Here is a 144,179-nt window from a genome sequence, read left to right on the forward strand (position 1 = left end):
AGATTCTAGATTGATTATTTTTTGGATTTGTCTTGATCCTTCTCTAGATTTTTCTAAAGTATTTCTAGATCATTTTCTAGATTATTTTTCTAGAATCTAGAAATGCTTTAGAAAAATCTAGAGAAGGATCAAGAAAAATCTAGAAACATCTAGAAAAGATTTCAAAAAATTAATAGGATCTAGAAAAATCTAGAAAATGATCTAGAAATGCTCTTGTAAAAACTCGAAAAAAATCCAGAAAAATATAATAAAAAAATCTAGAATTTGATCTATATCAAATATCTAGAAAATCCAGAAAAAGATCTAGAAATATCTAGAAATGATTTCGAAAAATCTAGAGGATTAATAAAAATCTAGAAAACAATCAAGAAAAATCTAGAAAAGCTCTAGATCTCTAGTTTTTTTTCAATATCACTTTCTAGAGTTTTCTAGATCCTTCTCTAAATTTTTCTAAAGCTTTTCTAGATATTTCTAGACTTTTTTTCAATTTGTTTCCTAGTTTTTCCTAGAGCTTTTCTAGATTTTTCTTGATTATTTTCTAGATTTTTCTTGATCCTTCTCTAGATTTTTTGAAAGCATTTCTAGATATTTCTAGAAAATAATCTAGAAATATCTAGAAAGATTTCAAAAAATTTAAAGGATCTAGAAAAATCTAGAAAATGATCTAGAAATGCTCTCGTTAAAACTAGAAAAAAATCCATAAAAAGATTTTTTTTTAAATCTAGAATATGATCTAGAAAACAAATCTCTACAAAATCCATAAAAGGATCTAGAAATATCTAAAAATGCTTTCGCAAATTCTAGAGAAGGATTAAGAAAAATCTAGAAAAGAGTTCAAAAAATTAAAAGGATCTAGAAATATCTAGAAAATGATCTAGAAATGCTCTTGTAAAAACTAGGGGAAAAAATCCAGAAAAAGATTTTTAAAAAATCTAGAATATGATCTAGAAAACAAATATCTAGAAAATCCAGTAAAAGATCTAGAAATGCTTTCGAAAAATCTAGAGAAGGATTAAGAAAAATCAATCAATCAATCAAAAATCAAAATTCAAGAAAAATCTAGAAAAGCTCTAGATCTAGATTTTTTTCAATATCACCTTCTAGGTTGTTCTAGATCCTTCTCTAAATTTTTCTAAAGCTTTTCTGGATATTTCTAGACTTTTTTCTCAATTACTTTCCTAGTTTTTCCTAGTATGTTCGTGTCACAGTGTGTGACACAAGAGTGAAGAGGGAGAGAATAAAATTGTCAAAAAATACATTTGAAAACTGCGCTCAAGGGTGCAAATTCCACTCTACAGAAATAATTTATACATAGAAACGTAGGAAAATTTGTCTTCTCACTCACAATCTAAATGTAAAGCTGTCAGAGTTATAGTTTGGGCATAGGACGCACAGACGCACCACCAACACACACCAACAGCCTCATTGGCTCCCATAATAAAAACGCAGGAAGATTTCTGAAAAAGGGAGATGTAACAGTTTCTTTTAGATCGCTCTAACAAAGCTATTTTTTCATTTTTCTTAAAAAAAACCCCAACATATGTAGACGTTCAGGAAAAACCCAGGACGCTCAAAGTGAAGTCGGATCAATGATAGGTATTATGGTTTTGCCAAAAATGCTTTCTGTTTGAGGCCAGAAATTCCAGTCTGTCCACACCGGCAGTAGCCCCCGTGGCCCTTTCAGAATTTCCCCTGAGGAAATTTTCCAGTTGTATGTATTGTTGGGTATGGACACACCCTGCTGCTCCTTCACATGTGAAGTTCCTAACGGAAAAATAAAGTTCTTTGAATTGAATTGAATTGAAACTGTATACATACATACAATATATAATGTGTTGAGCAGTTTAATGATGCAGGTAAAGGTGGACCTTATTCTTAATTACATTTAATTCTGCTGGGTAGTTTAGTCTATAATAAACCATCATCATTTATTAGTTTATTTATATTTTATATTAATGATTTGAATCTTAGTATTAGTAAAATGTCAGAAAAAAACATTTCCCTCTGGTATGTAGAAGTATAAAGTAGAATCAAATGAGAGTTGAGTAAAGTGTTTGATTAAATGTACTTTAGTTATTTTCCACTGGTAACATGTTTTTGTACTATGATTTAAAAAAAAAAAATTCTGCAGAAAAAAAGTCCACGAGATCCCTTCTCTCCATTCTCACAGCTTTAAATTAACACTGATATGTGTCTGCATGGAGGATGTTTCCCTTTCTGTGTTCTACATCGGCTACAGCAGGAGTGTGCCTGTGACAGACTGAGAGGGAGAAGCAGATGTACTGGGGTGATGATTCACTTGTCCCAGGCAGCAGTCCCTTCCCTCGCTCTACATCTGAGGGACTCTAATTGGCTGGTTATTATCTAAATATGTCTGCACGTCTATAACAACACCCCTCAGGCACACTTAGTCCCATTGTTCTTTCTTTTGCCTTGTTAGAGTGAAATAAGAGGAGATGTGTTATTGGTTTACTGCCCCACCGCCCCTCCAACCACCATCCAGCCTCACCCTGGAAATATGCTGCTGCTACACCCTCCGGAGACCCAAAGGGACATTTTCACTGCCTCTTTCTGACATTTGCTTCAAAATCTTTGTGCTAATTTCAGCAATTATTGACTTTAAACTCTTGAAAAATAATGGCGCAAGATCAAGTTTCTCATGGCTGTATGTGAGACCTAAATCTAGGGTTGCTAATTATAGGATTATATGTGCACACTGAGTGTGTTTCTGCCTCACATCTACATCAGTCCGCTCTCTTCTCCTGCCGTGAACAATGAGTGATCTCCCCTGGAGTTTTCAATGCTAGTGATGTCAGTGAGCCTCAGGCTAATCTGTGATTCTCCAGAGTTATTTCTTCTGTGGCAGCTGGGGAATGAAACATGACTGCACTCAGAGAAAACAAAATATCGCTTTTTTTCCACTTTTGATGGAATCTTGATGGAAGACTTGATGGTTTAATTTAAGACAGATGATTACAGCTGCAGCATTCATCTTTTCTTCTGCAGTGTGAGGAGAATTTTGTTAACTGGGTCTGTAAAGGCATACTGTGCAGGAACTGTTGCTTTTGTAAACACAACATTCAAACTGTTGCTGAACCATTTTTCCAGGTTCAGCAAAAGTGAAACCAAACCCTGGTTTCAATCTCTAGCACATTTGGTAGTAACCAGATTAATAAATGTTTTTTTTTTATCAGTTATCACCTTCTAGTAGGGCCAGTATATATTATTAATATGTGTTGTTGGTTGCGCCCTCTAGCGGCTGTAATAATTATGGCATGGTTATTGTCCCCGAAGGTGAAGGTTGAAGCAAGGAAGTGAAGTATAAAGCATGGAAAGTTTGTCTTAAAGGCAGGCAGGAGGGGTCAAAATAATGTTATTTGAAGTAACGTCACTTAACTTTAGCTTAAAGAAGTCATTTTATCACCTGCAACAAATGAAACTGTCTCTTTTTTCGGTGTGTAAACCAAACGAAAAAGAAAGTAAAATGTAACTTTACAGCAAATGACCATTGAATGGGCTGATAACAACCTACTAGAAGGTAGAGTAGGCTCCTGTGCTAATAAAAGCCCATTCAGTCGTCTGAAAATGTTCAGATTGTGTGCAATCTTGCTTGGAAACTAGCCATTGCATTTTCCTTTGCCATACCTGCATTTAATCAACAGAGTGTCTGCTAATTATATTAACAACACACGTTAATATAGCTACCCATTCAATGGGATGATAACTACCTACTGGCCCTGCAGGCAGGCAGAGCCGGCCTCTGCTCACCCATACTTATGGGATGATAACTGCTAATAAACACCCACTGAAAATAATCTGGCAGATGTCTTATAATGATCTATACTATGTGTATTTGGAGGTGCAGGTCTGGAACTAGAGACTATCAATCCAGATTACAACTGTCAATACATTTATGATTATTAAAACAATTTCATCAGATTTTACAGACCTGGTCAAAGTATCTAAATGCTTTTCTAAAATGCTCTAAAACTTTAAGTCCATTTGTTCATTCAAATTGGTGTTATACTACCTGAAATAAAGGACCTATTAATCTTAAGCTATTAAACCATCTCAAAATGCTAAACCTGTAATCTTTAACACAGGATTGTTTCCTCCTTGGTGGAGGCAATGATATAAAGTTCACTAATGAGGACTGCATCATGCAGTCTGCATGGATAAGATCCGATAGGGATATTAATGAGTTTGACAGTCGTGATTTGACACAGTGACTCCCATGTTTTGTCATCTCCTGCTGCACCTCTAATGACATGAAGAGCAGTATCTGTGTGTGACACAGTGACTTACTGAAGTGTAAGAATCCTTTCAGCGGTGTAAAGACTGTATTGTGACTGCGTGTCCCTTCTCGCCTCCTCATCCTGCCGCTGCTCCCCTCTGGCAGCCCGACAATCACAAAGCATTACAATGAAGTCTGCAGGCAGCGTCTGCACTGTCAGGCTAACTCCATCAGCAGCAGCTACAAGGGTATGAGAGTCTCTGTTTGAAAGGAAAGTTAGAGGCTCTTCAAGGAGCAAGAAGGCTCACAAAACCAAACCAAACAACTCCTGAATTTTCTGTATTAGCAATACTTTTACTACAAAAAAGATTTGAAGGTCTGATGTCATATAAATATTCAGTTGCTTCACTTAAAGTATGGATACTGCTAAGAGTAAAAATCCTGCACTAAAATGTCTTTAAGTACATTTTCTTGATTATACTTACATACTTTTACTCAAGTACTAATAGTTCTAGCCAAAGCCCTCCTCCTCTATACGTGGACTTTGTTGCTCTTTATACTACATCACTTTACTTCCTTCTTTGCTCACTTCATAATTATTATGAGGTCACTGCCAATTAAAAATAATGGTGGTAATATTTGGAGGAGTATCACCATTTAGATCTGCTACTAATGATCCTTTCCACTTTTCAATTAATTGTTTCATTTATAATTGTCAAAAATTGCTGGGCACAAAAAGTTAAGATGTTTTTTTATGTTTGACTGACAGCGTTTGGATGCATTCCTTGTAATTCTGTCCTGCATGTATCCATAAGCTCAGCGTAAACTTTAAACTAAGGTATGCATGTATTTGAGGAACAAGACATTTGTTCATTCTGAAGCATGCCAGAACTGAATCCAAGCTTGTGTGGATTAAATGTGCATTGAACGACCACCTTGTTCTCCTCATTCATCAAAATGCATCCTGTCTGACAGTGTAAAACCCCAAACTATTCAATTTAATTCAATATAGGATGAAAACAAACAAATCCTGACATTTAAGAAGCTGGAATGTTTGATATTTTTGCTTGAAAAATGAAGAATGATCAGTAATTATGCACTGACTTCTCAGAGTTAATGTGGTAATGATTTATTGATGTTCAAATGCTTCACATAGCACCTTTACATGTCAGGGGTCCACAGTAAGGAGTCTCCTGCTGCTTTCTGTCTGAGTGAATAGAAAAACTGGAGGGCTCAGAGAGGGAGACATGAGCATGAGTGGTCAGTTATATGCAAGATGTTTGTGTTGTTTTTTTTTCCCCACTTTTTGTGATTGAAGAGATCCTCTTATTTCAAAAGGAAGAAAAGAATACATTAGAGAAACAAGCAGTCCAAGGACACAAGTCAAAACTGCAACACCTACTCCTTGTCCTGTTAGCATGTTAATGTTACCGTGGCTAAAGAAAAGACGAAATTAAACTCTCCAACATTATCGCCTATTAAACAAGTCTCAGTAGTATGGCACCATTTTCAGGCTGTCATAGAGTCCAGTGTTTCGTGATGAGAGTAGTATTTACAATTAAAAAACAAACAAAAAAAAGAATCAACAAAAGGAGTTTGATAAGTGTTTTAAAAATAGTGCTTGAAACGAGTGACTTGACGTAAAACTATGTACATACCTGTATTTGTCAAAGCTTGCTTGCCTTTATATACACATCTTTTTTTTCACATTGTTAATAAGTCACATCAATCATATTAAATATAGCAAACATTTCAGCTGTAGTAAAAAGAAAAAAGGGAAAGAAAAACGAGTCAATTCGAATGACATGTAACCACGCGTGTATCACATTTCAACATAAAACATAGAACAATAATATTAATACCAATAGTAATTACATTATTTCAACAATTAAAATGGAAATCTCTTTTCAGCATCTCTTCGCCATGGAATAATTCTACTCTGCATCATTTTTCCAGTCATTATGCTATGTACAATAAACATTCAGATCTGTATCCTTCCAGTAGAGATCTCTTTTTTAATACTCACATTTGGTTTTTCAGTGTTTGCCATTCTGTAACTGCTCTGAGATGTTGTGTAGACCTGAAATTACTGACCTGATATATATATCGCCAAGCTTTTTTTATACCATTTTTACAGAAAAAGTCTGCTGAGAAGATTGATATAATTCCATCTCTGTGTGTTTATATCAATCTTTGCTTCTTCCAGCCGACATAAGAGGATTTAAAGACTATTTCTTTAAAAACTCAGATTGTTCTGTAACAGAGTTGTGTCTGGATTCACTGATTCCCTCGGGAGAGCAAGTGCAACCACTGCTTAGCTAAGAGGATGACAAAGCATTACTTTTTTTGTTGTTTTTCTTTTTGTACAAGAGAATGTCTTACACATCAACTTCAAAACAATCAAGAATGCGTAACTTGCTGCAGGAATAAATACAGAAAAATCTTCTAATCAAGTCAACTTTTTAAACAAAAAACAAAAAAGAAAGAAAAAAAAAAACTCATCCAGAGGTCCAAGATTATCAACATCATCAACGACGACAAAAAAAATAGTTCAAGTGGAGAAAGATAAAAATGATGACACTAACAATTGTACAGAAGTGTTTGTGCTTGTGAGGACATTAACCCATCACCTGAAATGTGCCTCAAATAAAGAATAATATAAAAAGAAAAAAATTGCAAACTGGTCCAAGTTGCATCAGTACCTTCAAAGATAAGCAGGTTTAACCCCAGTATCCCTGACTTCTGCATACAGTGGGTGCTTGAAATAAAGTGCAGGATATTTCTAGCTATAATTTCCATATTCCATACTTTATTCAAACACACAGTATATATGTATATATATATATAAGGATTAATCTCATTTGTTGACGAGTCCAACAAAGAAATCACCGAACACGGAAAGATTACATTCTTGTAGCATGACGAAAATCTATGAGCGATGCTGTTATCTGTCGACTGCCAGCAGTAAAGACCGCTAATCATGTTTAAGAGTTGCACTGACGGGGATAAAGAGTGTGTGTTTGTTTTTATGGTGCGTTCAGATACAAAGCGAAAGGAATGACTCGAAAACCAAATAAAAAATAAAAAGCATTGACAAAGAACTGCATTAATGCTCAGACAGATACTAATATTCCTCTGTACATTCATACAACATCTCCTCGCCTCATTTTGTTTCAACTATTCCTCCGACCTGTACGACTACACAGATTTGTTTTCTGACTCTCTAATACGACCCACAGGAAAGTTTCCTGAATAACCAGGAGCTGGAGTTAAACACGTCCTCATACCTGACAGGTGGTTATTGTTGGGAAACAGTTCGGTTTAGGCCACATAACTACTTGGTTAGATTAAGTAAAAGATCATTATTTGAGTTACAATGAAATTTTTCAATTTTAACTGTATGTAGTGTAAGTACTTTATGTAGTTATGCATTGGATGTAAAATATGATGTAGTTATGTTAAATTAAAAATAACAAGGGCTGTCGATTGATTAAATGCAATTCTTTTCTTTTTTTTTCATCTTAAAACTGTAGCTTGTAATAATGGATATTTGTCTGTAAAGGGGAGATTCGTTGTTAAAAAAAAAAAAGCAAGCTTCCATTTTTTCCCAACCTATGAAAATGATCATGCCTTTTTCCACGCCAAAATTTGCTAATAAAAGATAATTACAACATGGCTGGTACCAATGGATTCCTAAACTCGGCCCGCTGCAGCATTGAACTTTTCTTGTTTAATTATTTTACCATGTTAAATATTATTAATTAATTTATTTAACATGATTAATTTCAAATTAATCACAAAAATGTATGTTTATTTTTTTATTTTGACAGCACTAAAAAAAACGTAACGTTGATTTCTGATCTCACATGGGCCATAAACAGCTGTCTCCTGGGTCACAATCCTGTGTTTGTTTGAATCATCCCCCTCGTTTAAGGCTAGAAAGCATCAGTCATGTGTGAATATTAAGTTTGTATTATGTCACAATCCTCGTTTTAAATAATCCCACCGATCCCACCTTTGCCTCTGATTGGCCCTAACCTTCACCAGTCTCATTCCTCATGTATTGCTCTTGCGAGAGTTTCAGACAAAGCTCATCACATATCACCAAAGCCCCCCTCCTCCCTTCGCAGACTTTGTCACTCTTTATACCAAGACTTCCTCCTTTGCTCCTGACATAATTATAACAGCCAATAGAGCTCGCTGCCAAAAGCAAAATCTCAAAAGCAAGGTCTTAATCTGATGATTATTTCTTTATTGTTTTGTATAATAAAATGTCACAAAATGCTGGTCACAAAATGTGAATCTAATGTCCTCAGATATCTGACTGACAGTCCTAAACTCCAAACTATTCAATTTAATTTAATATAGGATGAAGAAAACCAGCAAATCTCAAATGATATTTAAGAAGCCAGAAGCAGCAAACGTTTGGTGTTTTTGCTTGAAAAATGACTAAAAATATTAATCAGTTTTCTATTCATTGACTTATTGTTCTGGTGAACAAGCATTAATCATTTACCAATAACACCTAATTTGAACCCAATACATGTACATTTATTACATCTGTACATCTATGTAATCTTGCTCTTTCACGGCAAATAACAAAATCCAATATGACATGAGAGAAGTGTGTTTTCCTTAGATTTAAATATTGAATAATCCATTGTTTTCCTTTGCTTCTAACTCTAAATTCTGCTTTGTGTTGTATCTGAACGCAGATCTGTGAAACTCATCTTTAAAAACTCATATTTACCTCTCTGTAATACTTCAAATAAACTCAAAACTGAGCACTCTTGACTGCATTATTGTAAACATAGGACTCATATGATAATATGACTTGAAATACAACACAATGATCCCCCATCCCCACCCCCTCCCACCCACACGCTCACAAAAAAGAAAAGAAAATACAAACTGGAAATGAAAGAAATGAAAAAACATATAGGCCTACGTTTATTGAGCTTTGTTTGTTGTGTCATCTAGATGTATAAGGCTGGTCCAGTCATTGTGTGTTTCAGAGTCCTGCTGCATGACTGTTCCTGGTCAGCTGGTCAGAGGTAGAATCCTGTGGCTGGAGGGTCGGGGAGGCTGGACAGAGTCTCAGGGCCGGGCATCTGGACAGCAGGGGGCGCTGCGCCGTTTCTGTTGGGCAGAGCACAGCCTCCTGGGTAAGCACTGCTCAGGATGCAGCCGTTCTCCATCTGCATGGGACAGAAAGCCTTCATGAATACATAATATTAGTCAATAAAGTCATGTGAAACAATTTCAAAATATGTATTATTACACTTCCTATTTTTTATTTCTATTTTGTTATTTATATGCGGCTTGGTTGACAAATGGTGCACATTTAATTTCCTAACAGTAAGGGAGATATCATTTGTATATGCTATGTAGATTATTGGTTACGGTGTAAATATTTACTAAGATATAAGAATGCTTTCAAAAATAGAAATGTTAATAATTTATTTTCATCAATTAACAAAATGCAAAGTGAGTGAACAGTTCATTATAACAGTGATAGTTCATTATTTCTTAATATTAACAATATTAGAATGTATTACAACTATGAGAATGCAAAAACATCTGTAAGTGTTAATATAAAGTATTATGATACATGTTCTTATAAGTCATTTTAAAATGCATTGCAGTAATCATCATCATGCATTATGCATATCTATATGAGTGATTTAAACTATATTTATACAGTGTTTGTAAGCATTTTATAATGCATTATAAGTACGCACAATCTTTGCAGGAAGTTTGTGTGAAACAAGCCAATTTTGGATGCATCATTGAGGCTTGGCACTAATACCTCTTAAAATCAAGAAGGCCTAGAGAAGCTTTAGTGACCCCTTGTGGGGGCTGAAACCCCCAGGCCGCCCCGGTTGTGCACTACTGATAAAAAGTGGAAGCAATTCTGAAAAAAACAGAACCACTGTGATGCAGATTGAATCCCTCAGCATCCAGAAAGCAAAATATTCAATGTTCAGCTCTATTTTCAGTTTTGTTATTTAGTATTTTCTAGTACAGAAACAAATATAACATTTCAGACTGTTAAATAAACTTGTGTTTGCTGGATGAATGTGTATCATTCTCTGTCATTATTTGGTTGGGAAACTGTGCACATCTCTTCTCATTCTGTCTGCAGACACTTTGCATCTCTGCAGCAGATAGAAACAACAGCGCATCGCTCCCAGTTTTTGTAGGTCGTAGCACATCATGTCTTTTGAATCTCTGAATATGAAGCAATGACCCAAAATGAACAAAAAAAACAAGACACATATGTTGAAAAAAGAGCAGCACTGTGCCTTTCTTAGGTCCCTGACTCCGATTGGAAACTCTTCTCCTCTTCTGGCATAAAAACTTGTTCAGGCTGCCACTAAATATTACTCTCATTTCATTCAACTGTGATCCATTTAGCAAACATTTAGTGGGTTTAAAAAAGTACTCAACTATAACATAAATACATTACACGTTTTATGAGATAAAAAGGAGAATTTCTTTGGATTTATGTGTACAAGCCATTGACTATTTGCGTTTAAAAGCAAGAAACAATATGATATGAACACTAAATCTTCTGCCATGATCTGCCATGCATCCTGTAAGTGCCATGAATATTAACAGCAAATCTGAAAGGACGTTCTCAATACATTTTGTCAGAAACTAAAGTGAAAAAGTTGAGCTGTTGATTGAGTTAAATAGAAATTGTGCAGATCACTGAAATAGTTGATTTTTGTGGGATTAGGCCTGTCACAACCACAATTGATTTATCATATTATACATGGATATTACACTTTAGCCAATGATGTTTGACAAACAGCAAGTTTTATTGACTGTTATAAGACCTGGGCGCAGAGCCTAAGCCCAATGATCAGAAATAAAAACATATTTTCTGCTCTGTTCTTTTATTTATTGAGGATATTTTAATATATCTTTCACATCCATGTGTGAATATTCTTAAGATTTAAAAGTGAATTGCTATTTGAAAGGGTATACTTGCATTATAATCCTATTATATTATCATTATATCAGTGGCATTAATTGTTGTTTTCTGGGATCATAAATACCTGAACTGCACACAAGCTTATTAAAAATTCAAGATAATTCAATCAAGACCAAAGTAGTTGTACAACTAACGATTTGTTTCTTTACCAACTAATCTGCTAAATATTTTCTCCATAAATTGTTTGGTCTGTAGAAAATCACACAAGAGGACATCATTAAATACCTTTTTTGTTCCACGAACAGTCCAAAACCCCCAAATATACATTCTACTATGGTTTTAGACCAGAAAAACAAATTCTCACATTTGAGAACCTCAGCATCCTCACCTTATTGGGACTGGGGTCATGAGGGATCTCAGAGGTAACTATGCCGTAGGGGTCTAACTGCCGGCAGGGCTTGGCCACTCCCAGGATCTGCTCCAGCGAGGCATTGGGGGGTGGGCACTGCGACAGGCTGGAGATGACCTGAGCCAAAGGAACCGGGATCTGCTCCTGCTGCCGTTTGTGGTTCATCCCCTGGAAGGACGAGACCGTGGACTCGGCCCCGTGCTGCTGTCCGCTCCTCCCGAACAAACTGCTTCCGCTAATCGTGTAATCCACATTGTCAATATCAGCCATGCTATAATCCATGCAGGAATCTAGTGAGGTGTTTGTCAGAGGTTTTTGGCCGTTATCGAGGCAGGAGTTGCTGCCCAGACTCTCGCTGAACCCGTAGTCCTGCCACTGGGATTTTGCAGCCGAGTGCTCCGAGCTGGAGACACCGCACAGTCCGTTGAGGTTGGCTGCCTTCTGTTTGGCGTGGCACTGCTGTGAGAGATGGTTCTGCATCCTGGGCTGCTGCTGCTGCTGCTGCTGAAGGTAGTGTTGATGCGTCTGATGAAGCTCTCTGTCCAGCTCCGAGGCTTTGCCGTTGAAAAGAGTCTGTTGTGTTTTATAATGTTGTATCCCTGCACTAGCTAGAATGTCCTGGGCTGTCCATTGTCCATTGGTGATTGATTGACTTTGCCCCAGCAGCTCCCCGTTAACTATCGTGTTTGCCAAATGGTCACTCTGCTGCTGGCCCCAGTCGTGCGCCACTTTACCCGGCCGCATATTGAGGTGCTGCTGCATCTGCTGGGACAGCTGGACAATGGGAGCCTGCCCCATGGGAGGAGGCTTGTGGTGAGGAAACTGCATTTGCACGTTAGTGTCAGAAGTGGCATTACTTTCAGGAAGCAACGCCGTTGTTGTGGCTGTCACCGAGGCAGTAATGGGAGGCACCTGTCCTCCATGCTCCGTGGACTCAATCTTCCCCTCTATGGAGTCGTAGATATATGAAAGGATCTCGTCGTTTGTCAGCAGGTCGTCCAAGGTGGGCACCCGCTCGGGGTCCATCTCCACTCTGATCATCCGCTCATCCAGCAGCAGCAGCTCCAGGTCCTCGGCGCTCAGCCCGAGCCCCTCCAGAGCTCCAAACAGGTCGCCGTTCGAACAACCCCCCTCCTCCGAATCCACAACCCCTTGACTTTCCAAAGACAGGGAGTCCAGGGTAGCAAGCAGCGGATCAAAGCTGGTGCCTGGCTCTGTAAGACCCGGACCAAGCACTCCGTTGCTCGGCTCGTCCCAGCTCCTGTGCAAGCTGGAGGGTTCAGAGTCAGAGAAGCCCATTTGGTCTCCGAAGAAGCTATGGAAAGACATTTTGGGCTCCAGGGCGGGCTGGCAAACGTACACAGACTCATCCTGACTCATGAGTGCCCCGAGAAGAGAGCCGGGGTCCAGACCATCCCTCACCAACCTTTCAGTCCGGCTCTTCTTTGACTTACTGCCATTTTTCTCATGGCTTCCATCTCTAAAGGCGGCTATGGGATGGTTGGACTGGTAAAGCAGGGCCTCACCTGTGGCATAGGTAAAGGGTAGATGCATGGAGCGCTTACGCAAGTGTTCTCCTCCCTCTTCATCCCTGGACAGACAGAAAACAGGATTATTGTCTGGAGACAACTTGTTGTGTAGGATCAAAGCTGCTGGCTCATTGCTGGTTTGTTCCTTACCCAATTTTCCACGACTGGAGCCATTTTGTAAGTGTCATATGTGTTTTAATTATATTTAATATTGTGTGTCACATTATTACTACTATACTAACTATAAGTTAAATATATATTCCCTGCATGAATCACATTAAAACATTGGAATATCATGATCACCATATAAACTTATTGGATCAATGTTTGTTTTTTTTGCTACATTTTGTCGGTTTACAACACAACATAAATGGATAGTAAACATACAAAAGAGGCCTCTGGGTGGCGATGATGTAGTCAGGTTTGCCGTTCTTGTACACCAGCCTGGCATTGGCCTGAACCCACTTCCAGCGGTTCTCCTTGGTGAGGAGCCTGAACACAGTCAGTCCGCTCTCTCCGGTCTTCATCACTAAACATAGGGAACACAAACACAGCTGTAATGAGTGGACTGTTCTACAAAATTAATATAAACGCCATAAGAAGCACTTTGTATCAGCAGTAAATGAAAGGTAAAAAAAACAAAACAGTGCCTATGTAAGGGTACTTCTAATAAATGCAAATTTATTACAAAAATCCTGTAAAAGTGGAAGTTGTAGCCTTCTGATGGAAATTTAAGGATCAGAATTTTCTATGTTGTTCCGAGCTCCAAGTTCAGACTTTCAGTGTAAATTAAACACACCATAAGGCGTTACGGTAAGAACATGTTAGACCCGCCTTCAAAAAGCAAACACATGTAGCTTTCAAAATAAGAGCACATGGATGTGTTAGCAGAGTCCACCACTGAATTTGTAAGAAGACTGTCAAAATATGATGCCTTAAATAAAACATGGAAGAACCCTTATTCTCCTTTACAATAATTCATAAAACATATGAAATGATTAAGATGGAATAGTTTTATTAGAATGTGTGAGAGGCACCAAAGTTAGGCTTTTAGGGCAAAAATGTTCTCCGGGTGAGCATGCAACAATACAACAATGCACTGAGTGATCTATATTTGACTCAGATAATGGAATGTTGTATTTGGATAATGAGCTCTTACACAAGACCATCTTGATATAAAAATGCTCCTCTAAGCAGAATGTCAGAGCCCATTAAGGTCTATCTTTTGTTTGGAAATCACGGGCAGTAAAATGGGAAAGGGACTCCTCCAGCACACTGCTGCATCAGGCTGAAAGGTCAGCTCTGTGTCAAGGTCCTACAGTACTTCTTGCTCTTACATCTTGATTTAACCACAGTGACCTTTGCACCGCAGAGAGAGCGAGCGGTCGCTAACATATCTGACCTCTGAAGTGTTTGTGCTGCTGTATGGATCATCTCTGATGCTTTGCTCAAGCAGTGGATTTGTCGGGCCTATCCTCTCCTCTGGCAGCTCTACAGCTTTGCTCAATCTGCTCCGTAATCCAGTGGGATTACTTGCGAAAGCTGTCTGAACTCTCTGACCAGGTTAGGACCAGACCGCCTCAACTTTTTCCTGACAGGACTGAATCTAAAATAGCAACATGTTTCTGTCGGGTGAACATGGAAGATGGATGGATTCTAATTACATATTATAAAACAACTTTAGACGATATAATAACCCTCTCTGTTGAGTCATTAAAGGGACAGTTTACCCATCAAAAATACATTCTTCATCAGTCTAGATTAATTATGTGTGTTTAAATAACTCAACAGTCATGTTTTTCTCCAGAATCCACACACCTTGTTAGCAGTTTCATGTTGGATCTATTTTCTTTCCACTAATGCCACCAGCCAACCGCATCAGAATGAAACATGCTTTACTCATGAACAAGAAGCAATACTATTGAGGTTTCAATGTATTTTTGGCACTTTGAGCAACACAAACCTATCCTATTTTGTTCCATTTTACAGCCAATATCTCTAAACATTTGTCAGCTCACACTAAAACAATCTAGATGGACAAATATCTCTATAGGTCAGAGGAAAATAATTTATTTTAGAGATAACTTTTTCCACATGTCAAATAAAGGCATAAAGTGCTCCCAAAATTACTTAAAATGTAATTTGTCATCCTTAGATGTGTTTCATGAAGTCTTGAAATGACACATTGTATTAGCAGAATATAGCATTCTGTAATTTGTTTTTGAGGATTTTTTGTCGACCAGTAACTCAGGATGCTGCTGCATAATCAAAAAGACTCAGTGGAGAGAGAGAGAGGAGGTGCTTTTGCTGCAATTAAATCTTTAAATTTGTGTTGGTGAAAGTTTTATTGCCATACTTCTACATGATAGATAACTACGTTCTGTTTACTTAAATCACAGTATTTTGTGCAAATTCTAATGTCATGAAATATTTTTTTTTACTTTTACAAAAAACAGCATCTTTTCTCACCAATATGTGGTAAACACAAGACAAATAATTTGGTTGGCTACTGTAAAACCTCACCTGTTTGATTATCATCATTACTTTGACATTTTCTACCTTTATTAGCACCAGGAGAGAAATGAAAGGAAACATGGTCCTGCAACAAAAGTCCCCAGCAAACTCAACTCAAATTCGCAAATGTTGTGGTTCATGTTGTTCATGGTGTTTTAACCATGAATCAACAGCTTTGATAAGCAGAACTTACTTCTGACATGGTTCTCTGCGCAGTACAACATGTCTGCTGCATGGATGAACTGGTAGCCAGATCCTCGGACCCGCAGTTCAGCCTCTGTGTACCCCAACACGATCTTCCCCCTGTACAAAAAATCTACATAATTAGTCTGCAAAACATTGTTTGTAGTGCAAACATCTATAAACCAAATAACACCACACATGCTATTTTTCTTTTCCTACATGGATGTAACATTAATTCCTGGTAGTATTGCTTTATTCTCATATAAATCATCATACCAGAGCAAGTGGCAATACTAGAAGTCATGCAGCTTCATTAAATACAAAGCCCTGAGCAGAATATATTTACATTAAAACATGTGGAGTGTTTATGTTGCATGCAGGTATCTTACTTTGCATCACAGGCCAGCGGTGTGAAGTCCAGCTTGTGTTTGGTTCTGAAGATCATGTTCTTGGTCCTGATCTCCAGGATGGATGGAGGCTGCAGAGGAGTCGCAATGGCGAAAAGGGCGAGCTGAGGCGGGGCCTTTCCCCCGTTCTCCTGCCGCTGGTTCTGTCCATGCAGAAACTTGAGCCTGCCCTGGATGTTCAGAGCCTGGAATGAAAGGAAAATAAATGCATGTGTTGATATCTACGAGCCCCCACAGAGTAGCTTCTGCAGACATTACTCTGATATGTTCTCATGCCTATCACAATAAATGTGATGGGGCTGTATTTTAAGAAAACACATAATAATATTTTCTGCATTTCAGTTAAGCACATGCCTTCAGCATTATTCAATACTCTGCTGTCGATCCATGTGCTCTATACATGCCTAATTCAGACATTGTTTATTAAAGTTTTGTTAAAATAATGTTTCCATCTCAAAACTCACACACAACATACTACCAAAGAAACAAGAAGTCAATTCTTAGTTTAACTACCTGACACTATTTTCTTAAAGGGATATCTCACCTCAAAATAAAATGCACATATTGTTATGTCTTACCTGTCTAAAATGAATCGATGTTCTTTCTCTTTTTTTTGTGTCTCTTAAAAGCAGTTTGGCAATGGAAGCAGTATTTCTATCTATCTATAAGAGTGATATATGTCTTATTTCTAATGCATAACAGTAGATCTGTGTGAGCAGGTGGAGAAGTGGGAAATCTTGTGTGAATGGACTTAACGTCCGACACAGACCTGTACTTGCAGCAGACAGTACAAGTGAAGTCAACAGTCATTCAGGTCTTGTTAAAATTAGCTTTAGCCTTTAGGTTTTCTCTCTCTTTTGTTTTTTTAACATCCAACCTACAAGAAAGCCGGAGGAGTTGTCCAGGAGGCAGCGAAAGCGACAGACAAAGCTCCTCTCCAGGAAGGACGAGTTCTCTGGAGGAAGCTGCTCGGGGTTGTAGGTGATGACAGCTGAGCTGCTGTCCGGTTCCATCTCTGTAATAAAAAAAAATATGATTTTATTTCACTGACAATGACTGCAAAGTAGAGCATGTGAGAATCTGGTATTCAAAACCCAGTGAACTAATGATCCTGCTCAAAAAAGAATTTGATCGAATTTATCAAAATAACTGCCTAGCTCACATATTGAGTTTCACTCTGAATTTGCCACATTATGGAGGCTAGAGATTGTCTGAAAATTAGTTTAGATCTGAAAACCTCAACAGTAAAGGCTTTTCAAATGCAGAGCACATATCATGCTGCCCTTTGCATTTATTATTGAGCTTAACTTTAATCTTGCTTGTATTTATTGGCCATTCTCTGTCCAGAGAAAACTCTGTGTTGACCAAGTGACAGTACTGGTCTCAGTTAAGATGGGGGCAGACTGTAAAGTGCTTCTCAGTGCTGGTGCAGGATAGTTGTGTCAGAGCTGTGGCTCTTATCCTAAACACATCCCTCAGAACCAAAGCACAGGGACGTAAGCATCTTAAAACCCAAATACAGATCTGGGACCACTTCACCGCCTAAGCCACCGTGGAGATTACAGGGTCATGTGACTTCACCTGAGGATGGTCTTATAGCTTAATGCCTAAAACTGTGTGCACTTAACCATCTGATATTGATGTCCAAATGTGTATGTTCAGGCACACACAGACACAGTCTCCTGTTCACAACAATGTGTTACTTGGATGTAAAGCTTCCAGGTCAGGAAGCAACTATTCCACCAAACCTCAGCATTTGCAGTTAAATTGAAATAAACATTGAATATACCATGACTTATGGGAAGATGTGATTATGCAAAAAAAGATTCAATGCACCAAAAATTCCATGGTCACATAAAACAGTCCCTTCATCTCAACAAATAACTTCCTTGCAAATATGTTGCTTATGCTTCAGACAAGACTTTCAGTTTAAGAACCTTTATTCAGTCCCACAATGATCATGTAGTTTTCTTATTAATATTATGATTTATGTAGGAGGAGCCGAGAGGGAGAGAGTGATCACCTTGGGGTGAGTCTTGGGTGATGGCAGGTGCAGTAGCAGGCGGAGGATTCAGAGCCCAGTGCAAGTTTCTCCTGAGCTCCTGCTGGTCCTCCGTGTGGACCAGCTCGTACACACTCTGGTGCATGACATCCGTCTGAGAAACATAAATGAGAGGAAGAATTAGTTTACGCAATGCCCAAATAAAAAAGTACAGACATACAGGATGTAGAGAAAACGATACACCTGAACAAGAGCAAGTATTGGGATTCAACTCATACTGTGACTCTTCAGTCAGTGGTGGACTCGGGTAAAAAAAAAAATTAAAGAGGGCAATTCTTCAGTTTTTTTCACTTAAGGGCACCCAACATGATCGGAAATCTCTCTAGACTTAAATGTCCAGTCTTTTATGTTTCTATCAAAGAGATATCTTCTAGCTGACACCTGCTACTCTTTCTCTCTTCACAAACAAAAGGATTAATATTAGATTACTCCAAAGTTTGTGTATTATGTGATAGTACAGTGATGGAGCTTAGAATGCAGAATGTGGCAACAAATTCAAACTACAAAAGGATAAAATCTCTGAACAAAGTCTTCAGACTTTTTTCTGTCAAACATCACTTGCTGGTTGCTACATGTTAGCATGTTGTTAAAAGTTACTGCTTGGTCTCTGGGGAGCAGCTGTTCAGTGGTTGACACTGTGTTGCTGTGTGGCTGCAGTGGTTTCCTGCATGGTTGTCAGAGCATTGTTAGATTGTAGCAAAGGCATTACTTATTATCTTTGTAATGTAACTTATTGTAAGTCGCTTTGGACAAAAGCATCTGCTAAATGACATGTAATGTAATGTAATCTTTGTCTCCAGTCATTATCTAATTTTTATTATTTTATTGCAATTAATTGTTATTATCATGTATTTTTGTTTTGTCTTTTTATCTAATTTGTAATCGAAGTAAATGTTTCATTTTTATAATTTTTTATTGATCTTGTGCATTGGTCTTTCTATTGTCTTTTCTAAGATTTTTTTATGCTCTTTACTTGTTGTGTCTTATTAGTATCTGGTTAATTGTCTGTGCAGCACTTTGAACTGTACTAACCCGTATGAAAGATGCTATAGAAATACATTTTAGTTAATTCATTGCTATGTGGTTATTACAGTTTTTGGATGTTCCAATTGTGGTGTATGTTGGTTATTTAGTGTGTTTGGAGTGTTACTAGGGATGGTTTGTAGTTACCAACATGTGCAACTGCACTCGCAAAGGCAGTGCTGTTAGTAGAAGTATTGATAGCAGCAGCTGCAGTGGTAGCATCAGTAACAATCGTCACATCGGCCTGTCAGCATGTGTGTGTATGTGTGTGTGTGTGTGTGTGTGTGTGTGTGTGTGTGTGTGTCCAGCAGCATGTATAAAGAAACCCTCCCTATGCTCAGGTACACTCAGCTGTCCTGAGACTCTCAGTGTGCTGCTGCTCAGCTGGGCTGTGGGGCAGAGTTGTGTTTTTCACTGCGGCCCACTGCTGTGACTGGTGATTTGTACTAAAGGCCACGCTATATATAGGTCAGGGCTTTTTTGCTGCTGTTTGAGCCTCTGACTCTGCACCATGCAGCGAGCAGACCAATGGATCAAACAGGACCCCCGAGCCGCTCCCAGCAGAAGCTGCACGCAAGCCATCCATCCAGACCCAGCTATCAGTATATAAAACACAGCCTCTGGATGTTTTATACAAGGAGATATTTGCCTCTTTTGCTACATATGCTCCTGAAAATGTACGCTACAATGAATAAGAATGACTGACGTCAGATTTCTCATGTCTTCAACACATTAGAATGACAGAAAGTTGCCCTTATGCAGTTTTATTTCTTATTCTGATTATGTTATACTAGTTGAGACAAGTATGATGATACAGCACCTGGTGGAAGCCCAAATAGTCCTGGATGGTGTGAGAGGAGTAGAAGATGGTCCCACTGGCAGTGAGAACCAGTACAAATCCGTTGAGAGCCTGTGAGTCAAACAGAATAAACACAAAAAGTTAACTCAGACTTCTCCTTACGTGAGAATTCTGTTTAGAAAACGGTGAACCACAATGTCTCATGTTGCCGTCAGACTGTAAACAATAACCAGCATGTGGAAGAGGGAGTCTTGGCACTGTTATCCATTATCTGAATATCAGCTGGCTACAGTGGAACCAAGACCATTCATACCTTCAGAGGCTAATTCGCCATCAGATCGAAAGCCTATAAGTTCCTAGACTGGCCCGATTTGTAATGCAACTGTGTTGAAACTAAATTAAATATTTTAAACCTAGATACAGAATAAATATGGACCTTAGTCACCAAGATATGTATGTAATGTGAAAACTGTCAACCCTTTGCTTTCATACCCTTTTTATTGATATGAATTATTATATGTCTTTCTATTTCTGTAGAAAGGAAAATTATTTACAGAATCCTCCATTTGTTCACTACAGCTGCAGTGTGGATACTGAGGTTAGTGACGTCTCAGCAGACGGCAGAACTATAGATGCTCTGATCAGAAGTGGAAGTACAGTAGGAAGGAAGGAAGGAAGGAAGGAAGCATGTTAGGTGTAATGGAGCACACTCTGTTTCTGTTCAAAGGGGAACAGCTGGTTCTTCATTTCCACCTCACTAGAAGCACTTGTGCCCTCTCCGGTACGGTAAAATCCCAGAAACAAATGCACAAACATACACGTAACGACACACACACACACACACACACACACACACACACACACACACACACACACACAGACCTGTCCTCACACGGCACCAAACATCCGTAACCAGCACCATCATCTGTTTCACAGAGTGCAGCAATGACTAACGTAGAGAGTTATTCTCTTTGATAATACACTGATGATTCACCACGATGATCTGCAACACTTCCTTCAGATTAAACACAAACACCCAAATGTCAAAGCTGAGTGTTTCACGCAAACAGCCAACAAACGGACGCTGAATTCTGCTTAATGATATTGCTTTTTACAGTTACACTAATCTTTCCCCGCAATTAACTCATTATTTCCCCATAACGTTGGTGTTAAATTTAGGAAAATTGCAAACCGCTCTTCTGCAGCTGCTGCTGGAAGTCAATGTGACGTGAAAAGCTGTGCAGAAATTGGGTCATATCTTTTAATACCAGATAGTCCACTCATGTGCACTCATTAACCTCCGAGCCGCAAATGATTTCAGTCAATCATAAGTAAGAGCGATGGCTTAGAGATTTTACACGAAAACAGAAGAAAATAAATAAATGAGAAGGACAGTCTACATGGTGAGGGCAGGTCGTTGTCAGTTTTTATCAGAAATAACCAATTCTATGTGTTTTTTCACCCCCAATAATGGCACAAATACAACAATTAATACATTCTGCCAAGTTTGTTCCATTTTCTAAGTCTGAATAATTGATATGCTCACAGCTCGTCTATAATTCACCACCGTCTGATGCGAAGAACAGCAAAGAAATCGGCTCACACTTCAGAAATAAACCTTACATTCCTCAGCCTGTGAACTGCTCACTGTCCGTCTCCCCTCTCATCCCCACTTAGGAGGAGGAGGAGGAGCAGGCCCCCTGTGGAACACTCACTCGCTCTTTCTCCAAATGAGCTTTCATTTCTCATTACCAACAAGCTGGGGAAATGTAGGCTTATCATAATAATAAAACGTTGGCGGTAGGGCCGGGGTACGGTGGGCCGGCTGCTTCCTCTCCTCTCTGGAATGCCAGTGTGATGCACATTTGGAGGAACTGGACTGGAAAATCAATGACTCCAGCAGATCCCAAAAAGATCTGGCAGCCGGCGAGCTCGCTCTCCACTCAATCACACATCCAGTGCAGAGGGCGCATAACCGCCGCAAACCAGGAGAGACTGTTTTCCTCCAGTTTCACTGAGATGGAATACAGATCTGTGGATCGCCTTTTCTTAAAAAGCTGAACTGTGACCTGAAACTCAACCAGTGAATTACAGTTTGTAACTGAAAAATTCTCAGTTTTTACAAAGAGATTTAATTATTGGGGTTTCATTTGAGCTTAACATTGGACCTCTTGCAGAAACATTCTGCTAAACTTCTCTTAATTTTCTGTTAAAAAAGAGATAAACTTCAGATGAATCAAACTTTCTTAACTATCCAAATTTGCTCTTACCCAGGTGTGCTGATTGAAGAATCTCACTACACCATAATTGTTTTTTCACAGAGGCAATGGCCCCTAACACTATATAAGGGCAGGTGTTGTGTGGAAATACAATTTCCAAAGATTAAAAGCTGTGAAAACAACATATTGTTCAATTAACTTAAACATGTGATTTCCAGGTTGTCAGTGCTGGTGTTACAGGGATTAAAAAACCTAATAAGATATAAATGCAACAAAATATATAATCTAAATCTGATTATACCATATTGATATTGTTCCTCAAATTTAAAACTTATGTTAACTTGTGTTTAAAAAGCACTTTGTGGACTGTGAAAACGAGCCGTTTTTTCTCATCTTGCTCTCGACTAAGATAAATATATATTTTTTTTAATTGGTGAATCTCAGAAATCAATAGGTAATAACAAGATAAGAAAAAAATTGGATACAAATAAAAGTAATAGAAATGGTTTGTCCGCTTGTATAATTGTCCACTGTTTTGTTATTTATTTATAGGTGATTAGCTCTGATGACCAGCCAAAGTATTCATAGTTCAAGAAAAATGTTTTTTTATTTCATTGTATTTTGAGCGGCAACATCACTAGAACAGAGCATGAGTAGTCATCGTCACCACTCTATGGTCAAAAGTATGCAGACACATTATATTACATCTATATATGGACATCTCTTTCTAAAACTATGGCTATAACAGCCTCCACTCTTCTGGTTTCAGGCTCTCAAACTGATTTTTGAGCCTGGCTGCAGCATCACTGAGGTCCCACATTGATGTTGGGTGAGATGGTCTGGCACACAGTGACAGATGACAGTGATGATACTTAAAAATGAATCCATCTGCCTGTGGCTTAGATAGCAAAAACTGTGCTGTTGTCAAAAAATTATATTACAAAACACTTTTCCTTGACCTCAATATAATTTCCTTTCATAAAGGATGGTCCAGTGTATCCTCTTCCAAAGGAGGTAAGACAGGAAGCATGAAACCTTTTCTGAGCATTTAGAGAATTTGACCAGCTCTTATCATGGCTGCCAACCACATACTTCCAGATCATTTATCTCAGTTAGGAATCTTAGTAACTATTTAACCACAGCCCAGGACTTCACCCTTGATAAATCACATTTGTATTCAAAGGAATCCATATTTAGGCAGAAAGCATTGTGCAACAAATTATCCCAAACAAAGAGCTCTTCAGGTCATATTTAGATCAGCCCAGTTTCCCTCAGCAGTCCAGCAGCAGACTGGCTTCAGTAAACAGTTCACTAATGTTTCATGAGGGCGCAGCAGACAGTGCCAGACGTATTGAGTGGTAAGCTGCCCTGAGCCTCTGAGCCGCTGTCATTGGCCTAAATAGATTTTGGGCACTTGGTCAGAAAACACGAGAGCAGTCCAGACACACAAACTGAATCAGTGCAGCTGACCATCAACAATCACCTGCCCCCAAAACATATCGAACATATTGAACACTGTGGTTTGGATGTTTGGAAAACACAGATAATGAGCCTAAAGCAATTAAAGAGTTCATTAAGATACATTAATACAGCTTTGATACTGACCTGCAGCAACAGTTCTCCTTCAGGAATCTTGTTCTCCACCACTCCTTTGCTGTCGTCATCACTCACACCAGCTGGAATCACTCCATTCAGGGCGACTGCATAGAGGGACAGACAGGGAGGGAGGGATGGAGGGAGGTGGAGGTGGAGAGAGGCAGACAGGTTCTTCAGTCTTGTGTTTGCAGAGCACTGCTGTGACTGTCACACTGCCTTATGCTGAGTATGTGGAGACTGCTGCATGCAGCTCATTAAACATTCATCACATGCATTCTGAAAGTCTAATTCACCAAATACAGACCTTTTATTTTGTCTAACTTGCTTACATCATTATTTGTATGATAACAGTGATATGCATGATAAAAGAAAAACACATAAACACATAAAGCTCTGAGGCTGCACAACACTGTGCATAGTGATGCACTTTTTACTGACTAAAGAGAACAAATATCTATCTGTTTGCCTTTCATGGACAATGAAAAAATCTATTCAACACTGACACAAACTAAATAAATATATGATCAAAAAGGGAATATGTAATACTTTTGATAATAAATGTGTACATTTTTAGTACCACATTAGTTTCAGCTTCACTCTTTGTCCTATATAAAATTTGGAAGGGTTACTGCCAAAGGCAAAGAAAGGCAAATGAAGGAGCATATACAATATAAAAAAACTATGCACACTATATGCCTCAAATACACATTGATTTACTGCACTATGAATTATTACAAAATACTTTATTATGAATGTTTGCACATGCAACACATTTTTAAGATGCTAAGGCAATTTGAGATTTTTTTTAGACCAAACAATCAATAAATTAAGAGAACAAACAGTGGATAAATCAGTAACGCCTACAAAAATACACTTCTCTGTTCTGCTCAGGGAATGAAACATGCCTAGATAAAATGTATATTGCATCATCATATCAATATATCTGTTATTGATGTAGAGCTTCTCCTCCCAAACGCAAAATAACTATTGGATCTCTGTTACCGACTTTGATGACAGTTCTGAGGTTCACAAACATAAACGTCTGCCGTTTCTGCAAACAAAAGGGATATATTTGCTTGTGCATACAGTAGTTCAAACATCATGTAAAACATGAAACATGCTGTTATTTAATGCTTTATACTAATGTCTGTATCATTTCACCTTCAGCCAATGTGCAAGCCTAGTTTGTGGCAAAGGGGATGGTTTACTACTTTAAACATTTTCAATCAAAGGGATTTAATAAAATAATAGGAAAAGAAAAAAAAATATTCAATGCAATCAAACTGGTAGATTTTTCAATGATTATTATTTTAAGACATAGAGCAGCAAGGTCTGAGTACCGAAACAGCAAGGGAAGCGCCAACAAAACACACAAGAGTTAACTGATCAAATGAAGACACCAGGACAGAGGAAGTCAGATTTCTTCCAGTTGACCGCAAATATCTACTTTTGTGGAGCAAACAAAATGAGATGAGAGAGCAGAGCTGATAGAGAACAGATTGTCATCTTTCCCAGAAATGCGTTGTTTCCACATTCAAGTGAGACGAGGTGACGGTTCCTTCAGGCGTCACTATATTTGCACATTATTGCTGGCTCAGCTCAGCTCAGCTCAGCTCAGCTCCCCCTCTCTCTCCCATCCACTGTCACCACTCCCCCTGCTCCTCCCCCCCACTCCCCATCCAGTCCCTCATTGGCTAGTGGTCCCAGCTGTTCTCATCCTAATGGGATTCTCCTTTTTTCCCAGTGTGACATCCTAACTTTTTTTTCTTCCCTCCCTCCATCCATCCAGCTCTGGTGCTCAAGGCGTGTCAAGTGGTTATCAGGCTGGTGGGTTAAAGACTCAGAGGGGCAACTCATCATTTAGAGACACTGGGCCTCATTCATGAAACGTGAGCAGAACGAATTTGTGTGTAAACCGTTCGCAGACGGAAATTTACGTGCATCTCCGCATTCATCAATATTTTAGTAGCTCCGATCTTTTCGTAGCTACTAACAAAATCTACACATGCTGCTGACCACACGTAGTGCTTGTGTAAATTTAGAAAAGCATATAAATAATGCTCGTCACTGTTGGAAATTACAATTTTAATTCATAATGCGTTCTGTTATGTACACAATACGCAGATGCCTTTGAAACATGTGATATAAACATGACAAACGATTAAAAATATAACATATTTAGTTAAATTAGTTGGCAATTGGCGGGATTAAGATTCAGATTAAACTCATAATTGTGAATTATCTATGTAAATTGACTCAATAGATTACGCGTTATTTTCTACATGTTAAATGATGATAATAAAAATATAGGCTAATAATAAAATCACAAAAAGGATGTAAACCATTACCATATCTGGATCAATTCTAATTAAACCTCCCACAGTATAAAAGGCCCTCAGTCCTAGTTAATGGTAACCATGGCTGAACTTGCACTTCTACATGATTTGGAGCAAGGCACTATTTGGAGATTGATTAGTCGTTTCAGACTACCGAGACCAATTCTGTTGCATTTATGCAACATTATGGAGCCTAATCTGACGAGGCCAACAAAACGCAGCCATGCCATCCCTGCACACCTACAAGTGCTATCTGTGCTTGGCTTCCTAGCCACAGGGACGTTCCAGCGGGAGATAGGTGACAGGTCCGGCATTTCGCAACCATCCATGAGCCGCATCCTGCCTGCAGTTCTCAGAGGTATCATTAAATTAATGCCAGAGTATATCCAATTTCCATATGGCGCACAACGGCAGACAGAAGTAATGCAGGGGTTCAGTGCAGTTGCAAACATGCCAGGTGTTATCGGTGCCATAGACTGCACACACGTACGCATCATATATGGACTTACCCTTCTATATCCATAGGGGATAGGGGTTACCCACTGACGCCGTGGCTTATGACCCCACTGGACAGCCCGCAGACACCACAGGAGCTGTCACACCACTACTAACAGATGAAAATAAAATTTTTTTTTGGACTCCACTTCTCCCAAAATAATTTCAATCTCCGCTTCGGAAAAATTATTTTTTCTTTCTCGTTCTTTTTTTCTTTGTGCCATGACTGACAGGTCGACAGGATGCCTCTACACACCTCCTTATATGGTGGTCATTAGCAATTCATGGGCGGGGTTCATGCTAATTGCTGATTACCGGGAGCGCGCTGCCACCTTACGATGGATTGGCATTCATGATCATACACACGTGTTTACGATCAGATCTGAGTTTCCCACGGCGTTCATGAATCCGGAGTAGGTTTTTAGTAGCGTAGGCTTTTATGTGCAAATCTACGCACAAATCTACTAAAGTTTCATGAATGAGGCCCAGTGATGGCAATGTGGGATAAGTTCCAGCTCAAAAATGATGTGAATTTTTAACCCTTTAAAATCATTATGAGCCTCAAAAACCCCACATCGGTCAAGCCCTATGAAGTATAGAACAGTTTAAATGAAAGGGAAAACTCTGCGCGTTGCACAGCATTGAGTTTGGCAGCAGTGACTTTCTCAGTACGAGCCTCCTGCATCCTAGGGTCTCTGACCACTAGTGGCACTGCAGAGCAATCTTCAGCAGCTGCTGTGTGTCACGTGTTCCACCAGCATGCATCCAAGGATGCAAACGCAGCCACAAGGCTGGAGATGACATGACACTATTGCTGCAGACTGCATGCAGAAATAAGGACAGGAGAATTGGATGTTAATGTCTTAAATTTTTCTGTTAAAGCTGTTTTAAGGACATTCTTACTAACTGAAATCATCTAATCAGTTCCTTACTAAGAGATCAGAAGAGTAAGAAAAAGAGAACTTCTTTATTCACTCTCTTGATATGTTTGGGAAATAGTTGAGTCTGTGTGTATGATCTCTTGACCTGTTTGCTTTTCTACCAGCATTTCACACAAGAGAAACTATTCAAAGCCTGGATGTGTCCCAGGAAACAGGTTTTCTGAATTATCTGGAAAATTGTTCAGAGAAATCTAATGTACAGTTACATCAGTGTGTGTTGAAGGGGATTCCAGATAACTCAGGAAAGCTTCTTCTTGGAATAAATCCCTGAACGTCGGATCATCCTCTGTGTTCTCTGGTAAATAAACACACAGACCATGTGGAACACATGACAGCACTCTTTTTACACCGTTTACCAAATCTGACGATTAAAAAAGAAGACAAACGTGTGCAGGTTTCAAAATAGCAATTTCTACTTGTTAGGCCACAACAATGCACATAAGTGCATCATAAACAATATTCATGGAAGCTTTAAATAATAAACAAAACCAAGCTTGAAATACAAAAGACACTGCAGACACTCAAAATGCCATTGAGGGTTGGGTGATAATTGGCATATGAAGACGTCCACAGTGAAACATTATGCTGGCACACAAAACCCACAACAGGGGCTTCAATATCCACTAATAAGAATCATCATCATCTTATTCATTCTTTTATCAGAAAGAATGCATTACATAGAGGGTAAAAATAAGTGGGTTCTTCGAGGTTTTTATTAGTTTAAATTAATTATCTTCTATTTATCCACTTCTACTTGATCCACTGATGTGACAGCCTGAGTGTTGCACTTCTGAAATCAGTCTGTGCAGCATTAAATTATTTTTTTATTTTTTTTAAAGTTATTACTTTTAAAGCACTAAATAAACACACAACCAGTTGTGGGTGTGGATGGGGCGGGGTTTTTAAATCACGTTGCTGGGCTCAGTGGTCGATGACTGTCAAAGATTACTCAATTACCTGTCACCACAAAGTAAAAAGGTAAACTATTTAGTAACACATTAGCATGATTTCTGATAAGATGCCAACTCAGTGCATTTAATTAATTATATGTTGTATTAGTTGCAGCTAAATTATGTCTACTCTTTGAATACCTGCTTAATTCAGTTTCTCTGCTGTGATAATCTGCTGCTCTCTTTGGGGACTGTTGGTCAGAATAAAAAACAATGATGATGAAATCACTTTGGTCTCCAGCTGACAACAGATTATCAGTTGATTAACGATAATGAACTGTTAGCTGCAGCTGATTTCATCATAATTAATTGTTATTTCTTTAACGTGAGACAATGAGCGGCGGTGATGTCATGAGAAAGAGAGCAGTGGTCAGCCACATTAATCTCTGACCCCTGCAGGAGCACCGTGCTGCGACCCGTGATGACCTCTGACCCTGAGGGTGATGTATGACATGATTGGGTGACTGAGTTCTGGGTCAGATCTTTTGTTGTCTGCAAAGGGGGTTAAACTAGGAGTCCATCTGAGGGGCGGGGCGCTGTGAGGAGTGTCAGCACAGACACTGGAGAGCATATGGGCTTTGTGTGGGGAGTCTGAGGTGGACTGGACCTTCACACGAGGCACAGCTTTGGTTGGACACCCCTGACCCTGTTCCCATACGGACACCTTAGATCGACTTCTCGAGGGCCGCTGAGAACAATGTGTGACATAATCTAACGTATCAGCAAGGAGATGGCGTGAGAAAAGCATCACATATGCTGGATATGTCAGAGTGTGCCGATCTGTTCCACAAAGAGACACAGGAGCTGTTCACAACATGCTAAAAATGTTGATGAAATGGCTCCAAGGATGCTTGGAAAACAAAGAATATATAAATATGGTATACTCATAACCTTCTGGTTGCTTTGTATATAATGTCATGACAATATTCACAGTTTAATTACAGCCAGGTTTCTTTGTTGTTGCACTCTCCCTTTGTTTGCTCTCTGCCTCCCTGATTATATGCAAGACAAGTGCTGAAACTGAAATCAATTAACCATATTAATAATAAATGTATCAAGCAAAAAGAAAAATGTTTGCTGGTTTCAGCTTCTGAAATGTTAAAATTTGCTGTTCCTCAATAAATATTGCAAATATATCATTTTGGAGTTTTGCACTGTTGGGTGCTGTAGGTGTTTGAGCATTTGAACATTGAGAACTGAGAAAATGCACTTTGCTGCCCAAATGCTAAACAAAAAAATAGTTTAGTGTATTTGCACATATAAATGTATATGGAAGATAAAGAAATCAAGAAAAAGTTTCAATATTGTGCAGGAGAGGTTATAACTCAAAAAAGGCTTATCAAGATGCCTCCCTCATTAAATGAAAAAGATAGAAAAAAAGATTGCATGACAAAAACATAAAACAATGTAAAGGTTGTTCTTTAGTAAAACCTATTATACCATATTTTGTGTCATAAAAGCCCAGCGGCAGTTGCTCTTTGAATGCTAGAAATTTTTTTTCCACAGTAGCAGTTGAATTATGTATATTTGGCTGTGCAAATTAATTAATTGTTTTTGTAAAAAAAAAAAACACAACACATGAAGAGTAAACTGTGTGCTAGTGAGGGGTCAGCAGATCTGGTTTTGTGTCTTGATCACAAAATCACAAATTATTTAATGATCATTAAGTCAAAAGCTTTTCTTGCGATTATAATAAAAATATTTGCGCAACTCTGACGTAATAAGCAGCAGCTTTATGACAGAAATACATGTTTAAACTAACTAAGGTACACAAACAGGCATATTATAAGTCTCTAAAACTTTATTGCACTATGTTGTATCTGTAATTTGGCTGCTTTAGACTTTCACAGTCTCACCATCAATCACTGAAACATTATGAGACATTCAGTTTGGTTGCAGCTGCAGCTTTAATAACTAAAGGTCAAGATCAAAGAGTTTTGTCTTCTCTAGAAAACAAAAGTTATTATATCTTGATCATGTTCCTGAGGGAAGGGTTGCAGTATTACGATCACATAAAAAATAGTGCACCAACATGCACAGTGCTCTCTGTTCATGTGTGTTTCTTCTCCAAATGAGCACTCCATTTCATCAGCATGTGTGTGTGTGTGTGTGTGTTGTGGCTGCACCGTGTTTGTACTTTGAAACATCAGAGAGCTCAGGTACGCAGCAGCAGCGTCAGTGGCGTAAGCCAGCCAGAAGAAGTGGGCCAACACAACGCCTCTTGAATGGCCAGGAGGAGGACAAAGAGCAGATCTCGTTATCAGGCTTCAGTGGGCACAAGTGTACATAATGAAAAATTTACATTCCCACTGCCTTCACATACATGTGGCGTAACAGCGCCTCACCCAGAGGCGTTTCACTGAACTGATGAACAGCTTGGCTTCCCCAAACATGCTTATCTCTGCATAATGGAGATCAAGAATGATCTGACAACAAACCATAAACATAACACAGTAAAAAAAGAAAACTTGAAAAAAAGTAAAAAGTCTGGCAGCGAAAGTTGCCAAAATACTGTAAAAAAAGTTATTTTACAGATAATTTCTTAAAAAAACAACAACCTGTATTTAAAAATACAGTATATATCTTGAGAATTACTTTCTGACGTTTTTTTACGAGTACTTTAAAAAAAAAAATTCAGATTGAATTTAAACACAATTATTATCATTGAATAATACCATAACAGAAAATGTCCCATCATATTAATTGACAGCTTCCAACTTCCATATAATGGATATTTAAATATTTGTAATAAAATTAATTAACTTTTTTATGGCATTTTCACTTAATGTAGAAAAAAACAAGAAAAACCCTATAAAATAATACACTACATTTCTGAAAACATAACTTACTTAATTCACTTTGTTTTGCACGATAAGTTTGATTTTTCTACTTAAACTTGATTGGTTTTCTCTGAAACCTCTCATGTTGGAGCCATGACAGAGGACAAAACATGCAGCTCTCAGTATCAAATGTTTTCTTCTTTAAAGTCTTGACAGTTGCTGAAACAAGGGGAACTGTAGACTCCACCTCACATGAAGTGACCTGTTATTGTTGCAGTGATGGAGAGGAGGACTCTTCTGGAGACAGTGCTGGTCTCCCTCTCTTTGGGCCCCATGCTGACCCTCAGCTAACATATCTGCTCCACTATTTGACAGATTGGGCCTGACAAACAGGCAGTGACCCTGAAAATCAGACATCATACTTCAGCTGCCTCTGGAGACATGTTTTTATTGCATGGTGTCTTTAGAAAGTGGTGATGCAGCTGGAACCAAGAGGTTTATTATAATATGCACCAGACTCTGCAGAAAGGTGCAGTCTAATCCACAATAATTTATACTTAATCATGGGACCAACATTTCATGAGAAAACTAAAAGAGTTTTTGCTTGTGAAGTGTTTAGCTTGCTGCGACAGGCAAATTCTATGTTTCTACATCTCGACACTTACAGAACATCAGTTCAAAAGTCCAAGTTCCACCTGGAAATCTTTGCCAATGCATCATTTGTTCTCCGTTAGCATTTGGAGCGCTCACAACAGTCCAGCCCATAAAGCTGGCACCATTAATATAACACAACAAAGAATTTTGAGCTTCAATAACTACCCTCATCTTTTAGATTTTTTTTTTTCAACTTTATTACCTTCATTTGGAAATGAACAGGCAATAAACATTACAACACAAGATGGGCTCCACTCATCATAGTTACAATCTTAAGGCTTCATTGGTTATACAGATGTTTGCAGATTTAATAGGTAAAACTTGAAAAGAAAAAAATATTAAAATCCTAAAAGTTTAGGTGGTGAGGGTACAGATATTCAGTAACTCGTACCCATTGCCTCTTAAAGGTATGCATTTTAAACTGTAGCATGGCAGTCATGTATTCCATCATGTGAACTTGCTTCAGCTTCTGTAGCCACATGTCAATTGTTAGAGAGTCTGGTTTCATCCAGTTAACAATATCTTTTAGATTTTTTAAATAGTAAAATGTGGATCTTGGTTAAATAAAGAATATGTTGACTTAAAGCATGCTCTTACTGAAATCTAACCAAAACAACGATTTCCTGCCAGATGTCAGGGTTTCCCAGTTGAACTTTAAGATTTCCAACCAAAATAAAAACATGGCTTACCATAATGAGCGGAAGAAACAATGTTGAAATTTTATGTTCCTGCAAACTACAGATACATTGTATCTCTACATTTTTAACCAGAAACTTTTCAAACTGCTGCAACCTGTTCTCACTGTGACACGTGAGGACCCCTGCTCTAAACATGATGCATCATGTGTACTTGACAACTGCAAAAAGGGTTTTTAATGTGACGATCACTTTGAAAGCACTGCAAAAACACTTTGGATCAGGTTATGCAACAAAAGTACATGGTTATGATTAGGTCAAAAGAACAGGGGCAGGCTTTAAAAACACTACTGCCAGACAAAACTACCAAACTGCCATCCAACTATGACGGACCTGCGTGGCTTTTGACATCACATTGCTTCGTCACTGGACAAAAAACCTATTTCAGATCAACATATCTGTTGTTTGCCTCTTTTACTGGGTACTGGGCTGATTTAACTCAGCATCCTCCTTGTATACAGTATATAAATAAAATAGAACAGGTAAGAAGTCAAGATTGATGGATTTGCCCCAAGGTTACAACTTTAAGTCTCAAACTTTGAGAGGCGTTGAACCTTTTCCAGTCGGATGCCAGAAAGTTCAGAGTTGTCTGGAATGCAGCTCTACGATGACCTGAACCAAGATACTTGGGTTTATGGGATGCATGACAAAAACCGAATACTCTGGTGTCACTCCTGCACTTTAAATGTCAACCCTCCGCACTTTTTGGATGGAAAATATTGTAAAATTAACATAATCCAGGCAGGATTTTAGGTTCTTCCTTGAATATAAATGTACATTACATTACATTACATTACATGTCATTTGGCAGATGCTTTTGTCCAAAGTGACTTCCAATAAGTCGCATTTACATAATAAATGTAATTTTTGGAGACATGACTGCACAGACCTGCAAAACCAAATGAAGTCCAGTTGTTAACACTTTGAAAAAGACAAATTGTTCTGTCCTGGGACGGTGACCCAGAGGCCAGTTTGGCTCCGGTCCCGGCCTTCATCATGGAGCCTCCAGCATAAAGCTTACTGACACCACTCCACAGAGAGCCAGACCTGCCGGGTTTATCTCACAGAGGGTTTTAGTTTGCTGGAAGCTCAGTCCCAAAAAACATTTAGCTCACTGCAAATATTTATCAAATATTTGTCCACTTTCAAATCGTCCCATCATGCTATTTACAACGGGATTAGCGGGGATGTTCTGTGCTTGTGTTGCTTTAATTTCCTGCCCAATCCCTACATGCCGTCCTGGCGTCTCTCCAGGCCGTTGTTACGAGCTGCCGTTTATCCTTGATAACAAAAAAAAACCCAAACACATGCCGCTGCCAAAAAGAGACTTAACAAAGTGTCTGCAACCAATCACAGGACAGCTTCGGGATAAAGCGTTACTTAACACCAGAGAGCTGCTTTTAAAAAAACCAACACAGAGTAACACTTTCTCTTCAGTCAATTATTTTTAGAGCGATGTAGTTGTGCAGACTTGAGTAAGCTCTTACAAGCTCTCGCTGCAGCTTTACAAAGAGTTAGTATTTGCCGTGGTTTTATGCAATATCATTACTTAATCAACTAATCAAAACTATAAACTGAAATATAACACAATATCTATAAGTCACTGGTTCCTTTCCACAGTGAGTGACTGTTCAGTGCGTATAGTACTCAGCATTAACGTGTTTGTTTACACCACACATTGCATGTCTCTGTTATCAGGTCACATGGGACAACAATAGCAGGAGTCTGAATCATGAAACAGAGCTATATTTGGACAGCATTAACCCAGCGTAAGCCTGCAGCAGGGGGGAGGAGGGGGGGGACAGGGACCCGTGGTGTTGGACATCCTCTAACTCTGCTGTGTTAATGCTGATGATTAGAGGACACGCCCCACACACACACACGGCCCGCTCTGGTTACATATGGAGTGAGGTGGAAGAGCTGCAGTTTGTTTTGGATCCGTGCCAGGACCGATTGAGAGCGTGGGCGGCGACGAGAGAAATACTGAATTACTTTTACTTTCACGGCTGAGGAGGTCGACGAGTCATTTGTGGCCAAACACATCACACTTCATCTCTCTGTTTACTGTCTGCTGAGCTCATCCTCCTCTTCACTAGTGACTTTCTCATGTAGACACAGTATTTAAGATTCTTCGAACTAGCCGCCATCAAAGCACAATGATCTAAATATAAAACATATTCTGGTTTCTTTAATACTTTTTCGTTTGTCGTTTATCATTGTTTTGGTGTCTTTAATATGAATCTACAATTGAGAAGATATAATAAAAATAAGGAAAACCACTGAAAGAGAAGGTGTGTCCAAACTTTTGACAGGTACTGTATTGACATATATTCTATGCATTTTTTCCTATTATTAATGTTTATGCTCTAGTCTTTGCTTCTTTTACAAAAATGCAGATGCAGAAAGCAAATAGTGAACTGGATCAGTATCTCTACATCCTGATTTCTCTCATTTTTCATTTCTAAAACCACAATATAATTATATTTTCTGAAAATGCATACCTGTATTTGAAAAATTATAACTTATTTCAAGTAGGCTGTACAACATAAAGTCCACAGTTTTTCCCCTTTACAAAATTAAAACAAGAAACTCTTACATGAAAGGGCTCAACACCAACTTTTAAAAGTGTCTTCCAGTAGAGGTTTAGCGACCTGTATAAATATATCAATTTAATGATCAACAATCCAGTATCATTGATGCAAAGTGGAAATATACCTATACTTATTGCGTCTTTAAGATAGGCCTTTAGACAGACTGACAGGTTTGTGAGGGGAGAGAGAAAAAGGAAGGAGTTTTACTTTATATGGTATGAAGAAAGCTCTAGACAAATAACAAGATGTTCTTACAACAACAGGGTTTCTGCTATACTCATTTAGTAGCCTGCTCACTGCTATTGTATGTCCACTGCTACAGAATAGGGGATTGTTTTATTTTTTTTAATCTGTAGAAGGGACCACAGCGGGAGACTCCACCAAACAGTCTTACGCTCTCTCGCGGCAGGGATGAGTGTATGGGACACTGCCAGGACGTCAAACAATTGAGATGTCATGACAACCATAACAGCGCAAGCACTCTGTTAGCATTACTGGAGTTTCTGAGTGAGGTTCGACTGCCTGTTAGAGAGGATAGCTAGCTAATGTTACTGGAAGAGAACAAAGCACACTGCTGTCATTCAGCCTACACTTATTTTCCTGGTGCATGTATTTCCTAAGCGTTAGGCCTACGGGAAGAACGCGTTAGACCCACCTTCAAAATAAAAACAAAACAAAACACTTAACAAGATCTCTTGAATTTTTTACAATTCAAATTGAATTTGTGTCAATACAGAGAGAGTAAAGTACCAACAAAATTCTATAGGGTAGCAGGACCTTTTTTAAAAAGTAAAGCCAAGTAAACTCATGATTCAAAACCAGGCTGAAGCGTACCAAGAACTGATTTTATAACAAATATACAAATCTCTGAAAAGGGTCTCTCAGACATCACAACATCACACCAGAAACGCATTGATTAAAAAAATGATAAATGGTTTTAATAAAAATGATAAATGAAAAATCCCGACAGTGTAACCTGCATCAGCTTCTTTTAGCATCACACGTTCATCAGGAAGTCTAAAGTCGCAGCTCTCTGAATCATTCCGCTGCACTCAGGTGTTAATCTGTACACTAACATGTTAGCAGCTAATCAGGAAGTGCAGGTCAGGACCAGAGGAACAACTCTGGATGCAGATCAGTGGTGACAAATGGCGTGCTGAATGTGAGTGTGCAAGCATGTGTGTGTGTGTGTGTGTGTGTGTGTGTGTGTGTGTTCTCTTTTTACAATATTGTCTCATGCAGCAATCAACAGAACAATCAAAACAGAACTGAATTCAACAAGGAAACTTATGTTTTACCTATTTGTGCTGTTAGGTTGTTTTCTTGATGATCATTTGCATTAGATAGCAAGTTAAAATCACTTCTGGAAAAACTTTACTTGAATACATTGTCTGCTACTTCCATTTAATTTCAGATGCAATTATTGTATTTTTACTCTGCTACATTTAGTATTTACAGTAATAGCCAACAAAAGAATCATGAGAGAAGATAAAACTACTCTGCAGTACATAAAGTAACTAAAACAAGCTCCACATTTATCAGCTGAAACATTTAAGTAATGAACATAATCATGAATAAATTATAATGCAATAACATTTCACACAGGCCATTCTGCATAACGACTGCTGTTACTTTTGGTATCATATAATTTTATGCAAATAATTTTGCACTCATGGAATTTGGATGTTTTGGACCATTGGAAGCAAAAAACCCTTGTACTTCTTCACCACTGTTCAGTAGTGCTGTTACCAATCATAAGTTTAAAATGCATCAGAATGTATTAAATTCATGCAGTATCTAATACAAGATCCTAATCTGCATTAAGCATATAAAAGATTTGTTATCATGTGACAAAACAAAATCACAAAAGCCACAACGTTCAACCTTCAACAATAAGCACCACTTCACTTCTGCACAGCAGTGATTATATTTCTGCAGGAGGGACAGCAGCAGAGTGAATGTGTGTGTCAGCACGTACACACTCTTAAAGTACAGTACACTGCATGCATACAGTATGTGTGTGAGTGTGTTTGTGTGTTAATTATTCTAGCAGTGTGTGAATGGCAGCAAGTAAATATAGAACGTTTCAACTCCTTCACCCTCTGAACACTGCAGTAAATGAACACGCGATGCACACATACCACCCCCACATCCACTAACATACACATGGATGCACGCAACATACACACAGCCACACATATAGAGGCTGAACATGAACACGCGGTCACTAATGCAGGGGGAAAGCACGCACCCTCTGCTGCTTTCGTGTCTCCCGAGGTTTCTCGATCACATGGTTGCATATTTGCTTATGAGGAGCAATGCAGAGAGGTGGAAGAGGAGGAGGTGAGGAGGGATGGGATTTGGGTGGGGTAGCGTGGGGGGGGGGGGGGGGGGGGGGGGGGGTGTCACCCCTGATTACCAGGTTTTCCCTTTGGTGGCCTGCATTCCTCGCTGTGTTGTATCGTGATCAGTGGAGCTGGGGGGATGGGGGTTAAGCCCTGTAGGGGAAGGACGGAGAGAAGGACGGGCAGAGCGAGGGAGGGAGGGAGGCAGGCAGGGTCGTCATGAAGGGATGACCCACTGCTGATCATGTAGCCCATTTAGCTCTGCCTTTCAATTGTGTGCAGATAGATAATCTACAGGAAGGAGGGGGAGGGGGCGGTGGCATTCCAAATAACAAATCAGCGCGCTCGTTTAGACCAAAACAGAGATAGGTATCATGACATGTCACAAGACTTTCACAACAGCTTACATAACCACTCCTGCAGCAGCAACAGCAGCAGCCGCAGCAGCAGCAGCAGCAGCAGCAGCAGCTTCATGCTATAGAAACGATGTCAGACCGCAGAGTTTTCCAGCTGTGTGCCAGTTCTATGCGTGCCGTGTCACTGCAGCGATGTATGCACATTAATTTCATTAAAACTGAGTTATTTGGCCTGGTTTCTGTCAGACATGAGGCCTGTAGCAACATGCTCATGTGCAAATTAACTTGAATTGATTGACATTCAGTACTTCCCCAAAACCCTTCTGACAAAACAGTCGAGTGAAGGGAAACATGCTGCCTCTTTAGTGTGTTTTCTATTAGATTCGTCCACAGTGACCGTGTTCAACAAAGTGAACAACAAAGCCACGTTCTCCTTGGATCAGAACAGTGTTTTACATAATTTATTTTCTATATTCATGTCCTGATCCAGCGGGAGTTGCATAATGCGTGTGCTGAGCAGGTCCATGTTTGCCGTCTCTCTATTAATGGAAGACATTTTAAGCCGGTCCTTTTACAATAGATATAATGGTCCACCGTATGGAAACTTGTAAAAAATTAATTTCTCCTCTAGTGCTGCTGACAGGCCGTATAAAACAAAAGAATAAAACGTGCAGTGTGGTCGATTGGGGGACTAATATTTTCAGGAAGAAGAAAATAAGCATCAATCATTTATCAAAAAACATAGAAAAATGTTATATATGTAAAATATGTAAGAGTTGAGGAAAGAATAGGATAATAAAAATGTCCATTTAGATTTAATAGGAACATTAGTCTTTTTCTCTCCTCACATTTTTCTTGACTAACATTACAACTTTATGCTGCTAACAAATGTTAAAATTTAGGTAGAACTGCTGTTTAAAACTCTTGCTCCTAAAATTGACTCTGTTAAAAATTAAAATATGCTCAAGCTGCTTTGCAGGGATGGAAAAAAAAAACCTCCCCAATGCTACAATAACTGATTTTAGGGGCCATGTTAGCACAGCAATTACTTAATTAAATTCATATGATATTAATATCCAGCAGACACAGAGCAACATTAAGTTGTTTTACAGCCTGTTATCCCCTTAAAAACGTCAGTATAGGCTGTGAAAAACAGGCAGCTAAAAAAAAAAGCTATATTTACATATTTCAGTGTCGGCTGCAATGTGTCCGGCGCCATCTTGCTGACGTAGTAGTAGTTTAAAAGGCAGATTTCCGCGGTGGTGGATGGGGAAAACAAAAGTAGATGCTTTTTAACTTAAGTTACGTTGTTTACGTAAGTTAGGTGAGTCCTGTTTTTGAACGCTTTTTTTTAATGTAACTTGCGGTGGTCACATGACCCTTTTAACTACTTCACTTCAGGCATTTATGTAAATTTATTTCTTGTTGAAACAGTCTTTTAGAATGCCTTACCAGGAAGTTTTTTGCCCTAAACCTATAGGTCAGTGGTTTTATAACATAAATCCACAGAAACTGCAGCCTTTTAACAACCCATAGTGTGTGACGTGTGTGCTATTTTTAGAACGCGCCGCTGTACCGCGAGCCATGAAGCTCGAGCTGCGATATGTACATATGGTCGTAATTTTTGGTACTGACACACGACCTCTTCTGTCGTTTAGATTGGGTGCACACACTTGGAACATTTAACACAATTATACCTACAGGACATTTTAAAACCATGATTACATACTACTCTACTGAATGTAACTGTTTCAACTGTTGTTGACTTTTGCCAGATTTTTTGTTTGTTTTGTTCTTAACTTCTTTGTATGTTTTTATGGTTTGTTGTAATTGTACCCTCAACATAATTGAAAATGAGGGCTTGCCCTCAATGATTTCTTGAGATTAAATAAAGATTAAATAAATGAACCTGTAAATGAATTTCTCTTTGTAAATGTGTCATGTTTTATGTCATGTTCAACTTTGTCTAGTAGTTATGTTCAGAAGTAGTTATTGTAACACAAACTTTTTTATCTGTTTTCCTAAACTTAACCAACTAGTTTGGTTAAATGTTTTAGGTGCCTAAAACATTTATTTGTGATCACAGTGTTAACTGAATGATTATAAAAGTGATCGTCAAGCATTTCGAAACAGCATTTCACAGAGTTAAATCAAACCTGGATAGTTCGTAAAGCCTGATGTCCACGGGGCGCGGAACGGCTGCGCCGCGGTCACCATTACTGATCGATGTGACTCTAATCAATGGGACCATTTCCACCGGGCGTGGTTTGCCACTATACGAGAGACATCTTTCACATTAAGCACACTTCTTTATATATATTCAGCTACAAATATTAGTGCAGCTTTGATATAAACTGTGCTGAACTTCGATCTCCTGCAGGATTCACTACTACAACCTAATAATGTATGTGGACATCAAACCCATAGTGTAAATCAGTAAAAAAAAGTTGTACCCTTATTAAAGTATTCAACATACTTTTCATTGAGATTCTGTCAGAATCTGAATCAACTGTTGAATCGTCCCACAGCAGCCTGCAGCGCTAACAAACAGCAAACAACAGTGCAGAGAATCACTCTGCAGTTACAGGGATTATTTCTTCTAATCTCCATCTATATTTACAATAGAGCTGCAGTTCACTTTAACAACAGGCATGCTGCGATAACAACAACAAAAATCACAGGATTAATGATAATTCTATAGTGCTGCATGTTTAAACTGTGATCTAAGAACTACAGTGTTCTGTGAAGCTCTGAGCAGCACAGTAACCATCTGACATGCAGCGAGCAGAGAGCTGGTTATGCAACAGTGGTCACGTGACGCCAGGTTTGATTCTTGCAGCCTGCTTCGAAAAAATTCAGGCAACGTTTCCAGAAAAACAAGAGAAGATGAAGAAGGGATCGGGTGTGAATGAGGGCAGCCAGGAAAAGGAAAAGGGACAATCAAGGCGTTTGGCTGCAGGCAATGATGACTCTTCCAAGAAACCCAGCAGAGCCCTTATTGGCTTAGTTGTGTCATCCAGGATCTCATCAGGGTTTTTTCAATGTAAACACTGTACCCATTCTCTCACTGTGCAGAACAACTGCTCATCAGCTGGAATTAACAATTCAGAGACAACAGTAAAGGCGTACTGTAGGCCATGCTTTCAGTGCTGGGGGATATTTACTACTTCAATTTCTTTTACTTTCACACTACAGACAAAATGAAAGTGAAAAACAAATTGTTTGTGGCCAGTGCAGAGAGTGGATGGAAAGTCTTATAGGATATACACAAATTTATGCAAAACATGATGAGACCCTTGTTGAAGCAGCTTTCAGCAGAAGAGACCATTTACAGAAGAAGAGAAAGAAGACATTTCTGCAGTGTATGTACTTTCAATGAGTGGTGAAGACATTTGTTCAGTGCCTGAATTTAGAGACAAACTTAATTGACCCTTTGCTAAGTCCTGGCCACAGCTCTGACCAGAGTCAGACAACTTCACGGCTCTGCTCCATAGACTAGTGCAACTGTTTCAGTTTTTCTTCATTTTCAGGCTAGTTTTCTGCATTTCAAGTTTATCATGATTACAGTTTTTCTCAGTCGCTTTGGTGCATTTCTCACATCACTATTTACATTTTCACAACAGTTAATGCCTTTCTCAAAACAATTAGTACAAACTGCAAAATGGATAGCTCATTCCTCAAAAGCAAGTATTCATGTCAATGAAAGTGTCAGTGTCATCAAGATGAAAAGTCCTGACACCATGTTTATAAACAAGATAGTCAAATGTCTCTGTCATGTTTTCATTATGACAGTTTACTCTGTAAATGTTTTCCAATGCAAAAAAGTCAGATCTTGGTGACATTACCTTAAAAAGCTCAAGACAGCACTATATACTATTTGCACAGCCATTTGAAAAGTACAGTAAAGTTACACATTGCTGTATTTAGTGTGTGAAAAAATACACCCTTATTTACAACAAACATAAATCCCCTTTTGGAAGAACTGTGCACAACTGTAAACAATATTGCAGTACATATTGGAAATGAACATACAACATACATAATACTGAAAATCATTCATGCACATCCAGACATTCTTCTCTGTCTGGCCACATAGTTTCCTCTACATCACAAACAATATCATCTTTTGCAATGCAGCGAAGAAAGTATCTCCTTGAGTGGTTTCTGCTGTGATGTCATCACATGTCATCCCCTTCCTCCCTGCATCCTCACCCCTCTTACACGAGGCTGACCTTCCATTTCTGTGTCACAGTATTGTAGAAATGGTCCACAATATGTCCTGCTTGGTTCATATGTGCTTGTAAAGTGGGGGGTTATGGGATTCAGCTCTGAGTGATAGTAGAGAAGTGGCTCATCATTGGTTGCAACTAATGCTTCACACACCCCTTCTCATCAGTGAAAGCTGAGATTCAACTGAGAGAAATTGTTTAATTTAGGACATTTTTAGGAGAAAAAATAAAAAATGTATACAATTTGCTTGACACATTTTGACAACTAGTTCAACATTTTTGTATGTAATGACTCAAGCTAAGACATGAAGTTTTGTATGGAATGACTATTCAGCATTCACAAGTATTGTTATCTTTGACTGACATGACATAAGCAAATAATAAAGTTATAAAACAGCAGAGAGTTGTATGAAAGCAATTGATGCATGTCCAAAAACATTTGTAATTTGTTGTATGGAATGAGAAACTGCTACTATAATGAGCACAAATGACTAAATGTTGTGGAGGTTGTTGTGCAAATGTTAATAGTGATGTGAGAAATGAACCAAAGCAACTGGGAAAAACTGTAAAAGGTTGTGTCTAGTTCATGTGTGATAGTGAGATTTATAATCTGGCGAGGTTAGAAGATTTGTTTCAGACCTTTGGAGCTAACATCAGCAGAGTGCAGCACATAAATCGCCAATCAGCAATCCTAATAATACAAAGGATCCCTACAGTGATCGACCTTTTTGTTAAAGAGTGAAATTCAGTCACTGTTTGACTGGAAACATCAGCTATATTGCATTTCCTAAACACACCAGACTCCACTGTGTCATGAAAAAACTGCAGAACCAAAATAAAACTTGCAAAGGTGTTAATTAAGGGTTTATTTTAAACCAATAAGATTTGGTGATTGTTGGAACAGTAGAAAAACTAACCAACGTAGTTTTATTTTTTTTGTTATTTGTTTTAATTAGCGTTTTTGTCGATAAGTATCATATGTTTCATAGCAATTGCCTCGGTATTTGCAGGTGGCCAGGCCAGTAGGGCATATTTTATTTTAAAAAAAACATTATTATAATTAATTTTTAAAAAGAGGTATAACTGGGATGTCTTGATGACTTTGCCAAAATAAAAGCAATAAAAGCAACAGCTCACTCACACGAAACTAAGCCCCTTAGCTGTGATATAATCACAACATATAAACTATAGATAGATAGATAGATAGATAGATAGATAGATAGATAGATAGGTAGGTAGGTAGGTAGGTAGGTAGGTAGACAGACAGACAGACAGACAGACAGACAGACAGACAGACAGACAGACAGACAGACAGACAGACAGACAGACAGACAGATAGATAGATAGATAGATAGATAGATAGATAGATAGATAGATAGATAGACAGACAATCAGACAGACAGACAGAGGGAAGAGAGGGAAGATCAGGGTATCTTCCAGATAATTAGAAAATGAAATATCCAAACGTAATGTTATACATGTCCACTCAAGGTTGAGCTACAGCTCTCTGCAGCAGAGTCTGACACCAACTGGCTCACTGACCCCACATGTGGATAAAGAGGAGAGAGCAGACTAATGCTAACAAGCATGTCAGTGATTCTCCACACTGAATTATCTGCTACAATACCAACCCTGCTGGAAACGCTGCATGTGACCTTTCAGTGCAGAACTCTCCCAGTAATGGGGTGTAAAGCTTTCAGCCCAAAGTGTAAATCTTGCAGGATATGTTGCTGTTGACAGTTGCACGTCAGAGGAAAAACAGTCAGCCTTAAAACCAGGAGATGCAGCACCTCCAGGGACACAAAATGACTCACAGACAAATTTCCATATTCAGCTCGCCAGCTTCTGCAGCTCTGTTGTCACGCATGAAGCATAAATGATCCAAACGGCAGACAACAGCTGTGAAGATGGTTCTTATGGCTGAGAGCTGCCTCACACCCAGAGTGGGGTGATCCTAGCGTTATCGGTTTTAGGAGAGTTAACACCCCTCTCCTCAGACTGGCTGAGAGGGACGAGCCCATTGTAGCTCCTGACAATAACAAAGATAGCAGCTGGGCTGGATAATACTGTCAGGCAGATTAACGTGGCTCTGCCGGGGCTTTGTTCAACTCCTGCAACATATTCAGTTACACGCACAGCCATGACTGGGACTGTTTGGGCACAACAAACTTCAAACAAACCTGAAAAGACTTAATCCAGGAGGAAAACCCTAACTCTCCACAGTACAAATTAATTCTAATGCATTTTAATACTTCATTGTGAGCCTCAATTAGTGCTAAATTATTCTTCTAAACATTCAATCAGGAAGTTTAATTCAATCACAATCTCAAGGTGCAATTACAGTGAAATTCAATCCTGCAAGTTCCTTCAATTTGTGCATTAAAAGAGTTTAAATGGAAAAGGAATAGTAAAATATATGTGTATGATTTGGGGATTGGGGTGTCATCAGAAGAAGGCAGTGACCTAGTTTAGGATCCTGGTGGCCCAAGAATAAAAGCTCTTTCAGGGCCTCTCATGCCCATATGATGTTTTTTGTTGTTGCTTTTTTGCCTTTATGAAAAATAAAAAAAGAGAGAAGGCTGTGGCATGCAAAAAGGTTCCACAGACCATACACTGTAACCATTTGGCTTCTTCTCAACCACAACAGGTAGAAAAAAAGCTGTTATCTGGGTGTTTGGGATCTTTAAAATGGTTTACTTATTTACTGTTAATTATATATGGTATACCATATATATATATATATATATATATATATATATATATATATATATATATATATATATATATATATATATATATGCACAGTATACCATATATATACCGTATTTCCTCAAATAGTAGCCGGGGCTTCTATTAATAAAAAATCAGTTTGGACGGACAGACTTTGACATAACACCGGTAAAGAGGCCAGCTTTTATTTACTAAAAATTGTTTTTACACCCGGTTACTAAATGAGGCCGGTCATTAATAGGGGCCCGGCTTTATATATATATATATATATAATGTGACAATGTCATAGACGTGTGGTAAAGGTATCTAAACATTATCCCTGTTAGAAAAAAAGCTCCGTTTTGCCCCCCTACTGTAGTGTTTACATTGCATACACTGCTACACCTCAAACCTGCAATCATGGTTTCAGATGTTGATCATTTCTCACCAGTTTCTGATAATTTTCCCACTGGAACTGTTTCATTGCAGAAAGTGCAGCTACAGTGTCGTAGCTACATGCTTAGATTTCGAAAACCTGTAATCTTGGTTGTCCCTGCTGCTCATTACTCCACAATTTTCCTGCCAGAAGATGTTTGAGAGTTTTGTTTTTTGCATGTAACTTTTAGTGTTGACTGTTTGCAGTAAGTTCTTCGATACTCTGTTATAATTTGGTTGTAATGACGGTTGTACAGAGACGACGAGAGCAAAGACTCCAAAACACTGAGCAATCAGAGTGGATGGGGCTTACCATGATCTAGTAGAAACCTAGTATGAAATATAAGCATTTTTTGGCTTTTTTGCTATTATGATAAGTGTAAAATTTAGTGGCAGACTGTAAATGTGGAGGGATAGAGGGCTGTTGGATGCAAAAAGGTCCTACGATCAGAATCAACCGGGGGACATTAGGGGTTTGTTACCAAGGTTCTGCCTCCTTGCTTCATTTTGGCCGTGCCTTGTGCAAGGCAGGGTAAATCACAACCTACTGTATGTCCACTCAAACAGAGGCCAGGGTTGAAACAATGGCAGCACTCCCAGAATGAGAACTAATCATGGCTGTGCAGACCACCCACTCTCAGAAGCCTCTGATGAGCAGGATTCACGCTGTTTACATACAACAATTATGGCTGACCGCAGAGCAATGGGCCCTCGGGGGCCCCGGAGCTTTCTCTCTCTGTGGAGCTGCTTTCTTACTGTAAGAGCCCTGAGCTCGTTAATTACTTAGAGACTGTCCAGGAAGTAGGCTAATGCAGTTAGACAAGAGGGCTCGTCTATAGGCTACACTTTGACCTATTGGTACTGAAATCCATTATCAATAATTCACACTGACAGGCCGAGTGGCCAGCGAATACTTCCATATGTTATGGAGTGGGAATAATAAACAGCTTGATAGCTCTTAAAGGATAATAATAGAAATTAGTCAGAAGAAAAGAACGTTTCAGAAGCACAGAAGGCTTCTTTCTTGAAGGTTTCTTCAGGGGCATCCAAAGCTTAGATATGTGCACAACATATGAACCAAGCAGCTTACACACACACACACACACACACACAATGAATAAATAACACACATTTCCGCCCAAAACCACACTCATATCGCCGGTGCTGTATCCTGTCCGTCTCACCCCAAACAGCCATCTCAAAAAGCCGCTGCCTTAAACAAACATTGCCCTGCCTCCATTTCATAAATTCTTTAAACTCCAGGGTTTCTCTTAATTATTCATGCTTCAAGAGCATCCGTCGGCCGCATTGCAGCATTCTCTTTGAAAGATCGCCGCCTAAAATAACAATGTCTTCACTCTGCATAGTAGAGAAGACTGTACACATCCATCCATGGCATGCAACTCCTTTTCTATGCTTTGGCATACAGTTTTAAAAGCTCCTTATCCTCGAATATGTGATGTCACACACACATACATAGACACGGCTCTCAATGAAATATTGAGGGCCTTTCCCTGGGATGAAATCATCTGAATAAGGCGGTGGCTGGTTGCTCTTCTCTTGCTGTGGTGGTCTCTGGTTTGATGAGATGAGCCGTGAGATGTGGGGAAACACATCCAGCACAAATACAGAGCAGCTCAGCTTGTTGTGACATTCTGGTAATGGTCGGAGGGACCCAAAGCAATAACTGAGGGCATTTAGGAGCAGCCGCTCGCTTTAAACTGTTCCCTGCTGTCTGAATTTAGCACCCAAACACACAACTCTGTTATGATGCTACAGAGCTGCTGAAAAGAAACATTTTGGGGAAGTCTTTATTTGATCAATTTTGATTCCATCCCTGTGTGTTCGGTTGAGAGATTAGTCCAAGTCTGGGCTGGTTTATAGACTGTAAGAGAGAGGAAACTGCTGTTCTTTTCCATCCGTCAATCAGTGAGCTGGCTGATCTCAAGGTGGAAAGAAACATTTCAAGATAAGACATGGCTCAAATCTGCCCTTTCCAAGTGCCCTTCTATTATTTTCAGCCATAATAACCTTTTAGAATATTGTAATTCTAGTGGTCTGATAGACTTTGGCACCTTCTCTTGGCTTTGTTGTCAGGCCTTTAAACAAATAACCCAAATACCCACAAATGCAGATGTGGACACACTTCCTTACAGATGGTGAAATTCTGATTCAATGTGGAAAATCCTTCAGAAAAGTTGCTATTCCAGCATTGACAATAACCTACACTGCAAAGAAATGCTAAAAGGGAGACAGACATCCCCCAAAAAAGGGAATAATCGGGACAATAAATCCAAGATGTTGCCAATAGTTTATCTTTCTGGACCCAAAGGCTCATGGCTGCAGCCAACTCAAGTTCATGTTTATGTAGCAAGCCAGAGCCTTGAATCCCAGTCTGTCATCTCATAAGGCTGAAAGGCCCACAAGTTTACGAAGAACTGGAACAGAATCTGTAAGTCTAGCTAGGCTAGCAGTTTCCCACTTCTCTCAGCGAGCTAAGCTAAGCATGTTGCAGACCTCTCTGTGCTCGACTCATTCAGGAGCTCATTAATTTCACATTGATCTTCTCTGAGTTTCATGGCACACAAGAGGATTTCCTAAAACTGTGGCACTAATTGGAAAACAGGTTTATGTGACAGACATGATCAATGCTTCCATGTGACTGCTCTTATGCAAAAAGAGTCAATCTGATACCAAACATAGCATGATGTTAGACATCGTAAATGAGCAGTGTTCCGGCTTTGTGACACTAAGAACCATTCCTGTTTTATGCCAAGCAATAATGATTCAATTTCACATTTTCTTGAGCAGTAAACTCACCAGAGAAGAAGTTCTTGGCTCGCAGGTAGCTCACACTCAGGCGAAGGATGGACAGTTTGTCCAGACTGGCGGTGACCTCCTCGGGGAAAGGCAGCAGGCTGGCCAACCGCTCCAGCTCCCCGTTCAACCGGTCTCGATGCCGTTTGGACGGGTTGGACTTGGCCCCTTCAGCTGGAGCCTGCTTCACCCTGAAAAACAGAAGAAACACAACATAATCATCACAATTCATTCAGTGTCTGGGGGTGCTCCGCCTAAATGTTGTTGTCAAACACCTGAGTTCCTGCATTCTGGTGGATATTTTTGCACCAAATTGTGCCTTTTCTGCATCAATTTATGGTGGAAATGTCCCGGCACGCCCTACTACAACCACGCAAAGTTGCTTTATCTTCTGTCCGTTTTATGGAGAATTGCAACTATTAGAGCTGCAATGATTAGTCACTTGAACAATTTGTCGATTGAAGAAAAGTAACCACCAACTGTTTTGATAATCGATTGATTGTTTAAATAATTTTTCATACAGATATGGCAGAAAATGCTGTGTCAACTTGTTAAATATGGAGATGTTCCCCTTTTTTCTGTTATATCTCTCATGGTTTCATTGTGGAAATTAAAATAAAATTCCATTGATGGTTTTTACACACAGGACCTTTAGACATACAGTAGTGGAGAGATGTCAGTGCCAGGGGGATTCAGTGTCATGAGTCCAAATTTTGGGGATGCCTTACACATATTTCTATCATAGTTCTGTTACAAAAGTACATTATAGAACATTTTAAAGTTTTTGTAAACTTGTTGCATACTTTTGTTACAGGCACTTTCCATAATATTTTTTTTAAAGTAATTTGTTTGAGTTGGGTAAAGTAGATTGCAAGCTACAACCTGATTTTCCTTAATACGTCTAATATATTTCTAAAACATTCACATAAATTACATATAAGCAGATCTCCCCAAAACAATAGTTGTAGTTACACACGACCAAGAACAGCTCATTTATGTGTTGGGGTATTTTTAGTCCTACTACACCTTTAAATATTGTGGTTATTGCTCATTTTGATGAAAATCAGGTTGTAGCTTCAGTCTTCCTCTGATGACTTATTGACACGGAAACAATCAATCTGTGGATATCATTTCAACTTTACTGAACACAAAAAGTTTACTTTATTCTCATAATTTCGACTTTTTTCTCAAACTCAATATTTTTTCTCCTAGCTGGCCCCAATTCTGTTCAGTAGCTTCAGTTAACAGGTTGTTGATATTAGAAAAACACATTTTTTATATTTTTTTCCACCAGTGGTGCAGCATCTCCAATCAATAGATATGTAGGAAAATGTGTGACAGTGATGTACAACAATTCAACAAATAAAAAAATAGTGATGCTTGTATTTATCCAAATATTAAATTATATATATGCATATTATATTAGTGTGTCAACATACAGAAAAAAATCTTCTGCCGTTTTTCCAAGTTGATCAAATCATTTTTTTCCTCTGATGCTGCACATAATGTTGGCCAGAAATGATTTGTTTTTTCCTTAACTGAACTCTGTGAGGCTCTGAAGTTCTGCACAGAAAATAATCTCTTAAACAGAATAATAACTTGAGATAACTCCATTTTATTTCAAGCACAAACACAAAGAATGTCAACAGAAAGCTAGAGAGGAAACAGCCGACAGATCTGTGGGTGTGATTTACGTCATGGAACAAAATATGGTTCAGTTTAAGTGAGACTTTTTTTGCATGAACTTCAAAAAAGGAAAAGAGAAAATACATCTCAAATACAGCAACAATTTATTGCTTCATTCAATCCTTTTTTTTTTTTTGCTTCTACATTATTACAACCGTAACATTGTTTTATCCTGATTTATTTGTTTATCTGATGTTTATTTGTTTTTATCCACTTGTTTGCATTAACTGTAAACTTCTATTAAAAGAACAGTCAATAAAAACATTCAAAACTGGGGCCTGAGACACAGTCTATACATCAGATTAAACTGAATATATTTGGATGTTGGACTGAAAAAATAAGACATCAATTTGGACTTTGCATTTTGGAAAAATTAGGATGCACATTTTTATTATTTTCTGTCTTTTAATAGACCGAACAACTCATTGATTAATAAAGAAAAAAATCAGCAGATTAATAATTACAGTTATATACACTATACACTGCTTTTCACAGCAATAAACAGTTGTTGACATTAACATATTGTTGTGATTCTGTGTGTGAATTACCTTCCAGTCATTTTATGTTGATGGCTTCATGTAATAAAGAGAATAAGAGAAATTAAATGATAGCATTTTCTGTTCCTCAACTGAAAACAAAAAGGTTTTCCTATTTATTCTTTAAAGCCTTACTTCTGTAGGGAAATATATAACTGAAACACGAAGCATTAAGAACTTCATTATGGCTGCTACCTGTTTTTGTTTTGACATAAACAAACATCAACAGTGTGATAGACAGCAATATGAGCTGACAGGCTACAGTTCATCTGCCACGATAGCTCAGCTCACACACACTGTCACATGTGATCACTGCACATGAACCTGGACGGATCTGTTTATACTGTACAGCACCGAGAGAGGTCATTGAGCACGACCTGCACAGCTGAGAGCTGCTCACTCTGTGTGTGTGTGTGTGTGTGTGTGTGTGTGTGTGTGTGTGTGTATACTACTACAGCTATAATAAATACATCACTTTATCTTAAGTAATATTTTTATAGCAATTAAGTCTATAAAACACCTATCATGAATATGGAGATTTCCAAACTTCCAGTCACAGCTGGCAGACTGATTATAGAGAGGAACAAACTGAACATTTATTAATTATGATAACAAAGTGTAAGAAAAACAAAACATCTTAGATAAAGATAAGAAAAACTGTAACTAGCAATAAATCAATCAATCAATCAATTATAAAAACAGTCAATGATCAGCCCTCTCCTCAGTTCATCCACTGAGTCAAATTTTAACTTCTTTGTAACTAAAAGTGTCTCATACAGTTTTAGTGCATCATGACTCCGTCTCATCGCGAAGGAGGATTATTGGGATTTTATTCTTTAATGAGTTCTTTGTCTGCAGACGCTGAGTCTCCATTTTTAGGAATTATCTATGTCTGTAGAAAAGCTAAAGTTTTTTTTTATTTGTTTTTTTTAAACCATCTTCTTCTTTCATATTTTTTATATTAAAGTTTTGCTATAAGAAAACAGAAAGTTGCCTTGATTTTACATTCAGGAATATGATGTGTATTTTTATTTATTTATCTATTTTACATACAATTCACTGTAATTTAACATTCAAGACCATCAAGCAATTGAATAATACCATAAAAATCTATTAAAAAAATGTAAACAGATTTCAACGTTCATATTTGAAATAAAAATAATGAACCTTTTTTTGGCATTTAAACTTAATGTAGAAAAAAGGGGGAAAAAAACCCTGTAAAATAATACACTGAAGTATTCGATTTGTGGATCAGTTTCTGCCTTTAAATTCTCCCAGAATGATTTTAAATGGGAACAATCTCACTGCTTCATGAATGACTTAACAGTAAAAACGACCTGATTAATGGAGCCCAACCTGCAGCAGTGACATCATGTATTAACACAGAGAGAGCAGTCATTTTATACAGCAGCTCAATAACGTCCTCACAGGCAGTACTATCTGTGGTGTCTTATAGTGTGCAGACTCACATCACACAACAAAGACGATCAAACCGCCTGCTCTGGACCTACTGTCGAGATTTGCATTTTATTTAAAAATTTGATGTTTTTTTAATATATATATTTGCAGAGAAATGGCGTCACTTTTGACGCTGCCTGACTATGATGTCACACCAAAACAATTACTGTAGCTGTTTAGACTTTTATAATAAAAGTAAAGTAAAGTTGTTCGTCTTTAATTTGCATTTGAGGATTTGATCAAATGTTTATGCAACTAATCAATGCATTTGTGGGTTTTTAACGTCACGTTAACGCCTTTAAAACGAGAGCATTTAAATGGTAGCTCGTTTTTTTCCTAGATCAAAGACGTAGAACATATTAAGCATATTAAATAGTCTACATTATTTTATTAAGAAACGACCGATTGTTAAACCAAGCAGGAATAAATAAAAATATCTCCTCTGATCCTCTGAAGGGCGTTTTGACAGAATATGGCGCAACACCCTATCCCCTGCGACTCAGTCACACTTGCAATACATAAATAATGCAAAATAAAAACTTTGATGGTGTGTTCGTTTAGTTAATTTTTCAGGATTGTGTAAAAAAAATCTCTCCCTAAATATAAATGGCAGAGATAAGTGTTTAAGGTTAAAATGAGGCCGCAGTTGCAGGCCTGCAATAATCCGCAGGCGTTAAAGCAACACTGCACTACACAAAATTACCACTGTATAAATGTCATTATGGAAGCTGAAGAAGCATCTTATAAGAAAACGCGAATATTTATCAACCTGCATGTGCATTAAAATGCATTTTCAATTCTAAATCCCTTAAGAAAGTGGTTTCTTTAAATGTAAAAGTAGGCTATCAGGCTGGTCGCAGGTTTTGGATTTAGAATCTAACATACAGGCTCGTCAGATCGATTTTATGTTTTAATACGACGCTATTTTTTTAGTAAATATCCTTTCAATTTATTAAAAATAAAAATGAACTTACGCTCTCTGGACTGGTTTTCTCCTCTTGCGTCCTGCATACATGACGGCTCTTCTTATATAAGCCTCTGATGAATCCCTCAGCAACACACAGAGCCTCTTTCTCCGCTACATGTAAACCAGCAACAATATTCTGCGATAATCCTCCAGATCAACACCGTAAACACATTCTTTATTTTATTTTTAAATATGAGGGGGAAAAAAAAGTAAGCGAGTAAGTTGGAGCAGGACGCGTTGTGTTTTCTGGGCCGCTCCTCCACTCAGGAGTTAAATAAGAATCTGCAGGATTCAGCAGAATAAAATCCAATAAAAAAGAGCCGCAACTCCGCAAAAATCACGACACAGTCTCGGTCCCATCAGCCCTCACGGAAAGATAAAGTTGTTCCAAGTAAAAAGGCGATGTTGAGTTTTCATCCTTATGGAGAAAAATAAAGGATGGGATTACGAGAGAAGATGCGCAATGTGCAGAGAAATCCTCCTCCTCATCCCTCCGGCTGGTAAATACAACTCAAAAACTTGAAATAAATGCAGGAAAAGCTTCAAGTATTTACATTTTATAATCTACATCAGTGCTGCACTCCAATTAGCGCCGGACATGAAGCTTCAAGGGGGAGGGGGAGGGGGGGGGGGGGTGCAGCGGCGGCGCGCATTCCACTGGCGGGCACGCCCGACACAGATTTCTAGAACGGGTGCGCGCTCAAAAGAAGGCTCCTTATAAATGATAGCAGAGGGGGCAGGAGGCACGCGCGGGCACGTGGGAGAGTCTCCTGGAAACACAGGCCGAGAGTGTGCACGCACGCGCGCTCCCGAGAGAGTCCCGCGGACCAATCAGGAGCTCAGATGGGAGATGGAGGTTTATGTTGAGCCTGCGGTGGCCCATGCTGAATGTGGGTCAGGGGTTAGACTTTTAAATAATGTAGCTGAATTAGTTTCAGCATACAGAGGAACTCCCTGGTGTTTACCTGCAGTTTAATGTTTAGAGACAACAAGAACCTACAGTCAGAAGAAAATAATCTGAATCCATCTGCAACTCCGATATTAAAAAGAATGAATCAAAACTACACTGTGGTAAAAAAAAATGTATACACCTGATGTATATATATATATATATATATATATATATATATATATATATATGTGTGTGTGTGTGTGTGTGTGTGTGTGGAATAATAGATATAAATATTTTTTCTTTAATATGACGATAAGTGTCCTTTTTCAATTTTTTATTATTTATTATTCATTTTTATTTTTTTTACATTAAATTTAAAGCTTTACTGTAAGAAAAAAGAAAGTTGCCTTCATTTTATACTCAGAAATATGATTTATATATTTTTATTTTTACATAGAATTCACTGAATAATACTGTGAAAAACAAAAAAGCTATAATTACCCATTATATGAATTTATCAATTTCATGTCAGCTTGGTTGGCATGGTTAATATTTTAAATAAAAAGAATTTACTTTTTTAATGATATTGCACTTAACGTAGAATTAACAAACAAGAAAACGCCTGTAAAATAATCCAGTAAATTTCTTGAAAATAACTTTTTTTTCTTCTTTTTTTTGCAGTGCAGAATTGATATTTTTGGTACAAATACATACCTTTAATACCAGTGTAAATCTAGAGTAATTAATTGGCAGCCGCTTCATCTGTAAAGTACTGTATTTTTCTTTAAGAAAAACATCATACACAATACTGTTAACACTGTTAACAGCACACTGTAAAACTTTTACAATAAATCCCTACAAATAATAAACAATAAATTCCATCTTGAATTTACATCTAAGGTTTACAGTGGAGCTTCAGCCTGGTCGTGCACGTTACTAGATAATATGTGCCGTCACTTTTTCTGCTATTGTCTCAGAATTAACAATAGTAACCTCCTGCCTTGGGAAGACTGGACTGAAGGATTATCTTGTCAGATTGAGTAAAAGCAGAGATACAGAGGTTTAAAGTAATTGTGTTTTGACAGCAGACAAAGACATATGTCTAGATGTTCATGTTATGGAAATGCATACATTTAGTCACATGACCACAACAGACCGCCTTAGGGTGCTGAAGACCCCCACAACACATGGAGAGAGAAAACTAGGCCAACATGCCGAAAGGTTCTGTTGTAGTCGACTTCATTTATGAAGTGTAGTGGTTAGCACTCTCGCCTCACAGCAAGAGGGTCGCCGGTTCGCCTCCCGCCTATGGCTCTTCTGTGTTTGCATGTTCTCCCCGTGTCAGCGTGGGTTCTAACCAGGTACTCCTGCTTCCACCGACAGTCCAAAAACATGCACTTAGGTTTAATTGGTAACTCTAAATTGCCCATAGGTCGGAATGAGAACATGATTGTCTGTCTCTTTGTCAGCCCTGCGATAGTCTGGCGACCTGTCCAGGGAGTCCCTGCCTCTCGCCCGATGTCAGCTGGGATCGACTCCAGCCCCCAGCAACCCGAGTGCGGATAAGCGGATAAGCATAATGAATGAATGAATGAATGAACATCCCATCCTTTTCAGTAAAGACTTCTATTTAAATTTTGTAGCTGAGTCGCCAATTTCTGACCCAAGGATTGTGATATTGATCTGTCAAAGACAGTCTACAACTCCAGTGACCAGACTAACTCCTGTAGGACAAATACAATGCTACAGTTCTTCTCAAAAGTAGCAAGACCTATGGGCCTCAACAGCTGAAGGTCAGAGTACAACAACATTTATATTTACCATCACTTCATCACTGCATGGTAGTTATTGATTTGAGGCTTCTTCCAGCAGCTATGGGTCAATAAACAGAACAACAAAGACATTAAGTGAAACACTTAACCCGCCACATCTAAGCTGACTTTGAACCGACTGTGTGTATATTTTTGACCGTACACACGACTGAAGAAATCCGTGGGTACTTGTCCTTGATGCCTCCAGGAGCTGGGGAGGGGGGTGGGGGAGGTGGGCACAAGAAAGGTTTGTGTTTGTTTAGACACTGTGCGTCCCAGGCGACAGACGCCACCCCAGCTGTAAATGTGTTTTTCATGCTCTGAGCTCGACCAGAAAGAAAGAGACGCTAAGGACTGTTATAGTCTGTCTGCTGGTCAAGGTCATCCTGTTGGCCTGCAGGGAAGTGGCGCACTCAGCAGAGGAGTCCATTCAGGGAAGGTTCGGTATTTCTACCTTGTTGTAGCCATTCCATTTGGGAACATAGTTAGCTAACGAAATAACTGTTACATGTTTCCTAGGCATTATTGAATGTTATACTGAAAGCAGGTTCTTAAACATCTACAGTACTGCACAACAACAACAACAACTGCTGGATAGTTCAGGGAAACATGTATTTGTAGTTAAGTTATTGTTTGTCTTTTTGCCTTATGTGTTGAGAGAACTGAGGGCCAGGTGAACCACAAAGCCAGTTTGACAGAGTCAAGTTTCTCCGTATGATCAGGGATACTGTACAGGGTAATCACTACCACAAAGGTTATTGTCACATGTCTGTGTAAAACCAGGTTTTCTTCTTCACTTTTTGTGCAAGCTCCTAATAATGGGTGCGTTTGGTGGATCATTTGACTAGTACTGGCTCAACTGATTGGATGTGATTAATTATTCATTTGTATCCTTGGCCACTTATGGGAACTTGCAAATGACAGCTTTAATTCCCCAACATAGACATACTGCTCAGGGCAGCTACCTTTACTCAGAGCGATGTTGTAAAAGTTTAAAAAAGTGAGAGGGGTCTGGCTGCAGGCCTGGAAATGACAGGTCTTTCTACGCTTCATAAGGAACGTAACTTGTGAGATTTTTTCATTAACACCCTAATAATGAAATAACCGAATATCATTCCTGAGTGAAGTTCTTTGTTTTAAAGGTAATTAACATTACACCAACGATACTAGCATTAGTTACTAGTTTCAATGGTAGGATTTCTGTAAGCGTACAGTGAAGTCATTCTTATTAAGTGGTTTGTAAGGAGTTTTTGCAAGGACAGAATTGAAAATTATTTTCAGTGTGACTCTGACAATGGGGTAAGTTATTTGTGGTCAAAAAGACGATAAAAGTTAACAGTATAGGTTAAAAGTTTTTTCTATTGGTCGGTGTATGCAAAAAATTTTTACTGAATGAGCTGCTTTCACATTTAAACAACATGCAAAGACTTAGCTGTTCTGTATGAATGAATCTTGTTTGATCAGAAGTTTGTGTAAAATGACCAAATTATTTGTAACAGTTCTTCTGTTTTTTGTAGATTCATCATTTGATAATACTTTCTGGTTTAAAACCCGTAACCGAACTCTGCAAAACATGTTGCAAACTTGACTGCCCCCTTTGCCTCAAACACAAACCAACCATACCATCAAGGCTTCAACGGCACCTAGAAATCCATTGAAACAATGCCATCATGTCTAAAGGTAATGTATTTTTGTGTATAGATAGCGTCTATGTGTGTAAATATGTCAATGTATTTGTCTATGTCTATGTATTTATTAACTTTTTATGGGTGAGCTCTTATGTCTTGTTTGTCACTGACTAATTGTTGTTTTAGGGTTTTTTTGCTTGATTTTATCATAGATAAAAAGATATGCAGATGTAATTTAAACTGTAGAGTTGTGGGACATTTCCGTTGCCCTTTTTGTGGCAAAACAAGCCATTAGCCATTTTATGGTGATGCTAGTATTGGATATCAACTTTATTTTAGAATTTTACAGTACAAAATTTAAAATGAATTGAAATCATCATAAAAAGTCTGCTGTAATGGTGTGTGTGACTTTATCAAGATTTTAAAGATATTAAACTTAAATTATTGTTTTGTCTCTCGTAGTTTTTCACCTTGGAAGGAAAGACCATAAAATGTTGATATCTGTTTAACTTGTGAATGGTTACACAGCACTTCCTCTGTTATACTTGTAATATATTTAGTTTTTCTTATTTGAACCACGGAAAAAAGTTTGCCCAGCTGTCCATCAGCGTTTCAGTAAAGAACCAAAAGTTACATTACTGCGGTCAGTTTATTAATGCAATTCATTTTTCTGAAGTTGAATTTGTTTGATTGTTTTGAGTTCAATCCTACACCTATGTTTCAATTTACTGTATTGTTATACCATTAGTCTTTAAAATAAGGTTTACTATGGCAATGTCCAGGGAACATTTTCTTCCTTGGTGGTACTCTATTTGTTTTGTTTTTTAGCTTATGAAAGTGTCTGCTTAAACCTAAAAAATCCCATCTGCGCCCCTGCAGGTAACCATGGTTAAACAGAGGAAGAACAATGATTTCAGGCACCATCCTCCTTTTAAAGCTTCCAGTCTGTTTTTCTAATTCAATCAGCATGACAGAGTGATCTCCAGCCTTGTCCTCGTCAACACTCTCACCTGTGTTAACCAGAGAATCACCGCTCTGAGGGTGGATCTGATGTCGTCCAGCTGGGAGGAGTTGTTGGTTTCAAATCTGGTGAAGGAGTTGAGGTCATCAGGGAGTGATTTAGGGCTCTTTCCAGTGATGGTAACAGGGTCACTGGTGGTGGTAGTGTTAACTGCAGCCATCGTCTTCAGACATTTCCAGGGGCATAGTCACATACCAGTATATAGAAATGTATGCAATCCACAAACACCTGCTGAGGCAATATTGAACTGATTATGGGCAGTGGGGTCACACTTCTGTGCTATTGACTGAGGCTGCAACATCACTAGTTCACAAAGTTTAATCAATGCCAAGATGATAATTTGCTTGCCGTTGAAAGGAAATATGTGTGCTCTATTACCCACCAACCATACTATATGCCAGAAAAAGATTTAGTATGTGTCAAATGTAGTATGCAAAAATACCAGGATGTCTTACTACATCCAGTCACAGTTTGCAGTGCACAAGCCAGTGTGGGTTTCTGGCTATTCCTACCCAAACTTTTTTGGACGGCATACTGTATATTTAAGCCAAAAGGGCATTTCTACAGCACATACTTTGTAAGGGTAGCTGCAGTATGTACTAAAAGAAAACATATATGATTTGGGATGCAGCTAATGTGTTATTTGTCCTCGCACAATACAAAAGGAAGTAAAGAAAGGAGGAAATTATTCACCAATAATTTCGCGCCCATATAAATTTGTCTTGTTGTTCTTTCACAGAACTCTAAAAAAATTTTTAGTAAAAAAAAGATTTAGTACCACTGTGATAAACATCACTGGCAACAGAAGATTCTAATTTTACTTTAATGTCATCCATCAATCCAAAATTACATTAATTTCAGACTTTTTTTCTGTTGCCAACAGGTGGGGCTTTGCTTCTTACACCTCTCCTCTGGATCGAAAGTGACAACAAGTGCTGCAGCATCTAATTGGTGACTCTAAATTGCCCGTAGGTGTGAATGAGTGGGAGTATTTGTCTGTCTCTATGTGTCAGCCCTGTGATAGTCTGATGACCTGTCCAGGCTGTACCCCGCTTCTCGCCCAATGTCAGCTGGGATCGGCTGCAGCCACCCGCGACCTGAATGCAGATAAGCGGTGAAGTATAATGAATGAATAAGGCACCCCACCTTAAATCTTTTTAATAAACACAGATAAATAAATAATTCAGTCAGATTACAGGATGCAGAACAGATTAAGTTTCTTATGCACTATTAATGAATATTATTTAGCTTTATGACTATTAACTGTGTATTTGTAGTAATAACAACAAAATAATGAAAGTAACATTAATCAATTATTCATATAGTGCTTTATTTATGTTGCAATATTTATCCACCCTAGCCTCTGGTATACAGTAAACTAGTGCTGTTTACATGACAGAGGGAGAGGGAGCCCTCTGCTGGACAATTTCTCTTTCTAAAAAATAATCCAGCTCTGAATCTCTCTCCAGTGCTGCTTCATCGTCTCCTACTCCTCTTTTTACTACTTTTTTTTTAGGGCTTTCCATTCAGCTAATGTGCTTCCTCCCTCATCTGCATCTCTTGCTCTGATCCAGGACAGAGGAACCACATTTACAAAACGGGACATCATCACCCACTCTGGGTCATTTTGAAGACAATTATTGACTATGCACACTGGTGATTTAATGATGAATTTATCATTTACATTTTGGGTACATTTAATAAAAAAAATCCTTAATGAATAAAAAGGATAATGTTACAGTTACCATTGGCTCCCCACAGGTGGCTTTTAGAATTACAAGTAAAGCAGGAAAATATATTTTAGCCACCTAAGAAATAATCAAAGTGTATCCTATATTTAGAATATTCAAATATACTCAAAGACACCAGACTCTATTGACAAAAACAGTAATTTTATGTCGCAGAACACAAAAGCTGCTGGTCTACCACTACCTAAGTTGGTAAGGTGCTTTCTTTGTTATTGTGTAACTTTGTTGTTTGGAACGGTTATACCAGATACATACTCGTAAAAAAAACCCTAAATGATCAAGAGGCAATAGTATAGCAACTCCCATGTCCTGTACGGTAAAATCTCTGTTTCTCTCAATGGAGTCTGGTGCTTTAAAAAATTAGAAACAGCCTCACTGTCTGATAGCAAAGCAAAGAGGTGAAAAACATTCTAAATATGACGGACACTCAAGCCTTAAATTTGCCCAATTTGATTGCAAAGAAAACATGTATAAAGTGTCACCCAGTTTTGTGTTACACTTTCTTAGCCAATTTAATTCCATTACTCATTAAGTTTACCACCTTTATTTGGGGTAATTTATCTTGGCTGATTGGTAGTGTTGGAAGGCTAAACTTGATTTAATTTTGTACATGTAGGTAGCTAAAACATGTTTTACTGCTCCCCCCATCCACAGCAGTATTGTTTAGCTACTGTGTCAGGACTCCTCTTTGCTTCTCCAAACTGGGGCCATGCTGACCTCCATCTACTGTTGGTTATACACTGATAAATACCTCATACAACTAAAAAAAAATCTGAATTATCCCTTTAAGTAATCAAGTTGAAGTGCTGTAAATGACAACTGCAAATTAATCTATATACAGCATAAAAGCAACTAGTTTCCAAATTTCGCTGCATGATTCAATACAGTTTCATCTGATCTTCAACATAGATTTCATAAAGAAATGAGCTTAACACAGGTTTAGTCATTGCACACATATATTTATGAAAAAGCATTTAACAGATGACAAAGGCTGGTTATTTGTTTAAACATATATTATAATAGATAATATAACTGCTTGGCTAAATATAGGTACATGAAACTGAATTGTTGTGATTTCTTAAAACTTTTTCTTTCTTTTTTTGTTTTTCTTTAAAAATGTCTTTTTTTTCCTTTTTTTTTTAACAAATAACTGGAATATGGCAAGGCATGTGACGGCATAATGTGAATAAAACATTTGGCTCCAGGTTTTTTTTTCCATAGTGGCTACAGTCATGACACGTCTGTGTTAAAGTTCAATATCAAAGGAGATTTAAAGACTGTCCTTTTAGCCTCCACAGTCCGCTTCACGCTGAGATCCTCGACAGGAGGAAGAGTCCATGACTGCTCTTTCAATACAACAAAGAACAAAAAGAACACAGGAAAGGAGGCCATATTTATCTGTGTCTACTTTTAAGCATTGTACTCAAAGAGATTTCCACAAACATACACAATAGATTCTTTAGCAAAGGTAAAATACTGAGTGATTTCCCACAGCGCAGCAAGAATACAATAAAGCTGCCATATTGTTGCGTTTTTTTGTTCCGGTTAATCCAAACCATTGATGTGTTTTTTTGCTGTTGTTTTTTCTCGTAGTGTGGATATTACAAAGCTGTGGTGAAAAGCAGATAAATGAAGAGCACAAACAGGAAACAGACAAAGCAAAGTAAAATATGATCTGAATGCATCATTAGATCAGTCTAAATACTCTGCTCATTAATGAAAAAGTCTTACCATCTCTACAGAGATAGGTCAAGTTAATTATTTTCCCTTGTTTCCATTGTTCAGGACATTTGTGTGTAGTGGGAAATGGACTTCCTCAGAGCCTTGAAATGCACTCCAGGATAAAAACCTTTAATTTACAGTAAGATACTGTATCACCTATGGACATGGCTTCCCTTAAATTAGTGCAGCTCTAAAGGATGCCTTTAAAAAAACATGAAGCACTGAGGAAAATAATATTTTAAAAATGCTTTATACAAGAAGGCACAGATATGTTTATACGAAGATACTTTAAAACTGCCGATTCGGCAAAAAAGGCACAGGAAAAATGTATATGGTCATGCTCTATGCTATCACATAAATTAACGGCGAACTATGTTTTAGCGTGTTCCTACGTAGGACCACAAAATTCTAGAGAATTTTGCCGAGGGCTGCTGCAGGGATGAAGGTTTGGAGGCTGTTTTTGTTCACTTTCTGAGTCCAAATTTAGGTAATTTTAAAAGCTTGAAGACATCAATCAATCAGTTGTTTAACAGTGGATTTAGGTTTTTTCGTCATTAACTTGTAAAATCAGCTGATTATTTGTTGTATTTCTCAGATTTTTGCATTCCACTGGTCGTAGACGATTAGAAAATCACATTAAGTGAAAAAGTTTAGAAGTATACAATTTTTTTTTGATGCATCCAAATGTTTGCATCCCTGACTATTGCAGGAAGTAAATGGGACCCTCAGAGGGTTTTTTGGGGGAGGGGGATTTGAGATATCTCTACATTTTCCATAGCAGCACATTTTTATGTGGACTACATGCTGAGGCATTCCGTACACATATGAGATTTTTGTGAGCCAAAGCAAACCATTTGGTGAATCTACTACTGAATCTGTATTTATACATTTGCATTAACCACATTTTAGGGTTATTTTCATTTAAAAATATACTGATTAATTTTCATCTGTAATAATATTAATTTGAAGGTACAGCTGTGCTTTCAGGTAGCTATCACTTTCAGTGATTCTTTGCACTGATTTCTTTACAAATGTGACGACAACTCTTAGAAAACATCTCCACTTTGTCAGCATCAAAGTTTAGAATGATTATTTATACATTTCTTTTTGTTTTTTTAAACAGCATGCTTTTTAAGGTATTTACACTTGGGAGATAAATGAATGTCCCTGGCTGACGACAATGAAGTGACAACACCTGGTTTCCCTTATAAAAACCTATTTCTTTGGCTACTTGGATTTACTTGACCAATCCTCCTAGCTGGCTCAAGCTCCATCGGGTAAACGCACTTGTGGCTTTATACTTCATTATTACTATAATGTATCTTCACTAAAAACTGATGAGCAACAGCTTTTAAACATTACAGACTGGACAAAGTATAAATGATACAGAATGATATAAAACATATGATGATAAGGGTAAGCAATAGAGTCTGTGGATAAGCACTGATACAGGCAATCTATACTGACTTTGTCCTTCTCCGGGATTTTTGTCCAAACAGAAACAACAACATGGCTCATCTTTACTCCGTCAGGTACATGGCTATATCGTGAGCAGGAGTGGCAAAAATCCCGTCGCGTTCAGTGGAGACTCTTTTGTTCTGCTGAATGAAGCACAGAGGACACAAGTTTAGGAAAAATTGAGCTTAAAAATATTTATTTTGTTTAGCTTTTGCACACACACACACACACACACACACACACACACACACACACACACACACACACACACACACACTGTCACTGACACAAATGTCACAGTTTCACAAAATTACAGCAGAAGTATTATTATTATATAGTTATAATTTAAAAGATTCAAAATAATATAAATATAAAATATTTTTGACTGCAGCTTCTCAAAGAGAATGTGTCACTTTTTTTTTGTCATGATAAATATTAAATCTGAGTTTCGAACTGTTGGTCTGACAAAACAAGAAACTATGAAACTTGAAAACTATCATTTGTCACTAATTAATTAATTAAAAAAAAAGACAGAATTGACAACAAAAACATTAATTAGCCATGACCCTAAATTTACCCGGAACTTGCAAAAAACCTAAATGATCTCTTTAAGTTTTTTATTTTCATTTTATTGTTGTATTTTATTGAAATCTGTTCACCTGTGACTGCCTGTGGCATTCCAGGTAGTGCTGAAGGTTGAGTGCTTGCTCTGTAGAGGACATGTTGGGCGGAACAGTCAGAGGACTGATGTTGACGTTCTCCTGGTTGATGGCGGACGTGCCGACCACAGACTCGCTGCGGCTCCACTGGAAGTAGCAGGAACCTTGAGGGGGACTCTGATCCAGACACGAATCAGCCCCCCTCAGGCCCGATGATCCGGAGAGAGCCAGGACATTGCCTCCTGCTGGACTGGAAGAAAAGTGCTGGTCGAACATGCAGCTGCTCTGAGTAGCTGCCTGGCCACATGTAACTGCTCCCTGCTGAGTTAGGTTCAGTCCGTTTACACTCCTTGGCCAAAGGCCAGCATGTGGGAATGTTTGGCTTTCTGGAGTTTTGCTGTGGCATGCTGGCATCAGTTCATGTCCGTTCTGCATGATGCCAGCATGGGATAGCTTCTGCTGCTGACTCTGCTGCCACTGCTGAACCTGATGGTTATGTGTTTGAAAAGGGGGGTTTCCTTGCAGACAAGTTGTGCGGAAAGGGATGGAAATATTGGGCGTGCTAGCAGGAACAAAGTCATTACAAGGAACCAGAGGTGGCAAAATGTCCATTATGCCCGGTGCTACCTTGTTTGGTTGTTGAACAGCAATCTGCGGCAACTGTCCATTTGCAGCCATCGTATCAGCTGGCAGATTGTTTTGAGGACGCCGGAGAAGTTGACCGGGCTGCGTTTGAGCAGGAATTCCATGAGGCCGGCCAATGTGGCCCATAGTTCCTTGCCCGCAGGGTTGAAAAGGGGCCGAGGCGTGAGGGACAGTGACCTCTGGGAGCTCTATAGACGGGATGAATATGTCCTGGAGCTGCAGCTGCTGAAGAGACGGCAGGTTGGTGTCAGCCTGAGTAATCAGGGGGCCGTGGTGAGTGAGTTTCTGGGCGCCATTAAACAGCTGAGCAGGCTCTGCTAAGTTTTGCCCTGCAATTATCGAGCCATTCATTGTATCCTGCTGGTGAGCGTAGAGGCCGTTCATCGGTGAGTAAGTGCATTCGGGGCTCGGGGTCGGGAACAACTGTGGCTCACTGAGCCCATTGGCCTGAGTGAAGGGGTCCTGCTGATTGTTGTTGACTGCTGTGAGGCAGCTGGGGGGGCTCATGTTTAGACAATCTTCTGCCTTCTCCTTGAACAAAACACTATCAATGTAGTCAAATATGTCATTGGTGAGGATGCTGTCCAGCTCAGACCTCACATTGTTGTGCTGATTCTCATCCTGACTTAATCTCTTGAGGGCATTTTCCCACTCCATCAACTCCGCATCACCGACCTCCAGATTTTGCAATGCTGCACTAAAGTCACCTTTCTGAGCTATTTCTTCCAGGTTGTTGATCACCGCCATCACAGACTGTTTGGCTTCCTCTTTCACTACAACAGGCTCACCTGTTGCAGCTGTGGTTCCACTTTCCTGCCATGAGTCGCTGGCGATGCTAACCAGTGCCTGGCTCTCCATGAACACCTGATCCACAGGCAGAGGCGTCTCTTCCGCTGTCTGCATGTAGACTGATTCATCCTGTCTCAAGAAGCAGTCCAGCAGAGAGTGGGGGCTCTGATCCTTCTTCACCTCATCCATGTTGCTCTCAAACATTTTGTTGAACTGAAACTGTTGGATGTCCACTGTGGGGCCTGTGTTGTAGAGGACGCCCTCTCCTGTGGTACAGCTGAAGGGGAGCTGCAGCCTCCTCTGACGCAGGTATTCCTCACCTTCAGAATTGCTGAAACAGACCAAACAGCACGTTTCATCACTGACACCAAGATAGGATTTTTATTGAGCTTTGTGAAGCTGTGTTTCCATCAAGAAGTCCCATGACAACTATTCAAGGAACTAAAAATATGGACTTCTCGTGTGATATATAGACATAACCACATAATTTTGTCTGACTTCAATATCTCCCGTTGTGTTTCCATGCAGGTTTGTTTAGCCAAAATGATGTTTGACGAACAGCTGTTTTTTTTAACTAACTATAAGACCTGGGCGATCCACAGCGCCAAAGAAATAGAAAAAAAAAAATTCTGCTCCATTCTTATATATATTTTATATGAATTGAATATTTAATGAGTTCCAATATTTTAATTGTAAATATTTTTAAGAACTAAAAGTGAATTGCTCTTTGAAAGGGTATACTAGCATTATGATCCTGTTATATTATCATTATATCAGGGGCATAAATAAGTCTGAAAATTACAATAATATAATTTATTGTAATAATTTCTTGAACAATATATTGTCTAACAAAAATAGTTATCGTGAAAGGCCTATTGTTGTCTGCAATTCAAAGTAGTGTAAAGATTAGCATCTTAGTCCACTGATGTATGAAGAAGTAACATGGCACGAGACAAGGGCTACTGGTGGTCACAGGGGGAAACACACTCTGCAGCTCGCAGGTTTCACAGAAAATACATGTTACATTTTGTCTCACTGGAACGACATTTACTCCTGCTTATTACTTTCTGATGCACACTGTATGTGATGAATGAAATGTCAATCATCTGTTGAGTGTTGAAAGGTTATATTGTGTATTTGTGCTGGTGAACGTTACCACTGTGAAAGAGTCAGAAAACTGTCTTATTTCTCATTCATTAGCTTTCTCACAGCACTGACATAAAGGAAGTCTTAAAGGAGTCAGGAAGCACACAGCAAAGCCTAACTTCACAGTTTATCTTATCAAACACCCCTTGTTCTACAATTGTCCTAAATCAATGGTCCTGTTTTATAAATGAAGCGGTACATGAGTAAAAGCAGCTGTGCTGTGTTTGTTTAACCCATCTGCTACTCTGCAACGCTGCACCGAAAAATTCCTGTACTTTAATTTTGACCCTGGTCCTTGCAGTCAATACGCAGTGAGTTCCTCAAAAGGTTCCCTGTCCTTGGGGAAAGTTATTGGTTGAAAAAAGGACATAAGAAATCTGGCTGTCTTGTTTTGCCGATGAATCTCCGGTTCTGGTTGACAGAGCGACATCTAACTTTGTAGATTAAGCGACCACTCGAGTCAATGACAGTGAAGTGAATTAAGGATCAAACACTCACACTAAAGCTTTCTGATATGCAATGATGAATTCAGGTCTTCCTCCTTTGTAGATCAGCTTGGCGTTGGATTTCACCCACACCCAGTTACCTGACTTACTCAGGAGCCTGAACACAGTCAGGCCGCTCTCTCCTGTTTTCATCACTGTGATAGAAAGACAAACACTTAACTTATTTATGTACACTTTCACCTTGGAAACAAGAATTTAAACATGCTGTATCATGTAAAAACATGCTTATAAAGAAAGATATTAGGCGCGTTTCCTTTGGTACTTTTCCCTCTAGTGAGCTGCTACTGGTGTGGCTTGGGAGAGAGGATCCGCCCAAGATCTTCTAAACTTCGGCTCAGGTAGCGGCTCAGAAAGTACTTGCCTCGGTTAGGTACTATTCTGAGCTGCTACTAACTAGTCGGCGCTGGTTGGATAAGGTTGAGGTGGCGATTTGGCGCATGCGTGACTCATTTGCAGACTGGTGCAAACTGGACGCTGAGGGGTTGCAAACAGCTCCTGCTCTGCTGACTGCAGCTGGGAGGGACTGCTGCAGGAGAACTGGGCTGTTTGTGAGTGCTTTGGGATGGAACTGAGCAGCAACTCTCGTTCCTAAGAAGAGTAGGAACGAGTCTCCAGTAACACCAGAAAAAGTCGCTAGATTTGTTGCTAGTCGCTTTTTTGATAAAGAGTCGCTAGAGGGGTCTGAATAGTCACTAAATATAGCGTCAAAGTCGTCTAGTTTGCAACACTGCTTGCTGCATCGGTCTGTTGTCACATTCAAACTCCATTGGTTAGCCAACAGAGGCCGAGGGGAACTAACTAGTGGACGTAGCCAAAAAACTGACCTCTAGCATCTAACGAACAATGTGAGTATAAAATATTCATATTCAATGAAAAAGCCAAGTCATATTTGTGAACTTACTGCGGAGGTGCTGGTCAGCACAGTACATCATGTCAGCTGCGTGGATGAATTGGTAGCCAGAGCCTTTCATACACAGTTCAACCTCTGAGTAGCCCAGAATAATCTTCCCCCTGCAGTCAAAAAGACAAAAGAATTAACTTCAAGCAATAGCTGAAGACATTGGAAGATGGTGTTTTGAGATGAAACATCTGGAATTTTCTGTTGCGCAGTATAATTCAAATGATATTCTTTTAAATATCACCTGTGAGGTTGGCAAAATAATAATTTAAAAAAGAAGAATGTAAGAAAATGCAGCACCTGCTGTCGACGCCCATGGGTGTGAAGTCCAGCTTGTGCTTGGTTTGAAAAAGGAGCATTTTAGCTCTGATCTCCACAATGGTTGGAGGCTGGACGGGCATAGCCAGACTGAAGAGTGCAAGTTGAGGTTTGTTGACGTTTCCGTCCCTCAAAAACCTCTGGCCATGGAGGTACTTCAGTCGCCCGTGGAACTTCAGGGCCTGGTTTGGGTCAACAAAAAAATACACACGAAATGAGCAATTCATGGGACTGGAAATGTGTTTTAAAAAAGGGCAAAAAACAACTAGGGCTGGCCTACTTTGTTTCATAACTATTTTTATTTAAGTAAAACTAAATAAAACTACTTGTGACATGTCATATTTGGCTTTGACTGAACATTTGCTCTCACTTTGCGATAAAAATATTGGGATAGCCCTATGTGTTAGGTTCCTGAAATGGCTCCTAATATTTCACAAGAACTACAGTACTGTGCAAAAGTCTTAGGCAGGTGTGAAAAAATGCCTAGAAGAGTTAATGCTGGTTTCAAGGCAAAGGGTGGTCCCACCAAATGTTGATTTGATTTAGATTTTTCTTCTGTTTACTCACTTTGCATTTTGTTAATTGATAAAAATAAGCAATTGACATTTCTATTTTTAAAAACATTATTACAGCGTTTTTTAACACGTGCATAAAACTTAAGCACAGTACTGTATATGATATGCTGTTCATGAGATTGGACTTTCAAATCAAGCAAAGGTAATAAAACGGATTATATGGAATGCCATTTAGGCAATATTAAATAAATAACTAAAAATGCATGAATAAATATCTCTATGAAATACATTCTTGAACAAATAAATAGGGCAATGAATAAACGTATAAATATACACCCCATTAGGAAGAAAAAGTCCCCTGACAAAAAAAAAATCCCTGAAATATATAATCGTTGAATTAGGTAATAGAATTAAATAAAATATTACATATTATTTGCAATTTATTTGTTTATTCCTTCAACTATGGTGACTCATTTATACATTTGTATTTTGGTTTATTAATTTAGTTTTTGCTTCATTTACTTATTTTGGAATTTATTTCACATGCATATTTACTTATTTTCTAGACATATTTATTTATTTAAATGCCATTCCATATCATTATTTGTTTGGACAGTATAAGTATTGTACTAACCAGAAAGCCAGAGGAGTTGTCCAGGAGGCAGCGGAAGCGACACACAAAGCTCCTCTCCAGGAAGGAAGAGTTCTCTGGAGGAAGCTGCTCGGGGTTGTACATTATCGTACTGCCACAGCTCTGCAAGGCTGACAACACAACATGACACGTCAGAACCATTTACCTGAGCCATTGTTACATGTCAATCCCCTGTCTTGTTCACACAGAGGTCATGTTAAAAGCTGAATAAATAAAAGATTATAAAAACACTTTTTATTTTCTCTTCTTACCATCTTCACCTGGGCTAGCAGATGGGGGGTTCAGAGCAAAGTGAAGCTGCTGTCTGAACAAGCCCCGGTCATCAGTATGGATGAGCTCAAACACACTCTGATGAACCACATCTGACTGTCGGCAGAAGAGAGAGCACAACACTTCATCAGCAATTCAAGTCGCTTAGACATAAGATAAGATCAGATACGATATGAGTTTATATATCCCACAGTGGGGAAATTTAGTCGTCACAGCAGCTTGAGATACAGACACAGAAATAAAAAAATAAAAAACAGAATAGAGAATATTAAAATAAGACATATACATACATTCTATACACATTATATACATAATTACTTTTATGGCTGCTATTTGGCATTTATTATTAATATTTTTTTCCTGAGATCATGTTTCTGATTTTGCACATTAGAGAAAATATATTTAAGCATGTTAGAAAGGTTGTTGCATGCAGTAATATGAACATCGATGAATCAATATATTTGAATATATACAGAGGATACACAGTATAGTATAAGTGGTACATGTCTAATAATAAAGACAAAATAAACATGAAGATTACATTTATTCAGGATAAACTACCTATGAAAGTCTGGATTGTGAAAATTACTGGAATATTCAAGGCAGGAATTATTTGGGATTAACAGGAATTCATGGAAATAAAGGGTTTATTATCTCAAGGATGTATTTACCATGTCATATGAAGACAGAAACAAACCTTTTTACGATATCATAATTTACATTTCATTGTAAACCTTTTACAATAGAATAAAAAAATCAACAATTTAGTTGAGTTTAAAATTCAATAGAATGTTCAATATTATCAATATTGCCTTTTTTACTGAAAAACAAAAATGTTTTCTTACGTCCCTATGATAAAAAAATATAAAGAATGCATGCTTTTCCATAAAGGACACAAGGGGTCACTAGAAGGTTTGTTAAATAATTCAAACAGACTCAACATTCATCAGGAGATCTCTGTGACAGTACTCCCCAACACTTCTAAAAAATAATGATTTGTCCTCCTTTCTTGATTGTAACATCAATTCAAAAGAGGAAAATACTAACTTTTAACAGCCACACTTCAAGTCTACAAAGGATGATTATCTGGCCCTTAAAAAAATAGTGGATCTAATGTTACTCAGTCATATTCTCACCTGATGAAAGCCCAGGTAATCCTTGATTGTGGGAGAGACATAAAACACAGAACCGTCCGACGTCACCACAATCACAAACCCGTTCAGCGCCTGCACAGGGAACAGAGAGTCACTCAGTACTCACAGAGAACATGAACACATGTATGTTACTGACACACATGACACTGTTACATGTACATAATTACACTAATCCAATCTATCTATCTATCTATCTATCTATCTATCTATCTATCTATCTATCTATCTATATTTATTTATTTATTACTTTTTCCTTTTTAAAAAATATTTTAAAATTATATAGATAAAAAAATATTTGATCTTCTTTTTTACATTATTATTTATTTTAATTTTACAATTATTAGCTGCTCTAATAAAACATATAAACTTGCAGGAATACTACAAGTATTAAGAAGAATTATATGTGAATAAAACTTATTTTCTTCTGCAATAGAGTCTTAAAATAAAAGACACACATGCTAAAGGGCCCAGACATCTGTAGCAAGAAGCTGTTTTTCTTCTTATGGCACTTTATTTCCTTTCAACAATTTTTAAAGAAATGGTTAAAAAAACGTTTAAATGACAGATAAAGATATATTGATACACATATTGTAATTGTACATTGTTCATATTTTTGTAGCATTTGTTAATACGAACAATCTATGAAGGTGATTTCCCAATTTTGGGGAAGGAATTTATTTTTTTACATGCATCATTAAGTGTTGTTATCAGAGAGTACTTAAGCTTGTTTACACTAAACAAGGACATCTAATGGCAACAACCACAAGACAACAAAAAGCAAAAACTACAGGCAAGTTGAATTTTATAATTAAATTCTAACCAGTTTATAAAACAAGTATAGATTAAATTCCATTCTGTCAAATTAAGAAATGTTGTTAATCAACACCTGCCTGTTTATAATCCAACAGGTGCTGATTCTCAAAGGCCCTTTGTGTTACATGATGACTGCCCGTTGTGATTATTACGCAGAACAAAGTGTGAAAATGTATGTGACAGGTGAGCACCAAAAAACAAGGTGCAGGGCACTTGACAAAGCACTGGTTTTATGAAGAGCCACAGAGCGTGGCCAAGCCTCGGCCAAGACAAGCAGCCTCACCTGTCAAAACTTCCTCCTGCATGGATGGAGCTGGATTAGCTCTACACAACGAGATTAGCGCACAAATAAACAAAGTCTGACTGTGCATTGATGCACCTGCTAGCCTTGGGCTGCTCAGTTATCAATCAGGTCGTGGGACTTTTTCTTCTATGTGCTAGTAACATTGAATGGAACTGTATTTGCACTGTTTCAGAGTATGTGCCCTTTACCTGATGTGATCTTTACGTGAGCTGTCTAGGGCTGCTTTCAGACTGACGTAGTTGTGTTGGCAGTCGATCTGAGTGTCTAACTGCACGTCTTCTGACCTGGCTTTATGTCCCTGCATCTCCTGACCACAGTTTAAATTGATTAGCTTTGAAGAATAAGTGCTTCTTTCAGGGATGGGGAAATTTCTGAATTGGTTTTTGTAATAAAAATTACATTTCATCCATGCAACTGCTACAGAGCAAATAGAAAAAGACAGAATGCACAAGTTTGGACTTCAAAATGTTTGGAGAAGCCAAACCAAAGCTTAAATGTAATATTATTTTAAACTTAATTACTTAATCTTATTTAACCTTATTCTGCAAAATTCTCTCTGATGCAGTTCTGTGAAATATTATGCTTTGTAAGTGTGTATGGCACTAAGGTCAGTGATTTGAATTAGTGACAGCAGCCTTATATGAATAGATTAAATATGCATTCGCAACAACCGGTCATACGTGGTTCTCCTGTATGAAAGGATTACAGGTAGCTTCCTATCAAGATCAGCATTCTGTGTTTTTTTTTCTGTTTCCTCTAGGATCTGCGTTGAAGAATCTTGGTTTCATACGCATCCTAAGGGTTACAGTCTTTGCTGAAAATAAAATAAAAGCCAAAATTAAAAGGAATAATAAATGTGACCTTTTAAGTCTCAGAGGTCACGTACCTGGAGCAGCAGGTCCCCCTCAGAGAAGCCTCCAGTTTCCATGTTGTTCCCATTCTGCCCGTTTACTCCAGGAAACATCGGACTGTTGTTTGGGGTCTTCATAGTTGCTGCAGACAAACGGAGAGGAGGGGTCAGCAGAGGTCATATTAACATCTATTAAGCTTTTATAGCAGGGTTACACATTGTATCCCTTTGCCCAACATAGACTTTGTGTGACAGATCAGGATTTAAACTGTTGTTCTATAGGACCAGTATTAGACATTCTGCCTAAACTCAGTACAGTGGTCAAGTGCACATTGCAAATATTAATACTGTGAACTTGCACATTACTGTTTGCATGGCTCCTTCAATCATTTAAATAATTCCATAATTGTACATATCATTTATACAGTTTTTTAATATGTTCATTTTTTTCTATTCTTCATATTTTCTACTTAAACTGCAGTTTTTTGACTGGACTACTTGCCTTAATCTATATTCTAGTACTTTGTTTTGTTTGTTCCTATGCACCGACACACCACAGCAATTTCCTTGTATGTGAAAACCTACTTGGCAATAAAAAAATATTCTGATTCTGAAGTCAGGTTACAAAAGGCACAACCAAGTCCATCTATCCATTATCCCAAACCGAGCAAGATTAGATAATATACCTAAACTGCATGTTTTTGGACTTTAGGGGAAGCCAGATGACCCGGAGAAAACCCACGCTGACACAGGAAGAACATGCAAACTCAACACAGAAAAGCCGCAGGCCGGAGTCATCCAGCGATCTTCTTGCTATGAGGCAAGACTGCTAACCATTACACCTCCATGGTTACATTTTGCTGTATGCAAGCCAGCATATATGGACAAGAGGGTCAAAGTTATGCATACTGCATGCAATAGTACGTGCTTTGTTAGAGCATGTAATAGAATTTTTTTTTTTAAAGCATGTGATCTGGAAAGCAGTGTGACTGTACACAAATCCACATTTTAATCACATCGTCGGAAAGACTATGCTAAGTACAGCGGCTCAAAGTTGCACCAGGGATTACTTCAGCAAAATCTATTCAACCCTTAAAACGGACAGTTTTGGTAAAAAATTAAAGATTCCTTTTCACTTGGTTTTAATAATTTGGTTTGTCTGGCTGTCTTCTTGTTTTGCTGCCTACTTGGCGTCTTTCTAACGTTACAGCACATCCTGAACTTTGCTTGAAAGTTAAACATTAACAGTTTAATGATCCCCAAGGAAAGGGAGACATGTAAACATGGACTGGAAACAGCGAGTGCTGTGCTAAGTAGCATTTATTTTTTCCAGAACTGTTAAAAAAGGCCAGTACAAAAACGTGCAGTTTAGTCTTTATTATAATAATAAAATTCTTTTGATGAAATATCAAATCAGATGGTGAGCAGGTCACTTCAGTTCATTTCTAAAACACTCTATAAAAAGGCTGGTTTCAAGAGAGTCTTGTGTAATTTCAGTCACATAAATTGAAAACACTTTTTATCTCCTCGACTCTTAATCTGTCTTTTCTTAGAACTGCTGCTTATCAATCATCGCTGTCTCTAATAAAGCACAGCGCCTTAATCATATTCAGGCTACTACGTCACACAAACAATAATGTCTTGAATGAGGCCTTTATTGACCAGTGAAATAAATTATATGTTCCGGCATTATTTAAGTCATAAATCACTGCAGCAAAGTTATTGAAGTTCTGTATGACCGGTATAAAAAAAAGTACAAACCAAGCACACAAGCAGGATTGTTGGCTGTAACAAATGGCAGAAGGCTGGGCTCTGTGTTCAAAACTGTCACTGTATATACAGCACAGTGCAGGGGAACAGATAATGGGTCTTTTATATAGTTTACTTGGCATAATATCACATGGCAGCTGCATCAAAGCTTGCATCTTGCCTGAAGACATACTGTTTGTAGTCTCTTTTTTATACATTCCAGATGCACAGTGTGTACTGTAGCTTGGTTGATTACTCATTTAGAAGTAAAAAAGTATATTTGATGGCTGAGAAACATGTTTCATATGTCTTGGCATGTTTAAAGCTGTGATAGGCACAACAGGTTTGTTCTCTAAGGCTATAAATACACACTCCTGCTAGAATAATGAGGCCACTTAAGAGGCCTGTCCACCAATCGCATACGTGACTCTAGTCAAACTTGTCGAGTGATCACCACCTTCCTCTGCACCATTTTAGACGTCCTGTGACTAAAAGAACCTGAAGTAACAGGAAACCACTTGCATTGATTTGAGCCGCTGGGTGTCGAAAACATGTCAGCCAGAGAACAAAGCCAGTTTAGACAACCATTTCCAGGTAAGGGATTAAAAAAAATCTTGGCAACCTGGATACGTTTGATGCAAACCTCCAGGGTTGCATCACTTTGTTAATACTACTAAGGCAGTACTTGGCGTGTCCAAATTGAACGACAGCCTGCACCAAGTTAAGCAACTGCTCAGCTCCACTGTTTGTTTTGGCTTAATGTTGGCATCTTCGTAAAGTCGCTCAGCCCCTGCTAAAAGTGTTCTCACTGATCATCATTGTTCTCTGGGCAGCCCCACCGTGTCATGTCAAGTCATGTTGATGCTTGCTTTTCAAAGTCAGAAGAGTCATACTATAGTTCTGAGAGAGAGCTTAGCATGGGAATAATAACGTTTAAATGGCTTAACATGCTTGTTCTGCAAGATTTAAGCCATGATACGATGCAAATATTTGTAAGTTAAAGTATAAGTTAGCTGTGGCTAACACAAAACAAGGCAAAAACATTTTTTTTCCATCACTTTTGCAGCACTTGAGTTTATGTACGCATACTAAGGGTTGCAAGGGGGTGAACATTTCCGGTACATTTCCAGAAACTTCCCATGGGAAGTTAGGCTGGGGAATTTTGGAAATGTTCAAAATTAAAAAAAACCCATGACATTTCAACAGATTTATTTGTAAGTAGAACTTTATCAAGTTTTAATTATTTTATTGAACAATCAATTATTTCATTGAACAACAAAAACATGAATGTTGAGTTAAATATTACTGGTCTTCCCCGACCCCACCCATTCAAAAATTAAATATAATGACCCCCCTGCTATCATAAGATTGAAAAACTTATCTGGAATTCTTATGACGTGTATGTTTTCAATGGGTAAATTCTCGGGCGGACACCTTCTGATCAGTTGGTTGATTAAGCAGCAATTGTTGGACCAATGGCAATTTGATCCAACACTCGCTCAAGGGGGTCTAAAGACAAAACCTGCAACAATAAGTGCAGAACAGATGCTCAGCACCTCGTCAGGATATTTGTAGTATATGTAGATATGCAAAGGCCTAAATAAAACAAAAAAGGGCTTTGGGGGATGCACAATGCTACCAGTTTGAGTATGCACTGGGGCTGAGATTTTCTTTGGTTCACCACAGCCCTCATATTCAACACTTAATGCCACACTACATGGCATATTCCCTTGGCTCTGGCATGATGTCTTTGATACTCTGTTGTATTCAAGTGTCCACACTCACACGCAAGAGTCCTCTGCAGATCAACAATCTGAAAGTGAGATCACAAGTGTGCAGCAGCAGGAAAAAAGCAAAGAAAGCTATTGGGCTCAAGTCTCGCATTAATTGTTGGTCCCTATCCAGGAGACAGGTTTTCTCATTGCTGGAGAAGTGATCTGGCAGCGCACATACACAGACATAACACACACAAACACACTCGTTCCTCTTGCATCTGCCCCTGGGGGTTTTTTGTAAGCAATAGCCGACAAGAGTGCTTCCCTTATCTGGACGGCCACTACAGGAAAATCCCAGGATATGGCCTCTCCCAACCCGTCCGTCCAGTCCTGTCACGCAACTTCTTTAAGGAGGTAAAGGGGCCCCTGAACACTCCCCCCTCAAACACAGACCCATAAGACACTCGCCACCCTTCGGCTTAGAACTTACACAGTGTTTACACAAACACTCAGACCTGCACAGCCTGACAATTGCACCACATGAAGCTGCAGGCCTGACACACAATCTGATCCATGCATAACAGCCATTATCAACAGAAAATTAGTTATTTGTGCAGGATTGAAACCATAATTTTAATTCATATTAGAAATAAACACAGATGCACATATTTCATGATTAATTATTAGAGCTTGAGCCAAACACACACAGGCAAACATTGGCTGTGCCACTCCCAGCCCACTTTTTTTTTTTCTCTATTCAATGTTTGCGTGAGTAAGTGGGCCTCATTGTGGCTGTCTGTTTGTTTTCATTCGAGTTTTCTTCCCCATTGGTGGACTCTGCGACGTGTTCTCCCTCCCCAATCGTTTTCCTCCGCTAACAGCTCAACACTTCATGGCGCTGCCGTTGTTCACGTGCACTTAAAGAGTTCTCGATGCGGCTGAAGGAGAAACATGTTCAATGAGACTTGGCCGGAGCTTGTCCAGAAGTTGGAAAGACATTCCTGTAAGTCTGTGGGAGGCAGTGAAGAAAGAAAAACACAGATCCCCACTAACATCAAACATGCACCTCCTCCACAGAGCAGGAAAAGGGATTTCACATGTGACTGAAATATTGTTGCACAATATTTAGCTTGATATTATGTGATTGATATGGTATCTGATGTGTGAATAGACACCAAATGTAGTCTTCTTTTATTAAGCTGCTATCATGGTCACAGTTTTCAGAGCTATGAGATAAGTGCTGATTTACAGTTCAGCGTGGAATATTTACAGCATCACTGCAACACTATAGATGAATATGGCTAATTAAAGGAGCGGTGTGGAGGATTTAGGGGATCTTCTGGCAGAAATGGAATATAAAATCATAATTATGTTTTCATTACTGTATAATCCCCTGAAACTTAGAATCATTGAGTTTCAGTTTAGCATGAGTTCTTCTAATCTACATAGGGAGTGGGTTCTCTTCCACCATGGATACATAAAAAAAATTGGATACAATTTTGGAGCCTGCGAAAGATGCTCAGTGGTGCATGAAGTCATAAAAGTTAAACTTTCGGGTATAAAATTCTCTGGATCTGCATCTGTCAGGTGCAAAAAGTAATCAAAGTTGTGTTTCCTTTTACACCACCTCCCAGCCACCCAATCTCAAATTCACATGAACAGAGAAAGGAAATTAACTCTGGAATTGGCTAGTAGTGAATTTCATAATTTTCAGGCAATAATGGTTTACATATGTGCCACTAACTTCTAGTCACTGGTCATTTAACCCAGTTATTCTAAAAAATGGGGTCCTTGAAAGGTTTAAGTGAATTAATAACGTTATATGAATGTAATGTGTGTTATAACCTGCATTTTAATATGTTTAGGGCTTTATAAATTATTGTTTATTTCCTTCCAAAAAACTATTCTATAGGCCCATATAAGTCTAGGCCGGGCCCATTATTATTTTTCTTTATGTCCAATATATTTTATATTGTTTAAAATTTCAGAATCTACATTTTATTTAGCCCATGTATGCACAATGAGTGTATCACTTTTTTCTTTGAGCAAACAGGAGCAAACACAAAAAGGGTCCCTGTATTATTCTCGATCTTGTAAGGAGTCCTTGGCTGTAAAAAGACTGACAACAATTTGATAATCCATAAATCTTTATCATATAAATACCAAGCATTCTTTTTTTTTATAGCTTTGCTGTTTTCCTTGTTTTATAAAAACTCCACGTCTCCGTGGTCAGTTTTTTTCCTGCAACACCCATGGATCCCTGGAGTGTAGTAAGTTTTGCTTTTTGACATCTGATAACTAAAAAACTAAGTGCAAAATAAACATTGTCCCATTGGGGAATTCAAAATGTATGGCTCTTTACAGCCAACCAAAAAGCTTCTTCCAATACTTTCAAACTCTTTTTTTTAAGCCAAGGTGTAATTTGACACCAAGAGAGGTCACTTTTGAGCATCAAACTGTAGCTTCCTGTTTCAGAAAACAAGCCATTATGGGATTGGTGAAATGCAGAGCATGCCTTCGATGCAAGATTCACTTCAGGCAAACATCCCTGTCACTCAGGGGATGAGGTAGCCTTTAAAGGATTTGACGTCTTTTCATCATGGGTAATTAAGTGGAATCCAGAGAACTACGCGGAGCCGAGGAGGAGTTTTGCTACATGCAATCAAGTCTGACTTTTCAGTGAAACAAGTTAACGCAAAGCAAAACAAGTATAAAGTAATGGCAGAGAAGCTTGAATAGTGACAATAAAACACAGACAAACAGTTGTACTGTATGTTTTGGGTGGCGTTCAACAATAAACAATGAAAACTAACTGAAACATAATCTCAAAACGCTCCACATTAAACTTAAAAAAAAAACCCTAGGTAAACAGTGTCTACTTTAAAGTATTAGCATGTGTTATGGAGCTGGGACACACTGAAACTAAAGAGAGAGAAAAAGGAAATGCTGTCACAGGTTGGAAGTCTGCCAGATTCAGAGAGAGTATAAAGCATGCCAGCAATGCATAGGGGAATATTATCTTGATTTGAAAACATTTAGTTCCAGCAGATCCTGTACAGAGATCTCTGTTCTCACGCAGATGTGCAGGAAAGGGCAGTCTTTGCAACAAATAACAGCCAATGAGCTGGGTCACTCCGTCCACAGGTTCAACCTCCCATTAGTCTTATGATTAATGTCCCCGTTTACTTCCATGACTTTAGGGGAAGGAAACAGCCTCAACTTTTTCATGATCAGACAAGAGTGTCATCCAGGCATGTCAAGGAAGGAGCAGCTTTGGATGGAAAACAGAGGTTTGCACAAGTTTATTACAGGAGGCACTATGTTGGTATTAAAAGATTAGGAATTTACATTTTTCAAAGTGTTAAAATTGGAGGGTGTATGATAAATTGTGTTTTTGGCCAGAAAGCTGGCCTGGGCCAGGCCTGTAGATCTGAAAAGGGTTGTGTGCTGCAGCACAGAACTCACAAGCAAGCCTTGATGATCAAAATAAACAGTGATTATATACTATTCAGAACACAATGTCTGCTTTGGTGGTGGTGGTGGTGGTGGTGGAGTCTGGGGGCATCTGTTTTTTTAATCAACACTCTCAGCTATTTTTGTCTGTCAGTACTCCTTTTATCTGCTTGAAATACAAGCTGTCTTTTTTGGACTAGGCACAGACAGAAAAAAAAAACAACCAAAATTCAGGTTGGTGTGCTAGGCGTGCCTCGCATGAATTACTAAAAAAGATTCTTATCAGTCTCCAGGCGGTCGTCTAAGCTCTCAGAGGGAAGGAATCATTTAAGGCAACAGTTTGAGGCTGAAATACCAACTTTGGCTCCTACAAGATGCCTATATTTAGCCCACAGTTAGTGAGCACTGCATGTTCAAGCTGTTGGTAGATAGAGATGAAGATAAATGTTTTTAAGTCTGAAATATATTGAAATTACAGTCAACACTAAAAGCACGACTGTATGAACCCCATTGGTTTGGTTTATCATCCATTTTACTCTAAATGGGACCATCATTTGAAAAAGACTTGAAACCAGTGATTGAGACCAAAAAAATAATTTGGAAAATGTTTACTATGGTCATAAATCCAATGAAAGGTAGGGTAATTTTCTCATAGACTTCTATACAATTAAACTTCAGTAGAGTCACCTCCTGCTGGCCATTAGAAAGAATGCAGGGTTTGGCTTCACTTTTCAGATTCAAAGCTAATTTATACTCCTGGATAAAAATCACTGTTTATATTTTCAAATTCCTTTCAGAACCCTGACAGATTTTAATCACAGTCCTTAAATCAAATAATACATCTTCTGTGCTTCTGATCCCCCGACCAAACTTTGAGTGGGACAACAGCTGATTTTGTTTCGGCACATAAACAAACACAAGCATTTTTTGGAAGACTCTAAATGTCACAGAAAGCCTTGGTGGGCGAGCTCGGCTCGGGCCAACAAGGAAACGGGGGGAAAAAAAGTTTGGGTATGAAGGGAGATGTAGCGCTGTGGTTTCAAAGCTGGAGAGACTGAGAACAAACCTTCCAGAGAATGGAAATTGGAAAAAAATGAAAACATGATTAAATCTGTCTCCCAGCGGTTGCCTGCATTCTCACGATATACTGAAAGGAGAGTCATGAATCAAGAGCCAACAGGCAACTTCTGTCACCCCAGTATGATGTCCTCCTCTCACATATTATGATACTGACTTGACAGGTAAATTATGCTGAGGTTTTAAGGGCATGTATAAGTAAAAAGCATGAAAAAAAGTCCTCATCATGAGCTCATCAGGATTCAATAACAAACAAGACTGGGCTTCCCTGTACTGATGCTCTCCTCTCCATTTGCCAGGGCTTAAAATGTTGTTCTTACCTCTTTATTTCTTCTGTTACACTTGTGTCATGTATGGGTTTGTGTGTGTACATGATTCAGATATCCCAAATACCAAATTATATCAAATTATAGCACATGATACGGTGTTACCACATCAACTATGATTGCTAACAGGCCCTGGATGTTTTCAATGAACTTGGAAAGCAAATCCACATTTTTCAGCAGCAGTGAGCCACAAGCCTTTCAAAATATCCAGTACTGCCTCATAAAGTCACGCTATGAGGCGAACAGTCCAGCTTTCTCTAAAAGATCTGCCATTTCGAGGCAGCCATAAATAGCTTGTTTCTTTATCAGGTCTTTAAATCTCACTCGCACCCCTGATATTTCTTACGTTTGTCCTTTTCTTCAAAAGCCTTTTCTTCTACCTAACGAATTATGGGATCATTATCTTGAATTCTAGGCATGTCCCCACTTGAACACCTACTCTAGGCATATGTTTTGACTGGGATAACCCCTGAGAGGCAATCTTGTTGATCTCGTTAAGACATATAGCAAAGACTGTGCTTGGGTATTTATCGTTGTACACAGCCATCTTCTGTCAAAAACATCATGCAGATTCACCTCTTCCAACTGAAACGAGGGCTCATGTTAAGTTATTTAACTCTACAGTTTCCTAAATAGAGGAAGTTTACAGCTTATCATACTGTACAGCTGTTGCAGAGTGTGTATCTGGAAATGTTTTTCTCACAGGAGATATTTTTGGGTGAAATGGTACAACACTGCATAAATTCAGTGTTTTCAGCCTCTTGAAACCCCTAACACTATCCAGACAGGTGGGTATAAAGAGGTTTACTTTAAGATAGGGATGGGCGATACGGCCTAAATATTCTATCACGGTCACAGTATATATTACCTTACATTAATTGCTCTGTTAGTTTGATTAAGAAATGGCTTAAAATAACATACAGTGATTAATCACTTGATTTTCTTCTTTTATTTTATTTCAAACTTGAGACAAAACTACAATCCAATTAAAAATACAAGCTCGAAGGTTACAAGAGTTACAGGTTTTAAGGCTGTATTAACAACTTAATCTCTCCTCTACCTTGCCAAAATCAAGTTACTGGATTCGCAATATCACAAGACCATGCAAGAATCAGAGACTGTTGGAGGTTGCACGAGAATCTTAAGACCATGAAAGAAAAGCTACCAAGTCTGAATTGATATTGCCAAATCTCTACCACCTACTTTAAGCCATGTAGAGGTCTTTAAACACTTAAAGCAATCATCCACAGCTGGCTCTTCTTATAAGAGCAGCTATTAGACAATCACTCCGGCCATCATGTCTGCAAAATTGCATTTCTTTAACACAGACATGAGCAGTGTTTTACACCAAAGCTGGATCATTCTCCTCTCAAGTTTACTCATCATATGATCTTGCCTTTGTAGTGTTGTCTGTCTTCATTCCTTCACCTACATTTCCTTAACATGTGAATGTTTGTTTCAACATAAAAAGTAACAAAACACTCACTGGAAAACATGCACTCATCATCATGACAGTGCACTTTCTGTTTAATGACTATTCCATACCATGTCTGTATCCAACCATCTGCCCCAGCTATACCACCAGAAGGCAACACGAGGCAACATCTTCCACGCCACATGCCTCCATTCATCTCTTTGTCTTTCCAGATTTCAGTCTTTGGATTAATGTGAGCTTGTTTAAATGGATTTCCATACTGAGTAGAAGTTTATCCAATATGCTTTCCAAGCACTAATTAATCATTTCTGCAGCAGCCACTATAATTCTCACCCAACACAGAGACAAATTAAATGTCTTGAAAAACAAAGAAATCTTTGTGAAAAATGTAAGAACCTCAATCACTACCGCGCTAATGTGTACGAGACTAATGATTAAATGGCTTCTGTGTTTGATGAAATATGGTCAGTAATCTGATGAACTGAACAGATAATGTGCATGCACTGATTGTTTATGAACCACAATGAACACTAATAATTATATCCTTGAATTATTTTCCAAAATTGTTGTATTAACAGTAGAATGATTGACAATAAACAATCTGATAATGTCCGATAACTAGTTGTAAACATGTGTAAACATGTAAACATGTTGTAAACATGTTTCATTAATATTCTGTCATATGAGGAGCTGCAACAAAACCAGAATAATTTTGCGATGAGCATGATTTCTGAACAAAGTCTGAGAAATCGACTTTGGAAGAACAGATAAGAAACCTGACTCACTAAAAGTGATATCAAAGCCGTTTGATGACTTGATTGAAAGTAGACAAACAAAGCGCTGAAATGCACGATGTTGCAATCTAATATCCCGCTTAATAATGAACAACATGCTTTCTTGGCTTCCATTGTGCACTTATTAAACAGCCTTGAGACAAGCACAAAGACAAAGTTGGCGTGGCCGACACTGCATATTCTATCACATTTCACGTCTATGCCAGTGCCAACAGGTCTGTCGATAAGAATGTGTTCGACGCCTGAAAGAGCATTCAGGGACGTTTTGTTGTAATCCACACCTTGTACCACTTTGACACAGGAGGCAGGCGTCGGACGACTATCATGGTTTAATTTCTTACTTTTACTGGTTGAAGAGATTCCAGTCTGCAGTGTAGCTAGCTAGTCTCAATTTACGGCTAAACTATAGAATTATGCACAATTATATTCCGAAATTACCTGTCAACACATGAATTCTTGCTCTTTCCATCTTTCTGCAAGGAGTGAAAGTTTAAAGTGACTTTAGAAACATTATCATCAATGACTTAAGAAAGAACCCCAGCCAGACAGGGTCCCAACAACTTTCAGCCCAGGTCAGGAGGAGTGCAATAAGAGTCAGCTGATTTGTGTTGACCCAGATCTGACCCACATAACTGTGTCAGTAATCGGAGGCAGCTGAGGCGAGTGTTGCAGGGATGAAGTTTTTCTGTAGAGAAACCTAGAAGTTAGAGCGATAAAAACCAATGGGATTTTTCCGTTGCATTTTGTATTTTTGCAGAAAATAAGCAATGTGCTAAAAAGAAGTTTATGATATTTACACCTTTTTTTTTCAACACATATTGCCACATGTACAAATCTAAGAATATGCTATAAACAAACTACACCACAGGCAAAGATGGTAAAGTCTGCAAAATCAGCTGTAGTCTCATTTAGCCATTTGTTAGCAACTGGCTTCATTAAGACACACATAAGCCTAGAAATCCAAAAGTTTTATTTAATGTAAAGGAATTGTAGGAGAAAATTGTATAAATCTCTTCAGCTTTTGTTTCCTAGAGACTTTATTACAGGCAGGTAACCAAAGACCCATTCAAAAAACCCACTGACTTCAAAATGAGGGAACCAATGTACAACATGCAAACTAATTTCTGGGTTTTAGGACTCATTCCTGCAACACTCTATACACATCAACCATAATGCAATTAAGGGTGTAGTCCAATGATTCACCTTTCCAGGAATACAGGGCTCACAAGAGACCGACTGGAGACAAAACAGTAGAAATTGAAGCAGCAGAGGCTTCCTGCCTTTTTAATGAATACTGGGAATCGTCAAAAACACTTGATGCTACATTTCTCATAATGTTAACTTACCAACGGCATCTTTTCACTGCCAGGAAAATGCCAACAGCTTTGTAACTTCATGTTCCCAGCTTCTTACCAAATTTTTCTGTTAGGACTGAGATTATTTTATTAGACTTGACAAACTCCAGAACCATAGAAAGCATTACAAAACTGTTTTCATTTGATTCGTAGCACTCCTTATGACTGGTAAACTGGCCTTAACGTCTAATATTGGTGGAGCACATATTCTGATATGTTAATGTTATTATGCTCATGACTGCAATAAGTAGAATTTGCAGAACTCGCCTGTGAACACACTGAACCATCTCTGACTATCAGTTTTCACATGGTAAATGTAAACAAAGCAAACATGTTCTGGTTATGACATGCTACAAACATCCTTATGTCTCGTCCATTGTTTTCTCATTTTGTAAAGGCTCTCAAGGCTACAACAAACTTCCTGTTCTTCCAGCTAACAGCCTGCTAAAAGCTATTCAATAAGTGGTGTGTATTTCTCTCAGAAAACAAAGAATATGCTCAAGTGGAGGCCAATAACCCACAGACTCACAGACTCCAAAGCACTGAAATATGAGCATTAATGGATCCTTTAAACAACTTGTTTTTTTCCCAGAGTAAAGCTGTCTGATTATAGGCCATAAGTGGATTATATGTGTATCGGAACAAACCAAATCAATATTTTTGGTCAAAGATTATTTGTTTTAACCTCCTGACACAGCAAAATGAACACTTGTGAAATGGTCTACAGTGACAACGCAGCAGTATAAATGGGGTGATGGGTTGCACAAGGCCTGTGTGATGATGTGACATGTGATTTTGATCCTGCCCAACACTGCTACAGGGCACAAGTCTTTTCAGTGTGCCTGATTACTGCTGATGTCTGAAAAAGAGGGGTAAAGAGTAAGGCAGTGTCAGGGAGATGAGCAGAGGAAAAACAGAGAGAATGTCCAAAGATATCTGCAATATAAGAAGTTGCAAAAAAAAAAAAAACGAGAGACCATTACATTCTCCATGACTGTGTGAAGAAAACAACTAAAGTATAGTTTTCTTTTTAAAAAGTTTATCAATCATGTTCAGTGTTCCATAAAGAACAACTGGATATTTCAAATGTGCAGTTGTTAAGAGTTTCCCACAGTTTATTTGTGGTCAAAACACCAGACTCAGTCAGCTGGAGAGCAGCACTACAGTCACAACCAAAACTGATTAGAGATGTGTGCGTGTTTTTTTATCCAGAGCGGCTGCACATAAATGCATCATTACGTCATATTTTTAATCAGCACTCACCTTCACCAGAGAGTTTTTCTTGTGAAATATAAGAAACACTTTTGGGTGGGAAAGGGTAAATGATTTTGGAAAGGTTGCCTCACATTGGTAACACAATTAGTTCACCCAGTTCTGCAGAGTGTAACAGCTACATTTCTGTTTTCTCTTTGGTGCAGGCGTGTTTTGGGTTGACCTTTGACTAGAGGATTGTGGGGGGAAATTAGGACAGGAGGAGAAGAATGGGAGTTAAATGAGGGGGGCAGTATGCCAAGAGCAGCTCAGGAGGGGAGGGAGCTGTCAAACGTTTCTCAAGCTCTTAAACAACAGGATCTGATGCCACATGCATAAAACAAAAAAAATGCATGTCCATTCTTTATGACAGTTTTATAAAGCAAACATTTACATTGGCATTGTTGCAGTTGCTGGGGTTGGAGACTGCGTCAGGTCAACTTTAGATGCTTGATTCAGTCTCTCATCTTAATTTTTAACTTATTTTTATAGTGCTTGTCTGGCACTATCTGAAGTATGCGTGAGCTGCAAACATTTTCACTCATTCCTCCGCTTGTTACTCATTTATCAAATCCAGTTTATGTGTGAGAAATGGCATGTGCATAGTTCTAAGCATCAATAAAACATCTGGCCCCAGGTGTTTGATAGGAGTTTGACATGACTCCACTGATATTCAACATGTGCTGCCGGTCCATGTACAAATACAGTGGAGGAAAACCATGTAAACCTGCCTTGGATGGAAATTTTGTTTTTATTTGAATGTGTGACAAATCAAGTCTTTGAAAGGGCACTGGATCTTTCAAAAGAAAAGAGACATACGCTCACTGACTTTGGTTCCCTCTTAATAAAAGAATATTGCACTTAGATCAATCTAACTGTATTATATATTTGAGTAATGCTCCCTGATATCCATGAGGTGTCCATGATAGTAAAAAGGAATTTCCCTTAGAAAAGAAATGTTTGCATATTCCAGGGTTTGTACAGCTTTTTAAGAGTAAAATTCAAGCACTTTTTAACCACTTTCAAGCCACTACAAACCAAAAATTTTACCAATTATTACTAAGATGACAGCCTGTCAATGCTAAACAGATAACAAAATATACCTGTTATAGTAGCTGATGAGCAGGTACAATAACTAGCTAACGACCTGCAATGTGCATGCACACACAATGTCAAATGAAAAAGCTCCCCCTTTTTATTTCAAGGCCCATATCTTTCAATCAAGATCTGGTCTGTCAGGAGATGACGGGATCTTGGTTTAACTCAAAGACCAGACTGTCTCATCTCAAGTATTAAAGATTTTGTTGTTGACATGAGTGTAGAAGAAACACCTGATTATGTATTTTTATGCATTTAAGCATATTGCTAATCTTGAAAACATTAGTTAAAATAAGGCACCACTGCAGAATGACTTAGAGAAGGTTATTCAAAGCTGGGGTAAAGCTTATCATAAGTTAGAACTGTCAAGTTGTAAATGCACTTGTGCAAAGTTTATGGAAACTACTATCTGAACTGATTACATGATGGCGCAACTGGAGCACTTCAGCACTTCTATCTTTGCCTGCATAGCGAAAGAAAAGTAGGCAAAAGGGTGTGAGAACAAGCAGTGCAGGTATGTCACAACTCCTCTGACTGCATGTAACACATCCATTCATACTGGATGTTCACGCAACAACCAGCTTGGCTAATTACAGTCTGCAGCTACAAACGTTTTGATTTACTCTGGCTGTTTTATCCTTCATTCCACTGGGTTGACATTGCGAGTTATGTAAAAACTAGGACAGTTAGTGACAATGATGAAAAAAGGGACCAGAGTAAGACTAAAGGGTGTCGAATCATGATAATATCATGTTGTTTGATTATATTCTGTGCATATTAGGCCACCTCTGCACTGGCCAGAAAACTAGTCACATTTGAGATTCAGTAGGGTTTTTGTTGATGGAGAGAGCACAGATTCACTGCAACAAAGACAAGATCCCTCAGGTGAAACGATGCACAGAAAACAGAGACAGGACACATACATTTTAACAACATCGGTGAAGCCTGAGGCGACCAGGCAACTTACTCAGCAGCTTGTCTGCCAACACCTTGGCTAAAATGTCTGTTTAACTCAAAGAAAACTATCATCTGCCGGTGGTGGAAATGTTATATGCGTGACTCACTTATAATTGACTCACACATGACTCATCGGGCCTTCAAAGCCAGGGTGCCTGCAAGTTTAATCAACTTACAAAAAGAAATTTATAAAATAAACTATTTTTTTGTATTGTTGGTGTTGCTAACAACGAGGGTGGAGTAAGGTTACAAGTACTAAGGATGTGTTGTTTCCTAAAACCAGATTCCTGCATGCTTCTCATTCCTATCTTGGCTGTTAAATGCACTGCCGGTACATCTGCATATCTCTCAAATCAATTCCAGTTTCACAATTGTTAGCGCTGTCTGGTATTTGAGCCGGGTGATACTCACCTTTGAAGTAGCTCTTGACCCTCAGGTAGCCAACGCTGAGGCGAAGCACCGACAGTTTGTCCAGACGAGAGCGAACATCCTCGGAAAACGGCAGGAGGTCCGTCAGCCGATCCAGCTCCCCATTCAGCCGATCCCGGTGGCGCTTCGAAGGGTTTGATTTAACAACTTCTTTGCCATCATTGACCTTTTTGCTGTAGCAAAAAAGAAAACATATAGATGGTTATTAAAGTGTTAAATATTGTCACTGAGAAAGCCCATGATTAAAGCTGATTCAGATCAGGTCTGTCGAACCGGCCCAGCTAGAGCACGCCATCTGTTGCGGGATGCAGTGTGACACATGCCAGTTAAACATGAGCCATATTCACAAAGCAACAGTTTCATACCAACTCAGGGGAATAAAGACACAGCCGTGAATGTGACTAACAAAACCTTCAGGTGAGTCAATAGGACATCAGTTTCTATTATGAGTGTTGGATCCAGGAATGCTGTCGAAGCCTCATGTGTGCTGGGGTTATTGAATGTTGGCACAATAATTATCTTTATTTAGCTTGGAATAAAACAACCATTTATTTTCAAGTTAGCTTGGCTCTCTATAAAGAACGGGTGGAAAGTCACCAGTTTAAGAACAGGAAATAGCACTATGAATAGAACTGTGCTACAGAATTTTTTTTTGATAGGATCAAGTTTTTTGGCAGCTGGAGCTAAGATTTGTTTTTTTATCAAGGCCTCAAAATTAGGATGGGCTGAGGTTTCATGAAGTTATTTGTAATAATCAGATTATTCTGAATTCATTCTGGCTTCATTCATTCTGGCTTATCTAATGGTAAGTTAGCATGGCAACAATCATGTTACTTGTGGGTATTTAGTTACTCTCAGTGAATTTAAGTTCCCACCCTAATCAGTGTGATGCAGCATATGTCTAGGGCTTTTATTGTGAAAGGAAAGATCTGTAGCTGTAATGTGCTGCCGTTGACATGGGAGACAAAAAGTTTGCCATGTTGGTTCAGAGCCTTAACGGAGCCTTAAGGTAATTATTTTATTATTACTTAAGTATCATAACTCTTGGCTATGATGCATTAACTTGTCTGTGTCCCAAAACCACTTCATGGCGTCATTAAAAGTACTCTATAAAAACCTAATAAAATGCCCATTCCTTCCTCGAACAAAAACCAGCACCAAGCATCCGAAACTCATCTACATGAATTCGAAGAACCCGAGTTATGTCTGTGACTCTTGTTCTATTCAGTCTACCTGAACAACAGAGTTTATTGTCATCGATGTATTTCATACCATATCTTTTTTTAACTGGTAGATTGCCTATTTGATAAAAAATAATACAATGCCATCTGCGAGGTTTATCTAGAGAAAGATGGACCAGTATGTTTGGTCTCTTTGAACACTTCCAGTCAACTCCCACTCTTTTGACATGAAAACATGAAAACAATACTGAGTGGGTTTTTCCTCAAGGACACAATGTTTTAGCCCAGAATAAATAGCTCAGACACTAGCATGCAAAATATACAATGTTACCACAAGTCATTCCTTTGACTACTGAAGTCGTTTGTCAAGATGAAAACCTTTTTTATTTTTATTTTTTTACTTCACCATGACAGCAGCTGTACTTTCTCTGCTCGACTTTCACTTTAAGGGCGACAGGGTTGGAGACCACCCATGCTCAAGTGCAAAATACAAACTCACGAGGCTCGCTGGAGATACATGTCATTACTCACAAATCAGACACACATGCTACACCGGGAGCGAAACCAAAAAGAGTAAGAGAAAGGTCGCAATGGGGACGATACACAACACCACTGTTGTTATTGCCCAGATACACACCTGCTGTGAAAACACTTACAGCTTATATATGGAAGCTCGTTCCTGCCAAGAAGAAAATGTAAAGACAAAGTTAACATAAGTCTAAAGAGTATCTAAAAGCTATGATAGTATAAAGATAGACACCCTTTTAAATCATAGTATCGCACATTATGAGTTATTAGGTCAAAACTAGCATCTAAAAATGTAATTTCCAACATTCTCTTTTATCTTTTTATACATTTATTTGTGAACTAAGTTGTAAAAATGCTTACATCCTCAAATGGGAGGGGAAAACAATCAAGTAGATGCATCATAATTAAAGCTCTAGATGCGGCTTATTTACCGTCTACGTGTCTGCCAGACCAGCTTCTCTTATAAACAGAGGTCGCATTTTGCAGAGGGAGTGGGGAGTCTAACGAGGTAACAAGGTTATTTACCAAACGAGATGAATGTGATGTTAATAAGCTTGAGCCAATCTGTTGTTTAGTTAAACCGCCTTTAATGAACAAATCCAGACAAGTGCCAAGTTTCCTGGCAAAAACATGTCTTTAATCTACGTGCTGACAAAAGCATCTCTGTGTGCACTGTGAAAGTTATTCATATTATGAAATATGAATTATCAAGGTTAATTAACTTAATTGGTAACTGTTGTCTTCATTTTATAGTGAGACCAAACATTTACTAGGCTTGTGGCCACCATTCACACCCTGAGTATGAGACTGATAGTGGACTCTAATCACGTTTTTTTTTTTTTTAAACCTTTTTTTATCCACAGCTGTTTGAACAGACTGACTGTTGCTGTACAATGGCATGCATGTACATGATTCAGACACCAATCATTGCATCCGTCTCGGCAAGAATAAATCTGCAGATACATGATCTGTTTACAATGAAAACAGGCTGTGCTGTAAAAATATTACTGACAACATTTATGCATACTGAACAGCTGGGTGTAGACTATGTGTGCTCAAACTGGACTGCTTAAAAATAGGAATTTAGAAAAAAGAAATCTATGGTACGACTACAATATTTTTTTTGTTAGTACCCACTGATTTCTTGTATTGAAAACTATATTTTCTCCTCATCTCTTAGGTAAAAAAAAATTGTACGAGCTTACTAGAATAATAATACATATTGTTTTAACTGTCTACAAATTGTGATATTACTATACATTATAAATGATTAGATGTATATGTCAAATTAGTCTACTTTTTATAATTGTGTTTGTGTATATTTTATTAATACTGTAGTTTTTTTCCTGTAGTGATAGTACTGATGCTCTAGAAAATTGTATTTACTTTGTTTACATAAAAATTTAATTGACTTCACACTGCTGCTGAAGTTCTTCTTTTTGTGGCCTTCAATTCTTGGAAATGTGCCAAAGAACTTGCACATGCAACAACACCTGCCCTTATAAAGCATGTAGTGTGCACATACCTACATGAATAAACAATTGTGATCAATGGGATTCATCATTCAGCACACCTGGGGCCTGTTCCATAAAGCAAGCTTAGCCAAAAGCCAGGCTTATTTCAGTTAGTCTTATGACTCATTTTACTGGATTCAGGTCCATAAATCAAATTCAACACAGTTCAAGCTCAGTTACAATGGCAACTTATACTAGGAAATATGTTGAATTTGCTTTATGGAACCGAATCAATTGAAAATAAGCCTGGCTTAATTGATAAACTCGCTATATGGAACAGGCTCCTGAAGAATGTTTGGTTGCATCTGGAGTTGATTTCTCTTTTTTCTCTTGACAGAAAATTAAGAAAAATTTAAGAGAATGAGGCATTATAAAGCCTTATGTGGAGCTGCTTCACATGAGGTAAAGCAGGAATCTTCTGTTAACATTTATAAAGAGGAACAAACCAGTGATCTGTATAAGACTACTGATTCTAATCACATTACCTCAGATGGTTTCAACTCTAAAACGAATACCTAACCTGAACAGCTTATTCAGGTCTATTACCGTAAAAGCAAATCTGCCGTTTCAGCCTGTGAATTACCTACCTAAATTCCTCCCTAAATTTCTCTCTTTACCGAAACTTTGGTTAATGATAGGCTATAAAATTTCCTTCTCTGCCACTGAATAGTCTGCAGGGAATGCAGCCTGAACTTGATTGCTGGCTTCAAACCCGAGCTGTACCTTCTCAGAAATGGAGCAGGACTGATCTCACTCTCAAGAAATGCCTTGCGGAGACAAAAGCCAGCATTCAGAAACATTTTTTTCCCCACCTTGATTTGCTATGGATCATGGGGTTGAGCAGCAGACATCAGGATGTTCATTGTAAGAATGGCTGATGCTGTTGTACCTCATGCCTCGGCTTCTTCTTGGTTTCAAGAACGAAAAGGGTAAAAGATCTGAACCCAATCACCTCTTCGTCAGAGTCGAGGCGGCCCATGTTGCACTCAGTCTGCTGTAATGACACTGACACACATTCGTCTGCTCGAAGCAGGCGGAGCGTCTGCCAGATCTAGAGGGATGACTCAGTGCCTCAAAAGTAGAAAAAGCGTGCTTTCTATACACGTTTGGCTGCTGGAAAACACAGGCTGCAAATTTGGAAATAGGATAGTTTACAAAAGTGGGCCTTAGCCTACTTAGAGCTTTCCAGACAGCGGGGTAGAAAATAGCTTTGAGAACTCAAACAAAAAAACATATGTTGCACATAAATGTACAAGAACAAAGCTGATGAAGGGGTTACAACACAAGAAGTTCTATTTAACAAATTATCCTACAAAGTAGCGTTCTGCAATCAATTCAAACTAGGTTTTCTGTTACTTTACGCTCACGCTGAGAGAAAAACCACTCTGGTTAACTCCACAGAAAATGTGGTGAAAGCGGCTCTCCAGTTGCATCATGCAGCACAAAACAAAATTAGACAGCAACATGAATGCATACATAAAAAAATCAAGGATAGATATAATGTTAGGCATTGCTTTAACAGGAAATTGCTAAATTCACTGTGGAGCTTCAGACATATGCGGAGGCAATAGCGTGACAAAGACATAATGTATTCAGCTCTGTTCTGGAGTGTTTGAAACATGTGGATACACAGTGGTGAATTGGATGCAGGAGTTTCTATAGATGTTTTACATGTTTGTTGTTTCCCCTCGACTCTTGGGGAGGGGGGGTCCGCTAAAGCTACCATCCTCCAGGAGGAAGGAAGCCACAAACTCTTTAGAACCAACTTTCAAACACTGGCTTCAGGTCAGGTTTGCACCAAAAGGTTGTTTCTTTAATACTGGGATAGGTTTGGGCTGAACTTTCTTTCGAGTAGTGTTCTGTGAAGAAGCCTATTGTGTTGTCCAATAGTGAAAGGAGGAACTCACGCTGTTTCTTCCATCTTAATGCCACGCACACAATGTTTTTTTAAATATATGGCTCAGATGTTACTCGTGTCCAGAAAAAAGTCCCCAAGTTCCCAGCCTGAGCTGTTGTTTACATTACATCAATTTGCAGGACAATTCTGTCCAAAGCAACTTTTTTTTCTTTACACCTACACACATCATTAAAAAGGTGTGTTTTCCTTCAATATGTGGACAATAGATGGAGATCAAAGCTACTGTTAACAGCCGACCAGCTGAGCAACAGCTGCCTCGTTTCTTTTGCCTTGCACATTCACACAGATATACCTGATGGTTATAATATAATAATAATAATAATAATAATAATAATAATAATAATGGCAATATGCATGTTACTGCTGTAACACAGCTTTAATGCACATGACAAAATATAATATTAGTAATTATGTGTTTAGCTGTAAGCTATGCACACACATCATTTAGTTTCTGCAGTCAATTTTTCCCAGTGGCCATTCTCAGACCACCATTGTGTAACTGTTCACAGGACACCTCAAACTGCAAACAAGATTAATTATAAAAAACCTTTCTTAAAAAATGACGTCATGTCTATGGGCAACTAATGGGCGTCGCCAATGAGAAAAAAAACTAAAGCGCAAATTCAGTGGTCCGTATAGTGCAGGAATAAACCCAGACACAGAAGCTTTTTTGGTATCTGCACCAGGCAACAATTGTGACTGACGGAATAGGCGCCATGTTGGTGCCCTGTGCCCAGTTCTAAATGAAAAGATCCATGGTTTATTCCATGCTCCGCCATAAATGAAGACATATTTTCCTGTATGAGTGTTAGACAAAGATAAAAACAGAAGTATTTAACTGGCGTTTGTGAAGACTCGTCTTTGAAACTTAAACAAAAGGCCAAGAACAAAGGGCAACTTTGTTGCTGCTCACCGGGAGTGTTTTGGCATTTGGCCAGTCTTCTTATCAGCATGTCTGCCTGTGTGTGTGTTTCTCACAAACCCTTTAGATTACCGTGCAAAAAAATATTTGCACTGGTGAAGCACATTATCCCCTTCTTATTAAGGCGACCATTGTTTGCTAAAACAAATGCTTAGTCACATTATAAGGCGTATAACTTATAATCCACTTACTCAGTGTTAAGTACACATTACCTCTGCACTCTCTGGGGTGCTTTAATGAGACCTTTCCACTATAATTAACTCATATTTTCACAGTAGTGGTAGGAGTGCTGTCACTGTTGAAAAAAAACTGTACAAGGCTGGGAAAAGGGAAAAGAAGGTACATAAAGACAATTGTGCAAAACCAATGCAATAAAGTTTTCGTTGTTTGGTTGCAGATTTGGGAGGCTGTAGTTTGGGTAGAAATGTAGGTTTGTGAGGACCTGATGGTTTTTAATTTAGAATATGTGAGTTTGCATTTTTTGAAATGGAAAGTTGAGTTCATGACCCAGTGTAAGTAGTTAAATGCACGAGAACAATGCTGCTTTAAAAAAAAACAGTTGCTGTAAGAGTGGAAAACACTTGTGGTATGTAGAATGCATTACATTTTAAAAGTGTAGCATAGCAAAGGAGACATACCCAAAAGGCGTCCATGATAATAAAAGGGAGCATTTGGATGGCCAGATCTATCATGGAATGCCCCTGTGTAGTGACCACAGCTTTTTACAGTCAGGCTCAATGGTGCCTTTGTGCAGCTGAGCCCAGCTGGTTGTCCAGGAAACCTCAGTCCTCACTGCACAGTCCTACGTCTTCAGAAACACAGACGGCTGCACACAGGCCACCTTTTTATTTTGGGATTTACACTGGGAACGGCCTTTACATCCTATACTACGCTGATGTGTTTTTAAAAATATGATTTAAAATCACTGTTAAATGGTACTGCTGCTAGTTTCAAGAAGTACAACTTGATTTTGCTAATATTTATAATGTAAACAAACCTTTACTTTAGTTTGTCGTCTATTGTTAATCCCTGTATTAAAAGAGACGTCAATCAATTTAAAAATAACCGCACTGTAGTGTTTTGAATTTTGATGCAGGGCAAAGACAGACCACAAAACATGCCTTTAATTATTATATGCTATAGTGCCATACGTTTCATATTTAACTGGGAAACTTTGGGGCAACTGACCAATGTCCAAAATGTACTTTTCTTTTAGCTCCACTGGTCTCCTCCAACTCCTGGGGAAAATATATGTCTTTAAGTGCAGTGGGTTGTCCCCTAAGGACATTTCAACAGGAAAGTAAGCTACAGATTTATTAATAAAAAATATTGCATTAGTCAAACTACACCTGTACAGTGTCGAACAGCTCTAGTTTTAGCTAGCTAGCTTTATAACAGCATAATATATGACTATAAAAAAAACTCAGCAGCAGGGTTTTTTATAGAAACCATGACCCACTTACTCAATATATTTCACAGGTGTCCCAATCAATGATTTAATGCATCTTTTTTTCCAGAACTGATAATGAAAGTAGCCAAGGTGAGCTATCTTGTTTCTTTATTAGTTTAGTTGGATGGCAATGGTGTGTGTGTGTGTGTGCGCACAGACACACACACACACACACACACACACACACACACAAACTCTTTTAGGCTACTTCTATCTTTGTGAGGGCCCTCATTGGAAAAGTGAATTCCCTAATAGTTTTGAATTTTTCATCAGTTTTAGTTTTAATTGGATTATGAATTTTTGTTTTCAAATTCAGTTAGTTTTAATTCGTTTTTAGTGTGAGTTTGCTAGTTTAAGTTTAGTGGTTTTTTTTAAAAAAGCTTTCGTTTTAGTTTAGTTTTTATTATTTTTAGTGTTAGTTTTTTGTTGGGTGGGAGATTAAAAAAGGTCACAGTAAATTATGTCTTTATTTCCTTTGCCTGATTCATTTTCATTATGAATGAAAAAAGTTGACAAAGATGAAAGCGAATGACATTTTCACTATAATTTTAGTTAGTTTTGTAACCACAAAATACAGTTTCAGTTAGTTATCTTTTTTTTAAACTCTCATTTTCATTTTTATTTCAGTTAACGAAAATGTTTTTTCAATTCTAGTTTTGGTTATTTCGTTTCGTTTTCGTTAACAATAATAACCTTGTTCCCGAGCCCCTTACCTTAAGGTAACCATGGTAACCCTAACATGAACCTAACTGTAACCTTAACCCTAAAACAAAGTGTAAAATCTGAAAAAAAAAAAAAAGCCTTTAAAGAAGTGAGGACCGGCCGAAATGTCCTCACTTTGTTGGTTAAAAACGTGTTCCGGTCCTCACTATGTAGGAAGTACAACACACACACACACACACACACACACACACACACACACAGTGATCCCACAACGATGGAGCGCGAGGCCGTATCAGATTACAATAACACACTCGGAACCCGCAGCACTCTCCCTCCTCTGCCTCCTCCCCCCTCCGCCCTCCTCGGAGCATCGCGTGAGAGCAGCAGCCGACTCTCCAACTTGATTGTGATTAATGCGCGAGGGCAAGATATCCATGCCAGATCCAAAGCTAGACACATTCTTAAGGTGGTCCGCAAGAGGGACGAAACAAAACACACAAGAGACCCGCACCGTCTGCACAAAACACATGACCACACTTCAAAACACTTTCCTCGTCATTCTAACTTTTTTTCCTTAAGTTATGGATTCATAATTGACATATTCATGATAGAAGTTCATAAGAGGATGAGGTCCACCTTAATTCGGGTATTCCTCTTGTTCGGAAATATCTTAAGTCTTTTAACATGCCGAATTGTTTTAGTGCAATTTATCAAAAGCAAGCACATTATATTTTAATGGCAACCTTTTTATACAACTCACAGCACTTAATGTATCTAAACTGAAAGCGAGGCTTTGTAGGTGGTGCGTACACGTTCATCACTTTAACTTCAAAATGTACACGTTACTTCCACGACAAAACTGAAAAGTAAAAATAAAACCTCTAAGTTAAGTTACAAAGGTTTCTGACGAGTCTTACTGTTCGTGAACAGGCTTCCTCCTTTTCTTGTTAGCATAAGAATCTGGATTTTGTTGGGGTTTTTTTACTTGCCGAATATAAGCCGAATTATTTAACTACAACTTATCATAAGAAAGCACATTTTCACTTTAACGTCCACCTATTCGCGTAGCACTTAATTTAACTAAAGTGGAAGTGAGGTTTTGTACATGATGCGTTCACGTCCTTAACTTTACCTTCAGCTTCAAAATGTACACTTTACTTCTACGTAGCGACAAAACTGAACTCGGAAAGTAAACATAAAAGCTCTTAATTAAGTCACACAACAGTTTCTGACAAGTCTTACTGTTTGAGAACAGGCTTCTTCCTCTTCTTGTTAGCATAAGACCCTGGGTTTCCCAACATGGTGTCACTTCGTTTTAACGCTCGCAAACTTGACGTTATGGTAACGTTTGTTTGGTTAATTCACTCCTCCGTAAGTGAGGCTTCCTCCATCCGTACAGGAACAGCAGTCGTGTTTGTTAGTCCTTCGTTCACTCAGCCAGTGAGTCAAACTCCAATGTTAAATTATATAAAAATTAAAAAATAAAATCTCGCCGGGGTCCGCGGAGGTTATGAAGCCGCGTTGCCAGTTTCCGTGGGCGGTCACTGACGCTGACCTTAGTCGGCGGTGCGGTGAGGTGAGGTTGAAGCAGCAGACTGAACACAAAGTGGCAAAGTTTTGTGAGGGGGGAGAAAAAAGGGAAATTTAGAAAAGTTTGGCGCAGAATTCCGCTCAAGTCCAACCCCTTCTTTGGATAAACAACGTAGCCTTATTATTATTATTCAAAGCCACTTCAGTTTTCCTTTTTTTCTTTCTTTCTTTCTGTCTCCCTGTACGGGGCGTTTTCAGGAAATGTGTATGAACAGTCTATCAGAGCTGTGTTTTAAGGTGGACTGGACTCTTTGTGAGTGACTGTCAAGCATGTTTTTACTTCTGCTTTTTCTTATATCCAGAGTGGGTTTTTTTTTCACTTAGTTGGGAAAATATGTTCTTTGGCTGAGTTTTCTGACCACTGCTGGAAATATTATAGTTGAGTTTCCACAATAACTTCCATAGCCTAATAAATGATGCACACATATCACCATGTTTTAGCAACTCACTACAACCTTGCTTTAGTATTAATCTCTTACACTGTGTTATTTGTGTAAACTAATGTTTATTAATGTTTATGTTAATTATTTTGTTTAAACTAATAAAATAAATCAAAAGGACTTTTATAAGAGATAAATAGAGATTAGAGACTTTACGGGACATGTTAATAATTTACATTTCAGTGCAATGTCCACTAGCTGCTGCAGACGTTATATAAGTAAGTTTTTAAATTTAAATTTAATCTAGCGAGCCCTGAATACATGCAATAACATACAAGATAAACTTAGGTTTTGGCCAAGAATGCCCCCCCCCCCCCCAAAAAAAAATCACCTTGCCTTTCAGGGATTCCGTACTTTACAATTCCCTCCAAAATTAAAAAAATAATACGAAGAAATCAATAGAAATTTCATACTTACATTGTTTTAAATTAATAATTAAAAGAATATATAGAAATAGCAACCCTTAATTGTAACATATCACAAAAACATTGAAACTAAAACACGTTGTGGCATCATTAAAGCATTCGTAGACCTCACAACATCAAATTTATTTGACAAAGCTTTGAATTTGCCAAAAGAGACAAGGACATTGTTCCAATTCAAATGTTATCACACAATTGAATCAGCAGTTATCATGCCATAAGTATGGGCAAGTAGGGGCCTGCTCCACTTGCTAGTAGGCCAATAGGTTGTTATCAGCTCACTGAATTTGCAGCTATATTGACATGTGTAGTTTAGCAGTGCTCTCTAGTAATTATGAATCACATGAAGGCAGAAGTGAGGTTACAAGCAAAAAAGCAAAAGAGTGTAGAGTGTAAAAAGCAAAAGAGAGAAGCAAGGAAACGGAATATAAAGAATGAAAAGTCAGTCTAAGGGCTGGCTGGAGGGGAATTGGGCGGGTCAGACAAGCTTTCATCCAGAAGACCGGGGTTTGTGTCCCAGGTGAAAACAAAAGTCGACAATATTATTTCAAAGAATGTCACTTAACGTCTGTGAGTCATGTTTTTACATGACCAACATAAATACATCACTTCTGGTATTAACACTGTCCTTGTTACATTTTCACTTCAAACACTTGCATGCATTTATTTTGTGTTATCTTTAATAACTAAAACTAGGACTTTTTTAAACATCTTTAGAGAAGTAACTGCTGCCTTACTGCTTTTTAACTAACCTTAAATACTTTGTTTTCAGCAAGCCACCATTGAAAGGACTGATAACAACCTTCTAAACCTGCCAGCTTGGGAGCAGGCCCCTACTCGCCCATTCTTATGGGAATGATAGTGCTGATAAGACCCACTGAATCATGTGATAACATTTGAAACTGGCAGGGCAAGCTGCAAGCTTTGATAACTATACCCTTATTTTATACTACAATTTCTTTATAACATGGACAAATTCATGCTCACACTTAAACAAACTATGTGGACACATGAACAATACGTTCATATGTCATTTAGAATCTCATTTAAAAATGAAAGCCATTAATATGCATAATTTCGGCTGGAAGGGATTTGCTCCCATGAGTAATGACATTGACCACTGATGTTGGGCTTAAATGTCTTCCACGCCAAACTGTTGAAACATTTCTTCTTTATGGATCTGGCTTTGCACATAGGGGCATTGTCACGTTGCAACAGGAAAGGGCCTTCCCCAAACTGCTGCCACAACATTGGAAGCACACTATTATCTGAACTATTGTTGCAGGCGGTAGCATTAAGACTTTGCTTTTAACTTTCTTGGAACTAAGGAGACTAGCCCAAACCATGGAGCACAGCCCCAGACCAAAAGTACTCACAGATGTGTCCACATACATTTGGCCACATAATTCTGCTCTATTAAGAGCTTTTAAGTGCAGTATGTAATGCATTCACATTGACAGAGTGGCAAAATGAGTCAATATGAATATATAATATTCTTGATTTTTGAATGTGCTCTTGATAGAAAATATTACATTTTACTTTAAGTTTCCCCATTAAGTATTCATTTAGCAGTATGTCAATACTGATAAATGGATTATAAGTATCTTTAAACTATTTGGGGGTGTACCTTGTCATACCATACATTTTTGTTTTAGATTTTTTTCTTATGTAGTGGCTGATTTATACATTAGGAATTCCATTTTCATCTCCTTAAAACCAAGTTTTAGCCATTTTCTGGATTATATATCCTACAGTTATTAAATTTGGTAAGGACACAGACAACATAGTTAGACACATGGACAGTTTAATATTTCCTGCTAAAAATACTAAAACAGAAAATAGAATTTGATTGATGCTGTACCAAATTTCAGGGTCTCCAACATAAACAGAATCCAAGATATGGCAAGTATAACAAGCTAAGGTTGCAATTTGTTGCTTTTTTGAGAAGCTAAAATGATGACGTGACCCCCTTCCTCAGGACCATGGAAATTTCTGTTTAAAAGGGGAATTTTGGGTTTGCATACTCCTTATAACTGATACAAATTAAAGTTGCTGTGAAAAATGTCTGACACAGGAGTCCTGCAGTAAATTTTACCATCATTAATGTTTTGTAGGTTTGAGTAGTTGTTAACAAAACTTTTTGTGGCGGTGCCTATTCTAACAGGTGTTTCTGTCCATCTGCATTTATACAGAATAAGAGTAGACTAAATACAGAAACGCCTCACCTGTATAATTGTTTGATGTTTTGATTTCCTTACTTATATGCAAAGCAGCTTTCCACCTCACCTCGCCACACATCAGTGACAGCAGACATGTTGCTGACAGTTTCCCACCCTGAGCTCTCCCTATCGTTCCTCTGTAAACGCCGTGTTTATCTTGGTTACGCCGAACTTCCTCATAACAGCCGTCTGTCATGTCCACATTCCCTGGTTCAAACACTTAACTCTGTTTCCTTGATGGCACAAACGAAAAGCACTTTTACTTTTAATCCTGAAAATCCTGACTGCATGCTGCACACACTGATGACATGTCACAACTAAATTAATCAATTTGATTGCGGTTTGTTTTTTGTTATTTTGACAAACACAGTTTTATTGTTTGTGTTGTTATTGTCAAAACATGCACTGTTGTTTCCTAATCAGCATCTATAGAACAGGGATACATAGCAACAAACTTCAAAGTGCAAAACAACAAAACAAAAAAACAAGAAGCAGGAGTGGAGACATGTCATGCTCTCATCAGGAACTTTATCTTTGACAGTTTGACTGCTGGATGACTGAGAGACGCCCCAGGGTGGAGGCTTTGACATGGAAGTGCTGCCGTGTCTCTGTCTCTAAGGATGCATACTCTCATTGGAAAAATCAATGATCTAAAGAAAGGAGTCGTAGTTATATTCTCCTGATTTGAGGTTTGGTACCAACTGTAGACATTATATTTTGTAAACTGTGGGCAATCATGGAAAAAAATCTTGACTTGAAGAAACTTTTTTTCCAACTGTACAACCACAAAGGTCATTTGTTCGTACCATCAAATATGACCCACAAAATTAGCGTCTTTACTGCTGACAGGAGATCAACACATCCTCATACCTAAATGTATCTATCACCCTTTTCAAAGACATCATTAATGATGTAATTGTTTGGTGAAACTACATGCTAAAGTTTAGTTCAGTACACTGTTAGGGGTATTAAACAGTAAATAAGTAAATGGATGTAACTACTAGAACTGAGGTAGTTCTGTCGATAATGTAAAGCCTGGCATGAATGGGACGTAGCTTTGTGCAACTACTCATCAAAGTTGAATTATGTTACTTGACTGCCAACACTGATTTGAGCCTGGGAATGAAAGTGCCAGGGCCAACAACTTATTGTCTTTCAAAAGATTATTATCAATTTTTATTATTCTCCATCTTTAAATCAATTTTTGAAGTGCTTGGGCTACTCAGAAGGGGGTGAAATTGGGCACAAACATGCAGCTTGGTGAAAGTTTGTGCAATGAATGACTTTTGACATATATCTGAAATCTAACTTTTATTTTGACAAGTCAAAGTCAAAGTGTGAAACCAGCACCTTCTGACAGGCCGAAGTTAGACTTGTAGGGGCTGTGCAGCAGGAACACTTGAAATGAAAAAAGAAATGAAGCGATTCAGGTTGGATAATGCAGAAAACGTCAACAGTAGAATTCTGGACAAGTATTTATCGGGTTTTGTCTTCTGACATGTCTTTTTTCTGACATTTCTAACACTGTGTCTGAAAAAAGCAATAAATCAAGTTAAAGAGGTGATGGGGTTTTTCAGCTCTGTCATTTCAGCATATGTTGACATTGCTATCTCTGCCTGGCCACTCCCTGAAGGCTAGTTAAAGCTAACCTACCTGCCCACAGGCTGTGACAGAGACCCCCCCAACACACACACACACACACACACACACACACACACACACACACACTGACCAGAGAACGCAGAAGTCAATCACGGAGGGAAATGTGAAATGTGAACAAGGCAGCTGCCGTGCCACAGAGTTTGGCATGTGGTCGCTGGTGAGCGCTGTGCAACTGTTCCCATGCGTTTAATCCACTCTGTGTGCTTGTTTATTTGGCCCCGGTGCATTCCTGTGTGACAGCCACCGGTGCACAGCCATCAACACCAAGCTCAATGTCTTTATTTCACACTAACTTTAGAGCAATGTTTTATTCAGCCCAGCAGTGGTTTCCATTCAGGAAGGCCAGCTACCTCACTGCCTTTTATTGTTCTCCACCCACTGCATAACTTCCCTCAAACTTATTACAACACTACTTTTTACTGTTTTGATTTCATCATTTGAACAGTTCAGTCTTGTCCTGGGGTCTGTTGCACTCACAGACAAAGTATTTAAAGCTGAGGCACTTTGAGGGAAGTGTTAGAAATCTTCTGCGATCAATTCTTTCCCCTGCTCAAAGAGACATTTATGGAATTTCCCACCATTCCCACCTGTTAAAAACATGAAACAACTAGGAATCAGGGTCAAACTGAGTTTTTGGATTATGATGACTTTCTAAGTCAAATTTATGACTTGATTTATTATCTTATAGTTAAGATCTTATCAAACATACATACATATTCAATCATAGTTTTAATATACAGAGTCATAAAGAGGGTTTAACCACAGACTGTATAAAATATGAACGTAGTCTCTGTGACCTTACACAATTTTTAGGAGTCAAAATGGAGCTCAAAGTGAGTGGCTCCTGTGGCATTGCCATCTAGGCAGTGTCTGACTCCTCCTAACTCCCAGCTAATCCAAAAGAAAAAAAAAGAGTTAAGGCCAAAACCATTTCTTTCTTTCTTTTTTCATTTTACCACAAAACTATTATTTGTACCAGGCTGTAAACGGGTTTATTTCTGCTGTAAAGTTGAGCATTTTAACATGAGGGTCTATGGGGATTAGCTGCCTTTTGCAGCCAGCATCAAGTGGCCAGTCGAGGTATTGCAGGTTTTGGCACACCCATATATCTCAGCCCTGCAGGTTGCTGCCTGGTTATGACTTACTATGTAGTATTTATGAGATACTATCTCATGATTTTGACTTCCTAAGTTATTATTAGCATGAGTGTTGAGCAGGACTTTGTTAAATTAATACTATTCATCGTCAGCCAACTTGTGCAGAATAAACTAAGCATTTTTTTATTCTCGTGAACTGATTCATTATTTTTACTTAAATAAAAAAATAATCAGGCAAATATTACAAGGGACTTTTTATTCTAATTTTCAGGTTCATACTTTTTATACTATACTATTTTATAGCCTGATGCTGCCAGATTGTTTATGACTAAGAACCATCTAAGAAATCAAAGTCATTGGTAACTATTTGGAAAAGAGCAGATGCAAAAAAAAAAAAAAATGCTTGGCAGATGATTGGATCTGGGCCACCACCTGTTTGCCCTGCCTTCAGGAAAATGCAAAAATCACAGACAAAGGGACTAAAGAACAGTTTCTTTCCCATAGCAATACGTACCCTAAATGGACAATAACTACGGTTTCGCCACAACATGCCAGCAATTCATCAAAACGGAAAGGGTAGGTACATATTGGACACTGATCCTCCTTTTGATTGGTTCCTGCCATCATTCACTCCTCCAAAGTCAAACCAGTCGCCCCTATACATGTAGTGCGCCCATATTGTGATATTTATGGTAAATTCATTGAGCCTGCTCAGAGCGAGCTGACATGAAGGATAAACACTTCACTTCACTTCACTTCATTCTTTCTCACTTTGCAGTATAAAACTCTTACCTGCAGAGTGGAGATGAAGTGTTAACTTTACATGCACACTCCACGTGATAAAATTAAATTGCGTTGCGCGGAAAATGTATTTGTTGTGTCGGCGAAATTCACAATACAATGCCCTTGTATATTCATTCATTCATTATCCTTAACCGCTTATCCGGACTTGGGTCGTGGGGGGCTGGAGCCGATCCCAGCTGACATTGGGCGAGAGGCAGGGTACACCCTGAGCAGGAGCCGCTGAACTGGTGACCCTCTTGCTGTGAGGCAAGAGTGGTAACCACTACTCCACCGTGTAGCCCAGTAAATATTACATTATATTAAAAATAATCTGTTTCCAATCAATAATTCCAGTCTAATACAGGAGGACCTCTGGTATCTTCTCACTCACAAACTCACAGAACGTGTCATTGTGGAATATCAAAATAAAATCCATCCATCCATTATCATGAACCGTTTATCTGCAATCGGGTCGTGGGGGGCTGGAGCCTATCCCAGCTGACATTGGGCGAGAGGCGGGTACACCCTGGACAGGTCGCCAGACTATCGCAGGGCCAACATATAGAGACAGACAATCACGCTCTCATTCACACCTACAGGCAATTTAGAGTCACCAATTAAACCTAAGTGCATGTTTTTGGACTGCGGACTCCACACAGAAGAGCTGCAGGAGGCAAACTGGCGACCCTCTTGCTGAGAGGCGAGAGTGCTAACCACTACACCACCGTGTAGCCCTATCAGAATAAAATGCCCTTTGATATTTACTGTACAGTAATTATCCAAGCGCATTTTATTATGAATTTCGTGTCTGTCCATGTAAAGTTAACACTTCATCTCCTCTCTGCAGGTAAGAGTTTTAAACTGAAAAGTGAGAAAGAATGACAGTAAAGTGTTTATCCTTCATGTCAGCTCACTCTGAACAGGCTCAATGAATTTACCATAAATATCACAATACGGGCGGACTACATATATATATATATATGGGCGGCTGGTTTGACTATGGAGAAGCAAATGAAGGCAGGAACCAATCAAGAGGAGGATCAGTGTCCAATATGTACCTACCCTTTCTGTTTCATGAATTGCTGGTGTGTTGTGTGAATTGCTGGCGTGTTGTAGCGAATACTGGCGCGTTGTGTGAATTGCTGGTGTGGTTTGCACTTCAGGGCCACCATAAATAACACATAATTTGCATCCATCGCCACTTTATCTTTACCTTTAAACTAATTATCATCTTTTTAGAGTATTTATTACTTGTGTAATGTCTGAATGTCTTATTTAAGCACCTAATGTGATATAGGAATTGAGTCTTGAATCTGTGAGTCACCGCCTACATCAGCATTATTAATAGGCGGTTCCTACCAGCCTGCTGATTGGTCAAACAACTTGCTCTTCGGACAAAAGCGATTTCCTTGAAGCCTCACAAGATGGAACTGCAATCTAGTGATTCGGTTTCTTGTGTGCAAAAATTCAGCTGCCAAACAAGGTAATGTATTTTGGATTTCCACCAGAACCTGAGATGTTAACATGCTTTAAGGTTAAAAGAATTTGCTTTCTCTCCCTCTAAAAAGCTAAATTTTATTGCTGTTCTTTTAAGCCCCCCTTACAGAAAAAGCCCAGTCTGCTTTGATTGGCTTGTGAGAAAAATGTGCACACCTTTGCAAAGGTAGGTGGAGGTTCTCAGATGTGGGGTAGTTTATTCTAGCGATCCTGCATCTGAACGGCTTGTTAAATCCCGTTTCCTGATCCGAAAAACGGACTTGGCTGTCTTCTTTATGTCCCCTTTAATTCTGATTTACTACAACATGCATTTTCACCTTTCAAACTTTATTGCCGTGTTTGTTTTTGGTGGTGGGAATGGGTTTCCATAATGCTGCAGCTGCAGTAATTGGTGGAAAGGAAGACAACCCTGCATGGAGCATCAGATCCTCTGTTGTCCATCAGCTCCCTCTGAACTGCAGAGCCCCTTTCAAACAGGCAGAGGTCTGACGAAAAGCAGGACTTGTGCCCTCTGGGAAGGGAAGAATCGCGTGTGAAAGACAGGAGGGCAGTTTTTAACACAGTGAGATGTAACTGAGATCCATTATACCCTCAACCACAGCTCCATTAAAATAAACACACGGTCGTATAAAGCGCCCAGTGAGTGTCATGATTTCTGTTCGTTCGCACTTGTGTGGTCAATTAGTTTCATGTGTGATGCTATTAGCAAAGTATGGAAGTTACTACTGTGTTGTTGGTAGGCAGCCAGAGAGACAGACCTCGCTGTCACAGAAACAGAGCAGGGATGTACAGTACCATTACCACTACCATTTACAGGAAGTCCATACCAGTAACCATACAGGAGTCATGCTCTTTTTTTTAATCACATTTGTGACAAATTAAACTCATTAACCTTTTGAAAAGGTCCTGGTCCTGGTTCAGCGCTGGAAAATACTGCCAAAGCTTGAACGTTAACTTTTTAAATGCCTCAATAATTCCCTAATTTTATCTAAGTGTTAAACTGTAAGCTGCCTAAAATAGCCTCCATTATGCTTCAGTAGCAGGGAGTGGATCTGATGGGAAAACGAATAAAAGACAGTTACAGTTTAAGATAACTTTAATACAAATATCTTGCAGTTGCAGTGAGCACTGACGGATATGTTTTACTGTGATTATTTAAATAAAAAAGTTTATATGGCATTACCTTTAATCTGAAATGTATTAGTCTATGTAAACTCGACAGCTGTGTGCTTCCTCTGATCGACAGTAACACAGCTGCTTCTCCAACAAAGAGTATCACACAGATGCTCACACTGTCCTCTTATTGTTTGACCTTCATTTCTTTATGCTCAGTATCAAGGTTGAATATTTTAACAGCTACAAATGGACATGCAATGTGTGCAGAAAGGTGTGCAAAATACATTTCGAAAGGTTAATATTAAGATTAAGATTTCCTTTATTAGTGCCACAATGGGGAAATTTTCAAGTGCAGCAAACTGGATAGCAAAAAACAATAAATAGCAAAAAGCAGTATAAACTAGAAATATAAGCAAATAATCAAGTAAAAAAATATAGAAATATAATAAAGTATTAACAATTTACGATATAAACAAGTAGAAATAGAAAAGAGCATTAACAATTTAAACAAAACGAAATAAAATACTTTAGAAACATTATATACAATGTAGACAGTCAGCAGTTGGTGTGATACACGTTGGTTGGGTCAATATTGGGGCAATATATTCATTAAATATATTGTCTTATGTTTTTATCTTTCTGTTTGGTGTCTTGCTTTGGAAACTAACCTTTTAAAGAATAGGAACTCTCTGATTGGTGAGTCACAGCTGAGCACCAGACAGTTGCAGCAAATAATATGCTTGGCCTTTGCACAGTGAATTTATATTGTTTATAGGCCGGATGTGTAGGGAAAAAGTGATATAAAAACAGCTTTGTTCCAGCAGCCGTTATTCAGACAAACAACATTGCACAGATGCTATAGAAGCAGGGAAAATCTCTATAAAGTGATTGGCCAGCCAATTATCCTTAACTATGATTGGCTATTTCCCCAGTCTGAGGCGGGGCCTAAGGTTTATATCTCAGCTAACTTGCTGATAAGACTGTAATGTACTCTGTTTAAAAGCCAGAGGATATCTAATATTTTGTCGGGATGGCAGGTAAATAACTCTCGATAGCCATTTTTGCTGCAATCTCCAAAATGTCAAAAGTTTTAGATTTTTCTATTATGTTCCTTAAGATCTTGTGGCTTAATGTGGCATATAGTAGGGATTTTTGACCATTTTCATCAATTCTTGAGCGGTAAAACTTATTAGATTTGGCACAGAATCTGTGTAACAAATGGTATTAAGCCAAAGATTTCGGTAGAAACTTATGAAATGCCAGAAAATAGCGAAAAAATAAATGTATCACAACTATAAGGCGATGTCAAACCTATAAATATTATATTTGCTGTAAAGACGATAAAAACAGCAAATCTGTGAAAATGAAAGCTGGACAGGAGAACGTTTGACGTGTTTTTCTTGATAAATGACTTAAATGGATAAATCAATGATCAAAACAGTTAACAAATATTTTCTGTCAGTGGGTAAATAAGTGATTCATAATTTCAGCTCAAGTCAAAATAACTTAAAGCCTGCTGCAAAATGCTGTGAAGCCTTCGGGAAAAACCTCAACAGCAGGTAAATTGCACAACTCTGCGAAATGATTTCATATTGAACACCCTGCAGTTGTTCCCCTTCGCTCTACACTTTCACACTAACACTTTATGTAACATTTCATGTTTTAACATTGACACTACACCATTTTGGCAGTTAAACCAGAAATTACAACAACAGGAAATGATACAAGGTGGGAGTCCAAGCTCCAACATTTAAAGTCTGCCAATGTACAGATTTGGATTCTCCACAAATAATCAGTCAAATGTATTTTAAGTAAGTATTACTGCTGCATGATATTGTATTGCACCCAAATCTACAAGGTAAAACTTTTTTTTAGCTTCTATGTGGGTCCACCGACACTACACTATAAATCCAGTTTATGTCTTGATGCAAAATAAAAGAATGAACGAGAGAACATGAGGTTTAGGTACAACAGAACAAGACAAGATACAAACATGTAGTGCAATAACAGAAAATAGAAATACAAGGAGTGTAAATATATTTAAACAAATATTTATTTAAACTGTGTGTTGCACCAGAAATAACACAATGGAATACAGGTTGTTTTATGAAGTTAGGATGTTAAAGTAACATGATACTGCTGCTGTAGGTTTCTTTGCCTGGTAAAAGGCAGGTGTGGAGGAGAGCAGAAAATCTCGGCTACCCTTCTCGTTGCCATGCTTTTGAGTTGTTTTAATGATAAACAATGCAGGCGAACCTCCTCCCTGTTGGCACTGTTAAAGCCGGACCAAACTGCAGAGGAGTGAAATAAAACCTGCTGTAAAACCAGCGGAAATTTGGCAGAGTTAGATTTGCCAAACCCCTCAGCTGGCCTCACAGGGCTTCAGCCGTGAGACCTGAATGTGGAGTATTGTTGTTTTACTGTTGACTAATTACTCTGGTTCCTGTGGGGGTGTGTGTCTCTGTGTGTCAGGATGTCTACACAGGAAAGTGTTGGTACTGTATACCGTAACTGTGTGCATGTACGTGTGTGTGTGTGTGTGTGTGTGTTGAATGAATTCATCTCTCCGCTCTGGCTGCAGACGTCTATTGCCTGCACACATTTCGTCTAAAGCATTCCCACCTTTCCCTGCACGCTACAGCTGCTTTCCAATCTGCTGCAGCGTCTGTTAAACTGTTTTCACCATTGTTTTTATCAGTGGAATTAAAAAAAAATAATAAGTTGGGCCACCAACAATCCATCAGTCTACAACAAGATAAACCTTGATGTATGTTAGTCTGATTTTGGATATTCATAGTATTCAGAAGACTATTTTCTAGGGTTAATAAGTGTCCTCCAGTTTGCCCTTCTATTGGATAAATCATGAAGTGCCCTCTAGAATGGCCCTAAAGTTAAGGAGATGCCTTGCAGTGTCATGCAGCATGCTACATGCTAGAAAACTTTCTAACTATCTCCCTTGGTGGCCCCATGGTCGAAAAAAAGGCCACTTCCTCTTGGATGCCTCTATTGTAGATAAAAACTTGATTTAGTCCCCTCTAGAGTGCTGTTCCAGTGAAGAAAATGTGATAAAATACCCTCAAGGGTGCTAGTAAATGGAGAAAACATGATAAAGTGCCCTTGAGGATGCCCTTCAGTGGAGAAAATGTGATTAAATGCCCTTCAGAGTGCCCATACATGGAGAAAACATGATAAAGTGCCCTTCAAGGATGCCCTAAGAGTGGAGAAAAAATTATAAAATGCCATCAAGGGTCTTCGTAATGGAGAAAACATAATAAATTGTCCCTTAAGGATGCCATATGAGTGGAGAAAATGTGATGAAATGTCCCCTGAATGCCTGCCCATGGAGAAAACATGATAAAGTGCCCTTGTAGCTTCCTTTCAGTGAAGAAAATGTGGTAAAATGCACTTTAGAGTGCCCATAAATGGAGAGAATATGATAAATTGTCCTTTAAGTGTGCCAGTTGAGAAAATGTGATAAAATACCTTCAAGGGTGCTCATAAATGGAGATGTGATTAAATACCTTCTAGAGTGCCCATCAATGGAGAACTTTAAGGAGTGTTCTCAAGGGTGCCCTACCTGTGGAGAAAAGGGGATGTTAGATTGTCTTAAAATGAAGAAAGAAGAAGAAGTGAAGTGAAGAAGTGAAGAAAATGTGGTAAAATGCCCGTTAGAGTGCGAAGTAATGGAGAAAATATGATAAATTGGCCTTTAAGGGTGGCCTTAAAGTGTGATAAAAATGCCCTCAGGGATGCTCATGAATGGAGAAAACATGATCAAATGCCACTTAAGGGCGCCATTCTAGTACAGAAAATATAAAGAAATGCCTTCAAAGGTGGACTTAAATATAAGGAGATGTAATACAGTACCATATAGTCTGATACACGCTATAAAACTTTCTGTGCACTGGTGCCCTTTTTATGTGAATGCCCCTGCCCCTCAGACAGCCTTCTCCTCTAGAGTCAACAGCAGTCTAATGTTCCTGCTCAAACAACCGATACCTCAATCCATTAAATTTTATGATTACTTCCTGGAAGATAAGCCCTTTTAATTATGACAACCGTGTGCAACTCTGTCTTCTGAAATTCATGTTTATATAAAACGAAATAGTTCTGCCTAATAACGCTTTGGAGAAAATGTTTCTGTGTGGAAAGTTTTTCCAGTCAGCACTCTGCTATGTTCTCGCACCACACAGACGTCAGAGAGGTGGTTAGGGTGCCCGGTACAGGGCTCTGACAATGGAAACACTCTGGTTATGGTCAGGGAAATATGATTTTGGTCAAATATTGAAAAAGGAAACGCATCATGTTCAACTAAACCTTTCCCAAAAACCTTAACCAGGCCCAGAACCAGTTTCCCAAACGTAACGTTAAATAAAAGGTTAATCATGATTTAGCTGCCACTGGTGATTTTTGAAGGGAAAACAAAGCTTTTGCAGATATTCAGTATGAACATACTGCAACTTTGAAGATAATTAAATTAAATAATTTTCTTAAATTGTATTTGTATTGTATTAAATTGTATAGTAGAAAAATATTCAATCCTTTATTCTTTCATTCCAGTATTTAATGATTTAAATTATTCCTAACGACTTTATATTTAATTATTATAACAAACCATATACACGGTTGCCCAAGTTGGAATAATTTTAATTTCAGACACAATCCTGTTAACTGTGGTTCCATTTTCATTGTGATATGTTTGGAAGAGATTGATTAATATAGTTTTGAGAAGTTATACACTTAATCTGTCAAGAATAAATCACATTGTCATCATTTCATGGAAAGAGGTAAAAAAATATTTTATTCCAACTTTATGGGTGACCATGTATATACAGCCCACATGGTTTCAATAGATAAAACTTAATAAAACAATAAAAAAAAGTGTTCAAAGTATTACACACAGCGAGACAGACAGCAAAGCTGTAGGTTAAAGGTTAAAGTAAATGTCATGCTTTGAAATGTTTCATAAAATTAAACAAAACTACAAATGTATCAGCATCAAAATATACTCAAAATACCAAAAGTAAAGCTACTTATTATACAGAACAGCTGTTTTTTTCATCTTCTGGATTACAAATATTGATGCATTAATGTTGAAACTGGAAAAGTTGGAGCTCATTTTAGTGACTTTATCTGTTGGGTATCATGTGAATATCCCTCCAGAGAACTGTTATTCTAACTTCTAACTATTGTGAAAAGTGTTTTTTTTTTTTCAAGTTCCATCCCTAAAGTCAAAACTAAACATAGAGAAGCAGAGTTCAGTTTTTTAATGCAATATATATCTGAAGAAGAAAAAAACTCCCAGAAAACTATAGATCTGCTGCAACTCTGACTCCTTTTTAATCAAAAATATTTTTATTGCTGACTTTCATCAAAATCATTCATTTCTTACACTGCACTGCAACTCTTGGTTCTTAATCCTGTTTATCCCCTATAAATTGTCAGAATTGGGGTTTTTGAAAATTGAGGAAAACACAAATATTTTGTTTATTAAATTTTTTCATATCAAATATTTTTTGCATATTTAACTTGCCATGAATTCATATATACCACTAACTTGATTGTTTCTTATAATATATTTGGTCTTTGAGATTTTTTTTCTTTCCTAAATTGTTTTTTCTTTTTTCTTATTTTATTAAGTGTAATGCAAAAACATTAGTTCCTTCCATGTGTTCAAAGATATAACAGGCTATTCAACCAAATAATTTGACGGATTCTGATAAACTCCTTCTCATTTGCGCTTATAATCCCAGAGTTTTTATTCCTGTTTATATCTATTTTAGCTGGTTCTTATTTAGATTTTATTATTTAGATGACTGATGCACTTTGTCTTGTTGATTTTATTGTTGGCTCCAAAGCACTTTGAGTTGTCCTGTTGCGGAAATGTGCTATATAAATAAACTTGCCTTGCCGAAAGTAAAATGTGCTATGACTCATATATAAATATATAAAAAAGCATGCAACTTTAACATTCTACAGCATACAAAAGATCTACAAGGGATGAGAAAGACAAAACAATAGAAGCAGAAAAAGATGCATAAAAGAAATAACTGTTGTTGTGTCTCCACATTAATTGATCTGACTGCAGCTCTTCAGTACGAGCAGACTCGACTGTGCACAGCTGCAACGCTCAGACTGAACGGCGTATGAAATATGAAGCGGTGTAGTCGGCTGTCAGCCTTGTTTACATTGGTGGTTTCCAAGCCTACAGAGGAAACAGCCAGTGAGTCACACTCGCATGATGACAGACTGGAGGTGTTTTGTGAAGTCTTCAGAATTCAGGTGTGAACACAGTGAGCCTGAAGCTGTGAGGGAAGGTTAAAAAAGTGCAGAAAATGTTCTCAGTGATTACTATGTGTGTGAAACCAGAATTAGAAAGTTAATTATCCATAATAATTTGTTTGGTTTTCTGTAAACTACACTGCAAAAAGAAAGTTATTTTCTAGAAATTTGCTGTATCATTTTATAGGGTCTTTCTTGTTTTTTTATTTGGGGGCAGAAAGGGGATCAATTACTTTTATTACAAATATTAACCTTAAAATAGATGTTAAAAATCTGCAAATATAATGAGAAATAATTGCTTTTTTTTTTCAGTATTATTCAATTGCTTAATGGTCTTGAATGTTGATTCCTATGTAAAAATACAAAAAAATACACATAATATTGCTGAATGTAAAATTAAGACAACCCTATGTTTTCTTATATATACAGTGTTTGGTAACATTTGCTAACAGACCTTTTACTTTTTCTTTTTCTTATCTTTTCTACAGCCCATTGTTTCAGCAATAGTTGCTTATCATGACCTAATCAGCAGCTCCTCCACACGACACCTGTCCTGCTGCTGAGTCATGACTGCATCACAAAGACCTGATGAGAAGTCATGTGTATACACACATTATGTAAATCCCAGTCCAGATCGTGATGATTAGAAAAACATATTTTCATGCTGAACCAGAAACATTTGCAAATTACTTTCCCTTTGATGTGAGAGCTTCAATGACCAAAGAAGAAACTGAGCTCATGCCCCCCCCCCCCCACCCCCACCCCCACCCCTCCACATAGATCCACTATGTGTTTGTATCTGGCAGTGTAATGTGGTTAAAATCCTGCTGTTCACACCATCACATACAAAACCACAGAGATACTTTTTCACTGGGTCGGTGTGGTATTATGACCGTTTACATTTCTGTGGGAAAACAGACGTAGCTATATTATTTATCCCATCTGTCTCGTGAGCTTGGTCCAAGAGCTGTCAGAGCTGCTCTCACTTTTAACTTTTCTTACTGAGCATGGGAGTGAAAGAAGGGCTGGTTTTATATTCCTGCCATTGGTGAAAGATGAAATGTTTTTACGAAAGTAGAGGAAGCAATACCACAAATACAAATACAAATACTTTGTTCCAAGTAAAAGTCCTGGGTACTAAAGTAAACTACCTTACCTGCTGCTGGATAGTTTCATATATCACCTGATAATACATTATTATTCAAACTTTCTCAGAGTTGCTCATCAGTTCAGAACTTGGGTAAATGTACTTTCTACATACCTAAATACTTTGTCACTGCACATGGTGCAAGGAAAACATTTTTTTTTCTCTCTGACTAGACAGCTATGGGATTTACTGACATCAGTGGTGAGGCAGGTTTTATTTAAAACAAATTGATACTGCCACCTGCTGGTGAAAAGACAGATACACACACCGGCCATGGAGCTAGTAAAGGCTGCTGCAGCAGTACAGATAAAGGATACATTCAAGACAAATATTTTAAATAAAAAGAATGTAATTTGCATGGGGAAAACTGGCATTTTTGCACACAAACATTTGATTACAAAACCCAAATTATAAACTAAATCAACACATTTGTTGCCAAAGAATATATTTATAGGATAAGGGAAAATACCACAATTGGTCTAAAGTCTTGAAATTTGGTATGGACATACTTAAACAACACTTTTATCAATATTCATTGTCAGTCTTTTCCTCAATTTTTCCAAAAAATCCTAAGACTATTGTTTTTATTCAATTATCAAAAATGCATATTTTTGGATTTTCAACTTGTCATGAGTTCAAGTATACCAATAACTAGATTGTTTCTTATAATATGCAATACAATAATGCAACCAAAAGCATCTTCAATATGTCACCTTGGCCTCTAAGAAATTATGATGGGCATTTTACAATAATTATTGTAACATCATAGATTATTTTATATATAAAATAAAATAAAAGATAAATAAAAATAAAAATAAAAATAAAAATAAAAATAAAAATAAAAGCCAGTGTGTACCCCAGCTCAGCTGGGATCGGCCCCACTCCCCCGCAACCCGAGTTCGGATAATGAATGAATGAATGAATGAATGAATGAATGACTGAATGAAATAAAATAAAATAAAATAAAATAAATTATCAGGCAATAAACTGCCGTACTAACATGTGTAATGGATGAGACAAACCGAAGCAAAGGCCCCCGCTCTGTCTGACGCAATACTGAGGCGCCGGTTAGCGGTGAAATCTCAGGTCAGCTCGGAGTGTTTTTGGAGGACAGGTAATCATGGCCCTGAGGGTGATCCGGCTGATCATCCCGTCGGGAGCAGCTGCTGTTAATTCGGTTAACATTGCACAGAAGGTAAGAATTGAAACTATACGAACACTGACTGTTTATTCTCCTGCAAAACGCGTCAAAGTTTACAAGGACAAGCTAACTCTGCTAACTAGCCTGCTAGCTGTTAGCATCACACGGGCTGTCTGACGGTTTGTTTATCATGGTATTTAGAGCCTAAAGTCAAGAAAACAAGCTGTCCACACATGAGTACATGTTATTTTTTTTTATAGATGTATCCATGACTATCCCAGTCAATAATGTCGAGATATCACCTTGTCAGTGTGTTTTTAGTTAAGCTAACCTGTTTCAATGTTGCCATAAACAGTAGTGTTCAAAATAATAACAGTCCAATGTGACTAACCAGATTAATCCAGGTTTTTAGTATATTTTTTATTGCTACATGGCATACAAGCTACCAATAGGTGCAGCAGATAACCAACAAGACCCAGCAGTCGTACAACTAAATATTAGTTTCGTGATTCACAGGATTGCTAAATCCTAGAAACAAAAAAGTTTGTACAAAATGGTTTTGAGTTTGTAAAGTCAACGGCACACACTGCTATTTTTTTTAACACACCCCTTTCAACTAATTGCCCAATTGCACAGCCTTAAGAGCGTGCATATCACGAATGTTGGGTCTTGTTGGTTTTCTGAGAATCTACTGCACCTACTGGTAAATTGTTTGCCATGTAGCAATAAAAAATATATACTAAAAACCTGGATTAATCTGGTTAGTCACATTGGACTGCTATTATTATGAACACTACTGTACAGACTTCGAGCCATGCACTTACTTGTGGGTCTTTCCCTCACAGCCGGGGCTCGAACCGATGATGTGTCAACTGGTTTCCATCGAACTGGTTGTAGCTGTGGTCTGCGTCTTTCAGCAGATTCGTCACATATTTATAAACAAATTACTGGTGATTTCCAAGTCGCACCATCTAACTAATGTGAAACATCTCGTTAAATGAATGAACATCCACCTATGAAAAAAAGAAATGCATGAAAATGTAATTTTTGCAAGATCATTTGGAGCTGGATTCGAACTCACTACAGCAAAATTAAACGGGTCGCAAACCATCAACTATTGACAAATAAATACTCTAAACCGTGACAGTCTAACTCATACAGTACTGTCAGCAATGCCTCTCTCACCTCGGGAGTACCTTTATGAAAATATTTTTCAAACGTACAATGCTCATGCACATGTTTTTATGACAACTAGATCGTTCACACTGTACACAGTGGACTTCAAATACAACTCTCAGTCCTGCCACATCCAGAAATACTCGGACGACACTGCTTTTGTGGCGTCTATCAGGAATGGACAGGAATCTGAATATAGGGATCTGATAAAAGCCTTCAGTGACTGGAGTCACAAGTACTATCTCCTACTGAACACCTCAAAGACTAAGGAAATGATCATAGATTTCCGCAGGTTCAAGCCCCCTCTTCAGCCAGTGAATACCTGTGGGGTGGACATGGAGGTGGTGCCAAGTTATAAGTATCTAGGTGTATACCTGGATAATCAGTTGGACTGGTTCCTAAACACAGATGCTCTCTACAAGAAGAGCATCTGTTTCTTAAGGAAGCTCAGATCTCTGGACATCTGTAGTAAGGTGCTGCAGATGTTTTATCAGTCTGTGGTGGTAGTGTGTTGTTTTATGCTGCAGTCTGCTGGGGAGGCAGCATCAGACACAGAGATGCAAGGCGGTTGGACAGACTGGTCAAAAGAGCTGGTTCTGTGGTTGGAGCCAGGTTGGACACACTGGAGGAGGTGGTGAGATGCACTGTCAAGATGTTCGAGGCCATCCTGAAATACCAGAATCATCCGCTACACAAAACCTTTATGGACCAAAAAAACTGCAGTGGACGGCTCCTCTCTCTCTGTTGCAGGATGGAAAGATACAAAAGATCCTTCTCTCCTACAGCCATCAGGCTGTCTAATTCTTCCAGAGATTCTACCAGACACACTGAATTTCCCCTCGGGGATAAATAAAGTAATTTTGTTCGATTTGATTTAAAAACCAGTTGGGACACAACATCGTTGTTGCAGTGCTGTCACTAATTGTTTGGCAATATGCAGCCTACAGTTTCAACACACACAAAAAAACTGATCTTGAGGCTTTTGTCCCTGTGTCAAATCTAGTTTAAATCCTGTGGTATGTCAATTAAAATGATGACTCCACATTTTTACAAATAATTTGCTTGCAGTAAACCTTGCAACAGGATAGTTAAGGAATAATTGGTTGTTCAGTTTTTGGGACTTTGGGCAAAATCTGGCTCTGGTCTGGTCTTAACCCCATGATATCAATTAAAGTTGTTTTGTTATTTTTGTCAAACAGGCAGGTGTTCACACCAGCTCGGTGAGAAGCCTACGGTATGGCTGGTTGGCCTATGTTCTTGGTGAGCGGACGACGCCACGGTTAAAGCAGTACAGCAAAATCATCACCGTGGATGGAAACTTGGCATCAGGGAAAGGATTGCTGGCCCAGAAACTGGCTGACCATTTGGGTAAATATCTCTCTGTGGGGAACCTTCAGTGATTTCCTCAGGGTTTATACTCATGCATGCATGCATGCAAAAATATCAGTCAGCCAATTTATTTTTCATTCTCCATGGACATAACTGCAGTAAAGGACAGTACTTGTGTTGAAAACAATGACTCTGTATGTGCAGGGATGCTCTACATGCCTGAGTGCGACACTTTCTACATGGACAAGATGAGCGGAGAGAAGGTGCCACTTCCTGTCGACTACAACGGGATGTGCAGCTTGGAGAGGTTCTACTCGGACCCCAAAGCCGCAGATGGAAACAGCTACAGACTGCAGCTGTGGATGTACACCATGAGGCTGATGCAGTACTCCGACGCTATCGAACACCTGCTCACTACAGGTACCACTCACCTCACTGTCCAGTCAGGTCATCTACATGACAATTAGCAGATTTGTGCATATTTTACAAGCCATGTTTGTGGTTATAGCATGTATTTTTACTATCAAGATTATGATATCAATAGATTGATTTCAATTACATCCCGATCTTTTGTGTTTCAGGCCAAGGAGTGGTCCTGGAGCGTTCTCCCTTCAGTGACATGGTGTTCCTGGAGGCCATGTTCAAACAGGGATACATCAGGAAGGAGTGTGAGTATTTATTATCACCAACAGCAGATGGTCTTTATTTAGCCTCCCTCTTAAATATGACATCACAGATCAAGCACAAATATTAAAAGTCATTTTCTTGATTTCAGTATTAATAATTTCCTAATTTAGTTCTATTTTTCCATCTATTTGGTTTCACTTAGAAAGACAGAACCAAAGCTTTATAAGGCTTTATCTACCCATCACAACATTTTATCTATTTGTGCCGAAAAGATTTAAATATTCACAGTGACCTCTGGGGATTTGCAAGACAGGCCATGGGACTAAAGCACTTGATTTTGAGGGTTTTTAGTCTCCTATTTGTGCAGTAAAAAAGTTAAATCAGCCTGTGTGTTATTGCTATTTAATCTGTAATAGTTTTGATTAAAAGTGCTGTAGTAAATGAACATTGTGCAACATGTTAAAGGAAAATTATTTCATGTTTTATCCAAAATGTATCAAATATTTGTAGTATTATAATAGTATATAAGTAATATTTCTTGAAAAAAACTTTTTTTTTCTTGTATGCCTCCACAGTGAATGGAGAATAAAAAAAACCCATTAGAAAAGGTCTAGAGGCTAACTAAAAGGATCTTCTAATTATTTCCCCATGCTCTAGATTAAAGATGTTTTATCTTACCAAAACCCTGTTAAGTCCTCACCTCAAAGACAAAATGTGCAAAAAAGGCTTTCTCTCTGGGTAAATTCATGATAATTTGAAGTAAATGGATTCAGCTGTTAATAAGAGCAAAACTGTGTTAAAACATCTGCCTACAAATGGTGTGAGGCTGTTTGAGCAAAAGTGTTTTTTAAATAGTAACACTTTAGCAAAAAATGCATGTGTTTGGTAAGTACTGAGCATACCACTGGATAAATGAGATACAGAACAGATGCTTTTATATGTTGTCATTTTGTGAAACGCAGATCCCATTTACTTAGTTCACTGTAGAGGCACGGTGAGTAATTGAGGAAGAAATTGTGAAAAATTCCTTTTATGTAAGTTATTGGTGTAGTTTAGACTAATGTATTTTACCCTCATGGTTAACGTTATTGTAAAATTGTTTTACAATTCGATTAAATTATTATCCTCCACACATTACTCAGGTCTTAATGAAATGTCCCGTGGCTCGCAGGTGTGGAGCACTACAATGAGATCAAAGGGATCAGCATCTGTGAGTTCCTGCCTCCTCACCTCGCCATCTTTATCGACCAGCCGGCTGAGGAGGTGCAGAAGAAGCTGAAACAGAGTGGCAAGGTAGCCAGACACTGAAACCACAGGAAACTGTCACCTCTGTCAAACACCGATTCTCTCTCATTCATTAACTTTAAATAAAAGATGGTGTGAAGTTGGATATTTTAATCCGGCTTCTTGTTAAATATTTATTCAAATATAATGTGTTTATTCTCATCCCTCTGTTCAGAACGTGCCCCTGGCTTATCTGAAGAGCATTGAGGAGAGCTACAAGAAGTCTTTTCTGCCCCAAATCCGGTGAGAAGTTATGAAAAAACTGATCTCAAATCACTGTAAAATGACATAATTTTACATATAATCTTTTGTGTTTTTCCTTTAGTGAAACATCAGAGGTGCTCACTTATGATGCAACCCAAGCCCAAGATGTTGAAAGGGTAAGACTTTAATGTGCAGTAGCTGGTTGAATAAGTTTTCAGGTGTAATTTTGATGCCTAAAATCTATTTACTATTTGTGCAGACAGCTTATTTATTATGTGGCGTCCACAGGTGGCAGAGGACTTCGAGTATTTGAAGTTTGAAAAGGGGCCGTGGCTGGAGCAGAACGATGTTACCTACCACCACATGAGAATGCTGTGAGTTTTTGATTAATGTTATACCTTTTTTACATTTATATGCAAATTACACAGGGGGAAGATCTCCAACAGGTGAAGTGAGATCCACAACCCTGGCCTCCGTTTGTCATACTCATTATGGATAATTATGCAAAGTACCCGAAACGAATCACACGGAGAACTTAAAATGCAGATTCATTCTGATTGCCTTTTATATCCTGAACTCCGATCATACATCAGCATACATCACACTGTGCTATGAGCTGATTTTTTCCCCCTTTGCTGTCATTTTCTCTGTTTTACAGTGTGGAAGACAAACATTTGGTGGGATGCCTGACCCAGATACCCAGGTTCCTGCCGGAGATCACCATCGGGGCCCACGACTTTGATGAAAAATTCTATGCCTATAAAATGGTATGTAGAGGAAAATGTTCACTCTTACTTCCCGTTCTGTCAATGTGAACCCCATTACTAGTATTCATTCTGGTTTGATGCAGAAGTATCTGGCGTGGCATTGTTTAAGGCATATGCTGATTACATTACCACCACCCCCACTGTTGTTCTGCTTTAAAAAATGAATAAATAAACATATCACAGGTCCAGAAGGCGAGTAACTGAAGTATTTAGGTCACAGCAAGAGTGATTTTCAAGATAGAAAGGTCACCTCATGCTCAAACTGAAGCCTATGAGCAAGGGAAGTTTTCTATATACAAGTGAGGTGGTGATATTCACCATAAAATACTTGAAAATATTTTTTTTTATAAGAAGTCAATTTTTGTTTTATAACAATTTGTCAAGTGGACAGTGATTTTACTGGCAGATTGGGTGATATTTAACAATAGTGACACAGAAAGCCCCAGTATCTTATTGTGCTGCTCTTCCTGCCAAATGTAATTATTTTACTATGACGTTTACTATGACATAGTATGAATAATTACTATTATTTATGTAATTGTACTATCTTAATATTTGCATGTACATAATTTCCCCCATGACCAATCGCCCTGAGTTGGGGGTGCTCGTTATCACCTTGTGGTGGCCCAATGGATAGGCTTACAGGAAATAATGGTGAAAAAAAGGTAGCAAAAAACCTCCTGAGGGCTGGACCCAGCCAAAAGTATATCCTGCCTAGGTCATTTTTGCGTATCCGGGCCCATGTTCATTAAAAAAAAAAAAAATCCTAACTGTTAAGTACAAGAATGTTGTCAACACTGGGAGCGTTTCAGATGTGGAGTATTGTGTCTGAACGATTTTTTATATCGACCCTTTTGAAAAGTATTTTTCTTTTTTTTTTTCTTTTAAAGATGGCAAAAAATGCACACTTTCTCGTAGAAAGAAACTTTGAATTTAAACTTTCCAACAGTCCGTGAATGCATCAAAGGTTGCGGAAGTAACCAAAACGAAGCTTAAAATTACAACATTTCTTTCAGAATCCCTTTATTCTGATTCTCATTTAACTTTATCATGTTAAAAACATTAAATTCTCCTCAGGATACTGTAGATTTTATATAAGCCCACAGTGAGGAAAATGTAAAAAGACCAGAACACGTCCTGAAACGGCTTGTTGGGGTTCAGAGGGGTTAAAAGCCTCCTTAAACACACATTTGTCATGACTGTACTGCTATGACTTGTTACTTATTGGCTGACACAAACACTGCTGTATCTCTGATAAATTAATACAGGGCGATGCATTATTCCGCCTTAAGTTCACTGTAAACACAGATAGAGAACGGATCATGTTTTGTAGCAGCACCAGTAAATTATAAAAGAGGTTGTTCTGCCTTTCTGCTGATCCCACAGTTCAGCTGAGAACATCCCTAATGAGACATTGCTTGCTGTTGGTTGGTAACATTAATTAGCTGTGTTGCAGGAGCTGCACTTTCATTTTATGTTTTGTCATTAGCTGAGGATAAGTTTTGTGACGATCACTTTATTGAAACCTGGAAAATCATATTAAGGAAGCCCACCTTTTGTCCCCACTGCTCTACTTTATATTAAAAAAAATTCTCTACCCTTTGTCACGCAAAGCCTGTGCAGTACTCTCTGCGCGGTGTAACTAATTTCCTTCCGCTGAAATATTGACCGACTCATAGTTAAAAGAAGGCAAATGCCAAATATGGAATATTCTACAAGGCTTTTTGGTATCCTCTGTCTTGCAGTGAAACAGTTGGCTCTGACCTTTTCTGTTCATCGACTGGAGACTTTTTTGTTTCCCCTTTGCTGCAAAAATCAGGCTGCGTAATGCTACAGGAGGCTGCGACCTGACATTTAGTTCTGAGCCCGGATCTCAGTGGAGAGGAATGAGAACTGTGACACGTGTTGGCGTAATCTCCCTCGGCACACTCGAGTTGACAAAGTAAAGTCATGGAAGGACGTTTGTCACGCTGATGTATTACAGTGACCATTAAAATTTCTGAAAAAATCATGTTTAACAGCCAAATATCCTGAAGGTATTCACTTCGAACTGTAACAAGAAAATGTTTGTTACTCACAAGATTTAACTGATTAAAAATGTAGGTAATTTCTGCTGATCAAATAAACAACTTTGCTACATTACATGTAAATTAAATGTCTTAATACCGAGTGCAGAAAATGTCAAATTGCATCTGAAAGCATCTAATCAAGATAAATTGCTCGCCTGCAGCTATTTAATTTAGAACAAATTAATCTGATATACAAACTTCTGCATGGGAAAAAAAAAGATCCAAGTATCTCTTTGTGATTTTGCTGTTTTTAAATGTGTTTTTTTTTTTATTAAACATTTTTTGTCCCTGTAGATCCGTGGGAAGAAGTATGCCCCTGGTTATAATGCAGACGTGGGAGACAAATACATCTGGTTGAAGTGAAGCTCTCTAATTGAACCCTCGTCATTATCCGATCGACACTGAGTGGACCACTTGTCCATTATTGATCCACTTCTCTCCTGTTGTACATCCTAAATAATATGTATGTATTAAAAGAATAAATTTTGAATCTAAGAACTATCTTGTGTTGTGTTCTCACTCTGCATGCTACAGATGATGGAGACATGAAACAAGGTCATGTCTCTCTTATCCATAATTTAAAAACAAAGAAACTGGGAGACAGCTTGAACTGTCAGTTACTTTGAAACGAGACTCTGACTCCAGCTGTGTTTTAAACTCTGCTGTATGTCAGATACATTTTAGTTTTCTACACTGCTGTATTATTAAAGGAATGCAGAAAAAGTCTGTTGTGTTTGCTTCTGCCAGATTTAGAGCTCCAGAATAATCAATATTAAATAATAAGACATTTAGTAAATAGAACTGATTCAACAAAGTGCAAAAAACTCAAGAAAGGTTTTTTTTAAGAAGTTGATATGCTGCAAACAAAATGCAATAATTTGCAACCATTGCCACCAGTACAAAGAAAAAGATACATAATTCTCAAACTGGGAAACTTATTTGATGCATTCTGTTATTTACACAGTGCCCAAACTTTCTTTTGGAATCAGGATCATATAATTTTTATCATCAAAGTTTGATTGAAAACCACAAACTACTTCAAAATAAAAAATACATCTGAACTCTGTTGGAGAGGTTGTGGATTAATAGGGGACTTCGCACATATTTTGGGACTGCCCAAAGCTGCAGTAGATTTCGGAGGATGTTCAGGGTGAGGTTGGGTCAGATGTCATTTAGCACTTTTATCCAAAGCGATGTGCAAATGAGAGTTAATACAACAACAAACAAAGATGAAGTCAAGAAACAACCGATCTTGGGCATTAACTTACCTGTAGACCCAGCACTGCTTATTTTGGGTATAACTCCCGAGAATATGACAGAGCAAGGCTTGATTTCCTTATTCTGATTCTGCTTCTAATAGCCAAAAAGACAATAACATCCTCATGGCTGAAGCCAGAAGCATAATAAATGGTAAATGGACCTGCACTTATAAAGCGCTTTTCTAGTCGCTTTGCGACCACTCAAAGCACTTTACACTACAGACTGCGCTCATTCACCCTTTCACACACACATTCATACTGGTGGCAGAGGCTACCCTAAACGGTCCCACCTGCTACCATTGGGAATTCATTCACACACCGATGAACACAGCATCGGGAGCAGTTTGGGGTTCAGTATCTTGCTCAAGGATACTTCGACATGTAGGCTGCGATGGTCAGGGATCGGACCACCGACCCTTCGGTTGAGGGCCAACCAACTCTACCAACTGAGCCACAGCCGCCCCCAATAGTACAATGGAGAGACAGGGTAAAAATGTCTATATCATGAAAAAAAATCACAGCAATATGAATATGGACAGGTTTGCTGATATACAGTCATGGAAAAAATTATAAGACCATCCTTTTTATTCAATTTCTTGTTTATTTTAATGCCTGGTACAACTAAATATACATTTGTTTGGACAAATATGATAACAATACAAATAGCTCATAAGAGTTTAAGAGCTGATATCTAGACATTTTCCATGGTTTTCTTGAGTAATTGTACTTGTGATTTTGGTTATTATAGTTTCCATGACTGTAGATGGGCACCATTGATACGAACAATGCCAGAACTAGTGATTCTTATTGGGACTCTTCTTTTCTTTTTATTGGACATTTTATTTTACTGCTATTTATTTTTACTGTGTTCATGATGTACTAATGGTTTTTTAGTACTTCTGCATGTTTTTGTGGACCACAAATGGGCCTGTTTAAGAATGGAGTGTAAGTTGAATTGAGAATACTTTTTAATGCATCTCTGTCTTGTTATCTGTTGTATGCATTGCTGTCTGTGCATGTGTTGAATAAAGAGTGAGTTAAAGAAAAGGGAAAAAAGCCCACAAACCAACGTCACTGTGGCTACATCCACTGGCCTTTTATTCTGAAGTACAGGGGCCACAGCATTGAGAGAGCTTATTAGTTCCTGTTTTCTGGAGGAGGCTCTTGTTTTCTAATCAAGGATTGATCACCGGCACAGATAGCAGGATGAACAGGGCTCAGCAGCAGAGTATACCAGAGAGATGTGGGGGAAATCTCCAATAACCTGCTTCCTGCTGCCAGACTTCAGCTCCCTCTTCACCACAACAGTCGCCACTACAGCGCCCAGACTGTACAATCTAATCTCGCCGTATTAAATTGCTCACCAGTGGATAGTGAACAGGTTGCTGCACATCCAATACCCTGCATTTCAATGGCCTAGGAGAGCTAGAGACACAGAGAACCTCTGGAGCCTGGGAAGATGAAGGAATAGCAAAATATGAGAAATGTTAGGCGTAACGCACACACAGGATCACACTATATCACCAGATGTGAACTGCAGAAGAATTATACAACATCTGTTAACCTGGAAGCTGAATTATGACGCCCTGCTTGTTTTTGTTGCTTGGATGGCCACGGGATACTTGATTAGTTTGAAATGAAAAGCTGTTTCTCTTTGCACAAGCAGAGACAGCCGAAGAAAACAAAGAACTTTAAAGTTTAGTTTTCCTTGTAAACTAGTTTGATTATTTTTTGAGTATTAAATGTGGTCAATATGTTACCATAACTCAAAATAAATGCCAGAATCCATAGTTTACCTGTTATTATGGGCTGAATCCAATCATGAGTTCATTGTAAATAATATACCTCTCTCTGAGTATTTTCTTTAAAGGGATGGTAAGGATTTTTGAGGTTATAGGAGGTACTTTCTACTTATTTATTGTTCCCTGCAGTAGATGGTGATTGGCACATCCCCCAGTTTGGAGAAGCAGCAGCAAGACATATTTTAGAAACCTAAAATATGGCCAACTTAAAAAACTTATTTAGAATATTTTCACTGCATGCATGAGGCAGCCCTGTTTAGGTTAAAGTGTGGGGGGGGGGGGGGGGACTGAAGCCGTTCTCTATATTCTATTCAAAACCACCAGACTCCATTGAAAAAAACAGTAATTTTACTTCGCAGAACACATGTGTAAAGGTTTCAGGTTCGTTGATTAGAAGCCCAAGAGTAAACTTGACTTACACACAACCGAGTTCTATTGGCCGGTTACCAATGACAACAGCTGTTCATGCCGTACTAAGTTTGTTATACATAATGTGTGTGTTTGTGTTGTTCCTACAGGCGCGTATCTATGAGTTACAAAGCCTAAACATGATAAAATACAGCTTATAGTCACATCTTGATTCTGTGGGAAGAGCAAACTACAGTGGAGCAAAACACATAAATAATTATAGCTGAGCTTTTGGCCATCTTATAATTATTCAAATATAACACGAGTTGCTGTTCTATCACTGCCTCCTTCATTAAGGTTGTGTGTGTAATTGTGTGACTTTGGTGAAACCTTAAAAGTCACCAAATAACACAAAGAAAACTAACCAATCAACCAATGGATTTTTGATAAAAGTCCTGCTGTGAAAACTTAAGCAGGACCATCTGACCGCAAGGTAAAGTGATGAGATATTCTTAATATATGATTAAACTGATATTGATTTTTTTAGGTGGCTACAATGTGTTTGTCTGCTGCCTCCGTGCACAGCAGTATACTGGTTAGCTTCAGTGTTGGTACTCCTGACCAGCATCAGGAAAATTCATGCTTCTTCAATGGAGTCTGGTGGCTTTGAAGAGAGCATAGAATTGCTCAATTTCCCCCTGCTTTAACTTAAACAAGACTGTTTGCAATATTTAGAATATATTCACTGCTTTATTCTACTGTCGAACACCTTGAAATGCTTTTGTAAAATGGGCCTATATTAGGTGGAGAAAATACATTTTGTAGATAAGATACTGAATATTTATAAGTACATTATACAACTCTACTTCAAATAATCAAAAAATTACCTTGAAGAACTTTTCTTAATCCCTTCAACACGTATTTAGCACCAGAATGTCCAGCTGATTGCATAATGATGTCAGTTTAAAACAAAACTCTGTCAGCTGTAGTTAATTGAAAATTATATCTATTATCTCACCACAAATGAGTCTTCAACATAAAGTAATAAGGATCTGCTATTTGTAATAATAGGTCTAAAAATATTCAAAGAGCAGTTATGGACTGAGAGAAACAGCGATTAGCTTCAACCTCTTCATTATCCTGTCACATAAATGACTGGCTCCTGCAGCACTTATCACAGTGAGACTCCAGCCTGACACTCAGAGCAGTGGACCCGACATGACGCTGGTACTTTAGTCCGTCTTGTCAAAAGGGTGGAGGTTTCACGTGAGTTCCTGCTTTTTAAGATAGTGAGGCTGAGACGCCCAGACAGGTCTCCCCCGGGACAGGGAACCGCTTCAGCCTCTGTAAAACCTTGGAGTTTGATGAAAGTTCTGCCTTTCTGAAATGATGTTATTCTCTCTGCAACACTTCAGACCCAAAAAGTGCCCCAAAAGAGCCCCAGGGAAGCTCCGTCAGAGGGTTCCTGGACGGATCCAAACACTTTGTGTTGGATGGGAAGTTGCTTAGAGCTGCAGAGAAATTACCCAAAGAAATCTATATTTCAAGTGTGGGAGACAGTTACATCCTTTATAACAAGTTCAAACTGCCCTAGGAAGTGAAGAGGTGAGGGATGATAAGGAAAAGACACCTAAAGTCAAAAGTCAAAAAATAAATAAATGTGTTTATTACAAAGTTTTCTATTCAGTTATACCGTCAGTTAAGATATCCTTTTTTTTCTTTTTAAATGCTACATGTATCGCGAGATCTAAATTGGTGTTCATCCCATGCAAACTGACTGACTGCACCAACAAAAAAAGTTGTCAAGTGCAGACAAAACAAAAGAACAGGTCACTCAAAGTGCAACAAAGAAAGAAATGAACTGTGGACAGTCAGCAGACGGTGGAGGCCAGGGGCCTGCCAGAAGCTGAAAAGAGGTTGTCTGCTCACACTCCCAGTGCCAGAGCACCAGGGCTACTCAGACAAAGGCACTGTGAATAATTGACAGCACAGCAGCCTGGTGCAGTCACATTGAACTAATGGAGGATGAAAAACATGAAGTCTGGAGAAGGGAAGTTGTTGCACTATCCTGTCTGGTATAATGTGACACAGAGGTCTTATCAGCCAGGGAGAAAGGTCACATTTCAGAAGAGGGGGACAGAAACAAGCGATTGGTGGAGTGAAAATAAAATAAATGCAGCTCCAATGATGTCACACGTTTGTCAGGACTCAGGAGGTATTTTAAGGCCTGGAGGGTTTTTTTGTCACTGTACAGCCCTGTCCGATGGCAAACACCTCACCTGCAGGTCTGCACTGCACAATGGAAAACTGCACAGGTAAAAATAAAAACACATGCAAATTTTTGGATGGTTGACCAAAATTGATAGCAGCACCAGGACCAAACATGTCAAACTCAGATTAAAAGAGAATGAGTCAAATGTAAGATATTTCCAACGAGTGCATGTGCAGAATGATCGGGAGCCAAAAATTAGTCTTTTAGTCCAGCTGAGCACTGAACATGACATTTTTAAGTAACCAACATGTTACAACTTTGACCCTTTTACCATGTGTTTTCAGTGCCATGGTTCAGTTACAAGGCCCTAAAGTATCCCCTGCTTTATCATCTATTTAATCTAAGTGGCATCATAATTTATTAAATGACCATCATGTTGTATTGAAGACGACACTTTAGATTGAGACCATAAAACTTATTAGGAAAAGGTTTGTTTAGGAAATAAATCAAGTGAGAAGTAGGGCCATTTTTCCTACTTACATTAAGTTTACATTCAGGCTTCTTCTTGCAACCAGTGGAGTCGCCCACTGCCGGCCGTTGGAAAGAATGCAGGTTTAAATCACTTTACTTTTCAGACCTGGAGTTTGCTGTTTAGGATCAACTCAAACTCAGCGAGCAATCAATAATCAGTAGCATTACTCAAAAGAATATGATTAAGGAAATGCTACAAAAGTCTTAATTAAAAACTTAATTTTGAAGAGAGGGCAAACCAACAAAGGTTGTGTACCAACCAAGGTAAACACTCTTTAACTTTAACTTTACCCTAATATTTACATACTGGAGCCGTGATAGTCGTGGTATGCCCTTAAAACAACAACAAAAGTTTCTAGAGCCCAATGCAACACGAGAGAAGTAATTTTAGACATTTTAATAAAGCCACATAGCTAAAAAAAAAAAAAAAGTAATCTAGCAGAACACACGTTAGCTACTTTTCTAACCTCTGCAAGAAGGTTAAATGTTGATAAAATTGAATCCCATGCTGAAAGCAACACAATATTCAGCATGAGTATTATTATATTGACATAGCTAATAATACTGTGTGCCTGCTGGACATGGAAATAAGAAACTTTTTGTTTACCCCTTTATAACAACAACTCTATACGCTCATTTAGCTTGTTTCCTGTCACCATAGGTTCAATCACATTAAGTCAAGTCAGTTTATCTTAACAGCACATTTAAAAAGAACAGGAGTCGACTCAAACAGTGATTTCCAGTCCACTCAATACAGGTAAGCATTATTAAAGAAATAAAGGGTGCGTTAACGGCAATTATACATAATGTAATACAAAACAACAATGATAAGAGAATAGCCAAGACTAAAAGTGGAACAACTGACAAGAAGAAAAATCAAAAATTAAAGAAACTAAAAGGATAAAATCACAGTCAAAGTGATCAAATCAGTTCTGCTTGTATTCCACTTACATTTATTATTTTAAAAATGTAATACACAATTTAAAATGTAAAATGTTTAAAATGTGTTTAGCTACATTAAGTGCTTTCCTGCTTTTTATTCATTGAAGTTAAAATAATGTATTTCCTTTTGTAGAATAATAAATAAAGCTGAATCTGATTGTTTTAGACACTGCACACAAGCTGTTTCACTTTGAACAAATAACACCATGCCTGTCAGTATTTATTTATGATTACATTTAACAAAATAAAAAATTAAGCAGATATACTGTACTTCCCCTGCTTTGCCTCGGCCCAAAGGAGATACAGTGAAATGAAGACCAGAATTTGAGAGATTTAAAAAAAAAAAAAATCCTGTCATTAATCGGTGGCCTGAGTCTGCACAGAGAAACTGAATGGGTTTCCAGGTTTTTGGAGGCAAACGTTGGCAACAGAAGCTTTGCCATGTGTTAAGGATTTGGGAATTTGACATCCCTGCGGAGCACTTCACTAAAAGCCGACTTTAAACTTTCATCTAAAACTCACAGCTTCCAGGATTAAAACTAATTTAACGCTATACAGCAGACTGATATTGAACGTGTTGCACCAGAAAGCAAATTTCGCTTCCATAGAAGTGCCTTGGGAGACCTTGCAATGACTCGGTGATGAAGCCGAGGGAAGATTATTGGTGCCGGGGTTCATTTCTCAGCTGCAGCGAGCTGTGGCTGCTGCTCGGTATCATGGGAGCCCCTGAGCCCCAAACACAAAGCCACAGCAGGAGGGAAAAGCAAGGTTAAGCTACTGTAATCAACAAAGCTAATTACCATTCATTAAGCACCCCAACATAACTGCTTACTACAGTAAAATATCCTTCATGTCCTTTTTTTTCCGGGTGGCTGTTTGTTTGTGAAAGGCTAAAAATAAAGCTGGACTGATGAGATTGCCATCAGGCTTTAATGTGCAGGCAGCAGATGGCAGTGTTGCTATCTGGAAGCTGCAGTCTGAGAGCCGAGGAGAACTTTGTGACAGTGTGTGTCAGCCCTGGGCACGTGTGCCTCTGACTAACACCACAGAAAAGTGACATACAAGCTCCCAGTTATTGTGAAACACCTTTCTCTCCTCAGTTTGGCTGCAACATAGGAGCGAATTATCACAGCCACAGGCTAAAAGAAATAACTTCCCCACTGCATAATCCCTTTGTATCATTTCCTATTACTAATATCCTCAATATTTATAGAAAATTAGCAAGTTGACAGAAACACAGGATAACTAACTTTAGGTGTTAAATATGTACATCTATCATCTTATTTTCAATGGTTCGTTTTGCCGTATGGCTCTAAATACTACAATACCCATGAACCTTAGCAGCTGTTGCTACAAGGAAGAAACCAGAGGTGCAGCAGCTTCAATGCTTTGTTGTTTTAATTAGTAACAAAACACTGCACCAAAGTTGCTGACATCAGCCAAATTGAACCAAGTTAATTGATTTTAGCTGCTGGATGTTGCCTCTGGTAAAGTTTTGGCTTGATCTTGCTGTTGTTGCATCGCTCACAACTGATTAAAGAACGAGGCTGGAGTTTTTCAAAATGTAGTATGTTGTCAATAAATCCCATGAAAACGCCCAACAATGTTTGTTTCTCGATGTTGTACTTCACTTTTTGTCTTTAACACCTATCTTATCTAAACCCTGTTCTTTCCTCTACTAAAAATACATATATATTCAGGAGATATGTTATATTGAATATTTATATAAGATGTTCTGGATGAATACGCATCTCTGAATGGCTGCAGGGTGTCCATTAATTTTTAACAATGGACACCTAAGCTGCTAAGCAGTTCCGGTTTTCTGTTCACCGTTACTGTGCATCAGTGCATCGACCTCTGAACAGCAAGGAGGAGACTAACACTCTGGATGTAACCTCTGAGCATACTCAAACTGTTGCTGCTTTCATGTTGTGTGGGAATAATTGAGAAATGGTTTTCCTGACTTGGACAATAGATCAATTATTTGTATGCAAACACTTACAATGAGTGCGCATGCCTGTTACAAAAAAACCCAGACCGCCAATAATAACACTTAAAAAATATCTGTCAAAAAGAGGCTATTTTCTTACGAGACTATTTCCTTATTTTACTGTTGAAATGTTGTCTCACTATTAAAACAAACTATTCACTCTGGGATAGGTATTTAAAAAAAAAAAAGTAAATGTAAAAAACCAAAATGACGACCATATAAGTTAGTTATATATAAATACAAAATTATAATACAGCTATTGCATCTCTCAGCTCTGGAAAATGGGAATATCCGAGGAGCACATGAATACAGCGTTTGTATCATTAAACTTATCATAAACTTAAGAATTGTCTCAAGTCCCATTTATTATTCAACTTGCGTACTTCAGGCTGCAAACAACAGCAAAGCGTATTATTAATTTGTGAAAATCTTTTGTAGGGACAACAATGTCATGGCTGCATAGCCAGCTAGTTTTGTAGTAATAATCAGTCTATGGTAATAATGTTGGATTTTACTTACTGTTTGTCAACTGTAAGGAATATTGTTGACTCTGAATCTTACTTGCATAACGTTAGCTTTCTGGTTAACAGCTGAACTGAAGGAGAAATATCTCCTGTTGTCAAGTCATATCTGGAATTTGTCATATTTACAATGCTTTCATATGCATAACGACAACTTTATGGGAGAGTAATGATTGTTCCAGGCATTAGTCACACTCTCAGGAGTTATGTACTGTGAAAAAACTTTGAATGCCAGATGTATAAAATACAAATTCAATAATTTCTCTTATAAAAACTTGGGTTGCTGGAGCAGATCCCAGCTGACATGAGTGAAAGTCAGTTTACACCCTGCAGGTCTCCACACTATCACAGGGCTGACACAGAGACACAGACAACCATTCACATTCACACCTACAGGGAGTTTTAGCGCACCAATTAAACCTAAGCTGCATGTGATTTGACTGTGTGAAGAGCCCATGCTGACACAGGGAGAACATGCAAACACCACACAGAAGAGCTGCAAGTCTAAGTCAAACCTTGGACCTGTATTTGGCAAGTGACCGTGTTATAAGCAGGATAATGCCCTAGGAATTGTCCATTATCATGAAGTAAAGGACAAAGAGGAGGCTGAAGGGGTCCATAGAGTCAGGCTTAATATTAAGTCTTACATTTATACAGATTTGGGACAATATCAAGGAAAAAGCTCTAAAGAGTGAAGAAACATATTCAGGACAGCTGCTTCAGTGCACCAGGACTCACTGAATAAGTATGAAAATGACATTAAAAACAATGGTACAGACTTTACAGTCACCAGATCTCAATACAGTTAAACAACTATAAGATTTTTGGACGTAAAACAATGTAAGACAAAGCTCTCCATCACGTCTCCATGAGACCATATGATTTAATATAAACTGTATTTATATCCTCAAATCTATTTAGTGACGTCTGTGATTGTCCCTGATGTTATTATGTCCTTTCATTACGTCTGGCTATGTTTGCTTTTCTCTCCATCTGCTGCACTCAGGTTTCTCTTCATCTCAATGAGATTAACTGATTAAATAAAGAGCATATATAAATAAGAGGGATGTCTTGTGCAGGAGTGGTGTTAATGCCTCCAGTGATCCGTTCACAGACGCTGTTCTGGAGGCTTGTGGTGGCCTGAGTCAATAGTAAGACACTTCATGCTGTTTTTTTCTTTAATTTGCCACCAATTTGCATATATATGCAAATGTAGCGAAAAAAAAGAAAGAGAAAGTGAGATCAAACAGTGAATAGTATTTGTTGGTGACTATTTTGAGCTGTATAATATAAAAAGAAAACATATTTGCTATGCTGGCGAGAACCCGGAAGCTTCGGTTCATGTTTATGAAAGCAGATGTGAGCAAATGTAACAAAGTTGTTTTTTGGACCATTATCAGGTCTATGACACAGAACTCTATATGCTATATCAGGCTTTAGATACACAGAAAGTATTTGTAGCTGGTGCTTGATAGTCTTTACTTTACATTTTTATTGCTCGCAGGCTTGTGCCTTTGGCTTTTTAACATAACGCCTGAAGATTGGTTTCTCTGTGCAGCACAGTTTGCAGAAAAAAAGTGTTGGCATTGTACGTCTCTGCAAACCACTGATATGTTGGTATGTATAAAACAGTTTTGGGCAAACTTTCACCTTCACACCAGTTTAGTGACATGTTAAATGGCTCAAACAAACAGCTGACTTTCAACCAGGAGACCTTAAGTCAGTTTTAAGTTACTTTCTTAACTGTTATTGTTCTGATGTCCAGCTGGCAGGCCAGAGCAAGGATACGCCACATTTTCTTTTTCTGAGGGTGTAGCAGGCTCATTTTTAGTATACTGAGGATAGTAATATCATATGAAAGTAGAAGATCTAAGGAATCCATAGAGCCCAAGCATGTTAGGAATGAAAATAGGCTCTCTGTGTTCCCACAAGTCTCCTCTTTACATACATGCCTACTCTATGCCAATGACATGCAGTTTAAGGCAAAAACCACATAGTTTTTCTCATGTAGTATAAATTTGCCATTTCTGCCTGCAGTATGTGAATATTTGTGCATAGTGAGATCCCTAAACAGGCTTTGAATGACATGTACTGGGTATCACTGGAAAGCTGAGACTCTTGTGGTTTCCATTAGCCCAGTTTTCTTCATGTGGGATGATGTTAGTCATCAGTAGTAGCCAGTTCATTGCAGTGAGGGCATTTCTTGAGTCTCGACCTCACTGTATAAAATGAGCTGCTGTGACCTCTAGGATGATCACAAACTTTACAGCCACAAACAAGAGACCTAGAGCATTCAGAGGATGTGCAGTTTTCCTAGGTATATTGACAATAAGGGGGTTTCTTGGCAGTTTGTAGAACAGAAGTGCTCGTCATCCAATCGCTAAAAAAAATACAGAATCTCTAAAATGACCAAAGTTTTTGAACCCAAATCTCAGCATGGATTCTTCTACGTTGTTCCAAAGGTCTAGATATTTCAATGTAATATTCTGGAGTTTTTTTCTGACCATTTTTATCCATTCTCAATATGAATAAAATTGCGTTATTGAGCACCACATGTGTAACAAATGGTATCAATCCCAAATTGCTGCAACAACTTATGGGGCACAGTTGAACATAGACTGGACTTTAGAAAGCGTACCTTAATGTTATGACCCTTTATTCACCATAATAAGCTTCAATAACTAAATAATTAATTAATTTCAATTAGATGTTTTTGACCAGAACAATCTTCAGATTCACAGCTTTCTGAAGATGTACACCACTTCTATGTGGCATTTATTGTTGACCTGCTTATCTCCCCCTAAACATCCACTGCCCACAACCACCAAAAAGGTCTTTGACACAATAACAGCTTAAATTTAAAGCTAACCTACAAATCCACTTCTGTATCTAAATTCAATCCTGATTCCAAAGATGCTGTCAATAAAAGAATAGTTATTCATACTCAGTGTATAAAACTCAGAATCCAGTTTAAAAATTAATCTCCTAAAACCCACCTGCCCGTGTACTAGGTTTAGGGATATGATTAGACAACAAAGCTTATAACTGTGAGGCCTAAACACATGTATGCTTTATCTGAAAGGTAACACCTTTTAGTTTCTGCAGTTGTTTTGCATGTGGCTAGGACACAACCAAAACCAAATCTACCTACAAAAATGACTGCATTCTGTTTTATTTATGTTTACGATAAAAACATTTTTGGGGGGGAATGGGATTGTACGTCACCATCTAATGTAACACTCTATGTAACCAACAGAACTGCTTCTAGATGTTTTTTTTCTTCCAAATATGTATTGAAACTGTGTCCAGTAGTAACACAGAGTAGTTTTTCTTTTAACCCAAACCCTGATCATTTTCCTAAGCTTAACCAAGTAGCTTTGTTGCCTTGTTTTGATGGCTGATCATGACCAAGAATTTTTTTGTTTTAATTCACAAGTTTAACCATGTGTGTGAACATTGCAATCCAATGCATTGATTTGTTTATTTTATTCACCCTCAAATCTTTATTACCACCATAGTATGGAATAAGAACAGGTTGCAGCTGTTCAGAAACACTGTGAGTTAAAATATCTCTGATTCAGATAGATAGATATTGATAAATTTGTCTTGGGCTTTAAGCCACACAACACACACACACAAAAAAAAAATATATATATATATAAAAATATATATAATCATTCATAAAAGTGCTTAAATTCACACGCCAAGTGTGAGACGGTAGTTCTATATAGAAAGATTTGGTATTTGTGGTTTGCAGAAATGTGCAATGCCAACATTTTCACTGGCGACCGTCTTCTGCCGCTCATCTCTTGTGCTGATGAGTTTCATGTCAGTCCAAGCCTTGGGAGTGCTGTGACATCCACCATTATCTATGCAGAATGTAACTCCCAGTCTCCTGCTGCCCAGAATAACCCCTCCACCTTAACATCTCTACTGTGGCTCTATTTTTGACACGCGGTGAAGACTCCAGCTCCTGGTTAGAGGCTTCCCACTTCACCTTGCTGTCACAAAAAGTGCAGCTCATTGTAAAATGTTCACACATGCAGCTGGCGCGTGGATGTAATAACAACATCTGTTTGGTTTGCTAAGTGTAAAAAAAAAAACTTACAAAAGAAAAATGTGTTTGCAGGATGATGTGATGTGACATGGTGGCAGAGTTCTCTGTCACATCCCCTGACAGGTCATATAATAGGGTTATTGATAATCTGTCACCTCTGGTACTTTATGTGTTGCTGCGGTTCAAGTGTGATATTTGAGTGAAGGCGCCTCCGGTACTTGTGGATGTTTCCACCGGCATTCCACTGCACACTTTATGGATGCCGTGCTCCATTGATCTGACCTGTTATTTTCATCCTGTCTGAATCCCCAAAAGTGTTACCAATATTTTTTCTCAGAATATATGTGCCTGAAGAGCTGTGTGGGCTCAGTGCTGATATCCAAAAACAAGACCAGTTGATATCAGATAGCAGCCATAAGCAGATATGGATTGATTGGGGAAGTTGAGCGGAACAATCACAACCAACAGCTTTTCATTTATTTGCTGTTTGATTTAAATACAAAAACAGAGTTGCTGTTTTTTATATTGTGGCTTTATTATCTCCATTTCAAACCTTTTTTTCTCAGAATCGATATGTTCTCCTTAGGGCATCTTAACCAACACCTCGTTAATTTTGTGAAACTAATGCAGTTTGAATCTGGCTACAAAACTACTTGCTTATAAGGTTTGGAGAGAAAAAGTTTCTAAATAAAATAAATGGACATAACTATTGAGAGTGAGGTAGTTATGTAGGTGAAGTAAATCCCTAGCCCCTCTTACAATTCCAACTATGAAATACATATTTTAATGAATCTTTTTTCTTGAATTGTGTGTATATATTGTGCATATGCATTCAAGTTGTCTAGTCTCACAGAAATCATACATTTTGACAGAAATGTCTAATGACTAGACAAATAAAATAGGACTTGTGTGTCTACAGAATGCCAATGTACCTGAAAATTACATTATTAACATTATTTGGGAAAGAAAACAAATAACGGAATGGAAACTGATTTGGAAACAGTCATTATGTTTATTACATTTATTAAAAGTACAGTAAGGGGGTGGGAATGTATTTTATATTGAATTATATGCCAATGTTTTTGATGCTTTGAAGGCACAGCAGTTGCATTGTCAATGAATATTAGGTTAGAAAATACAACGTTTGCCTCATGTGACTTCTGATATAAACAACACCCATTTCCATCTGAATACAGAGACAGATAAGTTTGCTGGTTGAACAGATACAAATATAGACTAGGACTGCAAGCAGTACTGAACGGGCCCTCGCAGTCCACGCGTGTCGGGCATGCTGCCGTCAGGGTGTGTGCGTTACAGGGGCCAGACTATACCACCCCTATGAATTTCATTGCCTTAAGTCTCATGGTCTGGGCACAGTGGCATTTATTAAAGCCCCGCCCCTTATGCTATATCCATGCCCCCTTTCATTAAATGACCACATTTCATATTTTAATGAACTCCTACAGATTTAACCTGATTGACTTCAAAGTTGGTAAGTACCATCACAAGGCCTTTGGGATCAAAAGTTATTCAAATCTTTACCGACAGTCACACTATGTGGGCGTGGCATGGCGCCAAAATATGGCGTCTCGCCATAAAACACGAGATTGTTATAACTTCTCCATTGTTTGTCCGATCTGCTCCAAACTTCTCATGCTTCATCAGAGTCCAGCCCTTAACACTTCTAAATCATAATATTTCATAAAGCCCCGCCCCTTATGCTATATCCACGCCCCCTTTCATAAAAATGACCACGTTGCATACTTTACATAACTTCTCCAACAGATTTAATCCCATTGACTTCAAACTTGGTCAGTACCATCACAATGCTTTGGGGAACACAACTTATCAACACCTTTACTGACCTTCACAATATGTGGGCGTGGCATGGCGGCAAAATATGGCGTCTTGCCATCAAACACCAGACTGGATAACTTCACCATACATTGTCCAATCTGTCCCAAATTTCTCACATGTGATGAGGGGCCAGCCCTGAACACACCCACCTGTCAATATTGACACACAGTCATATCGCCCCCCGCTGGCAACAGGAAGTCACATGTTTTACGCCTAGCCCGAGCAGTAGGTTTCACATAGAGACACAAAATTTGGTTCACATATGAATCATGTGGAGACGCACCAAAAAGCCTCTTGGAGCCCAACCGGAAGTGTGCCATCTTGGTTTGAATATCGCACTATTCACCGTTTTCTGCCATTTTTAGCTCGCATACTTTAACAAACTCCTCCAACAGATTTTACCCGATCAACTTCAAACTTGGTCAGTACCATCACAAGGCCTTTGGGATCAAAAGTTATTGAAAGCTTTACCGGTGGTCACACTATGTGGGCGTGGCATGGCGGCAAAATATGGCGTCTCGCCATAAAACACGAGATCGTTATAACTTTTCCATTCTTTGTCTGATCTCATCCAAACTTGTCATGCTTCATCAGAGTCCAGCCCTTAACTCTTGTAAATAACAATATTTCATAAAGCCCCGCCCCTTATGCTTTATCCATGCGCCCTTTCATCAAATGACCACACTGCATACTTTAACCAATTCCTCCTACAGATTTCATCCCATTGACTTCAAAGTTGGTCATTACCATCACAAGGCCTTGGGGGACAAACCTTATCAACAACTTAACTCACCCTTGCACTATGTGGCCGTGACATGGCGACTAAATATTGCACCTCGCCATATAACAATACGACAATGTATGGTCAAGTTATCCAGTCTGGTGTTAGATGGCGAGACGCCATATGTTGCCGCCATGCCACGCCCACATAGTATGATTGTCGGTAAAGATTTATACAACTTTTGATCCCAAAGCCCTTGTGATGGTACTGACCAAGTTTGAAGTAAATTGGGTGAAATCTGTAGGAGGAGTTCGTTAATGTATGCGATGTGGAAATGGATAAAAAGGACAGGAAATGCCATTTTCGATCCCATTTTTGGGTATGGCTTCTTGAGACTTTTTGGTGCATCTTCCCATGATACATGTGAGTACCAAATTTCGTGTCACTACGACAAACTTGTGTGAGGGGCTGCATTCTAGGGGGTGCTAGTAGGTCATTTTGCCACACCCATTTCTGAAACCTATAAAATACATACATTTTCAACACGATTGAATTTTGGTGCGAGTTTGGTGAGTTTTTGAATATGATAAAGGCATAAAAAAGGCGATTCATTTGTCGAAATAATAATAATAGACGGATCAATTACAATAGGGTCCTCTCACCTTCAGTGCTCGGTCCCTAATAATGACGTCTCTGTAGACTAGACTATTTCCAAAGCGTGTCTTATTCTCAGCCTGATGGAGCTGTTTGTGTTTTGTGCTGTTGTGATTTTCCTAGTTGCCAAGTTTGTTAAAATTCCACTTAATTGGGCATCCATAAGATTGATTATTTTATTTTAAAAAAAATTGGTGTTGGTGGGCTGACCAACATTTTGCCAGGCTGGTGTTGATGTTTTTCTTTGTTTTCACATTTTGTTTTTTTCATATTCTTTTTTGGCTGATAATTATGTTTTTGAACCATCCACGCAACACAGTAATTAGTAACATGCAGTAATTACACTCTCCAGCTTCTATCGGCTCACACCAGTTAACATTAGTAGGTAAAGCACACGTTAACAGTAATATCATATTCCTGAGTTTCGATACATTTAAGGGCAGTCCGTGGCCTAGAGGTTAGGTAGTAATGTGCTGCCCTTGTAGGTGTGATCACTTGTGTGTAAAAAAGGATGGGCTAAATGCAGAGGTTGAATTTCCCCATTGTGGGATTAATAAATTAATCTTCTTCTTCTTCCTTGGACCTTGAATATAAAAGGTGATTGTCTACTGGTGGTCACTGGTTCCACTCCAACCTGTGGCTCTTCTGTGTGGAGTTTGCATGTTCTCCTCGATGCCACTGGTGACTCTAAATATGAAGTTTTATAACTAAGTTCAGGAACAAGGACCAAGACTTAAACACACCCAATTTCTACCACCAGTATACTTAAGCATGCCTCATCTGTTCCCTTCCTCTTGGTCTCCATTTGTCATATCCCTCCCACCCAAAAGAACCACTTCTCTTCCTTTTGCTTTTCTTTCTTTTATCAATTTATCCGTCATCATCATACTAACTCCTCTCTCTGCCGTTGGTTTGCAGGAACCTGGGGCTGTTCCCGTGCCAAGGCTCGGCAGAGGCGGCTCCATTCCCCCATCCGGACGGGACTCTGCATGTTCCCTGAGTGTCCAACCCTCAGAGCACGGCTCTCCGATCCTCAACCACCCTCTTCATCCCTCTCTTCCCTACCCCCTCATCCCCATGACCCCTTTCCCAATCCTATACCCCATCACTCCCATCATCCCCACGAGCCTTCCCCTCCATCCCCTCTACCCTCATCCTCTACATCTCGCCTCCATCCCATCCCTCTATCCTCCTACTCAGTCAGAGAGCCCATCTCTACCTCACATTAAACAATTCCAAATTCATACATCTGTTGGTGTGGTTCTTGTTCGTGAATGCCCATAGGAGTGAATGAGAGCATGAATAGTTGTCTGTCTGGCAGTCTGGCGACCAGTCCAAGCTGTACCTCTTGCTTCTCGCCTGTCGACTTGGAACCCTGCGACCCGAATTTGGATAAGTGGTTAAGGATAATGGATACCCACGCAGCTGCAGCAGGAGACGGAGCTTCAGAGAGCTGGAGATAAGAAACATCCAAAACACAATAATTATTCTCAGTGGTTTCTGTGACATGACAAATACTTGTTTAAATATATTTACAATACTAATGTTTAAAAATATGTAAGGTTGTAGCCCCACCTCTTAGAAAAGACACGCCATGCCACTAGACATGACACAGCTTTTCAAAGGGAGTGCAAGAAGTTAATGTTACGTAACTTTTACACTCTGTAATGTCAGGCCAACTTTCACCTTGCCGACCTATAACATTTATTAGCTACTGAACAAACGATGCCTTGGGTCATATTTGGGGGAGAAGCGTGACCTCACTTTCCTGAACATAATCTGTCACAATTCTTGACTTCCTGTCTGATATATAACTGTAACTGTGCACATTTGGTGGCAGGAAAAGAAATTGCAGGTGTCTGATTGGCTTTGTGGGATGTATAGTACACGGTAAAGAGTAATGGGTTAAATGTAGTTATGCAAAACACCACGCTGTGTGCCATTTTCAACCCGGTAATTGAGAGCCCTCTCCTGCTGCTTTATTGAGAACATTGTGACCTGTGTGTTGTTTTGGACACACTTTCAATTAGAAATGTGGAAAATATGTCAGCTGGTGTTTTCAAAGAACAAGAACAAGTGGAGACTTCCTCTTCTTTGTTCAAGTTTATTTCATTGTAATTTTGTGGGGAAAAAAGTGCTAACAGTTGAAGAAAAGAAATTTCATTGCATTTGGTTGCACGGTTTATATCTGACAAACGGTTCTTTGCACGTTCCGCATGTCTTCAAATCTTCTGCTAATTAATGTGCGTGATACAGGCTTGCAGGATACATTTGCAATTGCTTCTTGATAAGTCTGCAGAGGACGATAATATGAATAGAAATTTCCTTCGTTATCTTGTGACTGGTACAAATGGTTGTATAGCAAATGTAATTTCCAAGCCATTTCCTTATCTCTGCCTTGCTTTCCCTCACAAAAGCATTGCTTCTCATACTTGTGGAGCAAAAAGATCATGAGATGAATGACAACTATCCCTTTGTTTCATCTTACAATTGTGGCAGTGTGGGTTTTTTTCTCTCGGAGCACTTCAGCAAGGATATTCTCAAGGAGCTGCAAGTGATGGACACGAGTAGGTGCCCTTTGCATCAGCTCAAAGAACAAAGCGCTGAAAAGGAGCAGTGAGTTTCCTGATTGACAAGCTACAGCTGAGCCCTCGGTGGGGTTGTTAATCTTCCCCTGCGAGTGCAGGAATTATCTTGCCGGACCTACTGCCCTTTCACTAAGAATAAGAAGTCAAGTTTGGGAATTAGACAGCACAAGGACGTGCTTCATCATGTTTAAGCGGCACAAGGGAGGAGTTTTAGGTGAGATCTCATTCGTCTAAATAACAAAGTTGGGGCTGAATTTGCCTTCAGCTTCATTCAATCTGGATTTTAACCAAACTTGGGTGAAAGGTGAAGGGATAACTGTCTCCTGAGGGAGATCAGGGTGGAAAGTAGACATCTTTAAGCAGAAACTTAACCTCAGGATGTGACTAGTAAACTGGTGAACGAAATGGGCTAAACAGAAACTTGAAGACACTACACGTTATAGAAAACACATTTTAAACAATAGACCAAACTTCTCAGTGTGTAGGAGAGGGATGAGTCGATCAAAAATACAAATCAGAATCCCACACAGTCTAAACAATGAAATAAATATATGTCTCGCAAGTCAGACAATGTGTCTTTGTTTATTTGTAAACTTTCATTACAAGTTTTCTGAAATATTTTCTTTAAATATGCAAATTAGGCTTTTTTTTTTTTATTAAAAATGTGTTAATTTGCATACATATCCAGAGCAGAAATCTGAACAATAAATACAACCCAGTTAAAAATCCTTGTCTCATTTTGTTGAAATATTAGAGTCAAAGATTGTACAGAGGAGGATTTTGGCTATCTGTTTTTATCACTTCATAAATCACAATTTTAAAAAAACAACTTTTTTCACCATGTTTTGGGAATAAAATGTCCTATAAATCAGGCTATGATGACGAACCCCTCCTGTAAAAAATAAATAGAAAATAAATTGGAAAGTTTGCTGAATGTACTGAAGTACAGATTTCTGGCTCAGTATATGAGGGGAAAAAACTTTTAAAAATATAAAATTGCAAAATTCAAAATAGTCTTGCAAGGAAAAAACCCCAAACAAAAACACCTCAATGTGTATTTTGGATGTTTTTTCCCCCCACAAGTCTGAAAGACTCCAGAGTGCATGACAAAAAAAGTTCACATTTTGTATTAAACTAATAGTTTGACATTTTAACATATTTGTTTGATCAATTCCACTCTGTAAAAAATATCCAGTTTTATTGTCAGCTCTGTTCTCGTCCCAATTGCCATTTCATTTGTTTCGAGTTGCTCTTGTGTCCACTTGCAGTTACGTCATGATCACAAGAAAACAAGAAAAATAGTTATTTTATAATCACGAAAAAACAGTTTGGCAGC

The 144,179-nt window shown here is 38.5% G+C and overlaps 3 protein-coding genes across 5 annotated transcripts; 1 reads left to right on the top strand and 2 right to left on the bottom strand.

Annotated features, from left to right (window-relative positions):
- Positions 1-8,678: 8,678 nt before the first annotated feature.
- LOC131979570 (aryl hydrocarbon receptor-like) lies at positions 8,679-52,952 on the bottom strand. Its single transcript, XM_059343604.1, has 11 exons — positions 52,903-52,952; positions 48,252-48,439; positions 23,925-24,019; positions 20,122-20,211; positions 18,240-18,372; positions 17,098-17,231; positions 16,199-16,401; positions 15,820-15,929; positions 13,500-13,641; positions 11,563-13,174; positions 8,679-9,432 (listed from the first exon to the last, which is right to left on the bottom strand). Exons 1-11 carry the CDS (start codon positions 52,941-52,943, stop codon positions 9,283-9,285), a joined length of 2,898 nt encoding a protein of 965 aa, XP_059199587.1. The 5' UTR covers positions 52,944-52,952; the 3' UTR covers positions 8,679-9,282.
- Positions 52,953-60,933: 7,981 nt separating this feature from the next.
- On the bottom strand, positions 60,934-98,265 carry LOC131978823 (aryl hydrocarbon receptor-like). Of its 3 annotated transcripts, none has more exons than XM_059342604.1 (11): positions 97,752-98,265; positions 88,316-88,506; positions 72,731-72,837; positions 70,710-70,799; positions 69,555-69,669; positions 69,286-69,413; positions 68,119-68,318; positions 67,822-67,931; positions 66,913-67,042; positions 63,835-65,599; positions 60,934-63,318 (listed from the first exon to the last, which is right to left on the bottom strand). In XM_059342604.1, the coding sequence occupies exons 1-11, from the start codon at positions 97,808-97,810 to the stop codon at positions 63,238-63,240; spliced, it is 2,976 nt and encodes a 991-aa protein (XP_059198587.1). In that variant the 5' UTR covers positions 97,811-98,265; the 3' UTR covers positions 60,934-63,237. The 3 variants fall into 3 exon arrangements, with proteins under 3 accessions (XP_059198587.1, XP_059198586.1, XP_059198585.1); XM_059342603.1 differs by having other exon boundaries at positions 60,934-63,315; positions 66,913-67,054; XM_059342602.1 differs by having other exon boundaries at positions 66,913-67,054; positions 97,752-98,264.
- A 17,537-nt stretch (positions 98,266-115,802) lies between these two features.
- ndufa10 (NADH:ubiquinone oxidoreductase subunit A10) lies at positions 115,803-123,860 on the top strand. Its single transcript, XM_059343386.1, has 10 exons — positions 115,803-115,959; positions 118,281-118,449; positions 118,615-118,830; positions 118,992-119,078; positions 120,209-120,330; positions 120,497-120,564; positions 120,647-120,701; positions 120,814-120,899; positions 121,184-121,292; positions 123,656-123,860. Exons 1-10 carry the CDS (start codon positions 115,885-115,887, stop codon positions 123,722-123,724), a joined length of 1,056 nt encoding a protein of 351 aa, XP_059199369.1. The 5' UTR covers positions 115,803-115,884; the 3' UTR covers positions 123,725-123,860.
- The last annotated feature ends 20,319 nt before the right edge of the window (positions 123,861-144,179 follow it).

This window comes from Centropristis striata, chromosome 10 (genome assembly GCF_030273125.1).
Source record: "Centropristis striata isolate RG_2023a ecotype Rhode Island chromosome 10, C.striata_1.0, whole genome shotgun sequence".
Classification (NCBI taxonomy): Eukaryota; Metazoa; Chordata; class Actinopteri; order Perciformes; family Serranidae; genus Centropristis; species Centropristis striata.

Coding starts and splice junctions, on each gene's coding strand:
- LOC131978823 (XM_059342602.1), bottom strand. CDS start 97,810: ATGTTGGGAAACCCAGGGTCTTATGCTAACAAGAAGAGGAAGAAGCCT. Junction 68,319..69,285: donor ACAACTCCTCTGGCTTTCTG/GTTAGTACAATA, acceptor GACCCAAACCAG/GCCCTGAAGTTCCACGGGCG. Junction 67,932..68,118: donor CCCATGGGCGTCGACAGCAG/GTGCTGCATTTT, acceptor TTTTGACTGCAG/GGGGAAGATTATTCTGGGCT.
- LOC131979570 (XM_059343604.1), bottom strand. CDS start 52,943: ATGTATGCAGGACGCAAGAGGAGAAAACCAGTCCAGAGAGC. Junction 16,402..17,097: donor ACAACTCCTCCGGCTTTCTT/GTAGGTTGGATG, acceptor CTTTCATTCCAG/GCTCTGAACATCCAGGGCAG. Junction 13,642..15,819: donor CGCAGAGAACCATGTCAGAA/GTAAGTTCTGCT, acceptor CCCTATGTTTAG/TGATGAAGACCGGAGAGAGC.
- ndufa10 (XM_059343386.1), top strand. CDS start 115,885: ATGGCCCTGAGGGTGATCCGGCTGATCATCCCGTCGGGAGCAGCTGCT. Junction 120,331..120,496: donor AGCTGAAACAGAGTGGCAAG/GTAGCCAGACAC, acceptor CCCTCTGTTCAG/AACGTGCCCCTGGCTTATCT. Junction 120,702..120,813: donor AAGCCCAAGATGTTGAAAGG/GTAAGACTTTAA, acceptor TGGCGTCCACAG/GTGGCAGAGGACTTCGAGTA.